Source organism: Thalassophryne amazonica, chromosome 11, assembly GCF_902500255.1.
Source record: "Thalassophryne amazonica chromosome 11, fThaAma1.1, whole genome shotgun sequence".
Lineage (NCBI taxonomy): Eukaryota > Metazoa > Chordata > Actinopteri > Batrachoidiformes > Batrachoididae > Thalassophryne > Thalassophryne amazonica.
This window is the reverse complement of record NC_047113.1, coordinates 60,115,787-60,259,965: the sequence shown is the minus strand read 5'-3', so window position 1 is coordinate 60,259,965 and position 144,179 is coordinate 60,115,787.

Genomic DNA, 144,179 nt, shown 5'->3' with positions numbered 1-144,179 from the left:
AAATAGGGTTTAAAAGCAATAACTGTATGTGTGTATGAGGTCTATTAGAAAAGTATCCTACCTTTTTATTTAAAAAAAACTATATGGATTTGATTCATATGTTTTTACGTCAACCAAGCTTGAACCTTCGTGCGCATGCGTGAGTTTTTCCACGCCTGTCGGTGACGTCATTCGCCTGTGAGCACGCCTTGTGGGAGGAGTGGTCCAGCCCCCTCGTCAGATTTTGAATGTCTGAGAAGTTGCTGAGAGACTGGCGCTGTGCTTCATCAAAAAATTTTCCAAAACTGTGAGGCACATCCGAGTGGACACCATTCGACAAATTAAGGTGGTTTTCGGTGAAAATTTAAAAGGCTGATGAGAGATTTTGGATTGTTTCTATTGCTGTAAGGACTTCACATGGAGCGGGACATCGCGCAGCGCTCTGAGACGATGTCGTCATCCTGTTTCAAGCTGAAAACCTCCAAATGTAAGCCTCTGTTGACCCAGGATATCGTGAGAGAACAGAGAACTTTCAGAAGAGGTCGGGATCAGCAGTTTATCCGGACATTCCACTGTTAAAGGAGATTTTTTTAATGAAAGACGTGCAGATGGATTGGTGCGTCGGCTGCGAGCCGACGCAGTGCGCCCGCCACAGGAAAAACACTTCCGTGTTGATAACCATTTGTAAAATCTAGGCGGCTTTTGGTGGCTTTCAGTTGAGTGAGTATCTGAGAAATTGTTTAACAGCAGGGCATGTTCCAACTTGTCCTTAAGGCTTCCAACGGAGGTGTTTTTCGTGTGGCGGGCGCGCTGCGCCGGCTGCGAGCCGAAGCACCAATCTGTCCGCACGTCTTTCATTAAAAATATCTCCTTTAACAGTGGAATGTCCGGATAAACTGTTGATCCCGACCTCTTCTGAAAGTTCTCTGTTCTCTCACGACGTCCTGGGTCAACAGAGGCTTAAATTTGGAGGTTTTCAGCTTGAAACAGGATGACGACGTCGTCTCGGAGCGCTGCGCGACGTCCCGCTCCGTGGGAAGTCCTTACAGCGATAGAAACAATCCAAAATCTCTCATCAGCTGTTAAAATTTTCACCGGAAACCAGCTTAATTTGTCGAATGGTGTCCACTCGGATGTGCCTCACAGTTTTGGAAAAAATTTTGATGAAGCACAGCGCCAGTCTCTCAGCAACTTCTCAGACAAAGGAATTCCGACGAGGGGGCTGGACCACTCCTCCCACAAGGCGTGCTCACAGGTGAATGACGTCACCGACAGGCATGAAAAAAACTCTCACATGCGCACGAGGGTTCAAGCTTGGCTGATGTAATCACACATGATTCAAATCCATATGGTTTTTAAAAAAAATAATAAGGTCGGATACTTTTCTAATAGACCTCATATACATATAATGAATAAATAAAAGACATGGGATATTGTACATATGAAGATGCTACAAGGATGCCACAAGGATAATGTTGTTGCCAGATACTACAGTGTATCCTATATCTTACATTCTATTTTGTACAGTTCTTTCTATTGATTTGTATTTAACTGTCTTATGTCAGTTGGCTAACAGCTGTCCTTGAATCTGTGTGTTTTGCAACTGAGGCTATGGTACCATCTACCTGAGGGCAGGAGGGAAAACAGTTTGTTAAAGGGGTGTGAAGTGTCCCTGATTACCCTTCTTGCCCTGAACAAGCAGTGCTGTTCTGCCACTTCACCAGTGGTTGGCAGCCTGGCCCTAATAAGCTTCTCTACTGGTCTCATGACCCTTCCCAGTGCCTTCCTGTCTGCAAGCCTCTACCTTTCATGCCACAGATTGATGCTGCTGGTTAGTGCACTCTCTATTGTTCCTCTATAGAAGTAGGTGAGGACAGCCAGGTTCAGATGAGCACTCTTTAAACTGCGGAGAAAGTGCAGACGCTGGTTGGCCTTTTTAACCAGAGAGGATATGTGCAGAGTCCAGGTCAGGTTGTCAGAGACATGAAAATCCCAGGAATTTTGATTGCTGCACAATCTCCACAGCACATTGTTTCCACAAAATAATTTAAAGTAAGCCCTACAGTATATATAGCTCCTGAGACCTATTAGTGCCAGCGCTCATCATTGGATTCCATGGCATAAAGTGGATTAGAGTTGAGAAATCCCCCTGCACTCAAAAAAATTATTTGCTCAGTGAACATACAAAAAATTATGTAAAGTAATTCCACCCAAGTAAAATGTGTTAACCTAGCCAGAAATTATTTTGCTGAGTGACCTAAGTGTAAATTTGTTGGGTCAACATGATGAATTTGGGTTACTGTTACTCAATTACCATGGTTTAGGCCAACTAGATTTGTAAGGGTAAAAGTAAGTCCCTTCAGTTTCTCCCTTGTTCGCACTCAGGGTCACCACAGCAAATCTGAGGTGGGTCTGCATGTTGAATTGGCACAGGTTTTACACCAGACACCATTCCTGATGCAACTCCACATTACATGGAGAAATGTGGCAGGGGTGAGGTTTGAACCAGGAACCTTTCGTACTGAAACCAAGTGCACTAACCACTTCGCCACTATCCCTGCCCTGTAAGTAGTTACAACTACTTTTAAAATAGTACAGTTACATGTCAACTTAACTTTGCTGTGTTGGATCAGCACAATTTATGTAGATCCACCTTGGATTTTCTGTGGCGACCTTGAGTGCAAACAAGCGAGCAGCCAAAGGAACATACTGTTTTTTTTTTTTTTTACATTTACGCTTACGGATCTAGTTGGCCTGACTCATGGTAATTAAGTAACGGTAATACAAAGTCCTGATGTTGACCCAACAAATTTAGTTTTAGGTCACTCAGCAAAAGTGTTTCTGGCTATGTTAATACATTTTACTTGGGTGGAAATACTTTCCATAATTTTATTATGTTCACTGAGCAAGTTAGATTTTAAGTTGTTGCATGATGTGATTTGAATGTGTTCACCCATAAAACTTGATTTTATATCGCAGAAGCTGCATGTTAGATTTACGTTCCTGTACATTCCTGTAACATAAAAACCAACAATATCCATGATTACTTCTCCAGACAAAGCAATGCCCATTTACACCTAGGTGGATTGAGAAAGCGCAGAAGTAGTATTTTGTTGAAGGACGCATATAGGGAGTGTGACTGGAAATCTAATCCAGGTCTAGATATTGGTAAGTCTTCATTCCACTGAGTTACCCATGTTGTTTGCAAAAAAGCGTTTTTTAAAAAATATTCGAACTCCAAACTTTTTTGGTGAAAAAGCAGTAATGACTTTTTGCACAGTCCAACAGACAGACAGATGCCTGCCCGTTATATCTCACCCAGTCAATTACCTCATCAGTACCTGTTGTTGCTGTTGACCAGCGAAAATGTGTTGTTTCCCATCAACATTGTATGTGAGGTGATTCAATATCAGCCCTCCTGCTTGGTGTCCAATCTCCTCACCAGCCGCTGTCTGATGTCCTGCCACTGCTCCGTTCTGCTTTTCTCATTACACTTCCTGCTCTTCTGCATCCCGAGTATTTCTGAAGTACATAGTGTGAGGAATGATACAATATATTCAAGTGTCAAACCAGCACAAATCCCATCACGTCCACTGCAGTTCACATGGAAACTTTGGTATCCTAGCAACACCCAACAAAGCCAGCTTTGATTGGTTATTACATCAGCTCATCACGAATTAAGAGTCAACATCAAACTGACATTAACGCCTTCTACAGAGTCAAACTGGTTTAATCACTTGCACTGAATCTGAGGTAAAAAAGTTTTTCATCTTGAATGAGACCTGAAGTGTTTGTTATCGACCTTTAACCAAATCACTGACTTTTACATGAGTACGATAAAAAGGTCCCAATCAGGTAGGAAGACGAGTGCTGATTGCTGAATTAAACAGTCCGACTGTTTCACGCTGGAGCGTCAGATTCGCTGATTGTTTCATAATTTGTCACTGTGCCTGATTGTGCTCTGATTATCTGACACTCTTATACTTCTGGGAGAATAATTTCAGGACAAAAGCACATCCTCTGTGGATAAATCAGAAGTTTAGAAGATGAGTAGAATAAATTCACATTTTGCAAACACAGTCAAGTTGCTCAGAATCCAGTTTCAAGTCCTTATGATTGAGCGCCACATGGGCAGAGTCCTGCTTATGGCCCCTTCACACATAGTGCGAAGTTTGGACGAAAACACCGAAACAGCAGGCATGCACGAACCCGGTGCGAGAGCTCGTGCATACGCTGGTGTCCATCGAGCAGGAACAGTGCCAGGTGCACCACATGGTGCCGCTTAGGTGGAAGAACTATAAACCAGCTGGTACGTGTGGAACCACATCGTGCCGCTTATGTGGAATAAATAAAAAAAATTTAAACTAGCTGATACCTGTGGGACCACATTACGCTGCTTATGTGGAATAATTAAAAAAAAAAACACACACACCACCCGGGACGTGAACTCGTGACTTTCAAAAGCTCTGATCACCAGTCAGAGACTTTACCACTGAGCTACAGAGCTGTTCTTTGAAAGCTGTGGGAAGCTGCTTCATATCAGGAAGGACATGGAAGTGTTGTGTGGGCCGCTGAAGAGGAGGTACTGCTGGCCCACCACCACCAGAGGGCGCCCTGCCTGGAGTGCGGGCTCCAGGCACCAGAGGGCGCCGCCGCCTCACGTGAGCAGCTACGGTGACAGCTGTCACCCATCACCTGAGACAGCTGACGGCAATCATCTGTGGGGTATATCAGCAGGACGGCACCTCCACCTCATTGCCGAGATATCGTTTCTACCTACGAGGTAACGTATCAAAGCTGACGGAGTGTATCCTTTTGGATTAGTGTATAGCTTGTGGATTACTGTTCCAACGAGAGGTGGAGGTAACTTCCCTGCTGTTCGGAGTCTTGGGTGCAAACGCGCCCCCATCTAACTGTTCTTTGTTCCTCGCCAGCAGTACCAGGTCCGACACGCGGAGGCAGTGGCCACCTGGGAGTTCGGGACTTGGCGGCTCCAGTATTTCCGGGGTCCTGTGGCGGAGGAAGCCGTGTGGTTCGGGTCTTACCTTGGAGAGGCGTCTCCTATCTTCGAGCCTGCCCACATGACACTTTTGTGAATTGACTGTTGTCCATTTCGTGATTGGTTGTATTCGTTGTGCACGTTCACAACAGTAAAGCCTTGTTATTTGACTTTCTCCATTGTCCGTTCATTTGCGCCCCCTGTTGTGGGTCCGTGTACTGACACTTTCCCAACAGGATATCTCGGCCACGCCATGGATCCCGAGGGGCGTCAACCGGCTGTTGAATGGCCAATGGAAGAACAGGACGCGCAGGCGTCCGCGGGAGGGGTAATCGGTGAGTTGCAGCAGATCCTCACCGCTTTCACGACTCGGTTGGATTTCATGACCGAGCAGAACGTCCTTCTGAACCGCAGGGTGGAGGCTCTCGCCGCGCAGGTGGAAGCGCGCCCTCCGGGCGCCACTGCGGCTCTCCCTCCCGTAGATCCTGTGCGTAACGTTGACGTTCCGCTGGTTGTTCAACGACCTCTCCCTCCTTCCCCGGAAGCATACATAAGCCCTCCTGAGCCGTACGGAGGCTGTGTGGAGACGTGCGCGGATTTTCTGATGCAGTGTTCGCTCGTCTTCGCACAGCGTCCCGTTATGTACGCGACCGATGCTAGTAAAGTAGCTTATGTCATAAACCTGCTTCGCAGTGAGGCACGCGCTTGGGCTACAGCGCTCTGGGAGCAGAATTCACGGTTCCTTCTGACATACGATGGGTTTGTGAGGGGGCTCAGAACCGTGTTCGATCACCCTAATAGGGGCGAGACCGCTTCAACCGTGCTACTGTCAATGAGACAGGGGCGCCGGAGCGCAGCTGTTTATGCAGTCGACTTCCGCATCGCGGCTGCGAGATCCGGCTGGAATAACGCTGTCCTCCGCGCCGCCTTTGTAAACGGACTGTCTTTGGTTCTCAAGGAGCACCTGGTGGCTAAGGACGAACCGCGGGATTTAGACGGGCTTATCGATCTTGTCATACGGTTGGACAACCGGTTAGAAGAACGTTGGCGGGAACGAGACGAAGGGCATGGCCGGGCACGCGCCGTCCCTCTCCCTTCCGGTTCCGACCGCGCTCCGTCTTCCCCACGCTCCACGGCCCCTGCGCTCCGTGGGGTCACAGCTCCCCCTACTGACGAAGCTATGGACACGAGTAGGGCAACATTTAGGGCACCAGCTGCACAGAGGAGACGGGCCCATGGAGCTTGTTTTGTTTGTGGTGCACTAGAGCACCATGTGAGAGACTGCCCCGAGCGGTTACAACACCAACGCCCGCCCCTAGAGACTGAGCTAGGGGTGGGCCGAGACATTCACGTGGGACACACCCACATTGCTACACGACTCCCAGTCACGATCCTGTATGAGGATTTAACCCTGAAGGCCCCAGCACTGGTGGACACGGGCTCTGAGGGGAATCTGTTGGACTGCAGATGGGCCAGGGAGATAGGGCTCCCTCTGGTGGCGCTTACCTCGCCTGTGCAGGTTCGAGCGCTAGATGGCTCCCTGCTCCCTCCGATCACACATAAGACACCACCTGTAACGCTGGTGGTGTCAGGAAACCACCGGGAGGTGATCAAGTTTTTTGTGACTCAGGCCACTTCCCGTGTGGTTTTAGGCTTTCCCTGGATGTTGAAGCACAATCCCCGGATTGATTGGCCGTCCGGGGTAGTGGTTCAGTGGAGCGAGACCTGCCATCGGGTGTGTCTAGGTTCCTCGGTTCCTCCCGGCTCCCAAGCTAAGGAGGAGGTCAGAGTCCCGCCCAATCTGGGGACGGTGCCGGTGGAGTACCATGACCTTGTCGACGTGTTCAGCAAGGATCTGGCGCTCACACTCCCCCCCCACCGTCCGTACGATTGTGCCATCGATTTGGTTCCAGGCAGTGGGTTCCCGTCCAGTAGACTGTACAACCTCTCACGGCCTGAGCTGCGAATCAATGGAGACCTACATCCGGGACTCGTTAGCTGCCGGGTTGATCCGAAATTCCACCTCCCCGATGGGCGCAGGTTTCTTTTTCGTGGGTAAAAAAGATGGCGGACTTCGTCCATGCATCGATTATAGGGGGCTGAACGAAATCACGGTTCGCAACCGATACCCGTTACCCCTGTTGGATTCGGTGTTCACGCCCCTGCATGGAGCCAAGATTTTTACCAAGCTTGATCTTAGAAACGCGTATCATCTGGTTCGGATCCGGAAGGGAGACGAGTGGAAGACGGCATTCAACACCCCCTTAGGTCACTTTGAGTACCTGGTCATGCCGTTCGGCCTCACAAACGCCCCCACGACGTTCCAAGCCTTGGTTAACGACGTATTGCGGGACTTCCTGCACCGGTTCGTCTTCGTATATCTAGACGATATACTCATCTTTTCTCCGGATCCTGAGACTCATGTCCGGCATGTATGTCAGGTCCTGCAGCGGTTATTGGAGAACCGGCTGTTTGTTAAGGGCGAGAAGTGTGAGTTTCACAGCACCTCTTTGTCCTTCCTGGGGTTCATCATCTCCCCCAACTCCGTCGCACCTGATCCGGCCAAGGTTGCTGCGGTGAGAGACTGGCCCCAACCCACAAGCCGTAGGAAGCTGCAACAGTTCCTCGGCTTTGCGAATTTCTACAGGAGGTTCATTAAAGGCTACAGTCAGGTTGTTAGCCCTCTGACAGCCCTGACCTCACCAAAAGTCCCCTTCACCTGGTCGGATCGTTGCGAGGCCGCGTTCAAGGAGTTGAAACGGCGCTTCTCGTCTGCACCCGTTCTGGTGCAGCCCGATCCTAGTCGCCAGTTAGTGGTTGAAGTGGACGCCTCGGACTCAGGGATAGGAGCTGTGCTGTCCCAGAGTGGGAAGACCGATAAGGTCCTTCATCCGTGTGCCTATTTTTCCCGCAGGTTGACCCCGGCTGAACGGAACTATGACGTCGGCAACCGAGAACTCCTTGCGGTGAAAGAGGCTCTTGAAGAGTGGAGACACCTGTTGGAGGGGACGTCCGTGCCATTCACGGTTTTCACTGACCACCGGAACCTGGAGTATATCAGGACCGCCAAGCGGCTGAATCTCAGGCAAGCCCGCTGGTCACTGTTCTTCGGCCGTTTTGACTTCCGCATCACCTACCGGCCCGGGACCAAGAACCAGAAATCGGATGCCTTGTCCCGGGTACACGAAGACGAGGTCAAAGCGGAGTTGTCGGATCCACCGGAACCTATCATCCCGGAGTCCACTATCGTGGCCACCCTCACCTGGGACGTAGAGAGAATCGTCCGGGAGGCCCTGGCACGAAGCCCGGACCCCGGGACTGGACCAAAGAACAGACTTTACGTTCCACCAGAGGCAAGAGCTGCAGTCCTGGACTTCTGTCACGGCTCTAAGCTCTCCTGTCATCCAGGGGTGCGAAGAACCGTGGCAGTTGTCCGGCAGCGCTTCTGGTGGGCGTCCCTGGTGGGCGTCCCTGGAGGCCGACGTCCGGGACTATGTCCAGGCCTGTACCACCTGCGCCAGGGGCAAGGCCGACCATCGCAAGGCTCCGGGACTGCTACAGCCGCTGCCCGTGCCTCATCGCCCCTGGTCCCACATCGGCCTGGATTTTGTCACGGGCCTCCCACCGTCCCAGGGAAACACCGTGATCCTCACGATAGTGGACCGATTCTCCAAGGCAGCCCACTTTGTGGCCCTCCCGAAGCTCCCAACGGCCCAGGAGACAGCGGACCTCCTGGTCCACCATGTCGTCCGCCTGCATGGGATACCATCAGACATCGTCTCCGATCGCGGTCCCCAGTTCTCCTCGCATGTCTGGAGGAGCTTTTGCCGGGAACTGGGGGCCACGGTCAGTCTCTCGTCCGGGTATCACCCCCAGACCAACGGGCAAGCAGAGCGGGCCAATCAAGAAATGGAGCAAACACTGCGTTGTGTGACAGCCGCGCACCCGGCGGCCTGGAGTACTCATCTGGCCTGGATCGAGTACGCCCACAACAGTCAAGTGTCATCAGCCACCGGCCTCTCCCCCTTTGAGGTGTGTTTGGGGTATCAGCCCCCATTGTTCCCGGTGGTTGAGGGAGAGGTCGGTGTGCCCTCGGTCCAGGCCCACCTGCGGAAGTGCCGTCGGGTGTGGCGTGCCGCCCGTTCTGCTTTGTTGAAGGCCCGGATGAGGGCGAAGACCCATGCAGACCGGCGGCGGACCCCGGCCCCTACGTATCGCCCCGGGCAGGAAGTGTGGTTGTCCACGAAGGACATCCTGCTAAAGGTGGCCTCCCCAAAACTGCAGGACAGATACATAGGACCGTTTAAAATTCTCAGGGTCATCAATCCCGCCGCAGTGAGGCTTCGGCTTCCAGCCTCACTGCGGATCCACCCAGTATTTCATGTGTCAAAGCTCAAGCCCCATCACACCTCGCCCCTCTGTACACCCGGTCCGGCACCACCTCCTGCCCGGATCATCGATGGCGAGCCGGCTTGGACAGTGCGCCGGTTGTTGGACGTCCGACGGATGGGCCGGGGCTTTCAATATCTGGTGGACTGGGAGGGGTACGGTCCCGAAGAACGCTCCTGGGTGAAGAAGAGCTTCATCCTGGACCCCGCCCTCCTGGCCGACTTCTACCGTCGCCACCCGGACAAGCCCGGTCGGGCGCCAGGAGGCACCCGTTGAGGGGGGGGTCCTGTTGTGTGGGCCGCTGAAGAGGAGGTACTGCTGGCCCACCACCACCAGAGGGCGCCCTGCCTGGAGTGCGGGCTCCAGGCACCAGAGGGCGCCGCCGCCTCACGTGAGCAGCTACGGTGACAGCTGTCACCCATCACCTGAGACAGCTGACGGCAATCATCTGTGGGGTATATCAGCAGGACGGCACCTCCACCTCATTGCCGAGATATCGTTTCTACCTACGAGGTAACGTATCAAAGCTGACGGAGTGTATCCTTTTGGATTAGTGTATAGCTTGTGGATTACTGTTCCAACGAGAGGTGGAGGTAACTTCCCTGCTGTTCGGAGTCTTGGGTGCAAACGCGCCCCCATCTAACTGTTCTTTGTTCCTCGCCAGCAGTACCAGGTCCGACACGCGGAGGCAGTGGCCACCTGGGAGTTCGGGACTTGGCGGCTCCAGTATTTCCGGGGTCCTGTGGCGGAGGAAGCCGTGTGGTTCGGGTCTTACCTTGGAGAGGCGTCTCCTATCTTCGAGCCTGCCCACACGACACTTTTGTGAATTGACTGTTGTCCATTTCGTGATTGGTTGTATTCGTTGTGCACGTTCACAACAGTAAAGCCTTGTTATTTGACTTTCTCCATTGTCCGTTCATTTGCGCCCCCTGTTGTGGGTCCGTGTACTGACACTTTCCCAACAGGAAGTATTACAAAAAAAAAAAAAAAATCCCACACCATATAAAACACCGCATTTGTCAATCGAGCAATACAAATATGATCTGTCTGTTCCTCTGGTGATGACCCATGGTCACAGACATACAGTCATGAAATGACATGAATGAGAAGTAGTTCACTCTGGTCATGTCCACATCTGCTGGTCAGGTGCGTCCAGTCGGCCGCACGTGTGTTCTGCCCGACACGCACACCACAGCACAGACACCGCATCATGTGGAACAGAGTTCATGTGGGTGACGTGATGGTTAGATCGTCCACTGCGTGTTCTGATCTGATGGTCCGTTTCAACATGGGGGGCTGTCAGTGCCTGCTCCGTGCACACTCTCGCTTGCTGCAGCTTGTTGCCACCACGGCGATATATGTTTTTACATGTGCCTCACAGTGGACAGTTGTTAGTCCATTACTGTCCAAACACAGTAGGTGTTGTGTAGCTGGAATGTCCAGAATGACAGATCACCACATCTGTTTCTGTCAAAAGCCACGCGTCCCATGAGTGGAGCTCACACACCCACATGTCAGTGTGTGTATTTGCAAAATCACACTCGTGGGGAATTTAGACAAATTTCACAGCAGTACGACAGTGGTCGTCTGCAGTCTGTTGTCGTGTGAAGAGTGCATCTGGCCACACATTTTCTAAGTGCCATGCGAGCAGTGTTAGCTGTTCGGGAGTTGCACCTGGAATTTGGCTGGCATCTGCCGCGAGAGGGTGTAATGGGTTCGCACAGTGAACAGCCAAACTTTGCACTATGTGTGAAGGGGTCCTTACATTTGACACTTGTTACTAGCAGGTCTCTGACAATCTCACTTCTTATAGCACATTCGAGTCCCTCTGTTCTTCTGATCAGACCAGATATAAGATATATTTTGTGTGTGTGTGTGTGTGTGTGTGGTGGCTGTGTTAACAGATTACACCTTGTACACTGCCTGCATGACACAAGTGTCCAAGATGCATGTGTCGTGTTGTGGGTACCTTGTCCCTTTAGAGAAAGGTGTGCTCATGTCACACCTTTTTTTCAGGTGTGACACGAGCAGCAATACAAGAATGACAGAGAGACAGACAGACATTTTGATATCATGCTGGGATCATTAAATATTAATGAACACCATTTAGTACAGTTTATATGTCTGGGGAAGAAGTCATAGACATGAAAATTGGAAGAAAAAAAAGTCAACAATTGAAAAGTAATGCGACTCTTTTTCTGGTCTCAACCACAGGATCGGGATTACAAAAATTTTCTATTACAGAAAAAGTTATTGGTTCAAATAGTGTCTAAATGTATTTACATATTTATACAGTGCATCCAGAAATATTCACAGTGCTGCACTTTTTCCACATTTTTTCATGTTATAGCCTTATTCCAAAATGGAGTAAATTATTTTTTCCCTCAAAATTCTACACACAGTACCCCATAATGACAATGTGAAAAAGGCTGATTTTTTTCAGATTTCTGCAAATTTATTAAAAATAGAAAAAACTAAAAAAAAAAATCACGTGTACATAAGTATTCACAGTCTTTGCCATGAAGCACAAAATTGATCTCAGGTGCATCTTATTTCCACTGATCATCCTTGAGATGTTTCTACAGCTTAATTGGAGTCCACACTGAAAAAACACAATAGTTGAACCAATTGAATTGTTATGGAATGAAACAATTCAATTGGTAACACCTGACTAAATTAATTCTTTGAACTTAAGTTAATAAGTTAGAGTTGATCTAACTTATTAACTTAACTTAATCATTGGACATGATTTGGAAAGGCACACACCTGTTTATACATAAGGTTCCACAGTTGACAGTGCATGTCAGAGCACAAACCAAGCATGAAGTCAAAGGAATTGGCTGTAGACCTCTGAAACAGGACTGTCTCAAGGCATAAATCTGGGGAAGGGTACAAAAACATTTCTTCTGCTTTGAAGGTTCCATTGAGCACAATGGGCTAAATGGAAGAGGTTTGGATCAATGAGGACTCTTCCTAGAGCTGGCCACCCATGTACACTGAGCAATTGGGGGAGAAGGGCCTTAGCCAGGGAGGTGACCAAGAACCTGATGGTCACTCTGTCAGAGCTCCAGCATTCCTATGTGGAGAGAGGAGAACCTTCCAGAAGGACAACCATCTCTGTAGCATTCCACCAATCAGGCCTGTATGGCAGAGTGGCCAGACGAAAGCAACTCCTTTGTGAAAGGCACATGGCAGCACACCTGGAGTTTGTCAAAAAACACCTGAAGGACTCTCAGACCATGAGAAACAAAATTCTCTGGTCTGATGAGACAAACATTGAACTCTTTGGCGTGAAAGCCAGGTGTCATATTTGGAGGAATCCAGGCACCATCCCTACAGTGAAACATGGTGGTGGCAGCATCATGCTGTGGGGATGTTTTTTAGTGTCAGGAACTGGGAGAGTAGTCAAGATTGAGGGAAAGATGAATGCAGCAATGTACAGAGACATCCTGGATGAAAACCTGCTCCAGAGTGCTCTTGACCCATGACTGGGATGATGGCTCATCTTTCAGCAGGACAATGACCCTAAGCACACAGCCAAGATATCAAAGGAATGGCTTCAGGACAACTCTTTCTCTGAATGTCCTTGAGTGGCCCAGCCAGAGCCCTGACCAGAATCAGATTGAACATCTCTGGAATGATCTTAAAATGGCTGTGCACCAATACGCTCCATCCAACCTGAGGAATGGGCAAAACTGCCCAAAGATAGGTGCACCAAGCTTGTGGCATCATATTCAAGAAGACTTGAGGCTGTAATTGCTGCCAAAGGTACGTCAACAAGGTATTGAGCAAAGCGTGTGAATACTTATGTACATGTGATTTCTTAGTTTTTTGTTTTAATAAATTTGCAAAAAATTCAAAAAATGTTTTTAATGTCATCATTATCGGGTGTTGTGAGTAGAATTTTGAGGAGAAAAAAAATTACTCCATTTTGGAATAAGGCTATAAAAAAAAAATGTGGAAAAAGTGATGAACCGTGAATACTTTCCGGATACACTGTACATTAAGTTTACATATGATGACACCTTGAACGTGATGAATATAAGACCTACACAAGACCTACTTTTTAAGCTAGTCTTTGTGGAATTTTTTAAATGTATTTTTATTCAATTTACTATGCATGACAGTTTATCAAATAAACACATTTAGTATGAGATGTATCGACTATATTTTTGTACAAGATGAAATTTTTAAACTTAATCCTGAGAAAATGGAATTAAACTATTAAAATAACATTTAATTAAATATATAAAATAATCTAAAATAATATTCAATTGTTCTAAAACATTTTGTAGTTCATAGTAGTGGAGTAGCTAACGTGCAATTTGAGTATTTTACTCACAATTATACTAATGTTTTGATATTTCGTGTCTTTGTTTTTTACAAGAATAAAAACATCTGCCAAAAAAGTGATGTATTTGTGTGTCTAATTTCCATTTATATTGAACCATTTCTAGAAAGAGTAATTGTTGGATTCAGCTGTTAAACAAGTTTAAAGGTTTTTGAGTATGTTTTCTTTAAAAGTTTCATCACCTATTTCTTTATTTATCTATATTTAAATGATATTAATCACCTGAGAAGTTCAACTATTAAAATCCCTCTCATTAAATTGTGCATGTAGACTAAAATAGCGATCTAATTTTAATCTGGTTAGTTGATGAATTTTTGCACTTTCTATATGTGAAGCTTCAGATTTTCAGTTTTGTTCATAGGTTTTGATACAGTGAAGCAAAAAAAAAAAAAAGTTCTACAGTTTGAACTCACACAGCACTAATAATCTAATCACAACTGGTTAATTATCTGCTTACTAACCACATCATTAGTGTAATTCCACTTCGTGCATAATTGGGTAGTGATACAGAATAGAAAGAAAACATCTCCTGATCATTAAAGATCAAAAGGTTGGACGTTATTAAGTTTTCATAGGTTTGGATTTTTGTTGGATTAAAAATTCATGGAACAATCAAAATTTTATAAAGAGAGACAGCAACTTTGTGTCACTGAATCATAAAGCAGAGCTGTTTTATTTTCCACAGAAAACCTTTTCTTTCCTGACACGACTGATATGACCATCACTTACATGCTGTGATTCCCTTTTTAATACGTAAAACACATTGCTATCAGTAAATACAAGCTGTCACCGGGTTTATTTGTTTCTTTGATGACAATGATAAGAAGTCCAGACAAAACCTGCACTGTTAAAAAATAAATAAATAAATACCAGTACATGCATTTCCTTAATCTAATCAGTTTCATATCTGTATCATCTTTTTTACAACATTTTTTTAACATACACCTTCGGGTATTAAAGTGTGTTTTGGGTCTCTAATCATCACGGGCGATCCAGCTGGGGGTAATCAGTTCTAGAGTTGTGTCCAAATGGCACACTCACACATGGACCACCTCTTACAATCTACAGCCAACATGAGGCCTTTTTGGCAGAAGGTTCTTGATGTCTGTTCTGCACTGCAGTACTTTTGGTCCAAGCAGTGAGATTGTTCACTGAAGTGACCGACCAATAAATAAAATAAGCAACTCACTGACCCGCCCATTACCCATGGAATAATGTCATGGAGCCAGTCCCAGTGCATATCAAGCCAGTTACTCTAATCCACTTGTCTAGAAAACCCAAATCTTACATGCAAAAGTCGTGTGAATATGTATCCGCCTTTGACTGGATACACACACACACACACACACACACACACACACACACACACACACACACACACACACACACACACACACACACACACACACACACAAAACCCTTCTCCACATGCCAATGCTCCCCCCCACCCCCACCCCCACATGCACGGACAGGAAATGCCCTGTTATGGCTCTTCCAAATTAAAAGACCTGCCTTCCTTCCTGTCTGTCCAGAACGTACAAATATGTAGCACACATTAGCATTAGCACATCAATGAGATAGTTGAAAGAGGATTTAATGTAACTCAGTTCCATCTTTGATTCTGACGGATTTAGTCAAAAAATACCTACGGTCCTTTCTCACTTGCAGCATGCGAACGGCATATGTGGGGGAATTTCGAAGACTTCTTGTGACATTCGCTGGGTGTTGCTGTCCTCTTGCTTGAGTTGAAAGGCTTCGCACATGTCGCACCTGAATTTTGAACAGTTCAAAGTTGCTGAGGTGACACAGGTACTTGCCACATATTCACAGTGCCGTCACAGGCATTGCAAAGCCCTCTGCATATAGTCTCCGTGACTCATAACGTCCGAGAATCATGAGAGAACTTTGTGAGGGGTTGACGATGGATGACACTACACCCTGATGGATGTATCTAGTGGATGTGTTTCCACAATGAAAACCATTTGTTATTTGTAATATTATTTTATTTCATTATTACTAACTGTGCTGTTTTTCCATGTCTACATTCTGGGGTATTTCCACAGCTTCTTTTCATAGAATAACAGCATATTATAACAGTATAATAGCACCACACAGTCATCCTAAGCACTTTATTTGTAAATGTGTCATTTCAGTTGGATACTAACTGAGAATTTGGCAATGATTCATGTGTTTTGTTGGAACTTCATGCCTCCAACTATTCTCCAACAGTCACAGCCCAGTGAGATAGTACCCATCGTACCAACTCTGATCAGTCACCCAGCAAATGTTCAGTGAATAAGTAGAAGACAATATCGAAACAGTTATAGACCCATCTTTGCCTTGCAGCTATAAATAGTAAGTATCTTTGGCTGCTCCCTTGTTTGCTCTTGGGGTCACCACAGCAAATTCTGCGTGTTGAATTGACACAACATTTACGCCGGATGCCTGGAATAAAGCAAAGATCATAGTAGATTGCAATTAATTAGACACCATTGCATTATCATCAAATCTAGGGACATATCATCTACAGACCTGGATGTTAAGAGGTGAAGCAATGAAAATTTCTATGAACTTTGACACCCGGGCAACATTATAATGCTGAGCAGCCCATAAACATAGTACATCACCTTCGAACACAGAGGTCTTCAATTAATTCCAGAAAGGGCCGAGAGGGTGCAAGTTTTCTTTGCAACCACCCACTCCACCAGGTTTCAGAATAGGTGGTTGCAAAGAAAACTTGCACCCTCTCGGCCCTTTCTGGAATGAGTTGAAGACCTCTGTCCTAGCAGGCTAGGCCAGGGACCATTTGTTGATCCCATGCATTGCTGCATCCACAACACAATGGAACCTCTTTGGGTCCTGAATGTCAATTGGTCCATTCTCATCTCCCAAAAGTAATGCTCCATCTGCCACAGCCAGGGGAAGATGGGCATTTCCTTGGCTTTCTCCATTGAACACTGCATGCTGGATCATAAACAGAGAAATGCACCACACCACCATAACGTTGTAGCTGATGATCCCTCACAATGCCAGTGATTCTCCTCATATGAGTCTGCTAAGTAATCACTCATCTGACATAAAGTCATTCCAGCAAGGATTCTCTGAAGAGACATGGCACCAGAGACATCAAGCTGAACATCCTCTACATGTGGCAATTCCATAATATTTATTTTTCCTGTTTATTTTGTGCACTAATAGTGACATTAAATACACTGACATTAAACATGAGAATATAAGAATATGTAAGTCAAACACGGCCACAAGAGTCATATTTGTTGTGAACAAAAACAGGACAGATCATCACCTGCAGGCTCCATATTTATTATATTTTAAATTTTCATCTTCAGTAGATACAGAATGGAGCAGCACGTGGCTTAGTGGTTAGCACTGTTGCCTCACAGCAAGACGGTCATGGGTTCACTTCCTGCCTGTAGCCTTTCTGTGTGGAGTTTGCATGTTCTCCCTGTGTTTGCGTGGGTTTCCTCCCAGTGCTCTGGTTTCCTCCCACATCCAAAGACATGCGGGTTGGGTGGATTGGAATCCTTAAATTGTACATATGTGTGCGAGTGGGTGTGAACGTGTTTGTTTGTCTGTGGCCTTGTGACAGACTGGCGTCCTGTACTGGGTGTACCCTGCCTCACGCTCTATGACTGCTGCGATAGGCTCCAGCCCCCCACGACCCTTGATTGGACTAAGCGGTTGAAGATGAGTACAGAATGTGGCATTACTTGTCAGTCAGAATTCCCGTCAGACGCTGAGACAGAGTGACGTTTGTTCTGGTCTGAGAAGCTTCTGAGAAAGTACAGAGTGATATAATTTACTAAGAGCAAATATTTAGGAGTATTTTTCAATATTTTTCTTCAGAAACCTTTCAGCAAAAGCAGAGCTTTATTTTTTCTTGGCTTTCATTCATCCTGGGGCTGTTTGTGTAAATCTGTGCAGTTCACTCTGATATTTCCACTGACACCCACAACAATGATATTAATTTATCCGTGAGACTAAAAATCCACAGTTCTGCTGCCATCACACTTCATAGTAACGCTGTGACGAGGTTCTGAAGCCTATGGGCCATATCAGCTCTGAGAGCCAACAAACAACAACAAATAACTGTGGCTGAAACATCAACCACTCTAAGTTTGTCTCCAGCATTTCAGTGTGACATGATGATTCTTGACCATTTGTGGATTTTTTGATACAACTGTTATCGTTCTGTTCATTGGTTGTATTGCGCTTAACTGTTTCAAACCTCTCTGTGATGTGCACATATATAATATGAAGTACACATATTATCAAACCAGATTATATTGTTGTCAACATACCAATACTTGACATCATGGGAAATTACAGAAAACGTTTATACAGTTTCTGCAAAACAATAGTGCAAGAAATTATCAATTTCTTAGATTTTTCTCACAAAATATACCTTAAAGCAAAATCTTCATTGTGCAGCAAATTTAGTCTGAACATATAACAAATACTTTAGCAATGTTTGCAGGTTTTCATTATGTTTAGGTCAGATGATTGGCTGATTTATTTGCATTTCATTGACTAAATATACCTAATATAATGGCCATTTACTTTATGGCAACAGAATGCTGTAAAATCCTAAATGAAAAATATGAATCCTTATGAAATCTCATTTTTCAGTATTTGGGTGTTCAGACTGTTAAAACCCCAGACCTGACTCCTGGATCCATTCTCCTTTATGTCACTGACCTCAAGCTCATCAGAAGGACAAATCCACATCAATCCACACATCTCCGTTCATCCTTTATACAATGAAATGTCTGATATTCACTCTAAATATTACTGAAACACTGGCCACAGTCATCATTTTCCATCAAATTCTATAGTTTTGTTTTTGCACGATTGTCCTACAGTTGTTTAAATGTACAATATTGCTGTGAGGTAACAAGCAGATGTGACACATGATTGATGTTGACTTTTGTCTTGAGAAACATATTTGCAATATTATATGTTGTGTAAAAGATAATTATTTCTCTTAATTATTATTAAGAAGATGGACAGACTTCATGCAGTGGAGACACGCTTCATTACTGTCACATAAGTTATGTGACAGACATCAATCAATCAATCAATCAATTTTTTTTATATAGCGCCAAATCACAACAAACAGTTGCCCCAAGGCGCTTTATATTGTAAGGCAAGGCCATACAATAATGATGTAAAACCCCAACGGTCAAAACGACCCCCTGTGAGCAAGCACTTGGCTACAGTGGGAAGGAAAAACTCCCTTTTAACAGGAAGAAACCTCCAGCAGAACCAGGCTCAGACATGAAGCGCGTAATGGGTTATGTGACATAACCCATTACATGTAAAGCGCTTGGGGCGGTTTACTGTATGTTGTGATTTGGAGCTATATAAATAAACTGAATTGAATTGTGCTGTTTACAACAAAGAGCATTACAAAATCAACAACTGCATCCTCAAAAATGAAAGATTAACTAAAAAGAAATGTTAATGTGGACACAAATGATTGACATGTCACGGCACCACACGTCTGGTTGAAAGACCTGCATTTTGAAATTAGTGAATCACATTGACTGCTAGGTTCCTCCTGTCCAGTAGTTGGTGCTGTGTACCACAAAAGTTCTAATCCACCTTAGTAGAAGAAGAAAAATGTTCGCTTCAGATTTGAACTGAACACGTCGTTTGAACTATGGACTTCTAATCACACCAAACTTAAATTGGTGAGTAAACAACCGTATTTTATGCCAGAAATGAGGTCCAGGTTGTTAAAAGCAGCATTTCTCCTTTAATTCAGTTTGCCTTATATACACATGTTTAAGCTAACAGACAGCAGCTGGTTCATGCTCTGTTGGCTTATTAGTGCATCAGATAACTGAAACATTCCTTCAAATGGTGACACAAGTATCAAATTCAGCACAAATACAGCTGGAGCAAAATTAATAGAGTAACGTTTGACCCCTTTTGGAGTAACTTTTGACCCCTGTACAAACTAAAACTGACCTTTGTCACCATTCTTTCTGCTTTTACCTCATAACTCCATAACAATCAGTCACAGATTGTCCAAACTATACCTTTTTGGAATCTTTAAGATCAGGCAAACAAGGTGGTGTAGTTTTCTATATGACTGGAGCATCTATTAATTTTGACACGTGTAATTTTTCAGTTGACCCCTACCTGGCTGCCTGTTGAAAATTCAAGTGGCCAATCACTTTTTTTTTTTTTCAAAAGAGTTCATGTCTATGGTTTATTTGTGCCAAATTTGAAGTTTGTATCACCATTTGCAGGATTCTGCTGCACTATATATGAGATGTAAGAAGCTTCTCCTCAGTGTTTCGCAGTTGCCCTCAAAAGTATTGGAACACTTGGTATATCACACATTGTAATTTGTTTATTCTATTCCAAATACATTTTTTTTCTAAAATTATCTTCCTTAACTCAAACTGAAAGCAGCTCTCTACAAGTTAATATAAATTAATTAAAAATATAAAATCCAGCTTCCTGATGAAGTGGTGTAGAGGAAGATTTTCTTAAAAAGAAGACCTGAAAGTTCAGCTACAATCTGACAGAAAGTACATTTGAGATGAAAGCCTAGATTTGATGTTTTGGTGAAAGAAACATTTGTAGTTCTTTATAACTGATGTAAATAAAGTCCAAGACATATTCAGTGACTTGGAAATATTTATGTTTCCATTCCCTGACTTGTCAAAAGAAAACTGGCAATAAAACAGATTATTATTTACAGCTTTTATCAAGCTTTAGAGATTTGCTTTCAGCACTGAAAAAAGTGAAACACAGTGCACTTCATTCAAAGTACTTATTTACATTGGTCTAATGGAAAATTGTGGTTTCCAGTTTAAATCTGCTGGAATCACTTTACAAAATCCTAAATATACATTGTGAGAAACTAAAAAAATTAGCTGTAACAAATTACATCATTTTTTTTTAAGTTGATCCAAAGTAGCAATTTTTTTTTCAGTGAGTTTGAGTTTGAGGAAGATAATTTCAGAAAATTTTATTCTCTATTTTTTTGTATTTCTTGTATTTAAAATGGCATAAACAAATTAAAATGTGTGAAATTCCAAGTGTTCCAATACTTTTGTAGGGCACAGTATCCTAACCGTATGATGAGTGCAAAATGAGTGAGGTATTATTACTGTTTCATTTAAGAATGTTTAATTTTCATTGTTGCCTCACTTTGTGTCAAATCATAGTCATATTGTATATCATATATTGATATGAAAATTCAGTAAGATATATCTTCTATTATACATTCAAAATCTAAGGTGGAACTCTACTAGTGTTTACTAAGGTACACCTAAATATCTTTAAAAAAAAAAGAGTAGAGCCACTTTAGGAACCTGGTCTTGAGAACCAGGGATGGTAGGTTGAAAAGCTTTTTTTTATCCCATGGGAACTCTCCCTACCCACCTAAGTGACTCAAGAATATGGACAGCATGCATATAAGTGAGATTTACATGACAATTTATATGACAATATTGAGACACGATAATTTGGCCATATTGTACAGCCCTACTGTCAACTAGCTGAAAACTTTGAATATTAATTTACATCTACATTAAAAAATGCTTAAAGTGGCAGGGGGCTAAGAGGGCTGTAATGAGGGGGGTCAGTTGAAAAGCAAAAAAAAAGAAAAATGCTTATAAAGGTGGAGGGTATGGGGGGCAGAGCCCCTCCAGCAGATGAAAGGCAAAATAAGGAAAATGCTTAAAAAGGCGAGGGGTGCTGAAAGGTTTTAGTCATGCTCATGCTCGCAAGAGCCATTTTACTGAAAAAAAAAGTCTGAAGGACCTAAAGGACATGGCTAGATGGCGAGGAGCTTTTCCAGGCATGTGAGAGGCAAATAAAGAAAACTGCTTAAAAAGGTGGGGGATCTGGGAGCTCCCCCAGAAGCTGAAAAGTTTTTGCCATACTAATGCTCCCCTGAAGCATTTATTCAAAATAAAGTCTAAAGAAGGTAAATGACATGGTGAATTGCTGATGAGCTTCGCTCGTTCATGTCCGCATCATATGCATGTTATTGAAAAAAGAGCAAAAATAACTAAATTGTTTCACCTGGTAACACTCAATTGTTTTAAGTTTGCATACGTTAGGTGTGTGTAAATATTACTTGTTAAATTAAGTGAGATCAAACTACATTTCAGTGCTTGTAATTGTAGCACTTTGTGAAGTTGGTATAATAATTCTTCTTTTTCAGTGCACGGAACTTTGCTATTTCATGAAGGACAGTGTGAGGTATTCACTGACTGCATGAAAACAGACTTTTCAAAATGTTTTTTATTCATATCATCTTAAAGTTTGCTTTGATTAAACATTAAAATATAATACAGCAAAAAAAAACACAATAATATGAATATATGATAAAATTCAGATAAATAATAAAATAGTTTAAAATAATTGCTGTATAATGTATTGTTTAATGTGTTACATTGAAAAAAGATCATTGTTGTAACCAACTTAAGGACCACTCAAATTAATGTATTTGATCCAAATGAATGGAATAAGGCAGTTATGCCAACTTTTCAACATAATTATTACAAAAAGAACTGAGTGTCACCAACTGAAGTCATTTTGAGTTTTCTTTGTAGTTTTTAATTATTTTGGCTGTAAATATTTTCAATCATGCCCATGTAGTCACTGTTGTTGTTGTCACTATGATTATTCTTCTATTCCTGTTTTTCTGGCTGCCTTCAGATATTAATCTTAGTTAAAGTTCACCTAAGAAGAGCAGCACTACTGCAGGCTGTGTGCACGAAGCTCATCCTGCAGACGTCGTCTGAACACCAAAGACATTAGTCCCGTTTATTACCCATCATGGCGAAATTGTTTTTGTCCTTCGCAGTGAGTGATTGGCAGCATTTCCAATTACAGACGGCACTCTGTTGACCCTGAAGGGCATCGGTAAGATGAGAAAAGATGTAGATGTGAGGAGGTTCAATTCTGTTCAATCAATATGCTTTTTATAGGCTGCGTCTGTCTGCCAGCGGAGCAGCAGCATGTTTACTTCTGCAAAACATCGTCGACATGCTGAATCATGATGTGACGTCTGCAGATCACAGAGCCCAAGCTGAAACATGTTCACCCATTTCACACCCATTTCTACAACTTCAAAACTCAGTGGAAACTCTTTCAGTTTGGATGTGTGACGTGTCAGTGACGCCACTTACCCTGATTCAGATACCTCGGTAAATCCTCGCTGAAATCACAATCCTCCTGCTTCTTATGAAGCCTTCTGATTGGTTGTTGGAGTCAGGCAACAATCCATTTTAATGTTTGTGTGGAAGTGTGACAGATTTACAATAATCTCACATTACTGCAAAATTTTCAGCAATTTTATGTTGTGGATGTTGTTTATACAGTCTGCTGCTTCTTATTTTAAAACCTCAAAAGTCCCGCATCCGTCCTGCAACAGTAACACCGGAGGCAGTGAGCGAAGGGAGAGCACGCGCATTGTGTTGTGCGTGTCTGTTTATAAGAATCTTCTCGCCCAGAAGAAAAAAACCCATAACCCTTAACTGTGTTCTTCACTCGGAAAAAGACACCTGTACTGCGCTGTAGAGCAGCTCCAGGATGAAGAGGCGCGATCAGAGGAACTGTGAAATACTGGTCAGTCACTATTAATAATTTCTTATGTGTCCAACCTCGTAGGTTGATCGTTAAAATTAAATTTGATAGTTCTAAAAGCCATCATAATTATTTATAGGAAAACGTTCTATTTTTATTTCTCAAACAAATGTTTGGGCCTGAAAACAGGTTTTGATCTTTGGTTTCATTCTATAATACTGGACTTATTTTTCTACTAAGGTTTGAACTTTGAGAGTGTTTACACAGGAGAGAAAAGTGAGAAAATGTGTGTAGTGAGGGGTTTTACAGCCTTAAAACATCTATAATAATTCTAAAAAATAACGCTGTCTACTTCACGGATTTCACCTATCGCAGGCTATTTTTAGAACGCAACTCCCGCGATAAACGAGGGACCACTGTGTGTGTGTGTGTGTGTCTATATATATATATATATATATATATATAAGGGTACAGTATATAAAAATCCAACTTTTACCATTGAAAAACCAAGAACTCTCCCTCTGTATGTAAAGTTTAGGCTTCAAATAGTTCTTATTCATCTATATCTGGTTGCTGTTTTATCTGTGAGCCAGTTTGCTCCCTGTATAACATGGTGACATGATCTGTGGAAGAAAAACCTGGGTCCCTGGGTAAGACCTGTGTGCATCACTTTGAACCACAGTCTCAACAACAGTCTGTGGGTTTTCCCCCACCAAAGAAAGCCAAAGGTGTCTCATCTCCTGGAAATGACATGACATCTGTCTTCTGGGATCCTGAGGGCATCATCATGGTGGACTATCTCCAGAAGGGACAGACCATCAGTGGGGCCTATTGTGCTTCCCTTTTGCAACAACTGCAGGAGAAAGTAAAGCAGATGTGGTGTGCGAAGCTCTGATGAGATGTTTTGTTTCTCTGGGACAATGCTCTGGTCCACACGTTGGTCATCACATTGACTGCTACTCATGAATGTGGCTTCAAACCCCCCCTGATTTGGTTCCTTTGGACTTCTGTATGTTTCCAAACTTGAAAGGTTATCTTCCTGGACCTCATTATAATACTGATAATGAAATCATATCTGCAGTGGATGACTTCCTTGAGCTCCAGGATAGGACCCTTTTAGGTCTTTTTAAGATCTTTTTAGATGGTATATAAATAAATATAATATAAATAAAGCATAACATTAAGTCAGTTGTGGTCGGGCTCAAAACTGTTCATTCACCCTCGTATGTGATGGGTTACGTAGTCTCTAATGTATTTTATTTATTTGCTAGCTGGTTTACCTGGACTGCCCGGGTTAACCTGTTTTAGACATAAGCCAAATGCCAATCAAAACAATTGCCGAACATTTGGTTTTGTAATGCTGATGTCTTATAAATATAATAGTTAATGGGCTAAAGTTTGTCCAGCAGAACTATAAGAGGTGGACTCCCCAAACTAAGTGGAAATACTTGGTTAAAAGACAAACATATTTGAAGTCCTTCATGCAGACTTTGTTTTGCAATCAAATTTATAACTAAATCACACACAAAAGGTAGGTAACAGTAAATGTAAATATCAATGAATCAAAATTGAGGTAGTGGTGTATTTCACTGTTTTTACATTGCAATTTTACAAAGATAAAATTAATGTATTCAGACAGGAAGGCAAACTGGGTTGTACAGGACAGTCAGGTGCTAAATAGTTGAGAACATAAAGTAGCTGAAGAAAAGGATTAAATAAACAGAGATGGCCAACACGTATACAGGGCTGGAAATTTAATCTGCCTTGTCATACCCACAGCCAGCTATTTTGGAGGTAATTTTCAGTTCACCTTTTTAAAAAATGGTACCAGTTTGTTCCCCATGTCATGAGGATTCAGAATATAGTTTTTAGGACTACATATTATAGTTTGGGAGTTTATCCTGGACAGACAGAAAGACAGATTAAATAAACAGAGATGGCCAACACATATACAGGGCTGGAAATTTGAATCTGCCTGGTCATACCCATAGCCTCAGCCTACGCATGTTATTGTTTTGCTGAGTGTGCTGTGGCTGTGCTGTGCTGAGTGTACTGTAGAAAGGGATTAAATAAACAGAGATGGCCAACACATATACAGGGCTGGAAATTTGAATCTGCCTGGTCATACGCACAGCCGGCTATTTTGGGTGTAATTTTGGAATATATATAGTTTTTAGGGCTACATATTATAGTTTGGGAGTTTATTGCACATGGTACAACACTGTATGGTCTTACATAAAAGGCTATTTTGGGGGTAATTTTCAGTTCAACTTTTTAAAAAATGGTACCAGTTTGTTCCCCATGTCATGTGGATTCAGAATATATATAGTTTTTAGGGCTACATATTATAGTTTGGGAGTTTATCCCAGACAGACAGATGTAGCCCTTTATGTATATAGATTTTTGACAGCAGTGTCAGTTCTCTTTGACAACACTTCACTTCCATTATTGAGGTAACATTCCTTTCTGTTTTAGTTATGGTCATGGTTAATTTGAGTTAGAATTTTCCCACACATCACTAAATGATGCATGAAGCCATACATTTACACATTTAAAGTAAGACTTTAAAGTTGTATTGAACAGGAAAATGCAGTCCTTACTGTGTCTTACTTCTCTTAATGTTTTGACTCTGATCCATCAAAACTGTGTGAGGAACACGTCTGTCAGGCTGTGAAGTTTCTCATCTATGTCGCTGCTTCGCTATTCCACACGTGACTCTGTAGATACGTCTGACTGTGTTTGCTTTTCGCCTCCTTCTGCCAGCATTTTTTTCTCCATAGTCGGAGCTGAACTTGCTGCAGGGGGCCGCACACCGCGTGTCATCTGAATCAGCTGAATGGTCGCTGATTTCAAATGAAGTCTGAGGTGTTTCGGTTTCTGAGAGCTCGGTTCAGACTGAGGCTGGCGTGTGGGTCACTGTACTGATTCTGTGCAGGACAAAAGGTGTTCTGCACGCTCACACGATTCAGCTGATTAAACACGGATGCTCATGAGGTGAGACGTCTACTGACTGAAACGCTGCGGGCGATTTAACTCGTTTACTGCTGGTTGCAAGCCTAGAACGTACGCATCCTGATTGTCATGAACACCGTATTTGTCACACAGACGGCTCGTCAGCGCTGAAACTGATTGTATTTTTGCTCCTTGAATTGAGCCGTAAGTCGCAGCGGTGATGAAGCATGAAGCGTTTTGATTGAAACAACTCAAAGTGTGAAGGAAATCTTTGCTGGTTCTCTCTGCTGGCTCATTTTCACCGTCAGAAAGAAGCTAAAGGGTGTTTTTATCCAGAACAGGGAAATAAAAGTTACATTTCAGCCACAGGAAAGAAGATCTGTCTTTAAATATGATGAGTGGGATATTATTAGGATAAAACATGACAAATGTATCATAAATCAGGTTTGATCTGAATTGTTTCATGAAGCCCTTGCTTCATTTGGTTCAAGGTTAAATCCTTCTTCTTGCTGTCACTAGTTTGGGGGGGTTTAAATCCCAGTTGTATCGATGTGCTTCTACGTTATGTAACAATGAATTAATAATGCAGCAGAAAAAAAAGCTTATGACAGCATCTAAATGACAGTGTCCAAACAGAAGAATGTGCCAGTGTTTAGCAGAATAATGAGGAAGCAGACTAAATTATGCACACACACACACACACACACACACACACACACACACACACACACACACACAACGACCACACACACACACACACACACACAACACACACACACACACACACACACACACATTCCTCAGCACCTTCCTCAGAGCTGATACATGTTAACTGAAAGAAAATGACAATAAGCAGCGGCTTTGGTTTAATCCACTGAAAGTTTTCTTCCCTGCAGTGATTTGTAATTTCTTGTTGTTCTCCTTGTCTCTTACCGCTACAAACAGAATTCACTTGGCTGTGGAACTGTCTTACATTCACGCCTTTGGCGGTAATTAGTGATGGGTTTAGAGAGTCGAACAGAGTTACTTTGGAGACACGTGGCTCTGCTGCGTTTGCTATTATGTTTGTCTGGATCATTGGGAAATTAAGCTCTTATGAGACCCCTCCAGTCGGTTCAAATGCAGGTAAGAAAAAAAAACTGCTGATTTATTTAATCGGCAGAGGGTGGAGCAGGGAGAACAGAGCAGGACAAAGGCCTTTTTCAGTATAAATTTTGGATTAATGGCTTCATTCTTGATGGCCAGGGTTCTATGCCATGGTGATGGAGCAAAGGTGGAAGAGGTAACATTTCTGTCTGATGTCCTGTGACCCTCCAGCCACACGCTAACTTTGCTTCTCTTTACACGGGGTTCCTGCTTCAGCTGTGGAATTGAAGACGTTGAAGTCTTCCCAACTTTCTGGACATGTACTTGACTTGTAAGGGGAAACAAAATCTTTTAGGAATTCAGTTCAGACTTCTGTAGCCATAATCAGCTTGGTGTACTGGAGGATTATGACCCAAGTGCTGATCGAGGAACAGATTGAAGAAAGGCTCTGGGACAGGTTTTTTTTTCTAGAGGTCACATTGCATTTTGGGAAGAGCGCCACCCTTCAGTCTGCTTCAGTCCACGTTACATCAAAGCTACACATCATCTACCCCCAACGCCAGCGCACAGTATGCGCCGGCCCTTGTTCAAACCCCCAATAATTACCTCTGAAGCTGAGAGGATTTGGTCACAGATATTTGTTTCTGTGTAAATCCTCTATGCTGTGCAAAAATAAATGATGTCATACGCAGTGAAAAATGGACAATAATAGATTTTTAGATTATGGACATTAAATTGTTCTGCATGTTTATTTGAAATTAGTTTGAAATTAGTTTGAGCTCAGTTTGTTTGGTTTCAGCGTGCACGATCCATAGAGAGATTTGGAAGGACAAAAGTACAGGTTACTGGAAGTGTGTGTGTGTGTGTGTGTGGGGGGGGGGGGGGTTGAGCTGGACTCTCAGGACAATTAACCAGAGGAAGGTGTCTCCTGCAGCTTCAGACTCTTGGGAGTTTTTGGAGATTTGTTTTCACATTTTGAAGAGCAGAGATGTGCTCTTCTTTTATCTGAACAGAAGGTTTTGGTGTGCAGTTCCACCACAAGAGGTTTAGAAGTGTGTCTGTATTTGCAGGGTTCCCTCCGATCAGAGTGAGCATTCCGAAGGCAGTCCCAGCCATTTTGCTGGTTTGTGACAGGCAGTGTTAATATCTTCTCTTTCAGGATCAGAAATCAAAACATTCCTTCTTGTTGTAAAATGAGACCAACATTGAAGAAAGAAGAACATTAAAAATTCTGAATATGTGAACATTGAGAAAAACTGAACATTGCAAATTTTTATGAAAAAATGACTGATGTTGGACAAGTGAAATATATTTTCTTAACATGAAGATTAAAACTTTTTTTTTTTCTGATCTGAAAAAAAAAAAGATCCGATCTGTGGCTTAAAAACCGTATCTGGTCCGAACCATGTGGTCTTTGTGATTCCTGACACCCCTAATATGGCTAAAATATATTTAAAATTTATATAATTTTCTAACTTGTGTTTCTAAAACTGTTTAATAATGTCGCCAGATTCTAACAAATAGAAACTGTTGGAATGATAAGAAGACCTTTGACTCCTTATATTCAACACCTTGTGTGAAGTTTTGCAAGTGAAGTCCAGATATAGTTTTTGAGTTATGCAAACAGACAATCAGAGAGATATTGATATGATTCCAAATAATAATGAGGCCAGACCCACACCCTCTGTTTATTCTGTCAAAAGTGCTCAGAGAGAACATGTGACCATGAGAAACATAATTCTCTGATCTGATGAGACAAAGATTGAACTCTCTGGCATGAATACCAGGCATCATGTTTGGAGGAAACAGGCACAATCCTCACAGTGAAACATGGTGGTGGCAGCATCATGCTGTGGGGATGTTTTTCAGTGGCAGGAACTGGGAGACTAGTCAGGACTGAGGGAAAGATGAATGCAGCAATGTACAGAGACATCCTGAATGAAAACCTGATCCAGAGCGCTCTTGACCTCAGACTGGGGCGACACTTCATCCTTCAGCGGGACAATGACCCCAAGCACACAGCCAAGATATCAAAGGAGTGGCTTCGGTTTTTATTTTTAATAAATTTGCAAAATATTCAAAAAACCTTTTCTTATATTGTTATTATGGCGTGTGTTGTGGGCTGGGTGTTTGGCTGGCTTTGTTTTTGTTTTCTGTTTCTCCCACCAGGTGGTATGCGTTCAGGACGGAGTGGCTGACGTGGGGCTGAGTTTGAGGACCTCACCCTGAACTCCTGAGGCTTGTTATCACGTGCAGTTCATCAGGACTCACAGCTGTGGTGCATCTGTCTTGATCAGGGCATGCTGCATTTAAACCTGGAATACACAGTGTGTATTTACCAGAGACTCGACTTTGTGAGCAGACGTGTGAGATCGACGTTGGGAGAACAATCTCACCACCATGGACGCAGAGACCGCTCCAGGTTTGACGCCACGGTCTGTGAAAGAGGATTGGGTGAGGTCTCACGCTCTTCAGCACACTTCCTGAGGTAATTTGGTTTTTGTGACTTTCATGAAGTAAAGTCAGTAAATTTGGTGTCCCTCACACCTTGTTATATTGAGTTGTTATGCTATATACTAACGTCTAAATCAGCTTCTACTGCAGTGAAGTTTTGAACTGAGTTGTTCCGTGCCTGCGGGGAGAGAAGCTGATTTTATATTTAGGCCAGGAAGTGTTTTGCTGATTGTGTGCACCTTTGAGCTGTGTCTCTCTGTGTGGAGAGCGTTGGACTCACCTTACGGTTTCTTCTTTCACAGATTCGGTTTGTCGTGGCCACCTGGGGGGTGTCGGTGGGGTCCTTGCGTCCAGAATTTTTGTGGCTCCGGTCCTTTTGCGCTGCTGGGAGTGCGCCGTTTTTCCACCTCGCCAAACCGTTGACTTTTGGGTTATTATCACTTAATACACTATGTTAATTAAAACTTGTTTTCCTTTGAACCGTGCTCTGCTTCTTTTATGCTGGGTCCTGTCAAACGCTGGGTCGGTTCTCCGCCCGCGTCCGACACATAACAGCGTGTTGTGAGTAGAATTTTGGAATAAGGATGTAATATAAAAAAATGTGGAAAAGTGAAGCACTGTGAGTACTTTGTGGATACACTGTAATTCTGAATGCTATTCCATGTCTGCTATAAAAAGCAAGAAAAAAAAACACTGTAGCTTTGCAATAACCTCAGTCAGAAAGAACTTTATAAAATGATATAAAGTGGCATGGCTGGTAAATAGGCAGATGTTATTTCTTCATTTAATTTTAAAAAGACGTGTCAGTCGTGAATACTGTGCAGCCAGATCTGGTTACAGGAGATGGACGAGAATGATCACAGTTGTTAAGTTGTATAATTGGACATTTTCAAATAAATACATCTGTATTTTGCTTCTCTAAATCTCAGGTTGCTGTAAAACAGTTGGTATTCAAAATGCCCCAATTCAGAATCTGCAGCTGATGATTCCATATTATTTATTTAAACCCATTTAAAACCTGATAATCTTTTTCTAACTGATGACATTTTTGCAACATATTTTCCAGATTTCATAAACATTTAATAAACAAACATTTCTCAATAAATGTGGAATAAAACAAATAACAAATAAACAACTTAATTTCAAATCTTGCTTTGGAAGCCTCAGTGGATAAAAATATGAGTCCAGCAACAATGAAATTAATAGAGCTCACAGAATATAGTGAGGAAAGCAGAGCTGTACCAAATTCCAAAACTAACCCGGTTCTGGCCTGAACCTAGTATCCGTAGCTTGGTCCTCTAGAGCCGAGGTAAGAACTGTACGTTCAACCAGGGCAGTTTTTTCCCCATCAGAGACAATGTGTGAAACCAGTAGGAAACTGTAATATTATTTAGAAGAGTGCAGGTGAGCAGATACATTTCAGTTATTATCGACACTGCTGCCAGAAGGATGTGAAATGTGAAGCATCATAGAATTCTTTAAAAAAGAAGAAGAAAAACAGTCAAACAATACTCCATAATTCAGCAAGCTTGATATAAAAAACAAAACAAAACAAAAAAAACCCAAACATTAAAGGACAGTTTTGAAGCCAGACCAGGTAAGAGCTGATGGAGTTTATATATCATTTTCAGCACTGAATGTTAAAGCTTGGCTGTGCAGAGGCAGGAGGATGCAACAAATCAATTTCCTCACAGCCACACCTGATGGCTTCTTAACACATGGAAAAGCTAGTGTGGACCAGAAAAATAAAAGTAACTACTGTCTGGGGCTAAAATTGAAACTAGAACAGCACTGATAGAAGTGCAATTCTCCATAGAAATTAAATGACCTAAAATGAGTCACTCCAAATGATATTTCTTTATTTCACTCAGAGGTTCTCAAATTGGGGGCAGAAGCAATGTACACTGAATGCATCACTAAAGCCAAACGCTAAATTCAAACACTGAATTCGTCACTAAAGCCAAACCCTAAATTCAAACAATGAATGCATCACTAAGGGCCCCTTCACACAGTGCGAATTTGGTCAAATTGCACATTAAGTGTGCATGAAGCAGGAATCGTATGTAAACCGTGTAATTTCGTAGCTGCATTCAACGCCTCGTACACCTGTTGCTACAACTATATGCACACACCAGCAGCTGAAAGACAGAGTGTGCCCTGTGCGAGCCATCAAACCCTTTGGTGGCAGCTGTCCAGCCAAATTCCAGGGACATACACGAACATCTAACACTGCCCGCATGGCACTTAGAAAATGTGTGGCCAATCGCACTCTTCACCCGACACAGTCTACAGACACTCACTGTCGTACTTGCAGTCAGTGGTGGGCACAGATAACCAAAAGTTAGCTTCGATAACCATTAATCATAACTGAAAAGTTATCTTTTATGACGATTAAACCGATAAACTGCCTAAAAAATTATCTTTATTACAGATTGATTTGGACGAGGCACATCAGACTACACTTTCGGTTTCTGATAAACCAGTTTTTTAAGCGCTGCAGGGGCTTCTGGGTAAATTCAAGGATCACAAACACAATAATACACAAAAATGATATAAATAAAAAATAAAACCCCAAACACTGTCATCATCTTCAAAAGCACAGTATTAGAAGTCACAGTTTATCTCAGTATTAGATACACTGTCATTTACGAGCTAAAAAGCTGCTGCTTTTTTCACACGCTTTGAACCCTTCTGCTTAAACAACTGAAATACGTCCATTAATGCATTGATTGGCAGAGTAAAATACACATAGAAAATATAAATTCTTACCTGTTAGTTTCAGTGGGATTTATCTGAATAAATAATCCACATAAAGCGTCCTTTTTTAAAATCCAAAACAATGTGTAAACATGAAGAAAAGTCCCTTCCTCTGTACACACAGCTGCGCCATGAGAGCTCATCTCCCCCACCGAGTCTTGGCGATTAAATTACAGCAAAAAGCAATAAAATGTAATGTTATATATAATGTATATAATATAACATTATATAATAATATATTAATAATATAAATAATGTTAAATTAGTCTGTTTTTGTTTTTGTGGTCGAGTGACAAGTCACTGTACGTCCAAAGCGAATCTGAACTACACTACCCACAATGCTCCCTGTGTCGACCAGTCATTGCATTTTGCGCTTTATGATGACATCTTCAACAAGCGACAGGCAATCAGTCTACTCCGTGGCTACAAACGCACAACAAACAGACTAAAATGTTTGATTTTAGGGTTTACAAACGTTTTTGACAGTTAAACTTTACCAGCAAAGAAAATGTTATCGGACTGAAAGTTATCAGAACAAATTTATCGGAAGATAATTTTAAAAGTTATCTGAAAGCTAATCCGATAGCAAAAACATTAGCTTCATAATTATCTGCTATCGGATTAGCTGAACTGTGCCCACCACTGCTCACAATGAATTTCCTAAGTGCCCCCACGCGTAGGCTTGGTCTGTGCGCTGAACTGACAGGAGGTGTGGCTATGACAGAAGCGGCCATAGAGATCTGTCATTCTGGACATTCCAGCTGGACAGTATTGTGTTTGGAGAGACATGGACTAACAACTGACCACTGTGACGTGTCTGTTTGCTGTCATCAAGTGGACAAAAATAAATACATATATCACTGTGGCGACGGCTGCAGCAAGCGAGCACGTGCGTGTACGACACGCACATTTACAGGCTGCCTGCAGGTTAACCGTCAGATCATAACACGCAGCAGGCCATCTGACTGTCACTTCACCCACGTGAGCTCTGTTCCACATGACGCGGTGTCCTGCAATGCGCTGTCCACAAGACATGCGTGTTGGCAAGACGCACACGGGCCGGCAGGACATGTGCCAGCAGATATGGACATGAATGAGCAAACTGCTTCTCATTCATGTGATTTCATGACTGTACATCAGTGACCATGTGGTCATTACAGAGGAACAAACGGATCATTTATACAATGCAATTTTGTTTATATGGTGTGTCTTTTGTTTTTTTTAAGTACATCCATGTGTTCCTGATATAAGGCAGTGTTCAGCACCTTTTACAGGATAGTGACAGTAGCTCACTTGGCAAAGTTTCTCACTCCAATCAGAGCTTTTGGAAGGTGCGGGTTCGAATCCCGTGGGTGACTTTTTTTTTTTTCAGATGCGCGATGTGGTTACCCCAGCTGCTGGGGAAAAGCTGCTGTGTTCCCGCATGCATAACCGTTGCACCAGCATTGTGCACGCCTGCCCGCCGGCATGATGTTTCATTGTGCACACATACCACCTCCTCCAACGGGTGTTGTCCTGGAGTTGTACATATTCGCACTATGTGTGAAGGGGCCTTTAAGCCAGACACTGAATGCAAACATTGAATCCAACAACTGAATGCATCACTAAAGCCAAACACTGAATGCATGACTGAAATCAAACACTGAAGCCAACCACTGAATGCATTATTGAAGCCAGACACTGAATGCATCACTAAAGCCAGGCACTAAATGCAAACACTGAAGCCAAACACTGAATGCATCACTAACGCCAAGCACTGAATGCAAACACTGAAGCCAAACACCGAATGCAAACACTGAAGCCAAACACCGAATGCAAACAACGAAGCCAACAACAGAATGCATCACTACAGCCAGACAGTGATTGCAAACACTGAAGCCAACAACTGAATGTAGCACTAAAGCCAGACACTGAATGCAAACATTGAATGCATCACTAAAGCCAGACACTGAATGCAAATACTGAATGCATTACTAAAGTCAAACACTGAAGCCAACCACTGAAGGCATTATTGAAACCAGACACTGATGCATAATTAAAAGCCAAAGGCTGAATGCATCACTACAGTCAAACACTAAATGCGAACACTGAAAGCATCACTAAAGCCAAAGGCTGAATTCAGACACTGAAGCCATACATTGAATGCATCACTGAAACACCCTGAATGACTGTAAATACACACAGGGCAGGTTGTGCTGAAAAAAATGACACCAAACAAGGTAAACAGTTTTTTTGTTGTTGTTTTTTTTTAAGGGAATTGATGAAGGTAAAACCAAAAGGAGTCAAAAATGGCCAATTATACCCTGGACCCAAGAGGGTTAAATAAAACTTTGATTATATGAAGTCTTTGTGTTGTGTCTCTCTAAAAACATACATCAAAGCTGCAGAATCTTTCACTGAATTTAGGATTCTGCTGCTGCTGTACTTGCAGGATATCATCAAGTCCACGTCTGATTCTGTTGCCTCTTATTCCGGTGATTCTGGAATGTATTTTCACTCAGCTGAAACTCTGGTAGCACTATCTGCTCTAATTTCCCCAGTGCCTGTGAATGATACCAGCCACACCAAACAGTGTCCTTAAGCTCTGCGTTACTATTTCATCCCTTCCATAAAACACGTTTCTCCATTAATCCTTCCATTTTTCTTGTCTTAATAGGTTTTATGTTAACAGCATTCCTGATGCAATTTGCATTTCATCACCTCACAGATGGGATCTTTTTGCTTTGCTGTCTCAGTCCTCAGCTTCTCAGTCTTCCACAATCAGCTGTTTTCATCAAAATCAGCTCTAGGTGGGTGCTGATGTTTGGACTAATTACCTTTAGTCCTGATGTGGAGCTGATTGAAAATCAATAATATATGAATGCAGGTAACTGTACACAGAATGTAATTTGTACAAACCTTCAGCATGATTGATGAGCACTCTGACTATGTTTTTGCTGAATAATAGATGGAGCCATTTTTATCATATTGGTTTCTGCTCAAGGTGATTACACTTCATATTGTATCACAGTGTTCAGGCTTTTAAAGAGCAGTGTGAGGGTGTCTCTTGCAATGCCACTCTTCATGCAACACAACCATCAAATTAAAGGAGGACATCACTCTCCCTCAGTGATTTACGGAAACACTGAATCAGCATTTAGAACGACCGCAATGTTTTTACTGTCCTGTTGTTGTGGGACTGGAACTGAAAGCCATCCTCTCACCTCCTCATCCACTCATCTCCTGTCTTGGCTCGCTGACGCTGCTGAGTGAGACAGATGAGGAGAACTCTCTGTGGAGAGAAGTACTGCAAAGACCAGCAGGGTGCAGGAGAGCATGGCGTGTTGTCATTTCCACAGCAGCAGCTCTGCTAAACATGCTGTGATCATTTGGAAGCCGACCCACATGGACCCCCCAGGACCCAGTTATTCCTCTGCTGTTTGTCAATACAGTTTGTCTCCAACAACAAAACAACTGAGAGGCGACGAGTGCACTGTAAATGACAAATACACTAAGCCAGGAAGCTGAAAGCGGTACCTCATATCATTTGACAAAGGCATCAACTGCACAAGATCAATTCTAAACATGCTTATTGTACATACTGACATGACATGGTACAAATGATGATAAATTATTTTAAGGAAGCGGTTGACAGGATTTGACTCAGGATCATATTAAACAAGAGGAAAGCTTAGTTGCTTAAAAGTAGCTGGTAGTCATAAAAATGACAGTGAGCATGCAAGAGAGTATGTGGAAATGAGGGATGGCACTGTACCACTTGATACAATGCCAATACTGGCATCTTCAGTATTTGCCAATACCAGTGTGATACCATTTTCCTGACTTCAAACAACTAATCTCTTCATATATGCATTTTTTCTGGACATACTTACAAATACTAACATACTAACAAAACCTCAATTCAAACTGTGAAATAAATATTCTAAGGGAAACTTATACATACGAGGTCTGTGAGAAAAGTATCGGACCTTTTTATTTTTTTCAAAAACCATATGGATTTGAATCACGAGTGATTGCATCAGACAAGCTTGAACCTTCGTGCGCATGTGTGAGTTTTTTCACGCCTGTCGGTTGCGTCATTCGCCTGTGAGCAGGCTTTGTGTGAGCAGTGGTCCACCCCTCTCGTCGGATTTTTATTGCGAATAAATGTCTGAACGATTTGGAGCTTTGCTACATCAAATTTTTTCCAGAAACTGTGAGAGACCTCCAGGTGGACACCGTTCGGAAAATTATTATGGCTTTCAGGGACGATTTTATGGGGATTATACAGATTAAGGAGTGTTACTGCCGCTTTAAGGACGGCCCACAACTGCTGAGAGCGCGGCGCGCTCCCAGCGCTGATCGACATGCTCAAACAACCAGATCATTTCCAATGTGAAGGCTTCACAAAAAGGCAGGAGACGTGGACATCAGCACTTTTTCGGCACATTCCACTGTTACAGGAGTTTTTTTCATGGAAAGAAAAGCAGAGGGACGCGCCACGGTGCCGTTCATTACGCGGCACAAAACCACCTCCGTGTTGGTCTCACAGGACGGCTTTCAGGTGGATTTCAGATGGATTCCGGTTGCTTTTCAGTCGTGTGATTATCCGATTGTGATTGTGCATGAGCTGGACATGCCCCAACATGTCCTGGAAGGCTTCATCACGGCATTGCTTTGCGCCATTTGGGCATACAACACCACTACCATCTTACTTGTCCTTTGACCTGAATGTTTACAGGTGATACTCGTTTATGTCACAAAAGATTGCATTTTGCAATGTCATACTTTTTAAATAGTTCCTGCTAAAGGACAAGTAAGATGGTAGTGGTGTTGTATGCCCAAATTGCATCCCTGTTATCCCTTCACTGACTTGTAGTAAACAGTAATAGTTAGGTAGTAGGTTCCTGACTGATGTTAGTTCAGTTTTCAGATGTATGGACTGACATTTGTCTATGCAAATGATTTGAGGGAGAGTCAACCATTCATGGCTAAAGATGGGCGCAGAAAGCAGGCTTGTGTATGTGTTTGTAATTCCATGATGACATTTATAATGGAAAACCATTTGCATCATTTTGTAGCTCTGGCAAGAATGCACATCCACATTTCCACCTTTGTGTGTACAGTTTTGTTTGTGAATCTACAGCAGTTTATGCATGTGGTCCATGTGGCAAACTCAGTGCTGTAGCACCCACAGAGATCACTGAGCAGCATGACCTGTTGGTCATCTGCTCTTCAGTAGCTCCATCACAACACTGTGAACTTCACAACTTTATGAGCTTGTGCTGTGTCATCCTCCTCCACTTTCTGTCTGTAATTCTAGTAGTAGTAAAAGAAGTTGCTGTAGCAACTGCCCCGATTGAGAGAATCAGCTGCAAACACAACACCCTTGCTTTTACAGTGCAGATGGCTCATTCCACATGGTTCTGCCAGGAATTTGATTTTCTCCCATCCGGTCTCCTCCTTTTTCCAAGTTGTAAAGCTGTGAGTTGGCCTTTGAATCTTGCCACCCAGCTTGATTTTATTCTCCTCACAGAAAATGCATTTATCTTGTGGAAATTTGATATGCGCACCATCCACGGATATCCGCTTGTGATGAGAGTTTTGCCTCTGAGACACTGACGTGCCTGAAGTGTCAGCCACTGGGTTTTCAATCAAAGTGAATGAGTGCATTACAAATATTTGGTAGCCGTGCCTTTGGTAGCTAGTTTTCTTTAAATCTGTGTATTTTCTATAGAGTAGATCAGTACATCTTTCATAAATGAAGTGGTTCAGCTGAGCTTCAACTGGGACTTCAATTGCTATGTCAGTCCAAGTTCTCTGATCAGGAACTTGTGACAGAACTAAAAAAAAAGTGAAGGAATTATCATCTAGTACTTTGTATGGTTGTGCAGGAAAGAAGTGAAAGTAATACATTTCTGGTTTAAAGAAGATTCAGAAACACCTCTTTCCTACTCTCTGCCCAACACCACTCGTAATTCTCCCTACTGCATATAGTCACCTCCAAACCACCGTAGAGGTCGGGTTATTATTATTTGCCTTATTTTGAAAAGATTAACAGTCAGTAGCGCTTCTGGTTGTGTTGTAAATGCTGCAGCCAGCATTAAAAATAAGGAGTGGCTTCAGGACAACTCTGTGAATGTGCTTGAGTGACCCAGCGAGAGCCCAGACCTGAATTCTCATCCAACCTGATGGAGCTTGAGAGGTGCTGCAAAGAGGAATAGGCAAAACTGCCCAAAGATAGGTGCCCCAAGCTTGTGGCATCATATTCAAGAAGACTTGAGGCTGTAATTGCTGCCAAATGTACATCAACAAAGTATTGAGCAAAGGGTGTGAATACTTATGCACATGTGAGTTCTTATTGTTTTCTTACTACTAAATTTGCAAAAGTAAAAAAAAATATATATTTATGTTGTCATTATCGGATGCTGTGAGTAGAATTGTGAATGGAAAATTAATTTACTCCACTTTGCAATAAAGCTGTAACATAAAAAAATGTGGACGAAGTGAAGTACAGTGAATACTTTCTGGATGCACTGTAAATCTTTTAAAATAAAGATACAGATCAGACTGAACCTTTTCAGTGGAAATCTCCTGTATTTCAGTGAGAGTTGGCATTTCCAGCTGGTAGAGAAACGTGTGGTGAATGTGGACAGGACAGAAATGTGATGAGCCACACATACAGCAGTTAAAGAAAAAGATTGCAGGTTGTCCAAATTAAATGATTCCCAAAGGCCACTGACATGCTGGTGTGAATCCTGGAAAAACCGATAACATTTTGTTTGGAATTGCTTCTGGCATCACGCAGCTTTACGTGATGAGAGGAAATGATCCAATTGCAAAGAGATGTAGTTTTACAACTGATTTTATACCCTTGGCAATATCTTAAATACAGCATAAAAACCGTAGAATGAATTAATAGAAATGAATAATTTATAAGCGATGAAAGTGCCAGAGGATGTCGAACTGCATTAATGCTGTTCGAGCACATCCAGCAGTCCAAGATGCAAATTTGACATTACAACAGTAAAGCTGGGAAACATGATTTAGGCAGAATTTATTTTTCTTCGATTAAAAACAGTGCAGCTCAAATCAAAGACACACAGGAACAGAAAACAGGATTAAGTATTTGATCAAAGGTTTTTCATGTTACACATGAAAGGTATCTTTATCTGATCAGTTATACCTACTACAAGATTTAGGATTTTAATTGTTTATATTGTCTTAAAAATGCACAAGAGAACTTGAGATGGCATGTTTGAAAGAACTTTAATTTATTAAATTCAGTTATTATTACTGTGAAAAAGAGATGTGTAGCTTTCAAAGAATGGTGTTGATATATTATTAACAAGTCACAAATGTGAGAAACAAGGTGCACATTGTGACCAAAAATACATTTATGGAATTGTCATATGCTTTGTTATGGTAAACAGATGGGAGCAGGTTGTCGGTTTTCTCATTGTAGATTACTCACCAATAAACACATCATATTTTGTAGAATTGTTTCCTCCAGACATTAAACTCTAAGTCAGTGTAAAAAGACTAAAGTCCAGCAGGTGTGATGACACCAGAAATGATTTGAAAGGCAGCAGAATGTCAGGGTTTGAATATTTGTCTGGCTTTCTGTTTTATTTTCTTTGGTTTGTTTTGTTACGTTTCTGTTTTGCTGTGTTTGGTTTTTCTGTGTGTTATTTCTCTTACTGGGATTTTCTGCTTAGGTCTGTCTGTCACTATCTCTCTTGTCTGTCTCTTTGTGATGGTGTTTCCCTTTCTCTGGCCATGCCCTTGTTCTGGTGCTTTCCATGCACACCTGTTCCTGATTTTCTGATTATCACCTGGGGTTATATAAGCTCACTGGGTGTGTTTGCTAGTCACCAGTTTGTTGTGCCTTGTACCTGCATTCCAGCTCTGTTCCTGCATTCCTAGTCCTGCCTGCCTCATTGTGCGTACCTGACGTCTAACCTGTTGCCTCGACCACACCGATTGCCTGATGGTTTTTGTCCTGCTGCTTTTTCTTGACTGCCTACGCGTGTACCAACCATTGCTATCCACTCAAGTAAAGCCTTTTTACAACCAGAGCTGTTTGTTTGAGCCGTGCATTTGTGTCCAGCAGTTCCTGACCATCCAGCCTCATACAGAATCAGCTGTGGAATTATGTTCTGTAGTGACATGAATCCTCCTCTGGTATGTAAAAGTCAAGATGATTGACACATCTGACATCCTGACACTCAGAGCAGAAAGGCAACATACCTGGAACAGAGCAGGACTGAACAACTCAGAAAACTATAATTAAAAGGGGTTTTGTTTCCAACATATGACATTGAAAGGGGGTCCCGTAATACGACCTTGAGGTGCAACACCTCAAGCACATAACACTCACTCACTCACCTTCAAACACTTATCCAGAACAGGGTCATGGGGGCAACACCTCCAACAGGGCCCCAGCACTTCCCTTTCCCGGGCCACATTAACCACCTCTGACTGGTGGATCCTGAGGTGTTCCCAGGCCAGTGTGGAGATATAATCTCTCCACCTAGTTCTGGGGCTTCCCAGGGTCTTCTCCCAGCTGGATGTGCCTGGAACACCTCCCTAGGGAGGCACCCAGTGAGCATCCTCATCAGATGCCCGAACCACCTCAGCTGGCTCCTTTCAATGCGAAGGAGCAGCGGCTCTACTCCAAGCTCCTCACGGATGACTGAGCTTCTATATAAGATACCAGCCGCCCTCCTAAGAAAGCCCATTTTGGCTGCTTGTACCTGCGATCTAGTTCTTTTGGTCATGACCCAACCCTCATGACCATAGGTGAGAGCTGAAACAAAAATTGACCAGTAGATCGAGAGCTTCACTGTTTGGCTCAGCTCCCTTTTTGTCACAACAGTAGAGTGAAGCGCATGCAACACCATCCCTGCTGCACCTTTTCTTTGGCCAGTCTTACGCTCCATTGTCCCCTCACTGGTGCAGAAGCTGGACAGGGTTCTGTGGCTGTAGTAGACTTTATTTTAGGGGTTACTCATTATTATCAAAGTAGTACAAAGCATACTAGAGGAGTTGTGACCAAGCACTTAAGCCTACTTGTTTCTGTTCCATTCTCCATGTAATGTGGAGTTGTGTCAGGAAGACCATGCAGTGTAAATCTTCAATATGCAGATCTGCTGTGGTGACCCTGAGTGAACCAAGGGAGAAGCTGAAGGGACTGTCACAAACATACCACTTTTCAAGACGCACCAGGTCATACAAACATTTTTATCCAAAAGCTTGCATTTAGTCAATATCAAGTCAACTGAGTGTTAATGACTTTTTCCTTCATGCGTTATGAAATAAAATAGCTTCTATGGAGAACCCAAACTTTTTTCATAATGTCTGATTCAATATCTCATCCACTGAGATGGTTGCCCTGTGGAATACAGAGCACATGCACTTTGACAAGACTAAAATTCAAGCACTTTCAAGGAAACCTTTAACATCTGACATCAGTAAAATGTAATAGCAACAAATACAACATAAACATTGAGCATGATGAGTAATGCCTTAAAACACAACAGCAAATGTTGTTAGGATTAGATTCACAGGTACAAGTAGTCGGATATGAACCCCAGAACGCAGGCAGTCGAAATACAAGAATAAAGTGTAAATCCAAGATGATTTATTTACAGGTGAATCCCAATGACAAAAATCCACATTGTGAGTAAGCAGGGTAATATTAACAGAGTCCAACTAATAAGGTACGAAAAAGCCAAAGACATGAAAAATGCGGGGCGTGGAAAATGCAATCAAAAGGCAAAATACGTACAAGAATGCAAACTCAAAACCACAGAGAACCAATAGACCGTAGACCAGTGAGGGTTAAAACAGAGATGCTGTATTGCACATCCGGGTACTTTGTGTCCTTTTTCCCCCTCTTTGGTAATGGCGGCCAGGACTGACAGGACTCTGATGAAGATGTAACTTTTACATCGAAATGTCAGTCCCTGCTTTGTTTTGCACCTTTAATACATTTTTTCCTGCGAGTTGACATATTCATGGAGAATGAATGAATAAATCACAATTTTTACACTTTTAAAAAAGATATACGTTGTGACTGACCTCCTCCATTGTACATTTTGTACTACCTTGAAAATAAAGGCCCTGACTTCCACCATCTATTCCACACATTTATTTGAATAGCTTTGGAAGCTGGTGTTTTAAACGATTCTGATTCACCAAGCGGGCAGCAAAAAAGTGGACGGAAATAAAATAAAAAAATTAAAAAATGCAGCAATTGCTAAACCTTACTGGTGAAGATAGTATGTAGAAGAAGTTTTGGAGGTGGAGTGTGGAGCAGAGTGAGACCAGGTCGACTGCTATCAGCTGCTGAACAGAGATGGAGCTGAGCTCACCGGTTCAAAACCAACCATCCATCTCTCCCTCTCTCTATCACTCCATCTGCTCTCGCTCTTTGTCCTACCGAGGCCCGATCGAGTGGATTTCAGGGGGATTTGAGCCAAACAGCCTCCTGGACAAATTACCTCGAGCCTGCTGGTTGTTTAATGAGGTTCACGATGATTTATGTCGCCTCATGTTCGGAAAATAGAATCAGGGAGCCGAATATGGGTTTGTTACTGATTCATCCTGCGTTCTAATGTCACCCTGGATACGGCGCAATATAATAATGACTAAACTGTGATGTCCTCCAAACACTGATTTACATGGAGGGAAATGAAAGTTCCTCTAATCACAGCACACACAGCTCAGTCTAATCATTATTAGGTTTCCATTTGCTTCATGTAACCTCACAATTTAATGCACATCTCTCAGATTTCTAACAAGGTTTCAGCACGTGCACACACCCATATGTGCACAATTTATTTTCTTATTATGAGGCTTTTTTTCTGCCTCTGACGCTGGATGTTTGCTCCATCCAGGAGGAACAATGGATTATCTGGCAACATGTCTGCTCCTGTCGGTCTCTATTTAAACACCAACAAGTCTATCTGCAGATCAGTTAATAACATGGCACTACTTCATTGATCAGATCTCCTGCTTCCTTTGAATTAGATTTCCTCCAACTGATCTCAGATTTTTTTTAAGAGTCTCTACAGCAGAAAGTCCAAATCGACATATTTGTCATTCAAGAAGATCCCCAGTATAGCCTGCTGTCAGACTGACATGAAAAAAAAAAAAAAAAAAATCAGAAAATGCTCATTATAACTATTTCAAGATGTTTTGCTCAAAAGTAATATATTAATAAGAGAGTTCTTTATGAAAGGAAATTATTTTTCTGCATACTCTCATATTTTCTCCAAATGCGTTTGCCTGAAAATTAACACCTCAGTGGAAGCTGAAGCAAATTATTTCACAACCCATTGACATCAAAATGTTAATTTATTTATTTATTTGCTTGTTTTGTAAATTAAAGCATCATTGCAGCTGCCTCTTAAACAAAGGACACGAGCAGTAACACAACCAGTATCCTACTTGTCCCCGATAGGAGGTGAGGAACAACCGAAAGGAATGTAGACCACCCCCTGAAGAGGTACACCGAAGCACCCTGCACATAGGACCAGACCAGGTCTGTGAGCACAAGATGTAGAACACAGATATCCAATCCTAATTAGACATGACCCAAAACCTCACACAGAGGGTAGACCAAGTCAAGAGCTGGAAAAACCCCCAAGCACCGCCATGCCCCCGAAGCTGATGTCCTGGTAATGGAGCCAAGAGGTCAGCATCCTCCAGCTGTCAGGCATGCATTAATTCCAGCCATCCAGAAGGCAACTCACACCATGCTTATTTTTTGGAATTTAAAAATTCTTATTTTACCTAAGTAATGCTGAGGCACACCTTTTAACTGCTACGCATAAATACATTGCGTAAGCACATTTTCCCAATTATGGCCTCACTCCACTGGCTGCCCATACATTTTAGAATTCATTTTAAAATTCTTTCATTTGTTCTTAAATCCCTGAATGTGTTTGTCCCATCATACCTCTCTGAGCTCCTACCAGTAGTGGGCACAGTTCCGCTAACCGCTAATTAGCAAAGCTAACTTTTTTGTTGACAGATCAGCTTTTCAGCTAACTTCAAAAACTATCAGTGGCCCAGAGCAACACCTCTGTTAGCTTCCGGTATATTTAGTTTCACTAACTTGTAGTTCGCTAATGTTTTTTTGCTGGCATAGTATAAGTAAAGCCAAATGGTCAAAAACACTTATAAGCCCTAAAATCAAACATGTTAGTGGGCAAAAGGCATAAACACAAAAGCAGGTTTGACTTATGGCTTGATTTAAAAACCAAACTAATTCCAGACAGTTTATTGATATTAACATTAACTCTGTCATTTTTACAAAGTGAAAATATCACAGTTATCTTTTAGTTTTAAAGTAATGCACTAATTCTGAATGTTTGAGAATTAAAACTCACAGATGCCAAAAGGCATTATGGGAAATTGAGCCTCTTCATCACTGGTTGGTTGGTTGTAGAACAACAACACACAAGTTACTGTAATGTGTATGTTAGTTTTTATAATTAAATATGTATTTATATATATGTAATTTTTTTATTTGTAAAAAAAAAAAGGCATTTCCAAAACTGAAAATTCTGTTTAAGTGTGATACAGCGTACTGAATGGCGACCATATGATAGTTGGATGCTATTTACACTGCCATCCATTAGATGACAGTGCTCTATGCATTTTGGGTCAAAATCCATAGAACACTTACTTAAAAAGTGAGTTCCACATACAGAAAATGTGGCATGGCTAAAATTTTTCTGGATCTCAGTTTTCAAGTAACAGCTATTATCCGCTCTGCCAACACTATGCACTTGCTTTCTTTGCACTTGTGCACCCCTGTAGCTGAGACTAAAATGCATTGACATATACACAAACATCAGTGCATGCACCTGTGTGCACACACACACCTGTTCTCTCTGCTCAAACACACTGAATTCTGTGTTATGTCTTTGCTGCCAAATGTTCCCATTTCCACACTGCTGCATCGCTCTGTGCTGCTGTTTACGTTCATTTAGCTGAATGTGTGCTGCTCATTTTCTTCATGCTTGTTTGCCTTCACCTTTCTTTATGTGACAAAGCTTGAACCCTGAGATGTTGCAGACTTAAACTGAAGGTCTTGTGGAATGATTTCTTGTTTGTAAAGTCTTTGATACAGTCTTCCTTTTACAGGAAGAAAAAAAACTATTGATTTAATATCGCAAAGGTAGAAGGTGTCATTGATCTTCAGGTTAAGCTGTTTTTCCACATTTGGACTTCAGGATGTTGACAGACAGCCAGAATCCACACAGGCTGACAATATCTCAAACTGCCATGAGCATCTCTAAAATTTACAGTTATCAAATAAAGTAACATCACTACCTGATGAATCTCTCACATCACACCGACTGACATTGTGCACAGTAACAGGCCGGATACACATTCAATATCTAATTAGAATGTCCTTAGATTCCCTGCTGCCTCTTTACTTCCAGTCCTTCCACCTTTGTAAGAGGAGACAAAGAACAGGATGTCTATTAACTAAAATAAAGACAGCCTGTATTCTGCTTTACACTCGCTTACTGAGACACATTCTACTCTGCAGCATTAAATTGAAACAGGTGAATAAGCAACAATTTTAACCTCAAGTAACCAAGTGGGGTCATTTATGACCCTGGACATATATTTTTTGTGCACCATTTTTCTAATTTTAATGGAAAAAATTTTCCTACCATGAATTTATCAATCTAAGTGTCTTGCATTTGGTCATAGAATTTTGAAATGATCGGCCGATCCGTGTGGGAAGTACAATACGCAATTGTGCGGCGTCGCTTATGACACCCCCAGGAATCTATGAAATTTTAAACATTATAGCTTCAGATGGCATTGTAATGTGCCAGCTCTAATCATTATATTTTACTGTTTTGCAGGGAAGCCAACAGACCTAGAATAGCAAGATTTTACAGCTGCACAAGCATCGAGACTGATTCTTGATGCCCAGAATGAGGATGAAAATAGCTCATGATTGTCACAAAGGATAACTGATAGGTTCATTGTGATTTGTGTTAAGGTATTGGCATGCTCTTCTTTATTTGATGCTATAATTATCCTACCATATTAGTCGGAAAAATAGCTCGGTCACTTGAGGGTTAAATTACTTTTTTAGATTTGGTTGAAACTGCACTGCATAACGTGTTTCATTAACTGATGTCAATGTACAAAATTACATTTTAATTAGACTTCATGAATGAAAACTACTTGTGATTTAGTTGTTTATTTACTTTAATTTAGTTTGATTTAGTTACTTTATTTACATAAATTATGAAGAAATACAAATACTATGGCACTCTGTGGTAAATCTGCATGGAATAGACAGTTCTCAAAAACTGAGTGACTGTGCAAGAAGGAGAAGAGTGACACCTAGACAACCCCGAAGACGTTATATATGAGAAACATGTTATACAAGGTCTGTTAGAAAAGTATCAGACCTTTTTATTTTTTTCAAAAACCTGATGGATTTGAATCACGTGTGCTTGCATGAGCAAACCTTGAACCTTCATGTGCATGCATGAACTTTTTCACACCTGTTGATTGCATCATTTGCTGGAAAGCAGCCTTTGTGTGGGACGTGTGTTGTGTGCTCGGCGGATTTTCATTTCAATCAATCAATCAATCAATCAATTTTTTTTATATAGCGCCAAATCACAACAAACAGTTGCCCCAAGGCGCTTTATATTGTAAGGCAAGGCCATACAATAATTATGTAAAACCCCAACGGTCAAAACGACCCCCTGTGAGCAAGCACTTGGCTACAGTGGGAAGGAAAAACTCCCTTTTAACAGGAAGAAACCTCCAGCAGAACCAGGCTCAGGGAGGGGCAGTCTTCTGCTGGGACTGGTTGGGGCTGAGGGAGAGAACCAGGAAAAAGACATGCTGTGGAGGGGAGCAGAGATCGATCACTAATGATTAAATGCAGAGTGGTGCATACAGAGCAAAAAGAGAAAGAAACAGTGCATCATGGAACCCCCCAGCAGTCTACGTCTATAGCAGCATAACTAAGGGATGGTTCAGGGTCACCTGATCCAGCCCTAACTATAAGCTTTAGCAAAAAGGAAAGTTTTAAGCCTAATCTTAAAAGTAGAGAGGGTGTCTGTCTCCCTGATCTGAATTGGGAGCTGGTTCCACAGGAGAGGAGCCTGAAAGCTGAAGGCTCTGCCTCCCATTCTACTCTTACAAACCCTAGGAACTACAAGTAAGCCTGCAGTCTGAGAGCGAAGCGCTCTATTGGGGTGATATGGTACTACGAGGTCCCTAAGATAAGATGGGACCTGATTATTCAAAACCTTATAAGTAAGAAGAAGAATTTTAAATTCTATTCTAGAATTACAGGAAGCCAATGAAGAGAGGCCAATATGGGTGAGATATGCTCTCTCCTTCTAGTCCCCGTCAGTACTCTAGCTGCAGCATTTTGAATTAACTGAAGGCTTTTTAGGGAACTTTTAGGACAACCTGATAATAATGAATTACAATAGTCCAGCCTAGAGGAAATAAATGCATGAATTAGTTTTTCAGCATCACTCACTCACTCTGAGACAAGACCTTTCTGATTTTAGAGATATTGCGTAAATGCAAAAAAGCAGTCCTACATATTTGTTTAAGGAAAAAGACGGAACGACTGGAGCAGCGCGGCATTAAATTTTGCCAGAAACTGGGCGACAGCCAGGTGGAAACCATTCGGATGATTCAGACGGCTTTCAGTGACTTTTCAGTCGTGTGACTATCCAAGAAATTGTGGAAGAGGTGGGCATGTCACAGCATGTCCTGTGAGACTTCAACACGAAGGCGCTTTTGCACCGCCGTCAGAAGCAGCATGAATTTCACCACCACTCTTTTCATGGCCAAAGCTTCTGTCACAGTGGAATGTACCAAAAAAGTGCTGATGTCCACCTCTTCCGCAATTTCTTGGACAGTCACATGATGGTCCTGCATCACCACAGCGTTCACTTTGGAAATGATCTGGTCATTTCAGCATGTTGATGGCCGACCGGAGCGTGGCTCGCTCTCCACCGTTGTGCGGCCGTCTTTAAACCAGTTGTACCGCTCCTTAATCTGTGTGATGCCCATAGGATCGTCACCAAAAGCCGTCTGAATCATCCGAATGGTTTCCACCTGTCTGTCCCCCAGTTTCTGGCAAAATTTGATGCGGCGCTGCTCCAGTCATTCCGTCTTTTTCCTTGAAATGAAAATCTGCCGAGCGCATTGCACACGTCCCACACAAAGGCTGATTACCAGGAAATGACGCAATCGATAGGCGTGAAAAAATTCCTGCATGCGCACAAAGGTTCAAGGTTTGCTCATGCAAGCACACGTGATTCAAATCCATCAGGTTTTTGAAAAAAATAAAAAGGTCCGATACTTTTCTAACAGACTTCGTATTTACACAGAAACAAAGCGGTTTTGGAGTGCCAGAGAGCGACCAGCCAGTGATGTCATCAATGCTGCTTTGCTCTGATTGACTGTCACTCCTAAAAAACAAAACAAAACAAACAAACAAAAACAACGGATTTGCATGATGTCCCAAGAATGGATCCCATGAACGTGAAGACCCTGGCAGTAATAAGACTGGACTTATGCTGAGCACAGATAGACAGATAGATAGACAGACGGACAGATGGATGCAAAGCCTTCACAATACCCAATGGCCATATTTTGATGGTCTCAGGTAAAAATGAGTCAGTGTGAACAGTGTGCATGCACGAGTGTGTGTATGTGTGTTTTTTGAGTCTGAAAACCAAATAAATGTGATGAGTCGAAGAAAGTTTGATTTTAAAGCCTGCAGATAGATTTACGTAAACAGTGACAATTGAGGAACTGATTTTGAGTCAAGTTGGGACTCCTAAAAAGTGACAATTCAGCATTTTGTCACAGTTTGATTTTTTTTTTAATAAAATAAGTCAACTGTGCTTTTTCCAACTCTTTCTATCATCCTTCCCTTTCTTCTCTCTCACTTCAGTCTGTCGCTCTTTAAGTGACACACAGAACCACTTACAGCTGGTATAGAATCTTATAATACTGTTTCCAAGACAAACTGAGTTCTGTCTAGTGAAGGAGTTAAATGCAATTATAGGGCAAATATTATTTCCTTCAGGTGACATTTTGAAAGCTGAGATAATTCGTTTCTGCAGTCGTCACTTTGACCGCAGCAACTCAAATTTTTATAACAAAAAAAAAAAAAAGAGACAACTGTGAGTTGTGACATTTTTCAACTTTATCCATCTCTGTGTCCATTGTTTAATGTCAGGGATTGAATTCATTTAAAACTCTCAAGGTAAGAAAATATGACTGATCAAGAAAAAAAAAAAAAAGTCTGGTTATGGTATCTTCTGCTAGAATGTTTTTTGGACCGAAATAATGTCTGGTCACAGTCGTCAAATTTTTTACTTTCAAACTAAATGGCTTGGTATGATTTTTACCCAAGGCCAACATATGACATATGACCTGGTGTCCGTCCGTCTGTGTTCAGCATAAGTCCAGTTCTATTACTGCCACAGTCTTCAAATTCACAGGGAACATCCTTGGGGCACAGACCTTGGACAAGTTCAAAGATGGCTAACCTTGTCATATTTTAAGAGGTATTTTAAGAGGTTAAATTGTCACATTCTGTTTGAATGTGTTCTGCTTCGTTTTTGAGTGGCGGGGATGACAGCCAATGAGAGAAGAGCTGTGCCATGATGTCAGTGGCTGGTCTCTTCAAAAGTTCTTTGGTTTGTGTTTATATGTATGTCTATCATATATTATGTAAAAGCTAGCGAGAAATAAAAAAAAAACAGTTTTTGGAACCTAATAACACCTCTGAACTTATTTTGCAGATGTTAGCATGGTGACATCACAGGATGGCAGCTAGCTACAAAACTCTGTTTCATTTGTGTGTAAATACGTATATCTTCTTTGCCATATACTGTATTATGTCAAAGTTAGCGAGAAATAAATACTTCTAAAACTGCAAATGCTGTTTTTGGAACCTAATAACACCTCTGAATGTTAGCATGGTGATGTCACAGGCTGGTAGCTAGCTGCAAAACTCTGTTTTGTTTGTGTGTAACTATATCCTCTTTGTCATATATTATGTAAAAGATAGTGAGAAATAAACATTTCTAAAACTGAAAAGGCTCTTTGTGTAACATCATAACACATTTTGCAGCAGTGTGCATGCTAACTTCCATTATCTCAAAGCTAATTTCCTATCCACCCTTTTCAGGTATCAAATCCCGCAAAACCTCGGAGAGGTCGCCGCGCTGCGAGATCTCAGTAACATTGAGAACTGCATTGAGACGCTTTGATCACACTGCACTTTAACCGCTGCACATGGACAACAGCATTAACATCACAACATAAAACTATTTTTATATTGTGCCTAAAACTCTCATGAATATATTCTCTGGGTTTATAGACGTTGTTATTGCATTTGTTTTATGTAAACATGGGAGAATCACAGGCTGTCTCTCCGTTATTTTCAGTGGGAGCTGCTGTGAGCTACACTCGCTTCCTGTTCATGTCGTTCTGGGGGAAAGTGAAGTTTGCTATTTAAAGTCTTGATTATTGTTCTTTACAACACTGTTTGTCCTCTTTGTTCCAGACTAATATATATATGTCTGAAATTTGGTTTGCGTTTATTAAATTTCATGCAGATTAAACGTAACAGACACGGATTATTCGTTATAATTGTTTTAGCAAGTTTTCAGGGTATCATGCAGCAGTCTCTTATTAATGTGATGAAAAGCATAAAAAAATACATTTTTGTAGTATAATATTCATTTACAATTGTCATCATGTGAATTCTCTATATGTTGTTTGACTACAGCGACTCTTTGCACGCAAGGGATTATGGGATACATTAAAACCCTGGATGGAGTTAAATTTGTGCATTTGCTGATATTAATGAGACGGAGAGTGATCTACAAATATTCCTTGATTTGCATAACTTCCGCTTTTGTCAAATGCTCATGTACACACACACGCAAAGCCTCCTGAAGACGCTGTTAAAATTAAAATATTGTTTTTGATTGACAGATTAATAGAGGGGCTTCCCTGAACATGTAAAAAATTGTATACAACAGGATCTTAATAATTAATTAAACAACTGCAAATTATTGAGAACACAAGGCTCATACGGCCAAAGGTTTTTTTTAGCATTACGTTATATTTATTATTTAGCAGTGCCTCTGGTATTTTCTCTCTATTTTTGTTTGTGTGCTGCCTTCCATTTTGTCCTGCACCTTTTTGTCATTTATCTTCTTGGTGGCGGAGTCTAAATGTTCCAGCAGCAGACGTGTTGATGTCTGAGGGATGTGGGAACATTTTGGACGTTGCCTGCAGCCAGTGTTGGGGAAAGTAACTTTGGAAAGTTACTTCATTAGTTCATCAGTTCTGTTTTACAGTTACTTCTTACATTTACTTCATTAGCAGCTGTGGACACCTTGTCGGCAGCTGCTGAATGTAATTAATAAAGTTACTCATAATCTAATTTGGTTATTTTTAAGATTTAGTACTCAGAAAAGTAACTATTAGTTACTTTGCTGATTAGTTACTTTTCTGATTGCTCAATCTTACGAGTAACCAAGTTAGATTACTCGTTACCTTATTAGTTACATTACTTATTAGTTGCAAGTTTTCTGCAGATTCTAATAAAGTAATTGCATAAAGCTGCTAATGAAGTAACTGCATAAAGCACCTGTATAAAGCAACTAAAAAGTAACTAAAAAAGTAACTTGTCAAAGTTACTTTCCACAACACTGCCTGCAGCAAACAAGAAGACTGGCAGGCTGCTGGAAGAACAGAGGGAGGGTTTATCAGGGACGGCAGACCTTTCCTCTGTCGCTACACCAATAGAGACAGCAGCAGGAGCTCAGTGGTCCACAGCCAGATAAACCCCCAGACACAGCAGCACTGCAGCCACACCACAACCTGCCCAAAAACTCTCTCCTCATCTCCAGCTGAAGATCTAATTTCACCAAAGAACAGAGCTGTTTAACAAACTGACTCCGAACAGCATCATTATGACATCATAGAGGCAGAAATGAAAACAAAATACAACTTAAAAACTGACTTTCCAAAAAGTTAAACTTGAATTAATGAGAGAATGAAGCCAGATCCAAAGTGGATGTTGTGTCAGAGTATCATAATTATTTATGCAGGTATTTATTTATTTTGCTTCTGCTACAAAATTTACTGTGCATTTGAAATTTTGTTTGGGCAGAATTTTAGAAATTGAGAAACTCGCAATGAAAGCATAGTAGGCCACAGTAACTAGCTAGCACAGGAACTTACCAATTTGAACTGAGCAATTCCATGAAGAACATGTATTTCTCATACAGTCTTACCTTACATCTGACTGATAAATGTACTGTGTCAGTGTTAGGTTCTTTTTTCACAGTGAGACCTCCAAAAAGAACTGGACAAGAAACGGACTTCAAAGTTTAGATGTTGTATTGAAAAGAGTTGTTGCACCAGTACAGAGTTATCTCACCACTGGGATCTTGACCTGATCGCATGCAAACACCAGGAACAAAGAACCCAGACTTTCTTTGTTCCCTAACTTTTATAACCAGCCTAAGCCACCCCCATATGGGTGGTCCTGAACCTGGCTTGAATCAGTGTCTATGTGAGCTGGCTGCAGGGTGGTGAAAGAGGGCGGTGTCTTCGCGGTGTGTTCATGGTTGTTATGTAAAAATCTTATAGTGTGTGTTTATGTACGTAGTGTAGTTTCACGCAATAAAACAGAGTGTTCCATCATGCTGATTCTTTTTCCAAATAGACGTGAATGCTCTGGTTGTATCAATTAAACATATATAAAAAGATCAGATAGTTACAAGGACATTTTGGATGTGTGTCAGTCATTTTGTGTTATGCATCATGGAAAACTCTTACATCAGCCTGTTTTGTTAAACACTTTACAGAGCTCTCAAGTCTCAAGCATTCAGAGTGAGACTCGCACTTTAAAGTGGTTCTGTCAGGTCTCACACATTCAGTGTGAGACTCAACATTTCAGAACATTCCACTGCTAACACCGCTAACATTCCACCACATTTCCAACATTTCACCGCTATGAACTGGAACACAAGATTCAGCGGAATCTAACTCCTTGAGTGTATCTCAACTTGAGAGCTCTGATTTTATGCCTTAGGAAGGCAGAAACTTACTAAATATCATCAATGACCACAGCAGTGTCGTGCGGTGAACATATAAACCCCATAGAGTAGCTTATTCACCATTTGATTGGCAGCAGTTAACGAGTTCATATCTCATATCAGCAGTGTTTACACATACAAACTAGCACACAAAAAGCACATAAAAACATTATTATGGTCTTACCTTTACTTATAAATGAAGTCCATGTACCGCTCCTCTGAACAAAAGCATTGATGACTTGCTTGTGGAACTTTACCTTATCTTCCTTCAGTTTTAAAAGTCTCTCGCTGTCTCAGTGGAGATGACTACCAGGGAAGAAAGTCATATCCTTCATCAGTCCTGTTCTAACTGTATTCACCCTATTGAGATAGCCCATAATCCCTTGCGTGCCAGAGAATCACTGTAGTCTAAACAACATAGAGAATCCATATGATGACAATTGCAAATGAACATTATACTACCGGAATGTAATTTTTTATGCTTTTCATCACCTTAATAAGAGACTGTATGCATGAGACTATGCTTTTGATACTGTTGACCATAAAATTTTATTACAGAGATTAGAGCATGCCATAGGTATTAAAGGCACTGCTTTGCGGTGGTTTGAATCATATTTATCTAATAGATTACAATTTGTTCATGTAAATGGGGAATCTTCTTCACAGACTAAGGTTAATTATGGAGTTCCACAAGGTTCTGTGCTAGGACCAATTTTATTCACTTTATACATGCTTCCCTTAGGCAGTATTATTAGACGGCATTGCTTAAATTTTCATTGTTACGCAGATGATACCCAGCTTTATCTATCCATGAAGCCAGAGGACACACACCAATTAGCTAAACTGCAGGATTGTCTTACAGACATAAAGACATGGATGACCTCTAATTTCATGCTTTTAAACTCAGATAAAACTGAAGTTATTGTACTTGGCCCCACAAATCTTAGAAACATGGTGTCTAACCAGATCCTTACTCTGGATGGCATTACCCTGACCTCTAGTAATACTGTGAGAAATCTTGGAGTCATTTTTGATCAGGATATGTCATTCAATGCTTTTTTGCATTTATGCAATATCTCTAAAATTAGAAAGGTCTTGTCTCAGAGTGATGCTGAAAAACTAATTCATGCATTTATTTCCTCTAGGCTGGACTATTGTAATTCATTATTATCAGGTTGTCCTAAAAGTTCCCTGAAAAGCCTTCAGTTAATTCAAAATGCTGCAGCTAGAGTACTAACGGGGACTAGAAGGAGAGAGCATATCTCACCCATATTGGCTTCCTGTTAATTCTAGAATAGAATTTAAAATTCTTCTTCTTACTTATAAGGTTTTGAATAATCAGGTCCCATCTTATCTTAGGGACCTCATAGTACCATATCACCCCAATAGAGCGCTTCGCTCTCAGACTGCAGGCTTACTTGTAGTTCCTAGGGTTTGTAAGAGTAGAATGGGAGGCAGAGCCTTCAGCTTTCAGGCTCCTCTCCTGTGGAACCAGCTCCCAATTCGGATCAGGGAGACAGACACCCTCTCTACTTTTAAGATTAGGCTTAAAACTTTCCTTTTTGCTAAAGCTTATAGTTAGGGCTGGATCAGGTGACCCTGAACCATCCCTTAGTTATGCTGCTGTAGACTTAGACTGCTGGGGGGTTCCCATGATGCACTGAGTGTTTCTTTCTCTTTTTGCTCTGTATGCACCACTCTGCATTTAATCATTAGTGATTGATCTCTGCTCCCCTCCACAGCATGTCTTTTTCCTGGTTCTCTCCCTCAACCCCAACCAGTCCCAGCAGAAGACTGCCCCTCCCTGAGCCTGGTTCTGCTGGAGGTTTCTTCCTGTTAAAAGGGAGTTTTTCCTTCCCACTGTCGCCAAGTGCTTGCTCACAGGGGGTCGTTTTGACCGTTGGGGTTTTTACGTAATTATTGTATGGCCTTGCCTTACAATATAAAGCGCCTTGGGGCAACTGTTTGTTGTGATTTGGCGCTATATAAATAAAATTGATTGATTGATTGATGAGACCCTAAAAACTCACAAAACAAATATTCCAAATAATCCTTGTCTGCTACATTTAATTTCTGTGGATCTTCATAAACGCAAACCGAATTTCAGACATTATATATATATATATATATATATATACATTACTCTGGAACAAAGAGGACAAATAATGTTGTAAAGGACAATAAGGGAGTTAAAGAGCAAACTTCACTTTCCCCCAGAACGACATGAACAGGAAGCGATCGCAGCTCACGGCAATTCCCACTGAAAATAAAGTTTTACAAGATTTTGCGGGATTTGAAACCTCAATAGGGTGAATGTTTGGAGCCAGTTTCTTACTGGACATCCACACAGCCAGACTTTACGTGTGTTCTGCTCCATTTGAAAAGAGCGGGTCTTCTGTTGTCTGAAGCAATAATTGTTTCAGTCTGGATATGTAATCCTCCATTCTGAAAGTAAAGTCCAGGTGAGAGGAAGAAATAAATAAACGGCTGCTCTCATAGCTTGCTGTAAATTATTCTGCAGCTGAGCAGTTGCTGCAGGAAAAAAATCCTTGGGGTCACTAGTGCCCCCTACCATGAGGCAGGAGAACTGCGTTCCTCACCTAGTGCCTTTTTGCAGCCGTTTTCTGATCGCTCAGCACATGAAACACATTACACGCACATACAGCTGTTGACATAAAACACTGCACATTATGTACATCAGGTAAACTATGGAACTGAAAATCATATAACCAAAGTATTTGACCATTTTAATAGTGACATACAGGCACAGCATTCCAGCAGTTAGCCCAGTGATTGCGCAATCCAGCGTGAGGCATGGCTGGCTGCTGCCTCACCTCACGTCTCTTCTCAGTATTTGAATGGCAAATGTGAAAATTCTGAGATTTTGAATAAAAAATAATCTAAAACTGGTTAAGTTAAAAGGAAAATAACTTTATAGTACAAATCACTGGATAAATATAACCAATTAATTAATTTTTTTATTTTACATTTTTTCTTTCCACGATGACAGGTGAGGCACAGCCTCACCTGCCTCCCCTGACTGCACATCACTGGACCACAGCTTGTTGCTGTGAGCTAGCATGGACAGTATTGTGAATAGGCCACTCTTGCTAGCTACCAAATGCTAGCAAACAATGAGTGACCATTGTTTGGGGCGGCAATAGCTCAGTTGGTAAAATATCTGGAGCTGGCCACGAGTGAGAGGCCTGCATGCAGGGCGCTAGCATTTTTATACTGACCGCCGCTAGTGCTGCCGTTTTGTCTGCCTCTGTTGCCGGTTAAAACGCCTTTGAGGACGCCGATGTGGGCTCTATCGCCGTTTTACACGTTGTTGGTTAGGGATACAACGCCGGTCGCCAATTACGGCGGTGTAAACTGTGGCACTACAGGAACGGGCGGGATGACACGGCGATTAAAAAGTATCAAATGCCGTTGTTCGCGTTGTCTCCATCGTCAGGCCACTTCTCCGGGAGCGCTCCCGGAATTATTCGACATGTTGAATAATTTTTTTGACGATTCCTGGTGAAGCCAGAACCAAACCATGCCCCCGTGCGCCGGCGTTAACTACGGTGTTTGATCCCTAAAACGGCTCGGAGGGGGCAAAATCTCTGCCGGGACGCTTCCAGGAGAGTTTACTGTCTATGTGTAAACGGGGCTTTACAGTTAAATATGGATGGGGTTAAATGAATCATCTTCAAAGTCCTGTAATTTGAAATCTGGGCACGTACAAACCTTTTCAAGACAACAGCAATATTTTTGCTTGAAGTTCAGACTTCCATATGATATATGTTGCAAAAATCAATTTTTGACTCAGTATGGCTACACGTCTCTTGTGCATGGACACGGTCCTATGGGAAATGAATGCATTCAGTGTGCTGTGTGCTGAGAAACGCAGCCTTGTCTTTGCGTGAGCGTGCCAGACAACTGAATCTCCAAGATCCTCTGCAGCCGGTCACCATACACATGTACACACACTTTAATATCACCATGTTTAATGGAGCAGCAGATCAGATCAGAGGAGTGTTAGATTATCAGCACACCTGTGATATTGTCAGTGAATCCTCAAATGTGATTTTTCCGCTGTCACCTGAAAGTGAGAAGAGAGTAAACAGAAATCACACACACACACACACACACAAAAAAAACAAGGCAGATTTCCAAGACATGATGGATGAGCTGTGCAACTGAAGACAAAAAGCTCTTCCTGTTTGGGTCACTTTTTCCCACCGCGTTGTGAGCCGATAATGAAGCAGAAGAAGAAAATGTTGTTTCAAAAGGATTTTCCCCATTTCTATCTCGTTCTTTGTTGTGTCAGTATAAAAGTGTTTGTGCTCGTCTGGCAAGAGATGAACTTGGTCACAGAGGTCTGAGACAATAGCAGGCAGGAAGTGCTGAGCCAATCGTCGCACCTCGGCAGCGGTAAAGTCATTTCGCTCCAGCAGACCACTTAATAGCTTTGGCTGATGCACAGTTTGGAAATCCATCAGTCGACTGGGTCAAAGGGAGATGAGCCGCCGCTCCGCTCCACAAACAGAGGGCGAGGAGGCAAAGAACGGACAAAGGGTCCTTCACGTCAGTCACTGTCAGTCTGAACAAAAACAAGTTTCCTGAAAGGAGCGCTGACTCACAAATCCAGGGTGTGAATACAGCAAAACGTTTACCAGTTTGTCACACGTGTCCATGTCACAGGACTTTTACTTAAAGGTCCTGAACAGCCACACAGGCGTTTTCATAAACCTCCGCTCAGGTTCAAGTGGGCGGAGTTACATAATCACTTAGACTTGAAACTCCACCCACTTCCACATAGAGGGTAGCAGCAGCACTTCCAATTTGGACAAAGTCGCTTTATAGCGACTTTCTGCACAGATTATTCCCTGGTTTACTGGCAGATGCACGAGTTGATTTAGCTTCCAGAATGATCTGGAAGCTGATCTGTCTCCTGGATAGATGTATAATTCTCATAACATTGGAAACAAAGATAGCCACATGTAGTGTGCCTTAATTGAGAGAGTGGCATCAACTCAGAACATGGCACCATTTTGGATCCAGCTGTGCTGAACTACTGAATGAACCTTTAATCTTTTCAACATTTTTTAAAAATAATTTAACCACATACAGCAACACATCCAGGTACAGGTGCTATAAAAATAGTTGAGCTATCAAATTTGCCTAAATTTACAATTCATGATGATTTATTTAATTAATTTAAAGCCTGGTTTATGTAGCTGCTGCTCTGTAATTCCGTGTCATACAATGACGTGCATGACAGTTTTAAAGTTCTCCGTCTCTGGATTCTGCTTTATTCTGGACTAATTTGACCCTCAGTGAGCTTTTCTTTATACAATCATCACCTTCAATTCAAAGCTAAGCTGTATAATTTCCTCTTTTACTGACTTTGTGCTGTAAATGTGTGGACTTTCATGATCCATTTGTAATCGCACTGCAAAAACTATTATGATATGATGGCAGACATAGAATTGAAAGCCAAAAAGTGTCAAATCACAGCTGTTTGTGTCTGATGTAACAGGTGCACATCAGGCTTCAAGTCCCAGTCTGAGCACGGTGTGGAAAAAAATAAATGGTCAGACTTTTAATAAGGGAAATGACTCCAGTACCACTTTCCTCAAATCGGCGAGTGTCAGAGCTGAACTTAAATTTGTACCTCTGCACGGGTTTTTAATGGAATTACAATGCAATTGGACAGGACATTTATCCGATGTGAGCGATATGTATGTAAGGGATTAGTTACATATATACATATATACATACATATATATATATATATATATATACATACATATATATATATATGTATATATATATATATATATATATATATATATATATATATATACATATATATACATATATATATATATATACATATATACATACATATATATATACGAGGGCTGTCAATAAAGTTACGGTCCTTTTTATTTTTTTCAAAAACTATATGGATTTCATTCATATGTTTTTACGTCAGACATGCTTGAACCCTCGTGCGCGTGCGTGAGTTTTTCCACGCCTGTCGGTGACGTCATTCGCCTGTGAGCACTCCTTGTGGGAGGAGTCATCCAGCCCCTCGTCAGAATTCCTTTGTCTGAGAAGTTGCTGAGAGACTGGCGCGTTGTTTGATCAAAATTTTTTCTAAACCTGTGAGACACATCGAAGTGGACACGGTTCGAAAAATTAAGGTGGTTTTCAGTGAAAATTTTAACGGCTGATGAGAGATTTTGAGGTGATTCTGTCGCTTTAAGGACTTTTCACGGTGTGAGACGTCGCTCAGCGCTCTCAGGCGGCGTCATCAGCCTGTTTCAAGCTTAAAACCTCCACATTTCAGGCTCTATTGATCCAGGACGTCGTGAGAGAACAGAGAAGTTTCAGAAGAAGTCGGTTTCAGCATTTTATCCGGATATTCCACTGCTAAAGGAGATTTTTTTAATGAAAGACGTGCGGACGGGTCCGCGCGTCGGGACGCAGCCGCCGCGACGCTCCGCCACAGGAAAAACACCTCTGTTGAAAGCCTTAAGGACAAGTTGGAACATGTCCTGCCTGTTAAACAATTTCTCATATACTCACTCCACTGAAAGCCATCAAAAGCCGCCTGGATTTTACAAATGGTTATCAACACGGAGGTGTTTTTCCTGTGCCGCCGCACCGCGTCGGCTGCGTCCCGACGCGCGGACCCGTCCGCACGTCTTTCATTAAAAAAATCTCCTTTAACAGTGGAATATCCGGATAAAATGCTGAAACCGACTTCTTCTGAAACTTCTCTGTTCTCTCACGACGTCCTGGATCAATAGAGCCTGAAATGTGGAGGTTTTAAGCTTGAAACAGGCTGATGACGCCGCCTGAGAGCGCTGAGCGACGTCTCACACCGTGAAAAGTCCTTAAAGCGACAGAATCACCTCAAAATCTCTCATCAGCTGTTAAAATTTTCACTGAAAACCAGCTTAATTTTTCGAACCGTGTCCACTTCGATGTGTCTCACAGGTTTAGAAAAAATTCTGATCAAACAACGCGCCAGTCTCTCAGCAACTTCTCAGACAAAGGAATTCCGACGAGGGGCTGGACGACTCCTCCCACAAGGAGTGCTCACAGGCGAATGACGTCACCGACAGGCGTGGAAAAACTCACGCATGCGCACGAGGGTTCAAGCATGTCTGATGTAAAAACATATGAATGAAATCCATATAGTTTTTGAAAAAAATAAAAAGGACCGTAACTTTATTGACAGCCCTCGTATATATATATATATATATATATATATATATATATATATATATATATATATATATGTATGTATGTATGTATGTATATATATATATATATATATATATATATATATATATATATATATACATACATACATATGTATGTATGTATGTATATATATATATATATATATATATATACATATGTATGTATGTATGTATATATATATATATATATATATATATATATATACATACATACATATGTATGTATGTATGTATGTATATATATATATATATATATATATATATATATATATATATATATATATATACATACATACATACATACATACATACATACATACGTATGTATGTATGTATGTATGTATATATATATATATATATATATATATATATATATATATATATGTATATATATATATATATATATATATATATATATATATATATATATATATATATATATATATATATATATATACAGTGAGGAAAATAAGTATTTGAACACCCTGTGATTTTGCAAGTTCTCCCACTTAGAAATCATGGAGGGGTCTGAAATTTGGTGCACGTCCACTGTGAGAGACATAATCTAAAAAAAAAAAAAAAAATCCGGAAATCACAATGTATGATTTTTTTTAATAATTTATTTGTATGTTACTGCTGCAAATAAGTATTTGATCCCCTACTGACCAGCAAGAATTCTGGCTCACACAGACCTGTTAATTTTTCTTTAAGAAGCCCTCTTATTCTGCACTCTTTACCTGTATTAATTGCACCTGTTTGAACTTGTTACCTGTATAAAAGACACCTGTTCACACACTCAATCAATCACACTCCAACCTGTCCACCATAGCCAAGACCAAAGAGCTGTCTAAGGACACCAGGGACAAAACTGTAGACCTGCACAAGGCTGGGATGGACTACAGGACAACAGGCAAGCAGCTTGGTAGAAGACAACATGTTGTATGGCTGGGGGGGCCTGGCTGCCTTTTTGTTTCTGTCTTTTGGTTTTCCTTCCAGGTGACTTGCATTTGGGACTGAGTGGCTGTGTTGCTGAGGTTATCAGGACCTCACCCTGATCACCTGCGGCTCGTCAGGACTCACAGCTGAGGTGCATCTTGTTATATGGCTGGGGGGGCCTGGCTGCCTTTTTGTTTCTGTCCTTTGCTTCTCCTTCCAGGTGGTTTGCATTTGGAACTGAGTGGCTGTGTTGCTGAGTTTATCAGGACCTCACCCTGATCACCTGAGGCTGATCACCTGCGGCTCATCAGGACTCACAGCTGTGGTGCATCTGCATGGATTGGAACATGGTGGCATTTAAGACTGGAGTGCACAGTGTGTATTTGCCAGAGACTCGACCTTGTGACCAGACGGGTGAGATCGTCGTCTCGGGAGCCATCTCATCATCAATGGATGCAGAGAACGTCCAGGTTTGATGCACGGTCTGTGAAAGAGGAGGGGGTGAGGTCTCACGCTCGTCAGCACACTTCCTGAGGTACGTTAGATTTTGTGACTAACATTTATACAGTCAGTAAATGTGGTGTCCCTCACACCTTTATTATATTGAGCTGTATGTTAGTCATGTATCGACTTCCACTGCAGTGGAGTTTTGTGAACTGGATGTTCCATGCCTGCAGGTTGGGAAGTTGATTAGTAATCAAGCCAGGAAGTGTTTGCTGTTTGTACACCTTTAAGTGTTCTCTCTGTGTGTAGAGTGTGGACTCACATAATGGTTCCTTCTTTCACAGACTCGGTTTGTTGCGGCCACCTGGGGGGTGTCGGCGGGGTCCTTGAGTCCGAACAGCTTCTGTCTCCGGACCGTTAGCGCTGCTGGGAGCGCACCACGCCAGACCGCACTTTGTTTTTTATGTATCACTGTTATGTATTAAATTCAGTTAGCCTTTGTACCGTGCTCTGCTTATTTCATACTGGGTCTTTCAAACGCTGGTCGGTTCTCCGAGCTGCGTCCGACACATAACACATCTATATGGATTGGAACATGGTGGCATTTAAGACTGGAGTATACAGTGTGTATTGCCAGAGACTCGACCTTGTGACCAGATGGGTGAGATCGTCATCTCGGGAGCCATCTCATCATCAGTGGATGCAGAGAACGTCCAGGGTTTGATGCACGGTCTGTGAAAGAGGAGGGGGTGAGGTCTCACGCTCGTCAGCACACTTCCTGAGGTACGTTAGATTTTGTGACTAACGTTTATACAGTCAGTAAATGTGGTGTCCCTCACACCTTATTATATTGAGCTGTACGTTAGTCATGTATCGGCTTCCACTGCAGTGGAGTTTTGTGAACTGGATGTTCCATGCCTGCAGGTTGGGAAGCTGATTAGTAATTAAGCCAGGAAGTGTTTGCTGTTTATGTACACCTTTGAGTGGTCTCTCTGTGTGTAGAGTATGGACTCACATAATGGTTCCTTCTTTCACAGACTCGGTTTGTTGCGGCCACCTGGGGGGTGTCGGCGGGGTCCTTGGGTCCGAACGGCTTCTGGCTCCGGACCGTTAGCGCTGCTGGGAGCGCACCGTATCACCACCACGCCAGACCGCACACTCTTTTGTTGTTTTGTATCACATCACTGTTATGTATTAAATTCAGTTAGCCTTTGTACCGTGCTCTGCTTATTTCATACTGGGTCCTTCAAACGCTGGTCGGTTCTCCGAGCTGCATCCGACACATAACAGTAGTCTCTGGCCAAACATCACGGACCCAGCGGTAGCAGAGACGGTAACGCGCCGGGAAGGCGGCAGCAGACGTTCAGTAGTTATCCGGATCAGTTGCGGGTGCTCTCCGCCCGGATGGTGCGTGTTTGAGACCCATTGCTGAATACTGATTTGTGCTCTCTTGCAGCCGTGTTCCTGTGTTGTGCCTTATCCGTGAGTCGTGGTGGAGTGTGACTGGTGACGGCTTCGCGTCACGCTCCGACCGGATAAGAGGTTTAAACGGGAGCTGCAAGAGTGTGTCTGTAATGGGTGCACGCGCACGGCGGAGCTCTGTGGCACGGGTCGCTGAGCTTCCTGTGTTACAGTTGTAGCCCCGTTTCCCTGGATAAAGATAACTACTGCGTCTGTTGTATCAGCTCCGGCGTTATTTAGTTGAGCACATTTTGGTTGTGTGTTGCACACAGCTGCGCACGGAGATGCAGCTCGTTTGTTTTCTGTCACCAAAGGGGTTTTTTTCATTTTTAGCACTTTGGCTCCCTCTTTTGGTGACTTAGTCACATTACCGTTAAGCTCTTAAGTTAGAACAGGTGTTCGATTTGTTTGAGCTTAACGGTATACGTCACTTATTTGTTTTGTGTTAGTTCATTTTGTGTGGGTGTTTTTTGAGTTGGTTTTTGTGTGGGATTTATTTTTTGTTTTTCACTATTTAGTGTCTGGGGTCGTGACCCTGCAGTTCTGCCAAAAAAGAAAAAAAAAAAAAAAAAAGGACCCAAGCAACTGTATGTTGGTCTGTTAGTCTTTCTTTTTGTTTCACCTCCCCAGGGTTTGATGGGACGGTCCCCTGGGGGGTGATGGGGTGGTACTTGGGTTTTTTTTTTCTTTTTTTTTTGTTTGTTTTTGTTATGCCCTCTCTTCTCCTCTGACTCCAGTCGGGTGAGCCGTAGTGTCGGCGTTGCTGGAGGGGTGCAGTTTGGTTGTGCTGGGCATTTCCCAGGTAGCCTCTGCACCCGGGAGGGGGGGGGGGGGTTTGGGGTATTTTCTTTTTCTTCCCTCTCTTCTCCTCTGGCTCCAGCCGGGTGAGCCGTAGTGTCGGCGTTGCTGGAGTGGTGCAGTTTGGTTATACTGGGCGTTTCCCGGGTAACCTCTGCACCTGGGGGGGGGGGGGTGTTTTTTGATTCCCTGTTCCACCTCCGGCTTCAGCACGCCTTTGGCCGTCTGCCATCGGCGTGGCTGAGGTTTGGGGCAGTGGGATATACCCGCAGCTAGTGGCTGGTGTAGAAGTCGGAGGAGTGGCGCCGTTTGCCATAACCGCTGTTCCACTCCTCCCGGTTGGCTTCTGGGGTATAGTCACGGTTGGTGACACTGGACGTGCTTCCAGTTTCCACTGCGCCAAGGGGGTGGGGTTGGGGTTGTTTTGTTTGTATGTTTTTTTTTTCTCTCTCTTCTTGTTTTTCCCCCCAGTTTCCGCCCTCAGGGTTTGACTGTGGTGTCCTCTGGGGGGGAAAGGGATGTGGGTCCATCTAGCCATAGACGGCCGGGGCTGGGTCCGTTGGTCATGAGGGGAGGCGTCTCCTGGGGTTGACGAGTGCTCCTCTGGGAGGCGCTGGGAGTCCCCGTGGGTGACGTTGGATCCCAGAGGGACCTCGGCTGTGGTTATTACTCCTGGAGCTGGCGGGAAGTCCTCTGGGGGGTGTTGGTCCCTACATGTCGTTTGGGGGGGGGGGGGGGGTGTTTTAGCACTTTTATTTGTAAGCTTAAGTTTGGGGTTTTTCTTTTCTCCTCTTCCCGGGGTTTGATGGGACGGTCCCCTGGGGAGGGGGGGGTGTTTTGGTTGTTTGTGTTTGTCTTTTTGTTTTATGACTAAAGACCGAACATGGTTGGATAAAGGCTGACCGCACAGGTTTAAGAACTCCTGGCCACACCTGTGCTAAGTGACTGACTGAAACAAAGGCAAGGATGCAGCCAGAGGAGAGGACATCAACCATTCTGTTGGAAGACGAATGCAGATGCGGTTTCCAGCCATGGTCCCTGGAGGGGGGTGTTTCTCCTGGGCCAGGTTTGTGTGGTCGCCGGAGGCTTCCCGTGAGGGTGGGGTACTGTTGTATGGCTGGGGGGGCCTGGCTGCCTTTTTGTTTCTGTCTTTTGGTTTTCCTTCCAGGTGGCTTGCATTTGGGACTGAGTGGCTGTGTTGCTGAGGTTATCAGGACCTCACCCTGATCACCTGCGGCTCGTCAGGACTCACAGCTGAGGTGCATCTATATGGATTGGAACATGGTGGCATTTAAGACTGGAGTATACAGTGTGTATTTGCCAGAGACTCGACCTTGTGACCAGACGGGTGAGATCGTCGTCTCGGGAGCCATCTCATCATCAGTGGATGCAGAGAACGTCCAGGGTTTGATGCACGGTCTGTGAAAGAGGAGGGGGTGAGGTCTCACGCTCGTCAGCACACTTCCCGAGGTACGTTAGATTTTGTGACTAACGTTTATACAGTCAGTAAATGTGGTGTCCCTCACACCTTATTATATTGAGCTGTACGTTAGTCATGTATCGGCTTCCACTGCAGTGGAGTTTTGTGAACTGGATGTTCCATGCCTGCAGGTTGGGAAGCTGATTAGTAATTAAGCCAGGAAGTGTTTGCTGTTTATGTACACCTTTGAGTGGTCTCTCTGTGTGTAGAGTGTGGACTCACATAATGGTTCCTTCTTTCACAGACTCGGTTTGTTGCGGCCACCTGGGGGGTGTCGGCGGGGTCCTTGGGTCCGAACGGCTTCTGGCTCCGGACCGTTAGCGCTGCTGGGAGCGCACCGTATCACCACCACGCCAGACCGCACACTCTTTTGTTGTTTTGTATCACATCACTGTTATGTATTAAATTCAGTTAGCCTTTGTACCGTGCTCTGCTTATTTCATACTGGGTCCTTCAAACGCTGGTCGGTTCTCCGAGCTGTGTCCGACACATAACACAACAACTGTTATGATTATTTATTAGAAAGTGGAAGAAACACAAGATGACTGTCAATCTCCCTCAGTCTGGGATTCCATGCAAGATCTCACTTTGTGGGGTAAGGATGATTCTGAGAAAGCTCAGAACTACACAATAGGACCTGGTCAATGACCTGAAGAGAGCTGGGACCACAGTCACAAAGATTACATTAGTAACACATGATGCTGTCGTGGTTTAAAATCCTGCAGGGCAGCAAGGTCCCCCTGTTCAAGCCAGCACATGTCCAGGCCCGTTTGAAGTTCACCAGTGACCATCTGGATGATCCAGAGGAGGCATAGGAGAAGGTCATGTGGTCAGATGAGACCAGAATAGAGCTTTTTGGAATCAACTCCACTTACCATGTTTAGAGGATGAGAACAACCCCAAGAAAACCATCCCAATCGTGAAGCATGGGGGTGGAAACATCATACTCTGGGGGTGCTCTTCTGCAAAGGGGACAGGACAACTGCACCGTATTGAAGGGAGGATGGATGGGGTCTGCTCCTTTGTCTGCCTCTGACCAAGGCAGTATATCTGTATCTAGAGTTGGTCCATAGGCACCGGACTGTGGTTGCCCACTGCTTCTCATGGTTGGATGTGTCTAACTATAATTGGGATGGGTTAAATGCAGAGGACAAATTTCATTGCATGTATGTATGATACTATAAAGGCTCTATTTTATTTTTATTCCTCTGTAGTTACTGCAGCTCTGCACATCACAGTTCTTAGAAATAGGAACCAGTGCACATTATTCATTTGGGTAATAATGAAAAATAGCAGTAACTATGAAAATTGTATCGATGCAACTTGTGCAGTGAGTAAATAATAAAAACGGAAGATACGATATTACTTTGAGTGCCATCATCAGCCACTTCTGAAAGTAAAAATTCATTGTGCACATCAAAATAAGCTTCAGATATGCAGCAACTAAGTTTCAAAGAAGTGATTTATTACTTACATTTTGCTCATATATTGCTCATCAAGCAATATATAAGAAAGAATAAATAAATGAAATATTGGGTAAGTAAGTAAGTAAGACCCTTCGGCTGCTCCCTTGTTTGCACTTGGGGTCGCCACAGCAAATCCAAGGTGGATCTGCATATTGAATTGGCATAGGTTTTACGCCGGATGCCCTTCCTGACGCAACTCCACATTACATGGGGAAATGTGGCATGGGTGGGATTTGAACCCGGAACCTTCTGCACTGAAACCAAGCGCATTAACCACTTGGCCACCACCCCTGCTAAATGAAATATTGGGTCTTGAATAAAAAAAAAATTATGTTTTTGTGCATCACTCGGCTTCTGATGTAGAAAGACCAAAGAAAAATGAATAGACCCGGCAATCTGCAGCTTTATATTTAATGAGGTACTTTCTCTGAAGTCAAAGTGAAGGTTGAATTTGTGAAAATCACCCAAAGCAGCAGGTTCTCTAACATATCGAACTGGAGAAAAGCCAAAATATGCTTTGCTCAATGTGTTTCTCTTGTACAGCCACACTGTTGTGAGTTTTCTGAAAAATGAATTAGTATTTTAGCCATGAGAGCATTCTGATCCTCTACCAACGATGTGAATGAACTGCACTCTGCAGGATAAAAGCACAGGGAACTTGTTTTGCTGTTCCCCAGCCTAGGTTCTCATCTTGTATTTCACCAAATTAAAAGGGAACATAATGAGGACAAACCTGTGAAAATTTGAATTTCGATGAACAGATCCATCCAAAAAGCAGCATTGTTTTGCATAATGTAACATCCCATTGCTGTCTGCCACCTGCTGGTTGGTTACTGGATGCTGGATGGTGTGGTTGTTGGTAAGAGACCATTTCTGTTAAGAAAAGACTAAATCCAAAGTAAATAACTGCTTTAATTATTTCAGAGCTGTTAGGTTCTAAAAACTGAAATAAAAGGGTTATAAGACCACACAATCCTGCAGAAAGTATTTTATTTCATTTTATCATGAAAGAAAAAAAATGAAGCAATATATATATATATATATATATATATATATATATATATATATATATATATATATATATATATATATATAACCCAATGCTAAAATAGTCTTTTTTTAAAAATTTTAAAGTTGCTGTTGTTTCATTGGTATCCCAGTGCAAAGTATATACATGTATATAATTATACATTTATTATTTACATTAATTATTCTGTTGTCTTACATACACTTTGTACATGTTCAGTGCAGCCCGTCTATCAATCAGTCAGTCAATCAATTATAAACAATATTCATATTTTAACGGCATCTGCAGGAGGGTGTGCATGTGCGGAAATTAGTTTTGGGTTAGCATGCACATTGACATCTGCAAAATGTCTTGTAACTCACTCCAGAGGTATTCTCAGGTTCCAAATACTGTGATTTCAGTTTTAGAAGTTTTTATTTCTCACTAGCTTTTACATAATATATGACAAAGAGGTTATATTTACACACAAACAAAACAGAGTTTACAGCTAGCTAGACCAGCCACTGACGTCACGGTGCCACTCTACTCTGATTGGCTGTAACCCTCACTCCGTTAAAAAAAAGAAAGAGAACAGAATGAAGCTGAATATGATTTTTTAACCTCTTAATATAAGTCAAGGTTAGCCATCTCTGAACTTGTCCAAGGTCTGTGTCCCAAGAATATTCCCTGTGAATATGAAGACCCTGGCAGTAATAGGACTGGACTTATGCTGAGGACGAACGGACGGACGACGCAAAGTCTTCACAATACCCGATGGCCATATTTGATGGCCTCGGATAATAAAAATATACCTACAAGAAGGATTTTCTGTGAATGTAGTCAAAGTAAACATGAACTTATGTGTGCAGTTTCTCTAAGAAAAACCAAAAAAAAGTCTCGGTGTAGCGGTCATGAAGGCCACTGTTGCTTATGATTATTTGGTTGTTAGGTTAATCAAGAAACAAGTCAGTTTTAATCCCACCAAACATCGTAAGGGACCAGTCTGGCAGCATATGCTGGTGTCCCATCCAGATCAAACTGTTGGCTGGAATCTATCTGGAGGTACTACTGCTGGAATTGGAGCTCTGCTGTTTAAGACTGTTTCCTTCATGTTAAACAAGTTTGTAAAGTTAACTGCAAATCAGTGCTGTTTAACATCACTCATCTGACTCATTTACTGCGACGGAGTTCACAGTCTGATCCATGACACAAAGGCTGCATGCACAGACATGAATGTCACGACATCTTTGAGACATTGACCACGTACAGGCAAACTTATAATGGTCGATTATAGAATGTCATTAAAAGCCTGGATATTAATCTTGATCCAGTGCAATCGCAAAACCAGACACTCCATTTTCTTCCTCAGCTTCTCAAGCGCTGTAATCAGGGTATCCATAGATTCCGCAAAGATCACAGCATCATCCGTAATTGCAAGGTCAGCAAATCTTGATGCAACTATAGAAAGGAATCTGTCAGACTTGTTGATGAAAATGCATTTAACATTTTAGAGATAGATGGTAGAATAATCTTATCTGATTGCAGTTTGTCTCCACTCTGATGTTCCAAACATCAAGGAGCCAGATTGATGAGTTGACCTGAAATGATGGGTCAATCATCAAATGAGAAAAGAAAAGTCTCTCTTATCGTTAAAATGACTATATTTGTCTCCTCACCCTGATGCACTCGTTCCTCTTCACAACAGCCTTTGCTCCAAACAAAATATAAATAATACATTATATGAAATGGACATGATTAATACCAGTTCTTTCATATGGCACAGAACCTCTTCATCAGTTCAGCTTGAAGTCTTCATCTTTATGGACAGCAATGTGGCTGCAGTTCTAAATGGTACATTTAGACTGTTGACACGATGATGGCCAAAAATCTTAAAAATAAATAAGCAGTTTGTTGACATACGGATTCTTGAGAGCTGCTCTCACACAAGCAATCTGTTGGGGTAGACTGACTGCCACTTCATCTGTGTGCAGCGCAAGGCAAGAAAATCAACAAACTTGTGATTTAAAGTCATTTAAATGTGAAAATATTCAGACTGTGGTGCACAGAGTATGAAAAATGTGGGAAGTCAAAGTTGAACCTTGGTGCTCGGAGGTGAAGAGTAAGTTCTATATAGGACATAAATATCATTAAAATATCTGCAATCATGATTTCGAATAGAAAGCATGATGTATCTTTTCCACTTCAAAGTTTCTGTCATATTCAAATGGAATGAGAGTCAAACTGATAATACTAATAATGGGGCAGTATGGTGGCTTAATAGCACTGTCGCCTCACATATCATCCTGGGTTCACTTTGGGCAGGTGAGGGTCTAGTGTTTAAGCGTTGGGCTTGAGACCAGAGGATTCTCGGTTCCAACCCCAGCCTGACCAGAAAATCACAAAGGGCCCTTGAGCAAGGTCCTTAATCCCCTAGTTGCTCCCGGTGTGTAATGAGCGTCTTGCATGGTAGCACCCTGACACTGCTGTGTGAGTGTGTTAGTGTGAATGTGAGGCATCATTGGAAAAGCGCTATATAAATGCAGTAGATAAATAAATGCAGTCCATTTATTTCACTTCCATCCTGGTCCTACCTGGGTGGAGTTTACAGGTTCCTGGGTGTACCCTTGCCTCTTGCCCAAAGAGTGCTGGGTTTCAGCTCCAGCCCCTGTGATCCTTATCTGGAATAAGTGGGTTTAAAAAAATGGATGGCTGTAATAATGCATTTGAGTATCAGGAGAATCTTCCTAATGATGCTCACTACAGAAATGCATGTAAACCTGCCATGAATGGAGTTACTTGTACGTACACACTTAGTAAAAAGGGACATGCCTAGCTATGTACTCTCTTAAATGCATGAACCATGACAGGTGTGTGATTTCTGGTGTGTGAATTCAGCTGAGCAGACAGAAGAATGATGGCGGGAAAAAAAGGCACATGAAAGACACAACTCCACAACGCAGAGGTCCTAGAAAAGCACATTGCTGTATCTATTTAGAAGAGTTATATCACGTCTCCTCAACATTCCTCTTTGTTTCGGTCATGTTTTTGTTGTTGTGAGCAGCTTTTTATCTTTTTGTCTGACACCTTAATTGGCAGACACAGGTGTGATTCACTAACACTGGTGCTTGCTGCTCTTTGTTCAAAGTACAGGGTGAACACAACACTCCTTGGTTTCAGATATTTATAATATCAAAAGTCATATGAATAAGTTTACATTTTTGAAGAAGAATCTGCAAAAGAGAAAAAAACGATGAGTTTCTGCAACTGTACATACAAAAAATATAAAATAATTCATGTGACTTTTGATATTGTAAATATTTGAAACCAAGGAGTGTTTTTGTGTTCACCCTGTACAATCCAACGGACAGTTGCCTGTATTTGATGTTGATTCATCACATAATAAAGAGCTCTTTTTGCATGTGCCTGCTCTGTATAATTGGCTTAAAAACCTGACTTTTGTGGAAGCAGGTTCGGTCTTTAATGAATATGCCAATGAATAATATATTATTGTTTACAGTCCAACGTAGGGACAAAGAAGACTCACTTTTTCTCAGGTTAATGAGCAAATTCACAGGTGGAACGATTCAGGCATGCTCGACTTCAAATGTTCCTCAGTATGTACCCTGGAGTAAATTAATGGATGAGTTCATGCCCTCTAGTTTGTTAACCTTAAAACTGTGAATTATATCATGAGCATCCAAATTATTGTATTTTCTGAAGTATAGGTCACAGTTTTTAGTTGTTGTTTTTTTCCCTTTTACTAATTTGTCATGTCCTGCAACTTGTACTCCGGTGCAATTTATATACCGAAAAAGCACTTCTGATATTAATAATAATAATAATAATTCTAGGAATTCTTTACATAGGACTTTCTCATGAATCAAAGCACTAAACAAATAAAATCTAATAATAAAAACAATAAATGCAATTTTCAAATTACACTACAGCAATGCACAAAAATCCCAATTTAAAGAACTGATAAAACAGAAAAAAGTGTGATTTATACTTAGTAAGTAAGTAATAAATTTTATGTACCACCTTTCCAGATTAAAAAAAAAAATACACAAAATGCTTCATAAGCTAAGGCTCCCACCTTAGCTTTCATTGTACTGGTTACAATGACAATAAAAGAATCTGTATCTGGATAAGAACAAAGAAATTAAAACAGCTGTAAGATGAAACTTGTGAAACTTGTGAATCTCATCACTGACAACGATTCGATATGCACCTCGATACACTACCAGAGATATGATACATATCGAGATACATGACGATAGGATGCGATACATTTCACCCCTGTTCCTGATTTGATGCAATTTGATATGTATTTGATGGCGATTCAATTCCTCACAATGTGATTTATGCGATTTGGTATGATACAATGCAATTCAACATTATACAAAGGAATTATACCAAAAATTAAAATAGAAAATAAGAAGCTGCAATTCAGTATGGTACTACGAGGTCTATTAGATAATAAACCGACCCTTTTATTTTTTTTTTAACTATATGGATTTGAATGACGTGCGATTACACCAATCATGCGTGAGTTTTTTCACGAGTGTCGGTGATGTCATTTCCCTGTGGGCAGGCGTTGAGTGAGATGTGGTCCCGCCCTCTCGGCTGAATTCCTTTGTTTCACACGCTGCTCGAGACGGCGCGCGTTGCTTTATCAAAATTTTTTCTGGACCTGTGAGGAATATCCGAGTGGACACTATTCGAGAAATTAAGCTGGTTTTCGGTGAAAGGTTTAACGGCTGATGAGGGATTATGGGGTGTTTCTGTCGGTGTAAGGACTTCCCACGGAGCGGGACGTCGCGCAGCGCTTCCAGTCGGCGTCGGCCTGTTTTGACCTGAAAACATCATAATTTAAGGCTTAATTCACCCAGGACGTCGTGAGAGAACAGAGAAGATTCAGAAGAGGCCGGCATGAGGACTTTATGCGGACATTCCACTGTTTAAGGACATTTTTTAATGAAAGACGTGCGCGCAAATTCGCCGAGTCGTTTCCGTGACGACTCGGCAAATCTGTGTGCGCCGCGACAGGAAAAACACCTCCGTGTTGAAAACCATTTGTAAAATTCAGGTGGCTTTTGATGGCTTTCAACAAGTGAGTAACTGAGAAATTGTTTAACAGCTTGGGCATGTTCCAACTTGCCCGTTAAGGTTTCCAACAGAGGTGTTTTTCCTGTTGTGACCCCCCGCGGTCGGGTCCGGCCAGACATGCGACTCTGCCCGCACGTTCTTTCATTACAAAATGTCCGTTAACAATGGAATGTCCGAATAAACTCCCCATGCCGACTTCTTCTGAAAGTTCTCTGTTCTCTGACGACTTACTGGGTCAACAGAGCTGGAAATGTGGAAGTTTTCAACTTGAAACAGCGAGACGCTGCCGCCTCGAAGCGCAGATCGCTGTCAGGCGCCGTGGGCCGTCCTTAAAGCGACACTACCAGACCATCTCTCATCAGCCGTTAAAATTTTTACCGAAAACCAGCTGAATTTATCGAATGGTGTCCACTCAGTTGTGCCTTACAGTTTTTGAAAAAATTTTTATCAAACAAAGCAGCAGTCTCTGAGCCATTCCTAAACAATGAAAAAATCGACGAGAGGGTGGGCCACTCCTCACTCAAAGACTGCTCACAGGCGAATGACGTAACCGACAGGCGTGAAAAAACTCTCGCATGCCCACGAGGGTTCAAGCATGTCTGATGTAATCACATGTGATTCAAATCCATATGGTTTTTGAAAAAAATAATAAGGTCGGATACTTTTCTAATAGACCTCGTATGGTATTCTTCTGATTCTACTAGAGGCAGAGCATTTGTTTTACTCCTTATCAGCAGAAAATTTACCAGATTCAACATTAAGAAATAGGAATCAGTTTCCTCACGTGGAACTGATTTAGTCACAGTCAGAAATTAAATAGTCCAGTAAACAATAAGACAACATCCCTCTCTCAATGAGTGAATTAAAGTGAGTCACTCATTGATAGAGTACCGCCTTGGCAAAAGTAATTTGAGATATATTTTCTCACCATTTTTGCTGGAGCTCTGTTTACAATCTGAGGAATCCGAGTGGAGCTGCAGCAGCTGTATGGATTAGCAGCATGGCATTCTTTACAAATGACCAGTGTCTTTTCAAGTTTCCTATCTTTTTTGAAAAGCCAAATGTCTGATTTAAGTGTTTTAGGTGTGTCAAAAACCTCTTCCAACTGCTTGCTGCTGTTCTCACATGACCTCCATATTTGTTGTGGTAGAAATGTGCTTTCTGGCTTCGTCCATGTTCAAAACACAATGTGAAGCAATGATGGTGTGTTCAGTTTGCCTCGGAAAAAACTGATGCAAGCATGCAGCGAGTGACGCATCACGATTTTGCACGTCAAATGAATCGATGCACACTACACTCGCATCGCACATTTGTATCTAGATACTGATTGGTATCTACGTATTAATCTCCACATGCCTAATAAAACTAGGTAAAAGTCAGCCGATACAAATGGGTCTTAAACTTCACTTTGAACATTTCAACAGAGTCCATGGAGCATAGGTTTAAAGGCAGTGCATTCCACAATTTAGGTGCCACTACCTTGAATGCACAGTCTCCCCTGGTCTTCAGTCTTGTCCTAGGCACAGCCAACAGGCTCAGCTCCAAAGACCTCAGAGGCCTGCTTGTGACATATGAGTGTAATAGTTCAGTGATATAAGGTGGCAGTGTGATTTATACTCCAGCAAATATGTTGAAAGGATGTGAGGATTAACTCAGTGTGATTTATACTCCAGAAAATATGTTGAAAGGATGTGAGGATTAACTGATTAAGATTTGGTTAACTTTGATGAACCAGCGCAATACAAAAAAGTAATTTTTTTTAAAATCTACTAATATAAGCAACAGGTTGGTTGTCAGTGGCGGTATCCCACAGCAGCCTATACATAAATGTAGCAATTATTTACCATTTACCATGAATTCAGGTACAGTTCAGTTTCTACAAGACCTCTGGTGCAATATACTTTACATTTGTCTGCCCCCTGCAGGTACTGGAAGGAATAAAACTATTACATGTATGATGAAAATTAGGAGCAGGTGAGTTTTAAAAGTTGGCAAAGGCTATACGCCCAACCGTTGGGCAGATAAGTCATACATTGAACATTACATGCCCAACCGTTGGGCAGATAAATATAATGTCTTACCTTATTCGCCCAACCGTTGGGCAGATAAGTCATACATTGAACATTACATGCCCAACCGTTGGGCAGATAAATATAATGTCTTACCTTATTCGCCCAACCGTTGGGCAGATAAGACATACATTGAACATTACATGCCCAACCGTTGGGCAGATAAATATAATGTCTTACCTTATTCGCCCAACCGTTGGGCAGATAAGTCATACATTGAATATTACATGCACAACCGTTGGGCAGATAAATATAATGCCTTATCTTATTTGCCCAACCATGATTGTGTATTTGACATGTTTTGTGCATCTAAACTACATTTTTACACCACTTTTTAAAGCTCTATTGTGGCGTATGTTTGACACATTTAACGGCGCCTTCTTTAATTATTGCGAAAACACCGCAATGGATCAAAACAGACAAACTTCATAAGCATTTTGAACGGAAATGTGTTAACGATGACGAAACAGCTTTTGAACAAAATGCTGCTTGTTGGCTGTAAGATGGTGTTAGTTTGACACAGTTCCCTGGGTGTGATGAGCCAAACAGAACCGCTTTTTTTCCCTCCGGAAGTGAGCTTACAAGCATGCTCATTGGTCGGTTGTGGTTGGGCGTATATGCTCGCGTATTTACTTTATTGAACCAACGGTTGGGCGTATAGCCACTCCGTTAAAAGTTACATATAGCTTGAACATAGCTTGTCATTTTCTTTCATTTCCAAAGCACAGGTTTTTGTCCTGCTTGTCGGACAAATCTTTGCTGTTATCTTAATCAGCAAAAAGCAAAATATGGCTCATCTTTTAGACTTTTTAGGCTACATTTTGATTGCTATGACAAGTTACTCCACATAACATTTTTGGTCTGAAATTTTTTTTTTTAAATATGATGCTATTTCTAAGTTTAGAAACATTCTTGGGCCAATTATTGCCTTATAACTGTCATTTTCACCTAATTCCTGGATGTTCAAATTGTAATTGCTTTGCTTTGTTGTTGCAAAGCTCTTAGAGACCTGTACAATGCGATTATAATTCCAGCTAAAGCTGTAAAAGAGTACTTATTTTCTAATGGTTTTCTGTGGCTTCTGTTTACTTGTTATTTCAACACTCTTGCATGATTTTCTTTTCCTTTAATCTAAACATCTCTCCAGCAGCTGCCAAACTGCATCCTTCAGTGTGAGATAAGTTTGAGTTGTAAACAAGTCTTTAGGATGATTTTGTTTGTCTTACCAAGTGGAAATGGATGCAAAAGGGAACATACAGTGCATCCGGAAAATATTCACAGCACTTCCCTTTTTCCACATTTTATGTTACAGCCTTATTAAACCTCATCACCTGTCGAAAGGTGGAGCTTTTGTGGAAATCCGCAAAGCTCCAGCTCCACCTCCTTCATTTAAAGGAGCTATTAATTTCTTGTAACAACATGGTGAAAGATGCGAGGGCTGCCTATTTTTCTAAATTCATTTTTAACAGTCGACAGAATCCAAAAAATTTTATTTGACACAATTGGAGACATTGTTACATCTGCATCTTCTGCCGCAGCCATTCAGTCTAATGAAGACTGTGAGAATTTTTTGTACTTTTATTTTTAATCAGTAAAATTTGTGATATCAGGGCAAACATCAGCTCCTCTCTTCCTTCTGTCTCATGTCTCACCTGGACATCAACACTGGACAGTTTCACACCAACATTGCTGAAAGAGCTCATTGGTCTGGTTCACAGGATGAAACCTTCCTTCTGTCCATTCGATATTGTCCTCACCTCTTTATTTAAAAAAGGTTATCCATACTATTGGCCCATGTGTTTTAATAATAATCAACATCACTGACCTCTGGCTGTGTCCCACAGTGTTTTAAACAGGCTGTCACTCGTCCTCTTTGAAAAAAGCCTAAGTCAGACCCTTCGATTCCTCAGAGCTTCAGACTGATTTCAAAATTGCCATTTGTTTTCAGAGTATTAGAGAAAGTGGCTAAACAGCATAATGAGGTTTTAGCTCAGCACAACATTCTTAATAAATTTCATTCTGGGTTCTGTCACTTGCACTCTAAAGAAGCCACTCTTCTTAGACCCTCAAATGATATTTTAATGCACAGAGATGCAGGTGAATACTCAGTACTACTTTTGAATCTGTCTGCAGCTTTCGATACAGTTGATCAGGGGCGTAGGTTTGCATATGGACCATAGGGACAAGTCACAACCAATATTTTGGGATGGCAAAATAGTCCCTACCAATATTTAGAATTTTTTTATATAACAAAATCATTTACTATTTTTTTGCGAACTCGATACTATAATTTTAGTCGTCACGTTTTGTGTTTTCGACGTGCCAGAGTGACAGGGTTACCCATGTTGCAATTTCATTAGCTCACGTTCTTCTCACATGGACGTAAACAAAGCGCATCTCGTGGCAGGCAGTGCTTCATTTGTAAAGTGGGAGGTCCCAGAGCGCAGAGGATGGGTGGCTCCGGTGCAGTGTTGCCAGATGTACGATAATTATCGTATTTGTACGATAGTTTTGCCCTCTGTACGATGTACGATCAATAAATGTACGATCAATAATGGGAAAAAATCCAATATGTACGATAATTTCAGTTGGTTGCCCAAACACGCATCTCTCTCTGACACCCAAGAATCATTTTGCAGGTGTTGCACTCAGGCGGCATCAAATGCTGGCTTTGGGCGACCGGGACAAAGTCATTTGAAAGCCCGCCCCCTCTCCATACAAAGTAATGAGTTCCCATCCAATCTTTACCGTGACAGGAAGATTCCCCAACCAACATCTTTTTTTTTTTTCGAAACTTTATTTCAACAAATGCAATAACAAACGAACAAAACACAAGAGCAAAGAGATATACAAGAAGAATAAAAAAAAGTTAAAGTTCCTTATGGAGGTGTCAGCATTTTTTTCTGTGTTCAACAAAATCTGCACAAGTGGCCATGGCATCGGATGACGACAGCGACCTCGAGGTTGAATTTGACTCTTTCTAGTCTGGTAATTAACACGTTTGTGTCCCTTCACAGAAAAAAAAAATCTTTCTAGTCTGGTAGTGCATTTGCTTGTGCATTTGTGTTCTTTCTGTGCCATAGTTTCCCCATTACTATAATTACTGTTTAAAAATGTGACATAAAATTCTTTGTAAATTAAAAAAAAAATGCTAAAATAGCTACGTTGTATGCGTTTTGTTTGTGTACGATAATTTTGAGGTTTTGGTACGATAGTTTCATATTTCATATCTGGCAACACTGCTCCGGTGCAGAAAAACAAGAAGGGCGGGGCTTGCGAACAATGCTGTGCGCCACACTTAAAATAAACTGCACACCCACACAAACACGCACGCACCCCTTCACAAATGACACTAACACCCTGCCTTTTCCTCAAAAATTACTACATTTATGTTTGCTGTCTGTCTCTGTACTTTTCTGTCACTTTTGCGCTCTTTTTCATACTTTTCCCTCGTTTCAAAAGTCACCGAACGCACTTTACCGTAATATATGCAACATATAGCATACTGTTGGAAAGCACAGGTTCTTGGCTTGCTGTCAGTGTTGAAATTTTTCAGCGTGAGGGCTTACATGAGAACTTATGGTAATGAGAATCAGCGGCGCACTAGTGTGAAACTTCCATGTTTTTCCTCTGCGTTATGACATCACAGGCTTACGTTTACCGTAATACACCATATATATCATTGTAAAGCCCTTTTTTTTTGTTGGCAAATTAGGTTGCCAGATACCTACAACTGCATTATTGATGAAGAGAATAGATTATACATCTTGGTTGCAAAAACTTTTTTTTTTTGTTAGCTCCACAAGTATTTTTTTTTGTTGTCTTGTTCTCTCAGGTGTAGGCCTATAGAATAGATTTGTGATTTTGGGTGCAATTTTGTTATTTAAGCTATTTGTTTGTCTGCCTACACACTTAATAATGTAAATAAAGTGTTAAATTATTCAGCATTATGTCGTCATATGTTATGTATTATGCTGTACTTGTGCGTCTAATGGTATGAGTGGGTTAGGGGGTGGTGGTGGTGGGCAGGGGGGCGGGGGGGTGGTATTGTCCCTACCAAAGCTGAGACCAAACCTACGCCCTTGCAGTTGATCATGCTGTCTTACTTGAGAGACTAATGTCATGGGTGGGCATCTCTGGATCACCCCAAGATTGGTATTTATCTTACCTTTCCAAAAGGAGTTTCCCTGTTGCTGCAGCCAAGTATATGTCCTCGTCTGCCCCAGGGTTATATTCTGGGACCTATTGTATTTACTTTGCATTTGGTCCCACTCTGAAACGTTTTGAGCTTGTTTGATGAAGTCTCATATCATTGTTATGCAGATGACATCCAGTTGTACATTTCATTTTCTTCTCAAAATGTTACTAGGGGATCTGTGCTGCAGACCTGTGTTGAGGCCATATGAGCCTGAATGGCATCTAATTATCTATCTCTTAATACAGGAAAAACTGAGGTCCTTGTTTGTGCCCCTCAGGAGTTTGTTCCCTTAATGATTAGGAACCTCAGCTCTCTGTCCTCCTTTGATCATTCAGTAGTCAGAAATTTGGGTTTTACTTTTGACCATGCTCTCAATTTGGACACACATTCACCCGTCTTGTTCGATCCTGTTTCTTCCACCTTCAGAAAATTTCCCGTCTTAATAGTATTGTGTCCAGAGCCGAGCTGGAGATGATTGTCTACACCTTTGTTTCCTGGTGCATGGACTACTACAACTCTCTGTTTTTGTTTGTTTGTTTGTTTTTTAAAATAAATTTGCAAAAATAAAATAAAAATAATTAAACAAGAACAACAACAACAACAAAAACTTTTAGGCTGTCACCATGGGACGTTGTTAGTAGGAATTTTGAAGGAAAATTTTAATTTACTCCATTCTGGAATAAGACTGTAACATAACAAAATGTGGAAAACATGAAGACCTGTGAATACTTTCTGGATGAACTCTATTTCTAATTTACATAAATTCTTGTTCCAATTATCTCCTTATAACTGTCATTTTCATATATTTTCTGGATGTTCAAACTGTAATTGCTTTGCTTTGTTGTTGCAAAACTCAGAGACCTGTCCAACGTGGTTCCAACTAAAGCTGTAAAAGACTGCTTTATTTTCTAACGGTTTTCTGTGGCTTGTTTACTTGTTATTTCAGCATTCTTGCATGAGTTTCTTTTTCTTTAATCTAAACATCTCTCCAGCAGCTGCCAAACTGCATCCTTCAGTGTGAGGTATGTTTGAGTTCTAAATAAGTCTTGGTAAGACAACCAAAATCATCCTAAGTGGAAATGGATGCAAAGAGAACATATTGTGGCTTTACGCTGTTAAACAAGGTGAGCTTGCTCTCAGCTGTCTCATAAGTAAAAGAGAATTCCAGTATTTCACAACCTGAGCTCTATTTTTAGATGATTTGGCTCATCTTTTCACTTGGAGAAAAAAAAATCTGTTTAATACTGACTGGCTTAGTCTTACAGAACACTTGCATGAACTTCAAAATTTAATATAATACAAAAATGTTCTTTGATGAGCACGAGTCTTAAATTATTTTCCAAGTACATGCACCTATACATTTGTGTTTTGGCTGCTCCCAGTTGTTCAGGGTCAAAACAGTTGATCCATTACAGATCTGCATTGGGATTTGGCACAGGTTTTGCACTGCACATGGATACACTCAGACAGTCCATGTTCTTCCTTAGCAGCCTCCCAGCTGTTTGGCACGGGAGAAGCTTAGGAAAGAAGGTTCCCACCAAGTACTAATTAGGACCTACTCTGCTTCACTTCTGAGTTCTGACAGGATCTCGGCAGAGAGGCTACACACACACACACACACACACACACACACACACACACACACACACACACACACACACACACACACACACACACACACACACACACACACACACACACACACACATCTACGTATATAAACTGCATTGCACATACGTTTGGCCCTGTTGTTTTTTTTTATTATGGTTGCTATAAATAGTTGCACCCATGCATAATGATCATCAGTAACACCCCCATCACACTGGAGGCCGAATGAACCTGAATCCCAATCTGAATGAAAATTTGACACATATTCAGGAGGTGTCAAGGTGCATTCAAGGCCGTCGGACAGCATTCTGAACTCCATCTAAACAGTCAGGCATAGTCATGCAGCTGCCTCAGATGTTTTGTACATGTTCAAAACATTTGTGGCCCAATCGAGGTGGAAAAACTGCAGTCGACACGCTGTATGACCGCAGTCTGACTGCCTTCTAAACAATCGGATGGCATGAAAACAGCATTCGTGACATTGTGATCGCGGTCAGAGGGATGTTCGGCATGTTTCCGTCATGGCTGCATGTTCTGAATGCACCTGAATGCACCACCAGGGTACCTCGAGTGCTGCTGGATTATATTTCCTCCATTATATTTCCTCCACCTGCAATTGGTGCATTAGTCATATTCTCACTGCATACTGACAGCTGTCTGGGTAATCCTAATGTGTTTCACCAACATTTGTTTGGAGGCTCATGCGCACGGCACGTGCACAAATCAGTCAGAGCAGGTTGAAGCGCAGTCTGGGTGTTTGGACTGCTGTCCTCTGCAATTCTTTTTGTAGCATGGTGCAAGCAGAGGGTCACCCCTTTGAGTCTGGTCTGCTTGAAGTTTCTTCCTCAAATCATCAGAGGAAATTTTTCCTTACCACTGTCACCTGTGTGCTTGCTCTAGGGGTTGGTAAGGTTAGATCTTACTTGTGTGAAGCGCCTTGAGGCAGCTTTGTTTGTTTGTGTTGGTGGTATATAAATTAAATAAATTGAAATTGAAATTCTTATTCCCTCCCAGATCTGGCATGAATCCTGGCTTTTTTGACCTTCTGCCTGATTCAGCTTGGCTCATGCTCATTCGTACTAAGTGTGAAGGTGGTATAAGGATGGCTGCTTTGGTTATTGGAGGACCTCGCCAATGTGACTAAGGGAAAAATGTCGGGAGATTGTTCAGATTTTTTTGACTCAAGATGGTGATTTAGGCTTCCAAGGGCTCTTCTCTGCGAGACGTATTAGAAAATGGTTCAGACTTTAGAGTGCTGTGTACAGGGATGTTTTACATGCAAATGAGTAACTGCAGGAACGACCATTTGTGGCAAAAGATGAGAGTTGCAGCAAGGACATGACTGTGTGTACAATTCCACAATAACTGATAAGAGACTGTGCACATATGCAGCGGTGTAAAAACTGGTGAAAAGAATGCAAATGCACATTTCTGCCTCCCCCGGTGGATGAGATCCAAACGTTTTGAAGCAAGCATCACAGCAAGCACCTTTTTTTGTATTTAATTATGACGTCTAAACTTTAACCCTGGAGCTTTTTTCCTCCTCACAGGCAGTAAAAGTTGCAATTATTTGAATTGCAGTCAAAGGCAGATTTTTCTGGTCAGCCCACTTCTGCCCCTGTTTTCCAGTTTTGATGGAGTCCATTTGTTGTTTGTGGACATCTGCTGTGCAGCGTGGAGCCTCTGGCAGCTTTCAGCCAGACGTCTGCTTCCGGCACGATGATTGTTGATTCCCTCAGTGAGTAAAAGCATGACTGCGATCGGCGTGAATTAAAGGCATCACTGGAGGCTCGTTAACAAACTAATCAGTGCCATCGCCCCAACGAGAGTGGAACAGTGAATAAAGAGCCAACTGCTCTGACAAACAGCTCCATGAAACGTTTGAGCTGATCACGTGTTTGAAATACACATAAAATCCTCGTTATATTACCCAGGGATGAAAGTGGTGAAAAACAAAAAAAGCTGAAACCCAGACTACCTCCCCCACCACCACCACCACGAAGCTTTTTGAATTCTAGAAGCTCTGAAATGTAATAATTTATTACAGTGAGTGCAGGACCCTTTTTGGTGAGAAAAAACCCAACCTAACCTTCACACATAGTACGAATGTGGCAAAATTGCACATGAAGCAGGAATTGTATGCAATACGTGAAATCGGAGCTGCCTCCAACGCCTCGTGTACTTGTTACAACTATTTGCACACATCAGCAACTGAAAGACAGAGTGTGCCCTATGAGAGGCCATTCAATCCCTCTCGTGGCAGGTATCAGCCAAATTCCAGGTGACACACACGAACATCTAACACCGCTCGCTTGGCACTTAGAGAATGTGTGGACATTCGCGCTGTTAGCATGAAAACAGTCAGCAGATGATCACTTTCAAGCTGTTGGTGAAATTTGTCTAAGTGCCCCCACGACTGTGAAGTTGCCAAGTACACATGTGGCGTGCCAGAGTGTCGGCTCCCCCACAACACGTGTGCGTGTTTCGCACGCGCTCCCCCAACACATGGCGTGCATGTGGTTCATGCCCCCCCCCCCCCCCGCAGGCGAGGTGCCTCTCATCTGATCACAGAGTGACACCTTGGTCTGTGCGTTGACCCGTCAGGGGGCGTGGCTCGCTGCCAACAGCAGCAGCTGTTGACATCTGTGGTCCTGGACATCACAGTTGCAGAACACCGTGTTTTGTCGGTCACATGCGTGTGTGCTTGCAGTCCTCATGTGGAAATACATAAAAACATATATTGCTTTTGCGACGGGCTGGAGAGCGTGCACAGCGCACACTGACAGGCTGTCCCAGCTAAAACAGACCTTCAGTTCATGTGGACACGCAGCAGGCAATCTGAATGTCGTGTTTGGCTGGACACACGCGCAGGCCCTGCTCGACACGCATGTCCTGTGAGCGGCTTGCCACGGGACTATACAGCAAGCCGATAGTGCAAGAAATACTCCACTTTCAGTCATGTATCAGCAGAAATACGTCATAACAAACGCTGTTTGGTCAGTTATCACAGTGCTTTTTTCTCTTTAAAAAAAAAGTTTATCTCTGTTGATTTTAACCATTTCACACTCTTTGTATAAGACAGTGATTATAGCGCAGTGGAAAAGTTTCTGTCTGGTAATCAGAGCTTTTGTAAATTGCAGGTTCGAATCACGTGGGTGGCATGTATTTTTCTTCTTTTTTCATAGCAGCTGCGCGATGTGGTTACACATGCTGCAGCTGCTGGCACTGTGTTCCCGCTGCGATGGTTTTGTGCATGGTCATGTACGACACAGTCATGTGCACAAATCCATCGCAGCAGGATCATTCACGTCTGCCTGCTGGCTCGTTGTTTTTGTGGTTCACTCATACAAGCTATTCTGCTATGATTCGCCCTGATTTGTACTTATTCGTACACTGTGTGAAGCGGCCCTTACCAGAGAATATAAAAGAGGCTCTAATCTAATAAAGGGGTGGTGGGGGGTCAGTATTCTAGTGTGCCTTAATTGAAAGAGTGGCAACATGATGAGTTGAAAATTAAAAAAAAAATGTCACATGACTCATTGTGCCATCTTGGGTCCAAAATAGTGTTTGCTGTTAATCTGTTTGCATGGAAATCCAGCTATTTTATTTATTTATTCACTGAAAATGAACGGTTGCTGTGCATTTGGAGGCACAAATAGACAACAGACACAGCAAGGACTTCAAGATGTAGATTCTCTTCAGATCCGAACAGAAGAAAAATTTGGGAAAATAAAGTCAGCTGTGTGGGATGGAAGCGACTTCATCGTCAAAGCTTTGAGAAGTAAATGTCTTGTTCATTCCCATGTACAGTAAAGTTCACCTAAACTGTCATTGTATAAACCAGATATTTGCAGTCATGGGACAAAAAAGTCCCAAATTTTTTGTATTGTTTTCCATGTAATAAAAACAGTATATAAGGGATTTTGTACAATGGATTTTCGTTCACATCGGATAAAATGTCCCATCCTATCGCAATGTATTCACATTAAAAACCCCAGCAGTCTGGGTGTGCACAGTAACAGAAGTACAAATTAAAGTTCAGCTCTGACACTCACGGATTTGAGGAAAGTGGGACCGGAGTCATTTCCCTGAGCAAGAAACATCTCCTGGATGCACTGGGACACTTCATCAGTGATGTAGCCTGGGGTCATCGAGTGTTTTGGGTCTCACAACATCAGACACCCTCGCCCAGGCGACCCAGCCAGGGTTGATCAGGCCCTAGCTAGTGTCCCAGCAGCAACCCACGGATCAGCCCTCTTCAACCATAGCCACCTGGTGGCTTTCTCTGCAGCCTCGCTTGCGGCATGAATGGCCTCCTTCTTGGCTGCTCCAGTGATGCCCAGCCAAATGAGAACTTTGCAGAGTGAGCATCCTGCAAACCCTCTACAGCCAACTTCTACGGGTTCATAGTAGGTCCTCCAGCCTTGGTTCCTGCACTGGTCCACCAGCTCTTGATGCTTGGCCCGTTTCCTTTCGTTTGCTTCCTCTGTGCAGTCCTCCCAAGGTACTGTGAGTTCCAGCATGATAAGATGTTTTGAAGCTTCGGAGGTGATGATCAAGTCTGGTCGTAGCAATGTTATGGCAATGTGCTGTGGGAACTTCAACTGCTTTCCAAGATCAGCTTGCAGGTGCCAGTTAGAAGCTGTGTGGAGGAGGCCTGTTGTTGTTTTTACCTGTGCCTGGGGTTTTTCTCCTGCTCTGATGAAGGTCGCTTTCTTCCTCTTACAGTGGTGCTGCCCACAAGTGTTAATAGCTGAGGCTAGGCTCTCAGCAATTGATTTGAGCACCTGGTCATGGCGCCACTGGTAACGACCATCCGCCAGGGCTTTGGGGCAGCTGCTGAGAATATGCTCTAATGAGCCTCTTCCAGAGCAGAGTGGGCAGGAAGGTGTTTCGTTCTTCCCCCAGGCATGAAGGTTCGCTGGGCTTGGCAGGGCATCGTAGAGTGCTTGCACCAGGAATGGGACGCGGAAGAAGTCTGCTTGTATGATGTTTGCCCAGGTGATCCTGCTCTGCAATGTACTCTCCCACTTCATCCATGCTCCTTGCTGCCGGAGTCCTCCTGCCCTGCTCACCCGTTCCTCCTCCACCCCTGCACGGACCTCCTCCAGGAGCAGCTTGTGTTTCTCCTTACCCTTGGCCTTGCTGACCTGGGCTTTTGGGAAATAGCCCAGTCCTGCTCGGCCAGTTGCCAGGGTGCCCACCAGGGCCTTCTGTCTCAGGCATGACTCCGCCATCTCCAGTGCTATCTCTGCTCTCCATTTCCTTCCTGTTCTCACCTCAATGCCTGCTGATGACACCTTTCCATCCCTGGAGTCCCTATACTGAACTTCTTGTGTGCATGCCACCTTAAACTCCTCAGTGAGACCACTGAATGGTAGCTGCAGGGTCCAGAAGTCCTGTGAGGCTTCATCATGGCGTTGCTTTGCGCCATGTGACACCGCCGTGACACGCGGAATTCCTCCGCATGTCTGTCTCAATGTGCCGAAAAAGTGCTGATGTCCACGTCTTTTCACAATTCCTGTGCTAGCCAGATGACATCCCGGATAAAACACAGTGTCCAGTTTGGAAATGAACGGCACATTCCACTGTTACAGGAGTTTTTGTCATGGAAAGAGGAGCGGAGGCTTCTCACATCACAGCGGTGCCGCATGGCGCAAAGCAACGCCGTGATGAAGCCTCACAGGACATGTTCTGGCATGTCCAGGCACATCCACAATTTCTCCGATAATCACTCGATGGAAAAACCACTGACAGCTGTCTGAACGCCATCTCAAAGCCGTCTTGTGAGACCAAAACGGAGGTGGTTTTGTCTCGCTCCAGTAGCGAATCCATCGTGATGCGCGAAGCCTCCGCTCGGCTTTCCATGACAAAATCTCTTGTTAAAAGTGAAATCTGCCGGAAAATGGTTGATGTCCAGCTCTTGTGATAACCAGAGAAATTGCACATGATGGTCACGGATCCATACAGCCATCCATTTAGAAATGAAATGGTCGCTCAGCCTGTCGATGGCGGCTTCGGAGCACGGCGCACCACCAGTCACTCTGGGCCGTCCTTAAAGCGACAGTAACACTCCGTAATCTCTTTGAAGCCCATAAAATTTTCACCAAAAAACATCTGAATTTCTCGAATGGTGTCCACTTTGATGTCCCTCAGTTTCTGAAAAAATTTTGATCAAGCAAAGCGGCAGTCTCTGAGCCATTCCTAAACAATGAAAAAAATGACGAGAGGGGTGGACCACTCCTCACTCAAAGCCAACTGACAGGCGTGAAAAAACTCACGCATGCGCAGATTCAAGCTTGGCTGACGCAATCACACGTGATTCAAATCCATATGGTTTTTGAAAAAAATAATGAGGTCAGATACTTTTCTAATAGACCTCGTATTTAATGTCATTTCAAAACGCACGACACCCAGCAAACACGTACATAAAAAGTTGCCTCACTTTAACTTTTGTCGTGTTGGCTGGCACGCGCTGCTCTCCAAATTCGCCAGTGCGTCCTCATCAAGCTGGCTGCTTTGGCTGCTGTTCACTATCGTACTATCCATGATAAAATCATCTGGAATATCCATATTGGGACCAACACACACTTCTCGCCTTTTCATCTTTTCCTCTGCGGACAGCTCTTGGCATGCGCGCGCTATGATGTCATTTGTTTATGCACAGCGGGCGGGTATGCCGATACTCATTTACTAGTGTGGGCGGGTATAGCCAGGTAGTGACGACGTAAATCTACGCTACCGGCCTAGCAACGCCTCGGTAAAGTGATAATAATGTTTGTTATCAAGTAAATGGTGCATTTTGCAGAGTTTTCACATATTTCTGTTTTATGCATGAAATCAAACTCCATAAATTGTCATGCTGCTCTGTAATCTGAAGCACAGCTGTACATTTGGCATAAAAGTTAACATTGTACACACTCCAAAATGTTCAGACTATCCACATGCATCATTATTTCAAACACAAGTTACTTACTTCCTCTTCTTATTGGTGTTGTTCCCTTTTATTGAAATTGGCATCACTATACAAACATTTGTTGATCTCAGCCAGGTTTCAGTGTCCAATCTAGGATAAGTGAGAAGGGTTGCACCAGCAAGGTTGTCAGTTTAAATTGTGTCAAACATGCACATCACAAATAAAAGTTCCACACCAGATCAAGGGAGGCCCAGTTACCGTCAGCTGTCATGGTACTGTTGTCTAGCAGGGTGTCATTGGCCAAGACAGGGGAGAGTGTATATGCAGAGGCAGTGGTAGAGGATGACTGTTTAAACTGTTGGGCTTGGGAGTGTAATTTTCCCCTATCTGCTTGTCATTTTACTGCTGCAGGTCCTGGTGGGTGGAGCTTATTAGTTAGATTGGCTGCCCAGCTTTTGAAGGCCCTAAGATGGTTGTGGTAGTACCAGGGTGGTAGCTGTGTCACCTCTTGTCCACCATATCTGTGTTTGTCTGTCCAGTTTTGGCCTTGTTTTTACTTTTATCTAGTCTTAATAAAGTTTGGTTAATAAAGTGTTACTACCGGTGACTGGTTTGAATTTTGTTGGCGATTGGACAGGGTAAGCTGCAGATGAATTGCCCTATTTGGGATCAGTAGTGTTGTCTGAATCTGAACCTGGATCTGGTTGTGTTCTCTGAGTACCTTACTGTGGCTTGCAAGGACACAAAATGAAGGCATAAGGGGGATGAGAGACATGGCCAAAGCTAAGGAACACTAAATAAGGAGATAAGGACTTGTACAGAGCGGCCAGATAAAAGGACAGAGCTGAAAGGATGTGCAACAGGTTAAGCTGAAAGAATGCAGATGGAAATGTGCCAACAAGCAAGAAGAGCTTGAGTACACTGAGGAGTTAATGAACAAAGAAAATTAGGTACAGAAGGTTGAATGATGTGCAGAGCAAATTAGGAAGTGCAATAATTAGTAAAGATGAACTAAGCACAGCTATAACAAGGATAAAAAGTGGAAAGGCAGCAGTTGGTGCAGATGACATACCAGTGGAGTCATGGAGACGTGCAGGAGAGAAGCCAGCAGAGTTTTTAGTAAAATCTTGGAAAATGAGAGCATGCTTGAGCAGTGAAGAAGTGTTCTGTTTCAGATTTTAAAGAACAAGGGTGACTTACAAAGCTGCAGTACCTATAGAGGCGTAAAGTTGATAGGTCACAGCATGAACTTACAGGGAAGTGTAATGGAAGCTGAGAAGCTTGTTTTGAAAATGGTGATGGATAAGTTGTGGATTTAGAGAAAGCTTATGATAGGATGCTGGGGAAAGTCTTCTGATAATATGATGAAGGTGGGAGGGAGAGAGAGTTAAGTATGTAGGAGTGGTGCAGAATATGTATAAGGACAGTGGTAAGGTGAGCATTAGGAATGAGAACCGCTACAAGATAGGGGTGGGATTTCATCCAGAATCATCTTTGAGCCCTCCTTGTTTGCATTGGTCATGAACAGGTTGCTGGATGGGATCAGACATGAGTCTCCATGGACTATGAGGGAGGGAGCAAGTTAAAAAAAAAAAGCCTGAAAAGGTGGAGATATGCTCTGAAGAGAAGGTGAATGAAATTCAGTGGACTTGATGGGATCCATGAAAAAGGGAGCATGCTGGAATACTGAGTTTACAAGGGCTAGAGTGGAGGAAGGTCGATGAGTTTAAATACTTTGGGTCACCTGTTCAAAGTAATATAGCGTGTGGTAAAAATGAAGAGTGGAAGGGCAATGGCAGGATATGCAAGTGGTTGGCATGACTGAAAATGACAGAGGACAGGATGAGATGGAGACAGAAAGTCGAAAGATGATAAAAAAAAGTGAACTGAATGTGTTTCTAAGTGTAAATTGTAAAGATGTATTTTGCAGACAAATTTTCACAGCACAAACCCATCATGGATTTTAGATTTTTTTTTATTTTTTTTTTTTATTCATTCTGTTAATAAGGGCTCTTTCAGACATAACACACGAAAGATGCAGAAACCGGAAGAACAAACATGAAATAGGGACTCATGAACCATCATGTGCGTGCAGGAACACAGTGCGAGCAGCTGGAATGTGTTGCCCCACATCGCACCTCTGATGTGTAGAAAAATAAAAACCAGCTGTATAATTAGTGAAATCACTGGGTTGATATAAGTAATGAATAAAAGAGGATGCAATCCAGAACTGTTTGGTTAAATAACTGGTTAAATAAAAAAACAAATACCACTCACAGGATTCGAACATGCAGTTTACAAAAGCGCTGATTACCAGACAGAAACTTTACCACTGCGCTACAATCACTGTCTTATAACAGGAGTGTAAAATGGATAAAATCAAGAAGGAGATAATTTTTTTTTTTTTTTTTTTAAAGAGAAATTTAAGATGCATAGAAGAGGAGGTTTTTGTCTTTAATTACAGCAAAAAAGCACCATAATAACTGACCAAACAGAGTTTGTTATAGTGTATTTCTGCTGATATGTGACTGAAAGTGGCATATTGTTGGCTTGTCCAGCAATGCACAGAACAAGGTGTCACTCTGATCAGATGAGAGGCGCCTCGCTGCGGGGGGTGGGGGGAGGTGAACGCGTAGCGTGAACCAGTACTCCACAAGCAGTATTAGATGTGGGTTGGTGTGTGTTACCTGGAATTTGGCCAACACCTGCCTTGAGAGGGATTGAACGGGCTCTCACAGGGCACACTTTGTCGTTCTGCCACTTGTGTGCCCGAATGGTTGTAGCAACAGGTGTATGAGGCATTAGAGGCGGCTCAGAATTTCATGAATGGCATGCAATTCCTCCTTCGTGCACTAGCTGGCTTCAATCATGTTGTGTGTGAAGGGGCCCTAATAGAACCTGACCAATATGGATTTTGGGGGGGCTTATACTATGGCAAAATAAATTAAATGACCGACATAGATAGATATAGACATAAAAAATTCCTAACATTTCATTATCAAATTCTTATGACAAAGAAATGTAATTCAGACTTAACATTTTACACTTTAAACATGAACTTTATTATAAATAATAATCAACCAATGCACAACACACTTCTTTCACGCTGCCTCCAGTTGGATTGGCAGAGGCTGTGTTGCATCCCTCAGCATTTGGATAAAATAGACTTCTTGTCTATTTCGGCATCATCTAGCTTGTCTCTTGATGCTGTAAAACACCCATTCTGATTGAATGAATGGCAGCTGATCGCTATTCAAATGTCTCTTGTAGCTAATGTGACCAAGGGGTGGTGGAGGTCCCAGCCATGCTCAACAGCACTGTAAATGACACAATATCAAACAGCCAATGTTTTTTTTTCTGTATTACTTATTTTGTAATATACATTTTCATATCAGCAAAAATAACAGCAATACCAATATGTTTATGAAAGGCTTATATCAGCTGATATCGTCGGCCAACCAATATATCAGTCAATTTCAGAATAATACATATTACACATTTACTTCAGAGTGATTTTCATCAAGCTTTTAGGTTGTTTGAGGCAAGCATTCATTTTATGTGTGATTTTACCTATGTTGTATCTCTTTTTTGTTTCTCTGCTCTGCAGCTGTTGTACCACTTTTGCCAAAGAAAAATTTCCCTCTGGGGACAATAACTTATATTTGATTTGATTGTTTTGAATCTTGAGGCTCATGTATACATGAAGGATGAAAAATGTGACTAGGATGTGAAGAAAATCTCTTTTTTGACGTTATGAATGTTTGCAATTGCTATTTTTTGACCTGCGCTGCCTTTTGAAAACACTGTGGACAACTGTAATTTCCATGAGCTCTTTTCTGCCGACTGTATTTTTCTCCTTTACCACATAACAAAAGTTTCTGTGAACGTGTTTGCCTGAGGATAAGTGTTTTTTGAACAACCAGCAAGTTCACAAAGAGCATTGTGTGCAAATGTGATTTTTCCAGCACAACAAAACAGAGCATTGTGTGTCCCACCACAGTGTTTTTGGGCTGAAATGTGAATATGCAGGATTGTTGCACTCTGCAGTGCATCACTATGCTCAAGTTTAAACAAAGTATCACCATGTCACAATAATGCATGTTCCAACCTTTTCAGTAACATTAAACCAAACTCATATTCAAGCCCTCCTACGATGGATCTAATTTAAGCCTCAGTCCCACCGAATAATAATCCATGAATAATGCACCATACATGGGTGTGTGTCAGCGATTATTTGAAAAATGATCCACTAAGCTATCACGTATCCGCTACTAAGGCGCCTCTACGTACCTCTCTGTACCTCACATGTGCCAGGTATCAGCCTCTGATGAGCCAAGACCGATCTGTTATTTAAGCCCCATCCAGCCTCGAATATCTCATGTCACTACTACATATGATCCACATCAAACCACATATGATGCATGTAGCGCCATGTAACGCGATGTTAGTGCACGTTTAGGCATGGGTTTGGTCCAACCATCCAGCCCTCCCACACTTGGTCCCTTTAAAGTGTGGGTTTTCAATTCACAGCATCCATTCAAGATGTTGTCACACAGTCCGGCCGGTGTGCGCCCTGTGCCAGGCTGCTGTTCACCTGTGTTCCAGAGTCATTAAATGCACCAGACCAGCAAGAACCAAACCACGGGTTCCTGGACAGTCGCTTCTGTGCTTCTTCTAACTGTTTTTATTTTTTCCGTGGCTTTACAGTAATTTTGACACCGTGATCCAACTTTTAACTTTGTATTCATCCATTAATGTCTGAAAAATCGCTCTTTTCCATGCTCGCGTTCTGTATTCCTGGACAGTCGCCTCTGTGCTTCTTCTGGCTGGCTTTATTTCTTCCACGGCTTTACATTTTAACACCGTAATCCACTTTGTGTTTGTCCGTTAATGTCCGAAAAAAAACTCTTTTGCGAGCTCGTGTTCTGTGTAATGCTTGCCTTGAGCGCCAGTCATTGCGTCAGCACCCTCAGAGTGCACCTCATCTGATCCATTATAACAAGATGTTAAAACTATCATAAACATACTTTTACAGCTGCTTATGAAGAAGGAATGAACATGCAACTGTTTTACCAAGCTACTACAATATAAACATTACAAATAATTACCTTTTAGGCTGTTCTAAATATGCTCTCCACCTCAGCGCACGAGACAGAGACAGGAAAATAGCTCCAAATGTCCTTTGTGATTCCAGAAGCGATTATAGGTGTTTTCAACATCCAAGCTCTGACAGAAAATGATTAATCTGTTCCAAAATAATTATTTTATATATAGCGTCCGGCACACAAAGCAAGTGGGATTCAATGGTGGCTCCAGAGATTTTTTTTCTGCAGGTGCAAAGGAGGACTTTGGCATTTTAATGAGGGGCCTGTGGGCTCATGTGTCATGAGGGCTCTCTGCTACACCTTTGCCATATTCAAGGGCATGTGTACACATAGCCACATTCTCATCTGCAACAGTCACTAATGACATACAGAATATCACGCACACTAACCTAGGCTACTGTTCAATACAAATATTCACAGACCTACACATGTAGTCTATAGCCTCAGGAGAAAAATGCCAACAGCAGACAGAGGAGAAAATCTTTCACCTACTGTTAAGGTCTTCATAACAGCACAATGCACCTGTGGTTAAGAGCAAAAGCATCAATGATGTGGTTGCTGTCCAGGGGCTGTGTTCTCTGAAGGTTAATTGCCAGGAGTCACTGGTTTGTTTGTGCCTACTGCTGTTCCTCAGGTTGTTCCATAGGTGACACAGGCTTCACTTTTTACCAATTCCATTTATGGATATTTGGGCAAACCAAATATCCATGGGTGAACCATTTCAGCAACTTGAAACTACACTCATTGCAGTACGACGTCATCATGGATGCTGAAAAAGTTGTCCATGCCTTTGTCTCCTCTAGGCTTGACTACTGTAACTCCATGCTCTTTGGGATATCTGGGGGAAAAAAAACCCTTCAAAGGCTTCAATACATTCAAAACAGTGCAGCTAGAATTCTGATTAGAGTACGTAAACAGGAGCACATTACACCTATACTCCATAACCTTCACTGGCATGCCATCACCTACAGAATCCACTTTAAGATTGCTCTCATCACCCACCAATGGATCCATGGCAATGCCCCCACATACCTCAAAGACCTCCTCACTCCCCACACATCCTCCCGTTCCCTCAGTTCATACAACACTAATCTTCTCCGTCTCCCTCGCGCCAAACTTCACACCATAGGAGACAGGACCTTCTGTTCAGCTACCCCTCATATTTGGAACTCCCTCCCTGACCATCTGAGGGCTCCACAAACTGTGGAAGCTTTAAAAAAGCCTCAAGACATACCTGTTTAGACAGGTCTCTCACAGGTCTCAATAATTGGAATCTGTTGCATCTTCATCCTTTTATTCTATTTTATTATTTTATTTTGATTTTATTCTATTCTGCTGACTGTTTTTATCTTACGATTTTCTGTTTTTATTCTCTTGTTTATCCTTGTTTTTGTAGCACTTTGAGATTTTTATTAATGAAAGGTACATTATAAATTAAATTTATTATTATTATATTCATGACATTTTTGAACATGATGTCATTGAACATCACGTTACACTCATTTTGTATAAAACATATCACTTATGTTGATGAATGTTTATTTTCTTTTATGAGTGAAATATTTATCTAATCACATAATTCTGAAATTGCCAGAAGTGTCTTACTGTGGAAAACTGAAAGGAGGATATCTTCGTCCTGCTTTTGTAACATGTTGTTAACAGTGGTGGGCACAGTTCAGATAATCTGATAGCAGATAATTATCGAAGCTAATGTTTTTGCTATCGGATTACCTTTTCAAATAAATTTTAAAACCATCATTGGACCAATTATCTTCTGATAAATTTAGTTCCGATAACTTTCAGTCCGATAACATTTTTTTGCTGGTAAAGTTTAACAGATAAAAAAGTTTGTAAACCCTAAAATTGAACATTTTAGTCCATTTGTTGTGTGTTTATAGCCACGGAGCAGACTGGCTGCCTGTCACCTGCTGATGACTTCATCATTAAGCGCAATATGCGATTGGCCGGTTGACGTAGGGAGCATTGTTGGTAGTGTAGTTCAGGTTCACTTTGGATGTTACAGTGACTGGTCCACTCAACGCAAAAACAAAACAGACTAATTTTAACATTAATTTATTTTATTTCTTTGTGGCTGTAATTTAATCGCTAAGACTCGGTGGGGGGGGGCTCTCATGTCGCAGCTCGGTGTACAGAGGGTGGGACTATTCTTCACGTTTAGACATTGTTTTGCATTAAAAAATGATGCTTTATGTGGATTATTTATTCACATGAATCCCACTGAAACTAACAGGTAATTCATATTTCCTATGTGTATTTTACTCTGCCAATCAATACATTAATGGACGTATTTCGGTTGTTTAAGCCGAAGGGATCAAAGCCTGTGAAAAAAGCAGCAGCTTTTAGCTCGTAAATAGTATCTAATACCGAGATAAACTGTGACTTCTAATACTGTGTTTTACTGCTTTTGAAAGATGATGACAGTGTTTGGGGTTTCATTTTTTTTTCATTCATTTTTTGTGTGTTCTTTGTGTTTGTGATCCTTGAATTTACCCAACAATTCCTGCCGCGCTTAAAGTGAAACTGGTTTATCAGAAGCCGACAATGTAATCTGATTGTGGTCACGTCCAAATCAATACTAATAGTTATCGGTTATCTGTAATAAACAACAGAGCCACAACAGAAAAAGCTCAGTCCCCTCTGAGCATACGCTTGCACCTGCAGGAGGAGCTGATCAGCTGACCGGAGGTGGCGGGCAGGGGCGTAAACATGAAGCAGCTCAGAGAGGTAGGGCAGGGCAAGGCCATTTAAAGATTTAAAAACAAATAAAATAATCTTAAAATGAATTCTAAAATGCACAGGCAGCCAGTGGAGGGAGGCCAGGATAGGGGTAATGTGCTCTCTCTTATGTGCACCAGTTAGCAGACGGGCAGCAGCATTCTGAACTAGCTTGAGATGTGCAAGGGAGGATTGGCTAATTCCGTAATAAAGAGCATTACAGTAATCCAGCCGAGAGATAATAAAAGCATGGATTGCTGTTTCAAAGTGGTGCTGTGCAAGAAAAGGCTTAACCTTAGCAAGCTGCCTTAAGTGAAAGAAACTCGAACTGACTACTGCACTGATTTGGTGGTCCAGTTTAAAATCGTTGGCCATCTTAAAACCCAAGTTTGTGACAGTAGATTTTGAAAAGGCTGACAAAGGCCCCAGATGGACAGGTGAGGAAGAACAGGAGCTGCTAGGGCCAAAAACAATCACCTCCATTTTCTTTTCATTAAAATTAAGAAAATTCAGTGCCATCCAGGCTTTAACATCCTCAAGACAGGACAAAAGGGGCTGAAGAGAAGAGGCATAATTTTTCTTTAGGGGGACATATAGCTGGCTGTCATCAGCATAGCAATGGAAGCTGATGCCATGCTTTCTGAGAACCCCAGGGGAAGCAAATACAGGGAGAAGAGTAGGGGTCCAACAATTGAACCCTGTAGGACCCCATATAAAAGTGGAGCGGAGGAGGACTCACGAACCCCGAGGCCAACGCACATAGTCCTACCAGTTAAATAGGAGCTGAACCAGTCCAGGTGATGTGTCATGAAGCAAAGGCATGCTCGTGTAAATGCCCCTTAACTTTTGAGCTTCTTGAAATTAGTGCCACATACCAAAAAAACAAACACGCTACATGGCTCATTATTCATTCTTTATTATTCGGTGGGACCAGGGCTTTAGTAATGGTTTGCATGTGCAAAAATGTGCACAAACATCCCAGCTCCTGTAAAATAAATGTGCATGCTGACTTACTAATGGTGCACAATGAGGATTGCATCTTTCCAAGACACAAAATAGCACGTAAATCGGCTTCATGAAGATGCAAGATGGCTTCATGAAGATGGGGTGTGTCCACCTTAATGCAAAAAACTGTGGTTGTTGAAGATGCAAATAGATGAGGTTTGCACATGCAACACAATTTATCCAGACTAAAATCAATTTCAAGGACGGAAATTACATCTGTAATTTAGCATGTTTGAAACCTTGGTGCAAACCTAGTGTTGCATGATCAATGTAGACTTCTTCTTGATTCAGAGTAATTTCCTGTGAGCTGTTTGGGTATCATTTCCTTTATTTTCACTCAGTACTCTTTATATTTAATGAAATCAGCTGCATGGGCAGCACAGTGAGTTTAGTCAGCTGTTGCCTCACAGCAAGAAGGTCATGGGTTTGCTTCCCACTTGATTGTCTCTGTGTGGGGTATACATGTTCTCCTTGTTTGTGTGGGTTCCTTCCATGTGCTCTGGCTTCCTCTCACTTCCAGAGACATGCACAGCACAAAAACGATTTTCAGGTTCATTTGCGCTCCACAGCTGACGGGATTTTTCCCCATGAAGAGGTCCTCAGATATGAGCAGAGCTCCTCCTCACATCGCTCAACTCTCTCACACATTCCTTTGCATCGCCTCTCAGATCTTCTTTAATCAGGTTTCTGTGCAGACACAAGGACCTGCGACACTCTTTTTTCATTCAGTAGTTTTCAACAAGCAACCGATAAGCACTTATCACAGCTTTTCCAAGTGATTATCATGGCATCAAGTGAATGCAGAAAAAAGCTCAATGCTTCTCTTCTGATTCAAATGACAGTCATTTTTTGTTAGATAAAGACAGCTGTGCAAAGCCATACAGTCTGCTTATTTGTTTGAGGGCCAGCAGCCAAGGCATTAAAATGAAAGTTTTCACTTAAAGTGAAAAAAACACACATCATCCATCAGAAAAATAATAAGCTGTCGTGTCGGCACAGCTGAGGTTTAGAAGATTGTTTGAGAATAAGAAAAAAAGGATAAAAGGCATAAGACAGTAAGTGTGAAAGAGGCCAAAGATAAAAATAACTACTAGAAATCTGTGATCAACCCCATAAAATGAACGCCGTTGCTCTGCAATGCCTGTTACCTAAAAAGTGTTATCAGTGGTAGTAATGCCCCCATCACACATAGGTAGAATGTGCAGGAGCCATCCCGACATGGCAAATATTGCTATAACACTATGTAACACAATTTTTGTTCCTGGCTTCTAAGTGTTATATTTCAACTGCTTATGTCTAAAGTCTATGGAAAAATGACTACATTCAGCACAAACTTTGATTTTATTTTTTTTTTAACGTTCTAGAAAGTTCTAAAAGTTTCTTGAATTTCTAGATAATCCTGGAAACTTCTAGAAAATTCTGGACAGTTCTAGCAGTTAAAGAATATTCTAGAAGACTACTCAGTAGTAGTGAAGGCGAATCGAGAATATTCTTGAAAACAGACAAATTTCAAAATATCATTGTCCTGATCACAGAAGCAAAGTTTCTGTGAAATAACAGCTATTTTCTATTTATTTAAGGCATAACTGGTTAAGAAAACACACTGTGTACCCAGGAACAAAATAAAAATAAAAATTTGGTACATAGTGTCAGACGCAGTTGGGAGGAAAAGAGGCATGGTCAGCAGTGTCAAAACACATCCAGATTACCTCATCCACACCTGCATGATGGCATCGAAAGCGTATGTAGACAACAGGTACATGAGACAGGCTGCCGTCAGACAGCCATAAAAGGTGGTGAAGACTGCCCGATGTCCAAACGTCTGGATGGCAAACATGGGACTGTAGCGCTGTGTTCCTCACAGTCACTGCCGGTACTGAACACAGCAGTACAACCAACGTATGGACCGGACCCATGCCATATGTGTCAAAGCCGGCATGGTGTGGTCACTTCTGCGCTCGTCCTCCCCTTCACAATGGTACTGACCTCATGTGCTTGTATGTGTAGCAGATGTGCTGGACTAATGACATGATCGCTGGGTGTGTGTGTGTGTGCATGTGTTCACAATGGCTGTATGAACAGCTATGTTTGTGCGCACGTGTGCGCAGAGGGCACATGTGTGTGACGTTGCCAGCTGCTGGTCACTGCTGGCAGTGGGCCATGCTGTCCCATGTGTCAGACGCAGCCTTTCCAGAGAACTTTAATTTCTTTTTTATGTTTTGGCTCACTTCAGCAGCACAACACAACTCTGGACACCGCAGTGGTTGGATTATCACATGGGATTTAATTTTGCATGAATGATTCCAGCACACAGCAGCCGGGTGAGAGGATTTTAACCACAGGCTGCGGTCGCGGCTCCATGTCTATGTCCATGCTGTGAAACACTCCCGGGCTGTTGTTAGAGGTGAGATTCATGGTTATTAATGGTTTAATGGCCTGGCACAACAGTTCCATGTTATATCTCCTACAGAGTTAGAAGGTGATCATATATTACAGCGGTGAGATCCGTTCAGCTTCAAGCCTGACACGTGCAATGACACGTTACTGCACACCACGGAGAGGCGCAGCTGCCCATAGTATGATGGAGACAATAGTTAACATTATTTACGTCACCCATGGGAAGGAATGGACAAATATCTGTACTGTAAGGGGTACTGTGGATATAACAGCCTGTTCAGATTTTCAACAGCGTGCGCGCAGTAGTGCACGGTGCTTTCGGTTTGATAGCTGCTGTTCACATTCACTGTACATGATAATAATTCATAATTATTATCATGATGAAGCATGCCACATACATTTCAACACTTCCTTTGCGCTCCGGTGGGGGACATTGGAGGTGGACATTATTAAATGTCATACCGGCAGGCTTTGCCATGCCACATCCATCTCAAGGTTCCCTCGTATGCACTCAAATCATTTCAGATTCTGTTTTTCCGCCATCAGAATATGTAAATTACGGTCAGATGATCCCCAGACTGCACATGGACCACCATGTCCCATCTCAACGGTGCCCGGAGGGTTTTGAACATGTGCATCACACTCAGGGCCGCCGGCTGATTTTGACCAACTGTGTGGACTCTCGCAGATGGCTGTCAGAACGTTTTAGAACTTAAACCTGACACTTTTCAGATCTGTGCCGATTTGTCATTCTGACACCATTCTGGCTATGTGTGACGGGGGTATTAATCTTTCATATACAAATACTTGAGTAAAGAAACTGGTCAAACTCTGAGCATGTAATTGACATTTTTGATGTATTCAAAAGAAAAAGATTCCCCTTGATGATATTGGACCAGAATTATTTTCCTTCTAGCACATCTAAATATGTTAAGATACATTGTGTTAAGTTTAAATAAAATCCATGCAGCAGCTTAGGAGGAGTTGCACTTACAAAGTAAATATCATATGATGCATCAGTTAAACACAAAAGTCCAGTTATCTCTCCTTAAGGCAAGATATGAGACAACGATGTTACTTTAACACAAGTTTAGACTCAAAATCTTCGTTTGTTAAAGTGTGCTTCCCACCAATGGGATAATTAACGTTAAACAGTGCTTTCAAGCAGACTACAGACAAACTCACAAAAACACTTACCATCTGTCGCTTCCAACAAAACTATGGCCGAGTTGCAGTCATCCTGCCTCCCGTTGTTCGCCGGTCAGTGTCCGTAAACAGTGTTCCAACGGTCGAACCGTTTCCAACCCTTACGGTCCGACCTACTCTGGCCGTTGTGGTCCTTTAATCACTTTTAAGCTTTTTCAGCTGTTCTCTGCGTTGCTGTAATGTCTGGTACCTGTGAGCGGCCAAAGCCTGGGACATTTTCTCATTTTGGATGGCTTCATCCAGATCTCTGTATTCTCTCCTCTACCACCAAAGACAGAAATGTCCGAAACTCATCCACGGACAGTGTTGTGGTTTTGCGCGAGTAAAAAAACTCGCTGTGAAACGAAAGAAAAGGACGGTTGCTGTAACACCGCATTAAAAATGGCGGGTTTGATTCTCGTTCTCGGACAGCGCGCTCATGACTGTCCAAGATGACATTCTCTGACCAATCAGTGGCCAGCAGCCTGCTGATGTCACATTTTTAATATCGGCTCGGCTCGCTTGGAACCGCTCCTGAGCAGGTACCAAAAAAAGCACCAGGTACCAGGTACTAACCCTAATGGAAAAGCAAAAAAAAAAAAAAAGAGTAGAGTCAAGCCGAGTAGTGCTACTTTTGTGTAGTGGAAAAGGACCTTAATTGTTGAAGCTTTGTAGGTGGAATTCTTTCCTATTCTTGCTTGATGTACGACTTCAGTTGTTCAACAGTCCGGGGTCTTCATTGTCTTTTGTATTTTGCGCTTCATAATGCGGTACTTATTTTCAATGCGCGACAAGTCTGGACTGCAGGCAGGCCAGTCTAGTACCCGGACTCTTTTACTACGAAGCCACGCTGTTGTAACACGTGCAGAATGTGGCTTGACATTGTCTTGCTGAAATAAGTAGGGATGTCCCTGATAAAGACGTTGCTTGGATGGCAGCATTTGTTGTTCCAAAACCTGGATGTACCTTTCAGCATTGATGGTGCCATCACAGATGTGTAAGTTGCCCATGCCATGGGCACTAACACACCCCAATACCATCACAGATGCTGGCTTTTGAACTTTGAGCTGGTAACAATCTGGATGTCTTTGTCTTCTTTTGTCCATGATTTCCAAAAACAATTTGAAATGTGGACTCATCAGATCAGAGCACACTTTTCTGCTTTACGTCTGTCCATTTCAAATGAGCTCAGGCCCAGAGAAGGCAGCAGCGTTTCTAGATGTTGTTTATGTATGGCTTTCGCTTTGCATGGTAGAGTTTTAACTTGCACTTGTAGCTGTAGCGACGAACTGTGTTAACTGACAATGGTTTTCTGAAGTGTTCCTGAGCCCACGCAGTAAGATCCTTTACACAATGATGTTGGTTTTTAAAGCAGTGCCACCTGAGGGACCGAAGGTCACGGGCATTCAATGTTGGTTTTCAGCCTTGCTGCTTACGTGTATGTTACGTATGGTGGTTTTGCCTTGCCTCCATGTCTCAGATCCGCCCAGCTGATCAGCAGCACATGCCAGCTGATGCCCACCTGGAAGTATAAACGTCCAGCATGCCACATGCCTCGGAGCATCTGGGTTTTCCTTTTGCTGCAGCATGTTTTTAATCTTTTGTCGTATTTTCTTTTTTTCTGTTATGTTTTGTTAATAAAGTGTTATACTTTTTTGAGCACCTTCCACTCGCGCCTTTTTTTTCTCTTTTTTTGTATTTGTCAGTTGCGTTGCCAGTGCCCTAGACTGTGGCATGTAACAGATTTGGGGGCTCGTCCGGGATTGCCGTCAGGTTGGATCGGATCGAGGGCTGGTTTGTACGACATTTTTCTGTCTGTGTGCGTACGCTCTGTGTGGGCGTGTTTGTGCTTTTATGGCTTTGTTTTTTGCTGTGAATCCCAGTTTAGACTAGGGGGGTGTCCAGCTTGGTGGATTTTTGTTTACCATTCCATCGGGTGCCCGTTTTTTGTTTTAGTTTGTTATTTTCGGGGCGAATCCTGGGCGGTGTGTATTCACTGGCGGGGGCTTCACAGTGGCCTCGAGCCCGGCAAGCTCCAGAAGATAGACTAGTTTTTTCCTTTTCTGGGGTTCTGGGATTCCTTTATAATTGTGTCGGCTGCCGAGAGGTTATAGTGTGCTGTTTTTGTCTTTTGTGGCCCTGTGTGAGTGGAGCGTGGGTGCGCGTAATTGGCGTGATTGGAAGACTTTGTGGTTTTGCACGCAGCGTTTTGGTGAGTCAGCTGTGTGTGTGTAATCGGCTGTGAGTGGGATCAGCTGTGTAGTGATTAGATGTGGCTTGTTTGGAGATGGTTTGGTGAGTGATGGCTACGTGTAATTTGGAGGAGTTTGTGGCACAACCGTCAATTTCTGTGTTTAATGCCTGTAGAAAGTGTGATTTACTTGAAATCGCCCAGCATTATGACGTTCCCGTCTCCTCTGGTTTGCATGTGAGTGAGGTGAGGGAAGCTGTGCTGCCTGTGTTGGTTAGCAGAGGCGTTTTTGTTTTGTCGGTGTGTGGTGAATCCGTGGGTGTTGAAGTGACTGCGGGGGGAGCAGTGGCGTCCCCGGTGCGTCTCGGTCAAGAGAGCGCACCGTTGCCGCAGGTGAGCTCAGGCGCGGGTGTGTCTGAGGTGAAGGACAAGTTTAGCCCTTCTCCTGCGGGAGTTGGTGCGGACACTTCTGCTCGTGATGTGTGGGTGGACGTGCGCATTGCACATCTTAAAAATGAAAGAGAGAAAAAAGAACGAGAGTTTCAGCTCCGACATGAACTAGAGTTGAAGCGCATTGAGGTAGAAGCTGCCACCACTAGAGAAGTGGAGTTGAGAAAGTTGGAAGCAGAGTCGGTTTTTAAAATGCGGCAGCTGCAGCTGCAGGTTTGGGGTTTGGTTACGGAACCTCCCCCGGTCAGTCCGCATGATGCGTTTGATGTCACTAAAAACATTCCGCTTGTTCCAGTTTTCCGCGACGGTGGAGTCGTATTTTGGGGCTTTTGAGCGCATTGCGGTCGCATTACACTGGCCGCGGGATGTGTGGGCTATTTTACTGCAATGCAAATTGAGTGGTAAAGCAGTAGAGGCGTGTGCGTCATTGTTTGTCTCAGATAGCCTAAATTATGATAAACTGAAGGGCGCTTTTCTTCGCGCATACGAGTTGGTCCCAGAGGCGTACCGACAGCATTTTAGGGGGCTAAGGATATCTTCTACCCAAAGTTTTGTGGATTTTGCCCACGAAAAAAGCTTGTTATTTGACAGGTGGTGTTCCGCCAGTAAAGTGTCCACTTATGCGTTATTGCGTGAGTTGCTTTTGATTGAAGACTTTAAAAACTCTCTACCTGAGGATATTATCATTTATCTTAATGAACAGAAAGTAACTACGCTCCATCAGGCTGCGGTTTTGGCAGATGAGTTTGCGCTTACGCACAAAGCAACTTTTACACGCAAGTCTGTTTCTAAACCAATTGACAAACCGCCACAGACTAATTTTTCGGTCAGTGCCAGGCCTGAAAAGCAAAGGCAGTGTTTTTATTGCCATAAAATTGGTCACCTTGTGGCTGATTGTGATGTCCTGAAACGCAAGCAGCAACAGCAACTTGGGCCAAAATCTAAAGGTGTGGGTTTAATTAAAACTGTGCCTCCGGCTGTAATTCGGTCCATTTGCATGCCAGTTGTTACTCCTGATGAGTGTTTTAAACCTTTTATTTTTGAGGGGTTTGTTTCGGTACCAGGAGAGGCAAAGCGCCCTGTTAAGGTCTTGTGGGACACGGGTGGGTCTCAGTCTTTTATCCTTTCTGGGGTGTTGCCTCTCGGCTCAAATACTGACTGTCACTCAAGCAGGTTAGTGGCATATTTCCAGTGGCTGTTCGTGACCAATTTCCCATTGACGGAGTAGATTTTATCATGGGAAATGACATCGCAGGTGGAAAAGTCTACCCGGCTCCTGAAGTTGTCAGTCAGCCTATTCCAGGATCTGAAAAGGATGAGTTGGCCACAAATCACCCTGGTGTGTTTCCAGCGTGCGTCTTGACACGAGCCCAGGCAAAGAGAACACCGGAAGGTGATGTTGATTTAAGTGACTCTGTGCTCGCCCCTGTTTTGTATGGGGATGGTGCGCCATCTTCTGGCTGAGATGAGAAGGACACGAAGAGTAATGTGGACATTGGGGAGTTCTGGACAGGCTCGCTTATGTCTCCTCCACTAACACGGGAAGCTCTTATTGAAGCTCAAAAAGCTGATTCTACTTTAATGAAATGTTTTTTCTGTTTTAGAGAGCCCAACGGATAACAACCACTACTTCCTGGACCAGGGAGTGTTGATGCACAAGTGGGTTCCTTGGTCAGAGACCAGTGATGATTCCAACGGTTGGTGTGTGGTGTTCCAGATTGTGGTCCCTAAATGTTATCGACCTCATGTGCTATCTCTAACCCATGAACATTGGTGGTCTGGTCATCTTGGTGTGACTAAAACCTATAATCCTGTTCTACAGCATTTCTTTTGGCCCGGTCTGAAAACTGATGTGGCTCGTTTTTGTAAATCCTGTAGCACCTGCCAGATTGTGGGAAAACCAAACCAGGTGGTGCCACTGGCACCACTTCGCCCTGTGCCTGCTGTTGGTGAGCCTTTTGAGCATGTGATTGTGGATTGTGTTGGCCCCTTACCAAAAACCAAATCTGGTAACCAATTTCTGTTGACTATGATGTGTGTTACCACTCGTTTTCCTGAAGCTGTTCCTCTACGAAGAATCACTGCTTCCTCTATCATAAAAGCTCTTATTAAATTTTTTACTACATTTGGTCTCCCAAAGATTGTTCAGACTGATCAAGGAACAAGGAATCTGGAGAGCATATCTCACCCATATTGGCCTCTCTTCATTGGCTTCCTGTTAATTCTAGAATAGAATTTAAAATTCTTCTTATTATTTATAAGGTTTTGAATAATCAGGTCCCATCTTATCTTAGGGACCTCATAGTACCATATCACCCCAATAGAGTGCTTCGCTCTCAGACTGCAGGCTTACTTGTAGTTCCTAGGGTTTGTAAGAGTAGAATGGGAGGCAGAGCCTTCAGCTTTCAGGCTCCTCTCCTGTGGAACCAGCTTCCAATTCAGATCAGGGAGACAGACACCCTCTCTACTTTTAAGATTAGGCTTAAAACTTTCCTTTTTGCTAAAGCTTATAGTTAGGGCTGGATCAGGTGACCCTGAACCATCCCTTAGTTATGCTGCTATAGACTTAGACTGCTGGGGGGTTCCCATGATGCACTGAGTGTTTCTTTCTCTTTTTGCTCTGTATGCACTACTCTGCATTTAATCATTAGTGATTGATCTCTGCTCCCCTCCACGGCATGTCTTTTTCCTGGTTCTCTCCCTCAGCCCCAACCAGTCTCAGCAGAAGACTGCCCCTCCCTGAGCCTGGTTCTGCTGGAGGTTTCTTCCTGTTAAAAGGGAGTTTTTCCTTCCCACTGTCGCCAAGTGCTTGCTCACAGGGGGTCGTTTTGACCGTTGGGGTTTTTATGTAATTATTGTATGGCCTTGCCTTACAATATAAAGCGCCTTGGGGCAACTGTTTGTTGTGATTTGGCGCTATATAAATAAAATTGATTGATTGATTGATTGAAGGAACAAACTTTTTGTCTCGTGCATTTGGGCAGACATTAGTCATTTGGTGTAACCCACTCCGTGTCTAGTGCTTACCATCCAGAGTCACAGGGTGCACTAGAAAGATGGCACCAAACTCTCAAGTCTATGTTGAGTAAGTTTTGTTTTGAGACTGGAAAAGATTGGGATGAGGGCCTTCCCTTTATGTTGTTTGCTATTAGGGATGCCACTCAAGAATCCACTGGTTTTAGCCCAGCCGAGCTTGTGTTTGGTCATAACCTTTGTTGTGAGTGGTGGTGGGCATCTATATCCTTTTGGCATGGTTGAGGCCTTAAGACCGGGTGTTATGGTAACTTTTACTTTGGAGAGTGTAGGCTCGGCTTTTATGGGGGGAGGTGTTACGTATGTTGGTTTTGCCTTGCCTCCACGTCTCAGATCCGCCCAGCTGATCAGCAGCACCTGCCAGCTGATGCCCACCTGGGAGTATAAAAGTCCAGCGTGCCACATGCCTCGGAGCATCTGGGTTTTCCTTTTGCTGCAGCATGTTTTTAATCTTTTGTCGTATTTTCTTTTTTTCTGTTATGTTTTGTTAATAAAGTGTTATACTTTTTTGAGCACCTTCCACTCGCGCCTTTTTTTCCCTCTTTTTTTTGTATTTGTCAGTTGCGTTGCCAGTGCCCTAGACTGTGGCACATAACAGTGTAGAAAGTTCTCCAGATTCTCTGAATCTTCTGATTATATTATGGACTGTAGATGATGGAATCCCTAAATTCCTTGCAATTGAATGTTGAGAAACATTGTTATTAAACTGTTGGACTGTTTTCTCAAGCAGTTGCTCACAAAGTGGTGATCCTCGACCCTTTTGCGGATGCTCCTTTTATACCCAATCATGACACTCACCTGCTTCCAATTAACCTGTTCACCTGTGGAATGTTCCAAACAGGTGTTCTTTGAGCATTTATCAACTTTCCCAGTCTTTTGTTGCCCCGGTCCCAGCTTTTTTGAAATGTGTTGCAGGTGTCCATTTCAAAATGAGCAAATATTTGCACCAAAACAAAAAAGTCTATCAGTTTGAACATGAAATATCTTGTGTTTGTGGCGTATTCAATTGAATATAGGTTGAAGAGGATTTGCAAATCATTGTATTCTGTTTTTATTTACATTTCACACAGCGTCCCAACTTCATTGGAATTGGGGTTGTACACCATAATATCAGGCCTGATATTACCACTGTAAAAGAGGCTGCCTGAGGTACATATACTACCGCCTAGTGGGTAAAAATTTACATCTCATCTGGGCAACCAGTCGACACAGAAAATCCAACATGGCTTTGATGTACCACGATCAAAGTTCACCAGGAAACAACTGCAAGAAATTTGGTCTAGGAACTACATGTGTGCAACAAAAACAAGGAAGCATTATTAGCATTTGTAGAACAGGTACAAGGCAGATCTGAGAAGAGTGACGTGATCACATATAGCGGGGCAGTTCAACCTTTTTCCCAGAATGCATTGTAGAGAAGCGCAACACTAGGTGGTAGCACACATAACTTGGCCAGCCTCTATTGTTTGACGTTTGATTGAAATCCAATCTAGTAGATGTCCTTGCAAGATTCCTGTACATATGGACATTATGATTCCCACATTGTTGTTTTAGATGGGGTATGAGAACAGACATGGCAAAATGAAATCAAATGAGGAATGACTGAGTGTTTAAATTACATAGTATGATGGGAGTTTTGTATTTACACCTGCTAAGGAGGTTTGAATTAAATCTGAAGGGCAGCTAGATAATGTTCCAGTAAATAAGTGACTCTGTTTTGGAGGTGATCCAGATTACATTCTGAAACTGAGATCCAGAAGAATGTTTGGCTCATAGGAACATTTAACTCAGAAAGTTGAGAGAATATTGATGAAATCTGTTGAGCAGATGGATAATGTCCTAGAAAATGCGAAGTTTTATTATGACTATGATGTGAAACATATGTGGTCTTGGAGGCGGTATGTGCTCCAAGTGCCTTGTAGTTTTTTTCCTGTCCTCTGTTGTTTATTAGCCGTGATTGGACAGACAAATCCCACTCCCACCCATTTTTGGATCCATTTCATTCCCCACATCTAATGGATTCTGGGTGATCCTTCGCTGTCCTCTCTGTGAACTAATTGGACCCTGTCCTCTCTGAGGCCTTCAGGGACTCAGACAGAATTAAAGCAGGGCCACAGGAAGGCTGCTGAAAGAGTGAGGGAGCTGCTGGATTTGGAATGCCTCGGTGGACTCCTCCGTAACTTTTGACTGACACTCGAACGTCGTGACAGCTTGGTAATGAACCTGGAGTTTGCCTGATGCATAATTACCACAGAGTGATGACGCTGAGCCCCATTTAAAGCAGTGATGTTGATGAAGACAGTTTAAATACAGTAATAACAACAATATTCAAGCAGAGAGCAGCACTCTGGTTTCTCTCTGACTGTGCCTTCAACCTTGCTCGGTTACCGTTGTATCAGTCCTCCTTGTTTTAATGTTGGCTAAAGGGGCCGGCGTCAGCGATGCTTATCAGCACAGATGGAACATTTAGTGCCACATATCGTGACCAGCTTGCTGTGTGACAACTGCCAAAACACATCAGAGTGCCCACTCACTGCTACCAACCTCTTGTGTGCACAACAACATCCTTGAAGCACTTTAATGGGGATTTGAACTCCGCTGTGAAAAAAACACTCTTCTTCCATCATGTTGGATGTAGATCAAGTGGTCAGTCGCTGACCTGCAGACGTCTCCTATTTGCATATTCACATTGCACAATATTGCATGCTAAAGTGGACACACCCCAAATTCATGATAGCATGGTTGTTCAATGGGGAGCGCACAGTATTTTGCACTTTGGAAAGATGCATCCTCAGTGTGCACAGTCAGTAAATAAGCATACACTTTTTTTTCAGGAGCTATGGTGTTTGTCATTGATTTAAGGCCTGATTTACTAAAGGTTTGCATGTGTAAAAACATGCACATAGGTTCTGACAGCAGTGTTCCTGTTACATCACTCAGGAAAATCTTTCTATAATAGTTCAACAGACTTTGCCACAAACAATTTAATATTAAAATGCTATTAATTGTTTTTTTTCAGCATTTTTGCTTTGCTTTTAAGCATGTCTTGTGCAAGTACACAAATGACCTACTCTGTACTTGAACAATTCTCATTTAAGGACCTGTGCCTCTGGTTGGCTGAACATTCAGTCATCTCCATCCCAGCTGTCACTAATGGAATCACTCAGAACTTACTGAAAACACCTGATGCCTCTGTTATTTGTTTCTCCTGGTTAGGAATGTATTGTTTAATCTCTTGTCTGGATGAGGTACAACGCTTCTATTCTCCATCAGAAATGGTTTTTAACAGCTATCATATAAGAGCTGAACTAAATTTGTGTACAAGTTTTACCTGTGTTGAAGCAGCTGAGAAATATTTATGCCCCACTTTTCACTGAAGTGAAAATATTCTGATTTATTTTACTTGCACACTGAATCCAACAGTACTGGCTGCATAGAAGCCAAAGAAGGTCGCCAGTGTCTGTTCATTATTACATCAAATTAACACTGGATTAAATACATTTCCTGACCAAGCAAACCACAGAGAGAAAAGCATTGTGTGAAAACTGGAGAAATGCTCCCATTGTCCTCCGGGGGGACATGCAGATAGAGTAAGAGCACAAGCTACTTCTTATTAATTTCTTCTTGGTGTCAAACATAATTGAATTCAGTCTGGAAACCATTAACATTATTTATGACGGCCTTTTTAGTGGAAACATGAATATAAAAAGAGAGTCCTCCTTCCACATGAGCACATCTAAACAAATGAAATGTTTTCTGGTTTGTTTAAACACACACACACACACACACACACACACACACACACACACACACACACACACACACACACACACACACACACACACACACACACTTTAGTGGTTATCACTTCTAAACATCATACACAAAACACACTCACTTATTTGGCACATGTATATTTATCAGAGCAGCCAAATCGCACCTGAAGGCCCCCAGCAACATCAGCATTGTAGAATTAAAGCATCTGTTTCAATTTGGCACACATTCGGTACGTGCATAATGCACACTGACAAAGCTTTACTTCGAACAATGCAACTGAACATGCAAACAATGTGTCTTTAATTCATCTTTTGCATCAATCACTTGGTGATTCATCAACAGTTAAAGTCTTTTCCCATTTACTATCCAAGCCCAAATCAGAAAGGTTTGGGACAAAACAGTGAATTAAAAACCCCTGCAGTGATCCTTACATTTATTTCTGTTTCACTGCAGACAGAATGAACCCAAGACATTTCATGAGTTGCACTGTCCACATCATTTAATTTGTTACTATACATCTATTCCTGCATTTAAGACCTGCAGCCCATTCCAAAGAAAGTTTGAACGTGAGCAATTTATTGTAAATGCAATGATTAAATCATCATTTTTACAGAGAGGTTCATGCAAGGGATGGATTCATGAACATTTCCAAGTCACTGAATGTATCTTCGAGTCAATTTACATCAATCATTAATAAATACAAACAGAGTGACACTGTATGCTAAATCTGAGTGCTGGAAAGAGAAGCCACCAAGACACCCTGACAAATTTGAAGGAGTTACAGGCCTCTGTGTTTGTGGTTGGAGAAATTGTATATAGTGCATTTGTTAGTTTACGTTAAACAGAAGTCAAAGTAAATGTAACGATCACTACAGGTTTTTATAGTCACTTCTTCCATAGTCTCAGTTTTTTTGTTTTTTTGTTTTTTCTGATTTGGGATTGTAGTTATCACAGAGGTGCCATCAGGGGCGTAAGGACACCACTGCCATGGTGATATTGGGCGTTCAATGATTTCTTAAAACTTTTTTTGTTGTTGTTTTTCTGTGACAGCATGATTATAAAACTCCCATCTTTAAATTAATCTAGATATTGTCAGTAAGGTTGAGGTCATAACTTTGGGAAAACCTTTCCAAAACCTTAATGTCATCATGGTTTTGCCATGAAACACTGTTCAAGCAAGTCTATGTTTCAGTTGAGTTTGAGTTTTTTTCTGAAGAATTCTGAGGTAACGCACTTTCATTATTCTAATAACTTTATGCAATACACCAAGTTCTACTGGTAGACAAAAAAGCCCACAGCATAACTCCAACACCACCACCAGCATGTTTAACAGATCGTACAGTGTTTTTACGCCTCCCATTTACTCCCCCAAAGAGATCATTGTAGCCAAACAACTCAATCTTATCTTCACCTGACCATCAAACAAACATTCCTCAAGAAGTGATTTTTCTTTATGCGCTCACCTAGAAGGTCAAGTTGAGAATTTTGGAGTCAAGCAGTCTTCCTTGTACAGCAGTCTCTCTTTATTACGAGGCAAATCTCATGTTCCAACATCTTGACGATCTGAACCCATTTTTCCTCAGTTGAGATTGACAATTTGGGTTTTCTACCAGACCTTCTTTGAACTGTTGTTGCAATTTACAGTTGTTGAGAAATGACTCCAAGAGACATTTCTGACCTTTTGTAAATTGAGTACGATCACCTTTGTCAGATCTCAGTGGTGGGCACAGTTCCGATAATCAGATAACCGATAATTATCGAAGATAATGTTTTCATTATCGGATTATCTTTGTAGATAACTTTAAAAACCATTATCGGACTAATTACCTTGTGATAAATTTTTGTCTGATAATTTTTAGACCGATAACGTGGTAAATAAAGCTGAACAGCTACAAATATTTATAAAACTTAAAATCAGTTCAGCACTTACCTGTTAAATGTTTCGTAGCTGATATGTAGTTCTACCCTCTGCAAAACAGAGAAGAGCTGCTTTAAGAAGAAACCGCTCTATCCTCTGCATGTCTGAAGTTTTATAAAGTGAAAATATCAGATATATGTTTTAGTTTTAAAGTAATGTGCTAATTTTTAAGGTTTTAGTGTGGATATATGCTGTACCCAGCAGTGTATTATGGGTAGGATAGGGTAATCTCAGTACGTTCACCACATGAAAAATGCATTTGAAACACTCTGATCAGGCTCTACGGACAACAGCATTAAACTCTAGTGCCTAAAACTCTCGTGAATATATTCTCTGGATTTATAGACGTTGTTATTGTGTTTGCGTTTTGTCTACATCTTAAATGTAGCAGACACGGATTACCTAGAATTTTGTTTTGGTAAGTTTTCAAGGTCTCTACTGCCATCTACTGGCCAGTAGTGTTCATTCGCCCTATTGACGTATCCCATAATCCTTTGCTTGCCAAAGAGTCGCTGCAGTCAAACAATATAGAGAATCAACACGATAGGTGATAATAAATGCAAACCGAATTTCAGACATATTATATATATTAGTCTGGAACAAAGAGGACAAACAGTGTTGTAAAGAACAATAATCAAGATCAGTGTTGCCACAGTTACTTTGAAAAAGTAATCCAATTACTGATTACTGATTACTCCTTGAAAAAGTAACTTAGTTACTTTACTGATTACTCAATTGTAAAAGTAACTAAGTTAGATTACTAGTTACTTTTTTAATTACTTTGCCCAGCTGTCGACAACAACCCTCTGCCACCTCAACATGACAATGATACCTGTTTTGCCAAAATTCACTTTATAGTCACCCTTTCTTGACTTCAATGAAAATAAATACTTGTTTTATAAAAAGTAAAATAAAGACCTCTTTCTTGACCTCATATTTAACTGTTGACAGCACTGTAACAGTAAAACTTGCAATTTCGAACCTACATTTTTTATAAATGTAACTATTAAATTCTAACATTTTTCTAACATTTAAATTCTCTCTAAACATTTTACTTGTCGAAATTATTATTATTTTAAGCAATATTAGTAGTTGTAGTAAAAAACGGCTTCAAAACTGGACCTTTAATCTAGGGGTGTTGTGAGGGGGGCACATCCCTCCCCCACGCCCCCATTCCATCTGGATTCGCCCCTGCTTTGGCGTTTGAGCACAAAGAATGGATTACATTTATTTATGCAGAAAACATGACCAGATTTACAGGTAAGAAAGTTTTATTGCGTTTTCACATCATGTGGTCCTCAGAAAGAGTGTTTAGGTGCATTTGAGTGGAAAATAGTGTTAGTTGTTGACGCGTCGCAGAGGATCAGCTGTTTTTAATGACCAGATACAGAGCGGCTCAGCTCAGAATTCTAAATAAAGGAGGGAAAAAAGTATAAAAATGTCTTTGTAAAGCTCAGTGCAGGTGTGCTGATCACCGCGCTTTAAGAGGTGAGGACGAGTCGAGCAGCTGCAAAAAAACGCGGATGAAAAGCTCACAGCTCACTTAAAGTAGGCAGTTCAGTCAAACCCCGACCTCCTGCCCACAGACCAAGTTTAATGCTGCTATCGACCCACAATGAAAAATAATAGTAACGCACAGTGACATGGAGAAGTAACTTTAATCTGATTACTGATTTGGAAAGATTAACACATTAGATTACTCGTTACTAAAAAAAGTGGTCAGATTAGAGTAACGCGTTACTAAGTAACGCGTTACCGGCATCACTGATCAAGATGTTAAAGAGCAAACTTCACTTTCCTCCAAAACGACATGAACAGGAAGCGAGCGTAGCTCACAGCAACTCCCATTGAAAATAATGGAGAGACAGCCTGTGATTCTCACATGTTTACATAAAATAAACACAATAACAACATCTATAAACCCAGAGAATATATTCATGTCAGTTTACGTAATGCTAACATGTTTACGCATGTTAATGGTGTTGTCTGTGTGCAGTGTGATCAGAGCATCTCAATGCAGTTCTTAATGTTACTGAGATCTCGCAGCGCAGCGACCTCTCCGAGGTTTTTCAGGATTTGAAACGTCAATAGGGCGAATAGCCAACATTTATGTGTCAAGACAATATTGAGTACACGTTTTACAATATAATAAAATGAGCGCACATTCTCTCCACATGCAAAACATTTTGCGATGACACTTCCAGGGCTCCGTAAAAATGCCTGTTTTTACAAATAAAAAAATGGAATATTTTACAAAAGCACATTTATCTGTAAACACCAACACACGACACACGTCATATTAACGTGTTGGTTTACATAATGAATGACTGAACCAATCAGTGTTCAGCAGAGGCACATTTTACCCAGAATCTTTTGCGTTCTGTCTGTGTTTGTTACAAAACCTTAGAATTAGTGCATTATTCAACATTAAAAGATATATGTTATATTTTAACTTTGTACAAATGACAGACTTGACATTAATGGAGTTATTCTATCAGTATTAATGTTATTTATAAACAGGCTTGGGGAGTAACGGAATACATGTAACGGCAATACGTAATTAGGACACATTTTTCCGTATTCCGCTACAGTTACAGAAAAAAAGACGTATTCAGATTACAGGTGTATTTAGTAAAAATGGGGATTACTTTGCAGGATTACAATTTTAATGTATTTTATGATATTATCTGTATATATTTTTTTCTTTGAAATGAAAACGTTCCTTCATAGACAGCGACATGATGTCTCCTCACCGGGCGAAAATATTGATGAGGTACCCGAATGTTAATGCATTTTCAATGGAGATCCGCGACTGGACACACTCAGAAAAATGCTTGCAAAATATGTGTTAAAATGCCATTTTGACCTGGATATTGAGCCAGTAAAATTAAATTACATTAAATTATGTCAGGAAAGTATTAAACTTACTCAGACACACACACATTCCCAAATATTAGTGTTGAAAGTTACACGGATCTGCGCTGTTCAAGCTGCTGAGCTGAGGCGTCCTGCTGCAGCTGCTGTGTTCAACGCAGCGTGGCTCCTAAAACCATTACATTACATTTATATACATATTATATTTTTACACAAGTATCCCTTATTGACCGAGTTTCATTAATGAAGTCAGTGGTGTGGGTACACATCTCTCTGTGTGGGTGTGACTGTGAGCGGCACAGCGCAGGTCATTATAATCTCATTATTTTAAGGTGCAAATTAAAAAAAAAAAATCCCCAGTCTTGTCAAACAATTTTAATCACTAACAACAAGTATTTTAACTAGACATTGGTCTAGCAGTGGAAAATATCAACTAGACATAAGTGAAGAGTTAATGGTCCATGTCATCGGGCGACACAGGTACGGCAGGAAACATACAGCTGTTTATCATCCAAATATCATGGACAAAGTGACAAGAATAACCAAAACCACTTACTTATGGAAGGAAATATTGTCTCCCTTGTTCCTCCGTTTCTGGCTTTGCCAACATGCGCAGCTTTCCGGTATATTCCACCTGTTTCTTGAACTTCTATGTACGCAAATCACTAACTTGCCCGGAATTAAAATGGTGACCACGCCTCCTTACTGACAGTATTTACTTAATGGCTTTCATTATGCTGTTGTTCTTATTTTGAAAGTTCAATAAGTGGACTGATATGATGAACATGGTGCGAATTTACTGAATAAGTAGTAGACTTTTTTGTTTTGTTTTGTATATTGTTCTGCAAGCCACTTTTAATTATAAATTCATCCGCACATGCCTGAGTTTTCATTATCCTTCATTTGTTTGGCATTTTTTGTTGAAAATTTAGCAGGTGAACATTGTGTTTAAAACAATATTGTGGGTGCTCTTCACTCATAATGTGAAGTAAAACAAAGCATGCCATGTAAAAGAAACAGTTTTATTTTTGGCACTTTTAATTACAAATTCATCCGCACACACCTGAGTTTTCATTATCCTTCATTTGTTTGGTATTTTTTGTTGAAAATGTAGCAGGTGAACACTGGGTGTGTTTAAAACAATATTGTGGGTGCATCTTAATTCATAATGTGAAGTAAAACAGAACATGCCATGTAAAAGAAACAGTTTTATTTTTGATTAATAAACTGTACTATGTGGTCAAGACTATTTATATTTAGTTTCTTTTGTCTGAATTAGCATATTTGATATTGGAGTAATCCAGAAGTAATTGAAAGTAATCAAATTACATTACTATAATATTATGGTACTTGGATTACGTTACTGATTACATTTTTCAACAGGTAACTAGTAACTGTATCGGAATACATTTTTAAAGTAACCCTCCCAACCCTGTTTATAAATCAAAACCATAAGTCAGCACTGCTTTATTTTTCAAGACCTCCGCCTGACTGGAGCATTGTGATTGGGTAGAGAGCTGGGCTTTATGACTGCTCTCAGTTTGTGTTTGTGCTGGAAGCCTTGTAGTAAACAAGAGCTTCCAGCAGAGGGCAAGTTGTTCAAAGACAGAAGTGTGGGATCATTGTTTCGGTCTGTTGTCGTTTTTGATACTACCAGACGCGATCGTGGTGTTAAAACTCAAATTCAGTTTGTTAGTAGTTGAAATGTACCAGAGACAATACTGGAATTTATCGGTTATCTGTAACTTCTGATACATTTTTTGGTGATTTATCGTTTTATCTTTATCAAAGATAACTTTTCAGTTATCTAATTATCTGTTATGGAAGTTAATTTTTTGGTTATCTGTGCCCACCACTGTCAGATCTGTACCGAGCCCCTTGAACTTTCTCATTGTACTGTGTACTCATCAATCCAGTGAGTGTTGCCAAAAACACCTTTTTATGTTGATTCAGAGAAGCTACAAGCTGCAATCAACTATAACTAAAAGGAAGTTAAAAGGCCTTGACAAGTTAAAAAGACATCCATGAACAATTGGCCCCAGAGAATAAATAATCAAAATAGTGCATGTATATTTCTGACTCTGCCTGCAGTCGTGACAGTCACAGCTGCAGTGACTGGGGTCTGAATATACACTCACCACTTGCATAACTAGGCAGTGCCGGCTGAGAAATCAGCACGACTGTAGTGGCAATGGTGAATGCCTAATTTATTTCTGTAATTATATCAAAGTTGTTTAAAAATCAATACAGAAAACACTGGTGGGCATAAAGGATGCACAGTGTACTCAGTACGTTTCCACTTTAGGATGCAGCTGACTGTGGCATTGCCTTTTTTTTCTTTTTTGCACATCGAGGATGAAGAGAGCGTGAATGGGCATCATCTTGACTGGTAAATGCAATATTTTCCCTCGTGGTGAAAAATCAGATGAGGTAGGAACAGAATGGTGTTCAACATGCTGCAGCCTGATGTAGTGGAGCAGATAATGGGAAAATCATGCATTTGGGGGAACAAGCACCAAACTGAGCATAGTGATTCTCATGATATAACTTAGCATATCTGGTTGATTGGACACTTGAAAATTCAAGACGGCAGCTATTTTCCAACATGGCCACCAAGAAGACATAAAAAAAATAGTTTTTTGCATAGAACTTCTCCTGTTTAATCTACTAAAATGATATTGATGTCAAATTCCATTTTATGATAATTTAGTTGTCATTTGTTGTAATTTATTAGATTGCGTGTAAATGGTTTTCACCCAGCACATTTTGAATCATCTCTTATGGCATGTAGGCCAATTTAAAGGTGTTTTGTGTTGAACATACTGTGTTGTTATTTTTAATATCTGCAGTTAACATGGCCAAATGGCAATTTGCCCCACTAAGAATGTCATTGTTTTTGGAACATGAAAAGTTAAACCCAGCATGCCTGAAAACCTACAATTTGACACCAATGTCACACATCAAATAAGTAACAATATATATATTTTTTTCCACACAAAAGATTTTAGGGTCAATTTGGTGGCCATCTATAAGTTAAGTGTCATCTTGGATTTCAGTGATGCTGTAAAACAGATCCATTGTGATGTCATAGGAGCATTTCTATGCAAAAAGCCATTTTCAGTACATCATTTTCACGACCATCTTGGATTTTCAATTGTGCAGTTGACCATTCTGGGTAAGTACTACCTTGGGAATCATTGTGCCAAATTTTGTGCTTGTGCCAGCATTTGCATGATTTTGACAGATTGACTCCATTAATCTTATACTTGGGCTGCTAACTGTAGGGAATCTGACAACCACAGAGGCACCTGGCTGTCTCCAAAATGTCAACAAACCATGCTATCCAAACATTTTTGACCAACAAAACTAACATAATTATGGATTAATCAAGATCATACCATGCACTGATGCAACTATTTCTGTGCCTGTTGCTTTAAAAAGAAATGAGCTGCTGCTAGCCACGCCCCCTCCCAACACAGATGTGTTGGGAGTGTTTCTCCCATAAAGTTACATATATGAAAGCAAACAGCTGTGTCTGGCTTGGGTTTTTATTTTTTGTTCTTTTTATTTTCTTCTTGGTTTTCTGGACTCTGCATTCACACAACACACGCTGTATTACACATCCGGGTACTTCTTGCCCTTTTTGCCCTCTTTGGTAATAGTTGCTGCAACCCATGTAGTCACAGCAGTGTTACATTAGCAGTATAGGTAGTGTGCACTCTGACTTTCATATATACAACTCTATGGTTTCTCCATATCTTTACCCACAGTCCATGTGGGCATGTTGCACAGACCCAAGAAACAGGAGACCACATACAGATTTGTAAAATGTATTAAAAGTTCAAAATAGGAGCATGTTTTTGTCCACATCCACTGCTTAAATGCATGTGTTCAGTGTTGCAATGAGAGTCCATAGTTTAACTTGTGCGTGCAGAGTGCACAGATCTCTGTCAGTCTAATAATGGATAAGTGCTCATTATGACCTCATTTGAGATCAGTTTTGAAGACAATATTTTGCAGTAACATTTAACTGCTGAAAAACATATTGTGGTCCTCACATCCATCATTGGAAGTGGAGGCTGAATGGCCTCAGGATGCTGCCACGATCAACTTAATGTCTATCATTCCCTGCAACAGCTGGTCACCTCCACCCTGCAGTACTCGGCACCACACCGCACCATGCTGGGATCAATGAGAGGGACAGATTAGGACTGTCTTCAGGATGGGCATTGTGCACCAATACAGAACGCTGGATATCTGCTTTAATTTCACTCACCAGCACCTTAAAGCAGAGCTGCTGATCTGAATGCTGAGTGCACTTCAGCAGCTTCACAATTAAGGGCGCCTTCACATATAACACGAATGAAGCCGACTACTGCACAAAGGAGGAATTGCATGCCATTCGTGAAAAATCAAAGCCACCTCAAACACGTCATATACCTGTCGCTACAGCCATTCCTGCACACAAGTGGCCGCAAATGCCCTGTGCATGCTCATTAGATTCCCCTCTCGGCAGGTGTCGGCCAAATTCCAGGTGCCACACATGAACATATAACACCACTCGCTGCACACTTACAAAAGGTGGGGCTATTCGCGCACCTGGTACGATAGTAGACAGCAGAAGATCACATCTGACCTGTCTGTGAAAATTGTCAAAGTGCAACAAGAGGGTGGCATGACCGAGCAACATACATGGGTATAACTGTGCCGACATTGTCAGCTGTCGCTGTCCAGAGAACACACGGTGCACATGTGTGTGTGCGCGCATGCCCTCATGAGGACCGGCCAGTGTCTGAGCGCGCAAGGTGTCAAATTAAAAACACAGACATCAGACAGATGCAGGACAAACACATAATAATACACACATTAAATTAAAATCACAGAACAAAACAACAGAGAGTGAGCAGTTTTGTTATGTGAGCTGCGAGGTCTGCTGACAGAGGTGGGCGTGTCCTCTTGCGACGTGCAGCTGGTCAGATATCTGTGCTCGCAAGTCATAGCATGGGAACACCTGTACTGGCTTGTAGAATATTAAGTCGCGTAAGTACAGCCTGAACCGCGGACGTCGGCATACTGTCCTCGCATGGAATTTATTAAAACGCATATTGCATCAGCTGACCGCTGCATCAGCGCGCCGCTATGGTGGTGAATATCATGCCATGCAGGAAATCACCCCACGGGACGCCCCCCCGTGAGGCACTTGTCACTGCAGGATTTACTCACATTGTAATAATTCTAACATGTCACATTTGCAGCGGATCACTGCATGCTGAAGACTCCATGCCGACTGCAAGTGTTCACGACGCGAGAGCCCGACTCTTCATGAGACGGGAGCCGACTCTTCATTAGACAGGAGCCGGGCGGCTCGAGTGCATCAGGTAATTCATGTAAAACATGAAAGAGAGAGCAGTATTCCACGTCATTTCATTACTTCATTACTTTCATTACTAATAGTGCAAAGTTAATGCTCCTACTATCAGCAAGCAGTGCACGTGGACATGCACATTCACAGCCTGCGCTAACTGTAGCCAGATTCAATCAACTGTTAGCAACTCATGTGGAACAGTTTGAAATATTTGTTTGGAAACATTTTGGTGAGAATGTGTGGGCAATATGCTGACCTGGGTTCAGTTCCTGGTGGGTGCTATAAACTACTTGTCTGTGTACTTGGACAAGACACTTTTTAACACAGTTTAGCCTGCTGCTGACATGATAATAAATTAAACTACATTAAGAAGTCATGGTCCAGCGCAGAATACTAAGTGATATTAGAACTATTTATGATTAATAAATCAGTATGAAGTGTTTTCTTTTTTTAGTTTATGAGAGTTGAAATGAAGGGTCTACACTAGCCTTTCTCAAAGTGTAGCCCATGGTACTCTGTAATCAACGGCTAGTGGTCCATGAGTATACTGGAAAATTATCACAATTTAAATTACTATATTCTAAATTAAAAGTTTTTCTCAGATGGTATAAAATGACTTTAAAGTCTAAGATAGTAATATGCTGTTGTAATATACCATTGAAGTGGGAAGCAGACCTGTTGCTTTTTACTGTAGATAAGAAGTGGCTATACGTACGTAGCTGTCCTAATAATTCTAAATTCTGTTCATACGTAGCACAGCCTTATTAAGGTTAGGGCTTATTGTTATGGTTAAGGCTGGGGACAGGGGTTATGGTTCGGGGCTATGGCTAAGGTTAGGACTAGCTGTTGTGGTTAACCTAGTTTTGGAATCTACGTATCAACAGGAAATACATGTACAATTATATAGCCTTATGATCATGTGACCTGCATTGACAAATGAGAGAGACGCTATGTAACAAATGAATTTTATTATAACAGTATGGCTACACACAGATAGCCACTGCTTTTTAGATATTTGGAGAGTAGGTGGTCTGTGAGATTTATTTTTCAATTGGTTAAGTGTTCCACAGTCTCAAAAAAATGAACAACACAGTTACTACAAAAATAGTTTTGTCCCCACTACAACAAAAAGTTGAGCCATGCTTCGCAAAAAAAAACCCAAACAAAACAATCATACGTCCTTAATTCCTCAATCAAATATGATTTTTTTTTTTTAGAAATCAGTACTTAAAACCAAATCACCAATATATGAAATCAGTATCATTAATTAATTGTACTTGTACATGTTGTATGTGCACCTTTATGTTTTAACATGTCAATACAGATTATACAACCCCAATTCCAATGAAGTTTGGACGCTGAGCAAAATGCAAATAACAACAGAATACAATGATTTGCAAACCCTCTTCAACTCATATTCAACTGAATACACCACAAAGACAAGATATTTGATGTTCAAACTGATAAACCTTATTGTTTTTGTGCAAATATTTGCCCATTTTGAAATGGATGCCTGCAACACCTTTCAAAAAAGCTGAGACAGTGGTATGTTTACCACTGTGTTACATCACCTTTCCTTCTAAACACTTCTAACACTCAATAAGCATTTGGGATTTGAGGACACTAACTGCTGAAGCTTTGTAGGTGGAATTCTTTCCCATTCTTGCTTGATGTACGACATCATTTGTTCAACAGTCCGGGGTCTCTGTTGTCGTATTTTGTGCTTCGTAATGCGCCACACATTTTCAATGAGTGACAGGTCTGGACTGCAGGCAGGCCAGTCTAGTACCCACACTCTTTTACTACGAAGCCACGCTGTTGTAACACGTGCAGAATGTGGCTTGGCATTGTCTTGCTGAAATAAGCAGGGACATCCCTGAAAAAGACTTTGCTTGGATGGCAGCATGTGTTGCTCCAAAACCTGGATGTACCTTTTAGCATTGATCTGGCTTACACATCACAGATGTGTAAGTTGCCCATGTCATGGGCACTAACCCACCCCCATACCATCACAGATGCCGGCTTTTGAACTTTGCACTGGTAACAATCTGGATGGTCTTTTTCCTCTTTTGTACAGAGGACACGACGTCCATGATTTCCAAAAGCAATTTGAAATGTGGACTCATCAGACCACAGCACACTTTTCCACTTTGTGCTCGGGCCCAGAGAAGGCGGCAGCATTTCGAGATGTTGTTGATGTGTGGCTTTTAGCTTTGGATGGTAGAGCTTTAACTTGCACTTGTAGATGTAGCGACAAACTGTGTTAACTGACAATGGTTTTCTGAAGTGTTCCTGAAACCACACAGTAAGATCCTTTACACAATGATACTGGGTTTTAATGCAGTTCTGCCTGAGGGATCGAAGGTCACAGGCATTCAATGTTGGTTTTTGGCCTTGCCGCTTACATGTAGAAAGTTCTCCAGATTCCCTGAATTTTCTGATTATATTATGGACTGTAGATGCAGGAATCCCTAAATTCTTTGCAACTGAACATTGAGAAACATTGTTTTTAAACTGTTGGACTATGGACTTTCATGCAGTTGTTCACAAAGTGGTGATCCTCACCCCATCTTTGCTTGTGAATGGCTGAGAGTTTTGGGGATGCTCCTTTTATACCCAATCATGAGTGTCATCAGTTCCCAAACACTTACTGAGTGTTGTTAGAAGGAAAGGTGATGTAACACAGTGGTAAACATACCACTGTCCCAGCTTTTTTGAAACGTGTTGCAGGCATCCATTTCAAAATGAGCAAATATTTGCACAAAAACAAAGTTTATCAGTTTGAACATTAAATATCTTGTCTTTGTGGTGTATTCAATTGAATATAGGTTGAATAGGAATTGCACATCATTGTATTGTGTTTTTATTTACATTTTACACAACGTCCCAACTTCATTGGAATTGGGGTTGTAACTCATGATATGACTTGTGTAGTCCAATTTAGAAGAGTGAAGTAAAAATGACAAAAGTCCATTTAAATCAATAAAAGTCCATTTATTTTGAAAAAAACAAAACAAAAGCAAAAATTGTGACTTTATATAAAAAAAGGTTTTATTTTTTCTTTGTTTTTTTTAACCAGCCCTGATTCCTTCACATAAACACTTTGAATGCAAAAATGTATCATATTGAGTTGTTTTGAGTTGAAGGAAATTTTTGACATGAAATAATTCCAAAAACTGTCCCAGTATACCCGAATTGACCCTCCAAGCCTCCACTGTTACAGCACAAAAAAGTCAAAAGCTACATCTGTCTCTGTGCAGCACTATCTAAAGATTTTTAATCAACATTTTCTACATTTTAATGAGGCATTTGTTTGACACTTCTGAGCAGCTTCCTTAAGGAAACTGTCCTGCATGAATGTATCAAATGTGGCTGTGCTGGAGGGGTGTGTTTGACTTTGGTTTGGGAAATATTGCTTTTCATGTTTCCTAGTTCCTGGCTCTCTGTCTATCTAGCTATACATACATACACACACAGACAGACAGACAGACAGACAGACAGACAGACAGACAGACAGACAGACAGACAGACAGACAGATAGATAGATAGATAGATAGATAGATAGATAGATAGATAGATAGATAGATAGATAGATAGATAGATAGATAGATAGATAGATAGATAGATAGATAGATAGATAGATAGATAGATAGATAGATAGATAGATAGATAGATAGATAGATAGATAGATAGATAGATAGATAGATAGATAGATAGATAGATAGATAGATAGATAGATAGATAGATAGATAGATAGATAGATAGATAGATAGATAGATAGATAGATAGATAGATAGATAGATAGATAGATAGATAGATAGATAGATAGATAGATAGATAGATAGATAGATAGATAGATAGATAGATAGATAGATGGGAAGTGATGGTCTAGTGCTTAAGCATTGAGCCTCAGACCAGAGAATCCTTGGATCAAGACCCAACCAGACTGGAAAAGGGCCCTTGAGCAAGGTCATGTCCTTTAATCCCCGTGTGTAGTGTGCAGCTTGCATGGCAGCACCCTGACATCAGTGTATGAGTGAATGGTTGAATGCGAGGCATCATTGTAAAATGCTTTGAGCTTCTGATGCAGATGGAAAAAGCGCTATGTAAATGCAGTCCATTTACTTATTATTCAAATAATTGATTTTTCAATTGTTGTTTTCATATTATATTATTATAAATATATTATTAATATTTCATATTATTTATTATAAATTGGACTTGACACCAAGCGGTTGCAGTTGCTTGACGGACTGCTTGAGGCTGACTCCAAAACTGAGCAGGTTCTCATTCAGATCCATGTTAAAAAGTCATAAACAGAAATAAACATGTTTACAGTCTGGTACAAAAAAACAGTTTTGGTCTCTGTATCCTGACTCTCAATGTGTCTGTAACTCGTCCGCTCAATGCGGTTGCTAGCTGTTGTGGACATTTGGTGTATTTTATTAGAAACACCTGGAACAATACAGCTTGTGTGGTGAAAACGTCCTAATGGATCATCCAAGACATCCCTGCTGCAGTATTTGTACTGAGTGAAATTCTCCTTTAATGTTGTATGTTAATGGTGTTTGCACTTTTAGTAGCTATGGAGGAAGATGGCATGATGTCATTGTTGTGTGATTGTCATGGCAACAGTGGCGCAAAGTCCTCAATGGTGAAAGGGTGCGTTTCACACATGCTTTCACATGGTCGGGGAGTTAGCAAATTTCAACATAAATGAAGAGTTTTCACTTGTAAAATGAGCTACCAGTACCAGGATCATTTTGGTGGTGAGCAGTTAGGCAGTGGTGTGTTGTCAGGATCACGTTACTATTGTTTTCTCATTGTAAGAAAGTTTGTATTTGTTATGGCCCCTTCACACATAGCACAAATGATGCCGAATGGCGTATGAAGGAGGATTCAAATGGCATTTGTAAAAATTCAGAGCCACACTCGAATGCCTCATACAGCGATCGGCACAATCATTGGGCCACAGCACATGCACTCCACATTCACATCATGCTTGTGCGGGAAACCCAAACGAATATCATCAAGGTGAGGTTGTACTGCCATTTGACTGTGGTCGCAACATTTGTATGGCATGTTGTACGCAGGTCGGACTATTCGGACCGCGGTCAAGGGGCTGCACGAAATGATCAGCAGACAGTGACAGAATTTGGAGGAACAATGTTTAATCAGTCAAGTCTAGTCCAGAGAACTGTTGTGGGCCGCACTGGTGGAAAAAGGCATGTTAATGAGGAACAAATAAAAACTGTCCGGTGTGAAATGGCGGATGATTCTTGTTTCTTGCCTGCAAAAATAGACAAGAGTCCTGGAAAGTGACTTTAATCAGCAGAAACGTGAATCACAATTGATATCTTTAAATGGCTTTGATGGAGGTTGATAAATAAACTGTGGACCTGCTGCTCCTGATTGGAGATTGGGCTATGACTGATTAGGCAAGTCTGAATGAAAGCTTGAAATCTGAGTTGTACTGGTCAAACTTGCAGTACGCTACATTTGGTTTATGCATGAGAGCATCTTATCAATTAAATGTGAATGGAGTTATTAAAAACAGGTAACAGTGTTACTTGTGCTCACCAGAAAAAAACTTTGTCAATTGCTTTAGGCCCAAATTGTGTTAGATTGGAGCTGTGTCATTGGCTGTATAGCTCCAATATACCTCAGGCCTCTACGAAACACACAGTCTCTGTCTTTCTCCAGTGGCACTCGGTTGCCAGAAGATAGAAGCAGTGGACAGACATCAAAGACTCAAAAGGATGCAGTGATTATTGGTATTTTTATTTTGTTGCATAGTCTATTTTCAACAAGTGTGCATATTGTACACTTGACTCAGGCTACATATGGTGAAAAGCTTTTTTTTTTTTTTTTCGCAGTGTTTTCACTTACTAAAAAATGGAGACCACATTGCTATGCAGGTCTCATGACCAATGTCCTGGATGTCCAACTTCTTGGATTAGTAAATTCATCTGTTAGGTCCCATTAATGCACGTTTAATGAGAAAATAAGTGTCTCGACTTTTCACCTCCAGACCAAACAAAACTGTTCGAACCACCGTGCAGTCCCCCAAAATGTCATGAAATAAACATCTTAACAGAGGTTAGCCAATTAGCTTAGCTGGTTCCACGTAAAAAGAGGGGTGTGTTCAGGCTTCTTTCATTGCACACTGATCCTCCCACGCTCCACCCCTTTATGCATTAATGAGTTCATAGTGACGTACAGACTCGGACTGATAATCTGTGATTTTGGGCATTTGCCCAGTGGGCCGCTGCACGTTTAGACGTGCGTGGGCCGGCCCTTCCATATTTATAGAGATTATGGAAATATACAGTGTTCTCGAACCGCGCGCTGCTGTCAACACAAGGAAAGTCCGTGATCGGTGAAGCTACAGCATTTAATCGGTGCAGCTGCAGAACCACTTCCTGAATTTGTGTCAAAATAAAAGTTCTGTAGTGTTTCATACACGGCGCAGTCTTATTCTAGGTTTCAGTTTTGTTTCCGTTTGATCACACAACGGAGACTTACATCGAGCACAATGATTGACATGACCAACAGCCAATGACAATTGGAGAAGCATACAGGGTGGCCAATCAGATTGCAAGAAGAGCAGGCGGCCACTCCCGCCCCTGTGAATGGATTGACTCCTTGGTGCCTGGACTTCTCTCCGCTCTTCTACTGATACAAGGTTGGAATCATTTCTTTTATCTTAATTAACTGTGCTTTACTTTTGTTAATCTTTAAATGCAACAACTACGGACTTCAGCTCTTTAATTTACTGCTGTGTGAATCCTAGCAGTGGTCACACATTACCTCTCTCTCTTTCTCTCTCTCTCTCTCTCTCACACACACACACTTTGGAGACACAAAAACTTTTTTCCGCTTGTGTGCTGCTTTTGCTTCCATTTTGTCAGACCCGGCGCTAGAAAAAAAAAAAATATTAAGGGGGCGATGAGTTTATCATCACCCCCCCCCCCCAAAAAAAGTGCGCACCGGAGGAGACGTGCGCTCCTGTAAAGCTCGTGTATTTACGCTGCACCGTTGTAAGAGACTGACTAAGACTGAAGAGTGATGACAGTATTTTTTAATTATTATTTGAACGTATAGACCCTCGGTCAAGTGATCTCCTGCATACCACAGAGCCGGTGTTCTGTCGAGATGAGGTGTGCCAACTTTCGACACTCTGAGCTGTGATGTACCTTCGCATTGTCCAATAGGAACGACGCGTTGGGCCAAAACATGGAAGACTCGTGGCAGAAACCACTGATCTCTACAAAATGGATTGGATCAATCCGATTGGTGCAGAAACCACTGATCTATACAAAACATTAACGTGTGACAGGACTGCTCATTTAGAGAGCAGTTTTCTGAAGAAAAATCATTGGAAATGTTTTTTTGTTGTTGTTACCTCAAAATTTCTGATTACTGTTAAAAAAAGTTTAGAACACTTGTAATTAAAATAACTCAATAAATCAATAAATGGTTCTTTAGAAACCTTTCATCTGTATTAAAACCACCTGTTATTTCAGATTAGATAATTTCTTGTTTAACATAAGGAACCTCAGACATTTATTTTTAGACAAATAAAATAACATGGAAACTTGTATATTTTTTGAAGTCTGGTAGATTATTTATATCTTATTTCAACCAGAAAAACAAACACTAAATAAATACAAGTGTTTATTATAAATGCAAAAGGAAATAATTTAACAATGACTGCAGTGTGATTGTAAAGTAGGATTTCTGTGACATAAACCTCATGATGTTTTATATATATATATATATATATATATATATATATATATATATATATATATATATATATATATATATATATATATATATATATATATATATATATATAGTCATTTAAACTTGTAATTTTGTCAAAATATGTAATTGCCTTTAATGTTATCAGGACGCCCCCTCGTGGCACCGGGAACGCGTTTTGTACTATGATCAAGGTGAAATGACAGTGAAAGTGTGTGTTTAGGTGTATGTTCATGGTGTTTAGGTGTATAGTATTTGTTCATTGGGGGTTCGGTATGGACGGGTGGGTGTGCGTGTTTTGGGGTGGATTCGTCGGGCCAATAGTGGGCTGGTCAAGAGGAAAAATGCCAGGGCCGAAATTTGTTCCCAGTCCGACCCTGGTGACGTAAGAAGACGTAAGAATCAGTGCTGCCAATGTTACGACACCAAGACATGACACCCTGAGTGGCTCTACTTTATTCTACTCTTCTATTCTGCTCTTCCTTTTTTTTTTAGATATTTAGATATACCTTAGTATACACTGGTATAGTTCTACCTTAGAACTGGAATATATTATAGAAGACATACCTTACTTGATTTTCATGAGCTTCCCAAAAGCTTCTCTGTACTTACTGTTTAATTTGACAAAACCCCTTCAACAAAGCAAGTTTCTTCACTGGAGCACTCATTTGACTGTTCTTCCAGCACATACTCGGTAAAAACTTGATTATTTGGTTGAGCAAATAAAACATGTTCATACTTGTTTGGCACCAACTATAGTTTTAGATATAAAAATCAATACGACAGCACCAAACAACAACAAAAATATCAACTCATCACATTTAATTAAGTGAAAACAACTTTTTTTAATTTTAAATTTCATAAGTAATGTATTATATATCTGTTGTGCCCTTTACTCTGTTCAAATTGCATCTACTCCAAATTTGAATTTGATTTGCAGTTTTACTTCTTCTCCCTGGAATTTATGCAAACAGCCCAGCTCCTTCCTCTGACAGTAAAATCCATTTCCCTCCCTTTGACTGCTCTTGTTTGCAGGAAACATCTTACAGGTTTGGTTTTCACCTGTAATCAGATGAAAATTTGTGTTGGAACACTGAGTAGAAAAAGCTGCAGCTTGACAGCCTGGAGGACTGTTTGGATGAGGTCTTGGGTTCGACCTCCTGATTAATGGGGCTGTTTTGTAATCATTTCATAGGTGAAGAACCATCTAAAAAGCTGAAAATGAAGCTCACAAATCTGCAGGTGGCGAAGGGAAGAATTCAGCTCATCTGACAACACTAAAGTGGCTTCAAATGTAGGTTGAAGGGAAACTGTCATGTGGCTTCATTTACACCCAACTCAAAGTCATTGTTACAGCTTAATAGCTGATTCATGTTGTTCTGGTTAGGGATGAGCGAGTAGACCACTATCTGGATCTGTATCTGTTCAGCCATCTAAATTTCTTTATCCGTATCTGTACTCGTAGTGGGCGGGGCCTAAACAGGAAGTGGGCGTGTTTTAACCCGATTTAACCCGCTGGGGCTTAAATTAGTACATTATTTTAAGTCTGAAATTGATATGGATTGATCAGATGTTGCTATATTTATTGTTTATTTGAAAACTATTTACAGAATAGTCAGAATTGAAATTCAAATCAGTGTTTTTGATCACAAAAGTAAGAGAACTATTTGCAGAACAAGTTTTTTTTTTTTTTTTATGAACTCAGAACATGAATATTCTTAAGTGTATGGGTGAATATTTACAGAACAGCCTCAGAATTGAGAGTTAATGTTTTTGATCACAATAGTAAAGGAACTATTTTACAAACCAAGTTTTTTTTATAAACAAGAACATGAATATTCTTAAGTGTATGAATGAAAAACAGAACAGCCTCAGAATTGACATTCAGTGTAGCAGGAAATTATATGAACTGCTACTGTAAGTATGCACGAACAAGAGTTGTCATACTCAACACAACTTTCTTTTTTAAAATTTTATGATGAAACTGATTTTTTTCAATTATTTATTTTTACTACCTAATGTTCTTGGCATTTTTTTCCACATAAAGTTGAACAATATTGATTAAGGTGTGTGTGTGTGTGTGTGTGTGTGTGTGTGTGTGTGTGTGTGTGTGTGTGTGTGTGTGTGTGTGTGTATGTGTGTGTGTGTGTGTGCTTGTGACTGTGTGAGAGGGAGAGAGAGGTTGTTGGATTGACCAGTTTATTTTTATGAACTGCAGTGAGAAAGTGTCAGATACTGCATGCAGCCATGTTCAATAAAAATATTAATATAGGCTACTTTATGTGTTCAGCTACATGTGTGTAAGTGGTCTGTAAGACCATTTATTTTTAATGATCTGTGTGAACTTAGTGATTCATGCAAACATCCAGTGATGCCAAACAGGGAAATAATATATCAGCCTTGTTCACTGTAGTCTTCTCAAAAGCACTGTGTTCAGTACGAGCAAAGTTTTCCAAATGACTTTATATCACCAACAAAATGAAGAGAAAACAAATGGTTAGAAAATAAATGAATAAATAAAAAACCAGACCGGAGGGGAAGCGCGACACGACACAAGCCAATTTCAGCTCTGTCTTGTCAAAAGCACCGCGTATGATACGAAACGAGTTCACCAAGCACAGTTAGAGATCCTGTATATGTGTGTGTGTGTGTGTGTGAGAAGTTGCAGTGAAATGTGTCTGTGTAGGGAGGGGCGGGCGCTGTGTGTGACTGGCCAATCACAGAGCGTGAAGACAATCAGTTAGCCAATGAGAATTTTCCTTCAGCACGAACACAGATATTGATGAGTTTTATTCGGCTCATGCTCGTGTTCGTCAAAAATGCTTTATCCGTACTGGATACTCATCTGAAATGAGTATCTGACTCAACCCTACTTCTGGTGTGGATGAGTCTATAACTTCCCCTGTGTGGGATGCCAGTTTATTACAGGTTACTTCCACAGCTAAAGCTGGTACCCGAGCAGAGGTACAATCAGGGTTAGGCAAAAACGCAGTCATGCTCGGGCAGGGTTCAGTGGCACGAGCAAACACAGACATCCAGGAAGAGGCAAAAGGTGCAGTCGAGGAAAACAGCAGGATTTGGTAACACGGCTAGGCAAAAACAGGACTGAATTCGAGAGCTGGAATGTGTACAATAGACAACAAACTGGCAGAGGTGTGGTGGCTGGGAGGAGTTTAAATAGACAGGAGTTAACAAGGTGCATGTGAGGTGAATGATCTAGAAAGGGGGTGTGGTTAGAGGATAAAGATTGTGCACTGTGCAAGATAGTGAGGTGGAGACAATACAAAGAGGAGTGATGAAAAGACAAAGACATGAACAAGAGCGTGAGTGAGTGAAAACACAAAGCAGACAGAATCAAAGTGAGAGACAAAGACACGAGGCAGGTGCAGTGGCATGGAGTGAGAACATAATAGTAAGATGGGTGTGAGGAAAATGGAGAACAAAGATCAAGAGGACAGAACATAATTCAACTATGAACCGGAATCAACAGGACGTGAACAGAAAACAAAACCAGATTCAAAAGCATAACAGACAATAACACAGAGGAAGAGAACAAAATATACAAGTGATAAACTAATGATAAACAATGAAAACACAAACCGCCAGAACAAAACTAGAATGGAACTGAACTATGGCCAAAGTAACAAAAGTAACAAAGAAACAAAGTGACAAAGCAAAACAGGACAGAGAATAAACATGTGATGAAAATAAAACAACTAATAAATCAAAGCTGGGGCAGATGGTGAGAAAAAGAAAGAGGCAAAAATAGAATCCAAGCCCCGATCAGGGCCAAATCATGACCGTTACAGCTGGAAGGAGAGGGACAGTGCAGATAAAGTGTATTCAGACACGTAGCATGAAGGACTCGAGCCCTGAGCTACATGTGACAGAGCGCAGCAGGAGTCGCTGTGCAGCAGTAGTCAGTTGACCTCACTTCCCAACAGCTAAAAGGACTCTCTGGCCACAGGGCCAGGGCCCAGGTTTTTGGCCTTCTGGCTAGAGTGTTCGCCTCCCACGCTGGAGATCGTGAGTTTGCTTCATGGAGGAGCAAGTAGGAGGATTCCACACACACAACACAGACAAGAGAGCGTACTAGCAGGTACATGTGTCCCAGTTCAGGGGCTGCACCCTTCTCAGGCTACATTTGTCAGCTTTTCCATTTCGCATGCTTTTTGGAATGAGGCTGACCTATGCAGCTGCAGCTGCCTTTCCCATGAAAATTGCAGATACAACAAATATATCCTTCATGGCCCAACCAATCCCATTACACATTTGGGGTGCATATGTAAAATTGTATCTATGTTTAGAATTAAAGTCTAATTGCTGAAAAGTCATGACTGAACTATGGATTGTTGATTACACTAGCTTGTGACATGCAGGAGTCCAGGTTGCCAGGCAATAGGTGACAGGGGCAGGAAAAATATAAAATATTTAAAAGGACGCAATAGCAAAATGCTTCGTGGGCTAGACCATCTCATTTCAGGATGGTTTATTCTTGCCTCTGCTGTGTCCGAAGGCCTGAAACTGCAGAGGTTCATGGGGCACTGCCCTTAGAAGTATGCAGACCCTGAATTGGGACACAGCACTGGTCTATATATTGGTAATCCTTCACCTATCTGACAGAACCACGTGTTCAAATTAAATGGGAGGTTGAGGGTAAAGGCACCTTGACACTTGCATAAATTTGATCCCTGAACTGACACATAATCTTGTGTGCCAATCAGTAATCTCCTCATAAACTGTGCATGAATTGTGCTTGGCTGTGTGCCAGTGGGCAAAGAAAATTTTGAAATGTTCAAAATTTCTGGCATGCATTAATTATGTGGCACTTGTATGAACTAGTCATGAACTAGTCATGAACATTGCGCAAACCTATTTGAAAACACTGCATCACTGTGTGTCACTGCGCGCAGGGCATCTGAACCTGAAATTAGATTATGACGAGATGTTACATCTATATTAAACATAACTTTACAAATATATTATCAAACTCAGAAGAAGGAATGAAAATGCAACTGTTTTACAAATACAATATACATATTTTAAATAATTACCTTTGAGACAACATTCCAAATGCATCCTCCATCACACATGTGCATGAGACAACCTGCAGCTGTACATAATTTCTCTGTAATTCTGGGAGTGATGAGAGAATGGTTTCATCAGCCAAGTTCTGAGAGCAATTGCATCATTGTCTATGAAATGATTATTTTATATAACGTGGCGTCAAGTGGGACAAAATGTGGCATCAAGCGGGACAAAGGGGGACGCATTGGCATGACAAATTTCCCGGCAGTGCAGGGATCAAATTCGTACAAGTGTCAAGGTGCCTTAAAATCTACTACTCCTTGCTGTGAGAGCAGCAGCCACGCACTGCGGCCTGTTTATGGTTCTGCGATGATACATTAATTTTAACCAGGACTGCAGATTGTTCGTTTTTTTTTGTTCAGTTAGCTTTACATAGAGTTCCTGAACAGCACAGTGAAGCAAGCACTCGTGACTGCAAAACAATAAAGTTGTGGATTTATTTTCAACTCACAAAATGAACAATAAACATATGACTCACCTGAGTTGGCAGATCACTTGGGTTGATGGAACAAGAAGTCATTTTTGCTGCAGCAAAGCAACATGAGGAAGTACGTGTACTACTGATGACAGTATACTCAAAACAATCTGTTAGATTGAATGGAAAGACATGAGAGAAAATACACTGACTGAGGAAGACCAAGAAAATGATCACTCTGAGTTGAAAGGTGAAAATGAGAAACGTGATGATGGTGCAAGAGTGCGCAAAAGACGCATTAACGTTTCGCCTGCAAGCGGCTCTGTGCTGACACCTCAGCAGCCTTTTTGTTTTTCCTCTCACATATCACATTGAGACACCATCACTCTGGATTCACCTCAGCCCGCGATTAAAAGCTTCCATGTGGAGGAGGGACACACTCAGGTAAATTCATGTTCTGTTTGTAATGAGATGTTGACTCTGGCGCTTTAAAATATGTGAAAACCAGAACGAAAGTGCACCTGCATTTTCAGAACTGTTGTAGTCACAGTGACGCTGTAATGGTGACAGTGTGGACGACTGCCTTTTGCAGCAGTATGGCCTCTTGAGACAAAATGACTGACTGTGATTCTTACATTTTGCTATTTTCAGCAGTGTCATCACAAACTGGTGGAAACAGACCATGATTGATTACAGGAGGGACAAAGTCCTCTACAAGGAGACACATTTTGAACTGTGCACCTAAATATATGTGCAGCAACAGCTGGCTTGCATTTGCACTGTTATGGGCCTTTCACACACTGAATACATCAGACGCGTCAAATGCATCAAAAATCGGGCTAAAAAGCATTATTTTCAATGAGACGCGTTGCTTTTTAGATGCGTCAGATGCGTCGCGTCAAAAGCCGAGCTAAAGCGATGCTTCTGACGGGAGCGCGCATTGCCGCTTGTCGGCAGGCTGACGCAGTCAAAGTTCAGTCCAATCCAACTTTCGACGCTGTGAGCTGTGACACACCTTCACGCTGTCCAATAGGAATGACGCGTCGGGCCAAAACATGGAAGACTAGTGGCAGAAACAACTGATCTCTACAAAATGGATTGGTGTAGAAACCACTGATCTCTACAAAACGGATTGGTGCAGAAACCACTGATCTGAACAAAACATTAACGCGTCACAGAACTGCTCATTTATAGAGCAGTTTTCTGAAGAAAAATCCTTGGAAATGTTTTTTGTTGTTGTTTGTTACCTCAGAATTTCTGATTACTGTTAAAAAAAATAGAGCACTTGTAATTAAAACAGCTAAATAAATCAATAAATGGTTCTTTAGGAACCTTTCATCTGTAAATTAAAACCACCTGTTATTTCAGATTAGATTATTTCTTGTTTAACATAAGGAAACTCGGACATTTATTTTTAGACAAATAAAATAACATGGAAATTTGTACATTTTTTTTAAGTCTGGTAGATTATTTATATCTCATTTCAACCAGAAAAACAGACACTGTAAATAAATACACATAAATGTTTATTATAAATGCAACAGGAAATAATTTAACAATGACTGCAGTGTGATTGTAATGTAGGATTTCTGTGACATAAACCTCATGGTGAATTTTTTTTTATATAGTCATTTCAACTTGGGATTTCGCCAAAATATGTAATTGCCTTTAATGTTGTTATCAGGACAGAGTCATTTCTAAAATATGAAATTGAGCGCAATAAGTAGAGAGCTTCTACCTGTGCAAATGTCTTTTGACTTTGATTCATGTGTTGTGAAAGTGTCGTGACACGGACCCACAACAGGGGGCATTAATGAACGGACAATGGATAAGCCAAAAGTAACAATTTAATGTTGTGAATCGCACAACGACGTACAGACAATAACAATATGGTGGACTGTCAATTATACACCAGGTGACGTGTGGGCAGGCTCGACGATAGAAGACGCCTGGCGAGAGAAGAGCCGGATCCCACACAGCTTCCACCACCAACGGAGCTGAAGAACACTGGAGCCGCCAAGCCCTGCGCCCCAGGTGGCCGCTGTCTTCAGCAGTCAGACCCGGTACTGCTGGCAGATAACAGAGACAATCTTGATGAGTGTGAGTTCGCACACTCAGTAATCCCACAGTCTGTATACAGTTAGGAGGGAAAACCTCCACCTCCAATCACACACTCGTGCAGCTCCTGTCTAACCACTTATCTGGTTGGGGTGTGAAGCGAAGCTGTCGCTGATCACGCCAATCCCACAGATAAGGCAACACTCACAGGAAAACGGCTGCAAAGAAGTTCAGACTATTAGTCAGTGTTAAGTGCAGCAGAGAATATTACCTGAATGGTAGCTGATTTCTCGGCGGGGAGGTGGAGTTGCAGTCCGGCCTTTATGGTGGTGGTGATGAGTAGTGGATGAGTGACAGCTGGTACGGATGATGAGTGACAGCTGTCACTCCTGGTCGCTCCGATGCCCTCTCGTGCTTGAAGCCCGCACTTCAAGCAGGGCGCCATCTTGTGGTGGTGGGCCAGCAGTACCTCCTCTTCAGCGGCCCACACAACATCATGGACATTTTAATGATCCGTTCATTTATTGTTAAAATATAAAATGAAACAGCTTTTTAAAAAAATAATAAAATAGTTGCTGTTGAAAGAGCCTTTTATTTAGAAGCAGGTGATGTTCTGCTGGATTCTCAGGACCAGATGAAGGTCTCTTCTGCAGCTTTGAACTCTGGTGGTGTTGCTGAAGACACTTTTGTCCTATTTTGAAGAGCAGAGATGTTTTCTTTTGACTGGACTTCGTGGTGTTCAGCTCAGCAATGGAAGTTAGGTTGCCTGCACAGCAAATGTTCCTGATTGGGAAAAATAAAAATATTTCTTTAAATAGAAAGAAACACTAAACAGTTTATATATAAAAACGAAACCCCCCCCCCCCCCCCAGAAAAAAACAACAAAAAAAAAAAACGCCCGAAAAATGCCCCCCCCCCCCCCCCCCCAAAAAAGTTATTTAAAGTTTAAATTTGTGGTCGCCGAAAAAAGCTGTTGTTTTATTTGGTAAAAATAAGAAAGACTGAACCATTTACAAATTAAAGCGTTCACTCAGATCAACTGTGCTAAAAAGCTAAGCAAACATTAGCCGATCAATAAATCTTCACAGCAGTGCAGAAATGTCACGTTTTACTTTTATTTTATTCTCACCTCGATAAAGCTGCAGAACTAACCTCCGTTGAGCAAACTGGGACTTCGCATATATCCAAAAAGTGGAAGATTTCGGACTGAGTGGGTTTGCTCCATCACCCCGGCTGCCTGCCACAGTCTGCCCAGGAATGATGCCTGAAGGCCGGCTTCTCCGTGCGGGTCGGCCCACTGTCACGGTTCGATCGATATCCCACCAAGTCGTCAGTCCTCCCTCGGTCGGCGTCACTCCGAAAAGTAGCTGAAAAAAGCTTCTCCCAGCAGGGTGATGGGACAATCATTCTACTGCTGTTTTTTTTAAAACTTTTTTGTGGTTCAGGCGACGCAAATTCAAGAAGGCGAACTTTTTTCAGGTTGTGGAAACAGTCAGAGTGTGATGTAGCAATCTCCGCCCCCTTGCCACTTCCGAAGCGAAGCAAGACGTCATGCGTCGGATGCGTCAGACGCGTTGGAAACGCATCCGACGGATTGGGAAGCATTGACGGATTGGGAAGCGTTGACGGATTGGCCTGAAGTATTCAGTGTGAAAGGCCCATTAGTCAAAATACTGTGTGTCGAGCAAATGTGTTTTTGCACAAACACCTTCAATCCAGCAGAGCTTTTGACAGCTACTTCTTCACAAATCTGTATTCAGGCTTTGGATTCATGGATTACAAAATCAGGAAACATAAATGTTAGCACTGGAATGATACACTTAGCATGATACTTGGGTGCCGATTCATTATGTATCATAATACTTTTAGAAATGCAATTCTACAAGTGTTATAATATATTGTGGGTCTCAAAATCCAGCCCCTCATGCACATGGCGACACCTGAGTAATGGATCAAGTTGGGGAGTGTTTATTGGGGTGAAATATGGTGGGGATCTTGTGTGCCCCGTGACAGTTACAGTAACCATGAAGGTGAATGGTTAATGGGGCTCTGGTCAAACAAGAAGTCCCCAGTGGCAGATCAGGCGGAGGAAGTGGTGGCTTGTAACCCAGCGGCTATGAAGGCTCCAGCAGGTCCTCAGACCTCTAACATCTGGGATTTCTCAGCCATCTGACCAGTCTAAAGATCTGTCGAGGACCACAAGTTTGTTGGTGTGTAATAATATGCCCACTTTAAGCAAGCCCGTGCAGACACTGACTCTAGATCAACCCTGGATGGAGATTTTCTACACTGCACTGCACACCCACACCATCTGTCAGAAACAATGCATGTCAAGACTTGGCCTGTTCAGTCATAAACGGGTCCACCATCCAGTCTGAGAAATCAATCAAGAGTCATTCCACCAATAGATTGCCACAACAACAAATCTATTGTAATATAGTGTGATTTGCATTTATATTGTGTATCTGTATTTATATTTGCAAACGGTTTTTCCTTTGATACTCTGTGTGCTTCTTAACCTGTGTGTTGCTATACAATGCTGATGGAACCTCAGTTTCCCCAAGAAAGTCTTCCCAAGGGATGAATAAAGTTCTATTTAATCTAATTTAATCTAATGCTTTTATGTAACACTGACTACAGTGAAAAGACAAATACACTTCTAAAGACTGTGTCATAAATCACTTTTTTTAATAAAATGTAGATCATAATTGAGTTTTTTTTTTTTCTACTTCTATCAGGAGAACCATACTGCAATGTTCTATTTTCTGGTTTACCGCAGTCCAGCATAAGGGCTCTCCAACTGGTTCAAAATGCTGCAGCCAGACTTTTGACAGGAAGTAGAAAGTTTGAGCACATTACACCCATTTTGGCGTCTCTTCACTGGCTTCCTGTCCCTGTGAGATCAGATTTTAAGGTTCTGCTACTAACCCATAAAATTGTTCACGGACTGGCAGCTCCCTACCTAGCTGACCTACTTAAACCCTACGTACCGACCCGAGCTTTGCGTTCTCAGAGTGCAGGACTCCTTTTTGTCCCCAGGGGGAATAAGAAGTCTGTGAGTCACAGAGCTTTCTCTTATCGTGCCCCTGTTCCTGTGGATTGCTTTCCCTGCATCAATAAAACAGTCAGATTATGGACAGACTTTCAAGTCCAGATTTAAGACACACTTATTTTCCATTTCATATGGCTAGCATACTAACATAGTACGTTACTATGCTGTTTACCCTTTTAAATTCATTTTATTAGGAAACGGAGCGGGCAGCTGCCTCAACTTCATCTAAATTCTGGGCTGGTCACTAGCTTAGGGCTAATGGCCAGCGATCACCTTAGTATTTCTTTTGTTTTTATTGTTGCTTAATGCTGACAATTTATACTGTATTTGTTGTCTTTCCGATGCCTGATTCTGTTTTATTCTCTCTGTTTGAGGTGCGGCAACATCCAGAGATGGGTGTGGTGTCTACTTCTGCAACCCTCCTGTCCTGTGCACTGGAAAAATGTTCTGTATATTCGTTTTGTTAATTGTGTCGCTAGCATGGTCCCCCCTTTGAGTCTTGTCTGCTTGAGGTTTGTTCCTCAAATCATCAAAAGGAGTTTTTCCTTACCACTGTCGCCTGTGTGCTTGCTCTGGGGGTTGGTAAGGTTAGACCTTACTTGTGTGAAGCGCCTTGAGGCAACTTTGTTGTAATCTGGCGCTATATAAATGAAAACAAATTGAAATTGAAAACTACACTGGATATTTGCAGCTAAATATTTAAAACACATATGAAGGAAACTGCCTGACTACCTGCCAATGGATCCCCCCGCCTCCCCAGACTTGGCTGCATAAAAAGCAACAAATAATTTATTTGGATTTGGGCAATTTCTGCTTAATTGGTTGTAATGTTTAAAGACTTTCTTTTTTTTAAAATGGAGATTACTTTTTTTCAAACAATTTGCTGACACACCTCTACACTTTTGCTACTGCAAGTTACTGTCACGGTATGCAGAATTATGGGGTAATTTGTGTTCCCGGGGCCAAATTTGGCTGTTAATACAGTGCTCTGTTATTCCAGATTGTTAATAACCGTCAAACCTGGATGTTTAACAAAAAAAAAAAGTGAGTTTAATTGTGTACATGTACCCCTGAGAAAGCCAGAGGAAAATGTATGCATAACTATTAGGTAACTAAAAGAAAAACTAACATTTTCCCATTTCACTTCATTTTTACTTATTAGAGTACAACAACTCAAAATTCACAAATGCTTCTGACATTTCAAAAATATTCAGTCCTCAATATAGTCACCCTGCTCTTCAATAACTGCCATGAGCCTTCCATCTATTGAATGTCAGTTTTTTGACCTGTTGATGATCCATTTTTCATGTTGCAGCATCCACAGGCTCCCAAATGGTGGTGAAAAAGGTGAATTGTTTTCCCTAAGTGTAAATCTCACATTTAAGAAGTGCACAGAAGTTTTCAATTGGCCTTAAGTCAGGAGATGAAAAGGGCCATGTCATTATTTTGTCTTCTTTGAGGCATTTGCTGGCTGGTCAAGCACTGCAGTACTTGGATGCATGTAATGGCACACTGATCTGCATAAAAAAAAATCAGTCTTCTATAATGGCACAGACTTTAAGGCCCCTTCACACATAATTTGAAGTTGGACGAAAGAAGCAGTAACTGGCTGAAAAAGAGTGAAAAAACAAACAAAAAACAATTTGGTGATCCACAAAAAATTCCACCTGCTGTCTTGAGGGACACACAGTCGGACTGGCGTGAATGATCCCGTGGCGACAGTTCGTGCACACTCGTGTGCGCATACACAAACACAGTGCGTGCACGTGGAAATTGTGACACCCCATATTGCTCCCACAACAGCAGAGCAATTAGATGTTGGATATATGTACATAAACCAATGAAAATATAGAAGCACAAAATAATGTGAGAGCACAGACTCAGAAAATTATAGGAACAATGAATGTACCTTTTAAATGTAACACAATTATGTTACTGGTCATGAATCTGTTCTCACTCTAAAAAAAAAACACACAGCATTTTCTAATATTTAATTCCTGTTACAAAGAGTGGACAATACAATATCATCCTCCCATCCCTCTGTACATGACCCATGGTCATGGATGTAAACAAAGTAATGAACTGACATGAATGAAGCCGTGCGCCGATATCGTGTCCACATCAGACGGCTCCGCATGTTCAGCTGTCCGGCAAGTGGTGCACCGAAGGACACTTCGTCTTGTGGACCATAACTCACGTGGTGGATGTGACATTCGGATCGCCCGGCAGAGTGTTCACATGGTCAGATGGACATTTTCACATGGGGCAGCCTGGCTGGTAAGGTGCTCACTGACATGCCCGCTGCTGGCCGTGTTGCAAAGGTGACATGTGTTTTTATGTATTTCCACTTGAGGACAGCATGCTGATGCACATGCCTCATGGTGGTGTGTTGTGAGGTAATATCCTGCATAGCACAATATGTGTTCCCCATCTGTGACTTGCGAGTCCACAGTTTAAGTTAAACTGGCATTTGCTTTCTCATCTTTAGTCACATTGTCATTAATAATCCAGAAGTGCATTGCAATAAGTTTACAATACAGGTATTAGGTAAGAGACGTTTTTAGCGTTTTATTGCTACCTTTACAGAAATGTATATTTCCCTCCCTACCCTGGCTTTACAGTGACATTTGGGTTATTCAGTCATAGATGCCTATTTCCTCTGGAGACAGTAGATGAAACTGAGGTTTTGCTTCGTTGTTTTGGCCAAAAAACAAAAAGCATTATTCGCTGAGTCGAACTGTCAGAAAAACAGCTGTGTCTCTGCTGTAATAGTCCAGAATACCTTGCGGGGCATTGATTTCAGCTTAAGGATGAACATAGAAACATGAGACAATGACCACCTTGAAACCACATTATCAGTCATGGGGCTGAATCTCTCAGTTGGCTCAGTGATTCTTGTCCTCAGGGGTCTGCACACCCTTTCTTTTATTTTCCCCAAACATTCTGATTCTGACAAACCCTTGCTGTGCAGACTCGTCCAGAAAACAAAGGTTTCGTCTAACAGGCTGACATGAATTTAGATCTGACATGAAGGTTTCTACTATTTCAACTCTGAGCCTCTATACCTGACCAACATCACACTCCAGTTGATGGAGAACTGCACATTTTGTGTGTTCAGTGCAAACAATTAATTGGTTAATGGTTTAAAAGCCTTTATAGAATGAAAATGACACTTGCCACGAGGGAGCAAAAAGCAATAAGTTCTTGCAAAGAACAGAACTCACATGAAGTGACCTCTCATCCATTCATAGAAACACTGCACAATCCCTGAGCCAGACCTTAAGAATATAGGCTTAAAGTGGATGCCCAAATATTTGTACAGTATATACAATCAGTATTATAGAAGTCAGATGAGATTTCAACTTGGATCAGGTGTCTCCTCTGAGATGCACAAATTTGGTGATAAAGTACAGACTGAAATATGCAGGATCATTATTTTTGCAATGGAAATATTAAGATGTGACACACGCAAGAAACAGAAAAGGTATTTTGTGAAAACACAAAATACAAATACAATTGTATACCCAATCAGAGCATGTCATAGTTTGCAACCAGAGCTCATCGTGATGTTGCAGAATGATGCAACTATTCTTGAAATATCAAACACGTTCCAAAATATCATGAGGCTGTGACCCATCGTGATCCACAAGTGTGAACAGTCTGATTGTAATCTGTGCAGGTAGGGGCTAATATACATCAGATGGCTTTGGTTTTAATATTGACTGCATCTTGAAATAAATAGTTTTTACTTGAATGTAGATTTGGCCGCACAGTCACTTTGACACCAAGTTAAAATTACAGGCGGAAATTAAAATATAATGAAAGTTGTTTTCTGTTTTGGGACAGAGTGATTTCATTGATCTGAGTAGCTTGTGATCGTGCACAATGGCGTGCAGTAACTGTGTGCTAGGGAAGTGGGTACTGCATATGAACAGTACCATTGTGAGCCACATGGCACTGCGTTCATTGCAGCTTCTATTCTGCTGAAAAATGTGGGACACACAGACTGCTGCTGTAGACAATCGGACCTGATTACCTCGTACATTCTCAGAAATGAAACACAGGGGTTTTAAATGTAATTAATACTATTATTTTCAATATACTTGCAATTGTTAATTTTAGGGATTTAAGTCATCATGTTTCATTTGATTTAATTAATTTCAGCTACAACATTGTTTTGTACTTAATTGACAATGTTATGTGGAAAAATTTACCTTAATTTTTTCAATTAAATTCAATGTTTTATTTCGTAGAGTGTATGAGGAATTTGGGTATGTTTTGGGGCCAAAAATCGGCAAAGTTCATTTGCTCAACATTTATACTAACAAACTCACGCCACCAATTACTCTACCTTCCCTGCTATCATGGTCTGTAATCATTTTTTTTTTCTTTTCAGAATTGTGTAACAATTTCATAAGTGACACAGAACCACCAGTCATATTTTTGTGCAGTCCTACTTTAAGCATGTACCATATAAAATGACAGTATAAAGGCTGAAGCAGTGGAAATCGTGTTAAAGCCGTCAGCTCCCGTGGCTCTTCTCGGGTCTATTTAACTGCCTCTCATCCTGATGTGAGTCCAAAATAGCACTGCTGACGTTTGAATTCTCATCGACATTCACATCCTTCCTCTGTCTGTGGCTCTGCATCCAAATGGCTTCCTGGTGAGGTTTGCTGTGTCTCACTGCACTCCAAGCTGGTTTGGAGACCTCCATCTGGCAGGCCGCTCTGAACAGGTCTTCAGGCTACAGGTGATGACCCTTTCTGGGTCTGGGGAAATAAAATCTGTGTGATTTCATGCTTGTTACCTCCAGCAATTAAGTTGGGTGGAGGTTATGTGGTTAGGTTATGTTTCATGACAAAAAACTCCTGTAACAGTGGAATGTGCCGTTCATTTCCAAAGTGAATGCTTTGTTGATCCGGGACGTCGTCTGACTACCAGAGAAATGGCAGAAGAGTTGGACATCAGCACTTTTTCGGCATGAAAAGACGTGCGGAGGAATTCGCGCATCGGGACGGAGGCGCATGGCGCAGAACAAAAAGCAACACCGTGATGAAGCCTCACAGGACATGTTGTGGCATGTCCAGCTCATCCACAATTTCTCGGATAGTCACACAACTGAAAAGCCACCAAAAGCCATCTGAATCTTCCGAATGGTGCAAGAGCTGGGCATGTCAGGGCATGTCCTGTGAGACCAACACGGAGGTGCTTTTGTCCTGCGCCATTAGCGGCTCCGTGGCGAATTCCTCCGCTCCTCTTTCCATGACAAAAACTCCTGTAACAGTGGAATGTGCCGAAAAAAGTGCTATGTCCAGCTCTCTTGCCATTTCTCTGGTAGT